This window comes from Agelaius tricolor, unplaced genomic scaffold (assembly GCF_023055355.1).
Source record: "Agelaius tricolor isolate 1412-34295 unplaced genomic scaffold, bAgeTri1.0.p SCAF_8, whole genome shotgun sequence".
NCBI classification, from domain to species: Eukaryota; Metazoa; Chordata; class Aves; order Passeriformes; family Icteridae; genus Agelaius; species Agelaius tricolor.
Genome location: NW_027269268.1, coordinates 41,809,050 through 41,920,854, shown reverse-complemented (window position 1 = coordinate 41,920,854; position 111,805 = coordinate 41,809,050). Strand labels below are relative to the sequence as shown.

General features: G+C 39.3%; 1 protein-coding gene across 8 annotated transcripts; it reads left to right on the top strand.

The window, feature by feature from the left end:
- The first annotated feature begins 4,995 nt into the window (after window positions 1-4,995).
- TBC1D1 (TBC1 domain family member 1) lies at window positions 4,996-106,095 on the top strand. Of its 8 annotated transcripts, none has more exons than XM_071432555.1 (22): window positions 4,996-5,176; window positions 12,721-13,243; window positions 53,473-54,006; window positions 57,036-57,125; window positions 58,121-58,225; window positions 58,828-58,960; window positions 60,377-60,468; window positions 62,067-62,177; window positions 65,604-65,732; window positions 66,789-66,875; window positions 67,957-68,246; window positions 69,283-69,411; window positions 71,792-71,911; window positions 73,135-73,274; window positions 83,951-84,136; window positions 87,931-88,092; window positions 89,926-90,084; window positions 93,092-93,336; window positions 93,772-93,931; window positions 98,315-98,484; window positions 101,184-101,354; window positions 104,293-106,095. In XM_071432555.1, the coding sequence occupies exons 2-22, from the start codon at window positions 12,827-12,829 to the stop codon at window positions 104,488-104,490; spliced, it is 3,828 nt and encodes a 1,275-aa protein (XP_071288656.1). In that variant the 5' UTR covers window positions 4,996-5,176; window positions 12,721-12,826; the 3' UTR covers window positions 104,491-106,095. The 8 variants fall into 8 exon arrangements, with proteins under 8 accessions (XP_071288656.1, XP_071288654.1, XP_071288658.1 ...); XM_071432553.1 differs by lacking the exon at window positions 4,996-5,176 and adding an exon at window positions 5,302-5,444; XM_071432554.1 differs by lacking the exon at window positions 4,996-5,176 and adding an exon at window positions 5,667-5,967.
- The last annotated feature ends 5,710 nt before the right edge of the window (window positions 106,096-111,805 follow it).

Sequence of the window (111,805 nt, the reverse complement as noted above, 5' to 3'; positions counted from 1 at the left end):
GAGGTCTTTCAATATATAAAGGGGGCTTGTATGAAACACTTTCTACCAGGGACTGTAGTGACAGGACATGGGCAAACAGTTTTAAAGTGAAAGAGGATAGATTTACTAGGATACAAGGAAAGATTTTTTTATACTGAGGGGGGGGTGAGACATGGGAACAAGTTGCCCAGCAAAGCTGTTGGATGCCTGAAAGTGTTCAAGGCCAGGTTGGATGCAGCTTTGAGCAATCTGATCTAGTGGAAGGTGTCCCTGCTTCATGTAGGGAAGTTGAACTAGGTGATTTTTAAAGGGGACCATCACACCAAAGCCATTTTGTAATTCCTTCACTTTCATATTTATTGGGAGGGCTCACATTTCTTTTGGTGCAAAATATGATAAGGGATGCTTTACTGAATTCATGAGGAAGGCCTGAAGACGGAGGATTACAAGCCTGACTTTTTTAATATATTTATCTTAACATCTCCACAGGCTAGAGAGGCATATTTTACATGTGCCTTTATATGCCAAGCCTGGATTTGGATTTTGCTAATGTTAGAAGTTTGGAAGTGAGACCTGAAATGTGCTCATGTATACTGAAACATCCTTAGGATGGCTTTAGAGCATCCTCAGAAACAGTACAGACATAGATGACCTAATCTTTATCATTTTGTCTTCCTAAGGTCAAGAAATTTACTTGCTCCATTCCTTTCTCTATTCCAGACAGAAGTTCACAACTTTGGGGGGGGTGGGGCAAAACAAAAAAAATAGCCAAACCCACAGTGGTTTTTATCAAGCTGCTTGAGCAATTACAACAAACTACAAAATTACAAGAGAAAACTTGTTATTGCTAAAGTCTTTACTAACCTTGTCTTGCATCAGAGAAAGAGGATCTAGAACTGAAATAAAGAATCAAAACAAAGGCAGCAAGAGTATAGCAAAGAGAGAAGTTAGTATTGCAAGTCAGAATGGGTGTTAAGCTACAGTTTCTTCAGAGCCAGTCTAATTCTTCACTAGAGTGTTGTGTAAGATAATGACGCCTACTTAGACATTTTTAGTCCCAAGACAAAAATTGTAATACAGACAAATGTAATTTGTAAAAAAGCAGCCTTGAACTGGGAGCAGGTGCACTAGTATTTTATCCAGAAATGGGAATTGCCATGACTGGAATAAAGAGTGCTTGCAGCCCAGACTGAACTTGGGTGTAAGGGAATTCTTGGCTGTTTCTAGAGAAAGACACATCCCTACATTACCAAAAACATTTAAAATTAGCCTGTTTTTTGTAACAGATGGAAACACAATTCTTGTGACAGTTATAAATATTGATTCTATAGGGGATCAGGCCTATGGGACTAGAGGGAAAGACTGAGAAGAATTAGCACAGTACTCAAAACTCTGCCAAAAGAAAACCCTAAAACAGTAATGCTTTAAGAGTAGACCAGTGGACTTCACTTGAAGGCTATTAGTTTTTTACAAGTCCCAGTATCATAAAATTTACTGAATAAATTAAAATTCAGGGATGCATTGGAACAGTTTGGCTGGAAGGAAGTAAATACATATCATCTAAGTACTATGACCTTAGTCCACTGCATATTGTGTAAAAGTATTGTTATGATAGTCAAGTATTGAGTTGCAGAAGGACTTATTTAATAATTTTGCTATATACAACAATTCATACAGGATAACTGGAATTAATTCTAAAAGAAGCTTTATTATATGAGGAATTTTCATTTTGTACAATGTGTCCTTAAATATGTAACTGATTCACCCACAAAGTTTCTGTAAATAAAGTTTTTCTCCTTGCTAATCCTTTTAAAAATTCCAGTGGTCATGGGTTTTATTTTCACACACCACCAATAAGCAAATCTTATGTCCTTGATTAACAATCACTGTGAATAGCAACATTAAAATGATATTAAATTAACAGTTGTTAACCACCAGCATAAGTATTAAGAAGTTTGGGGATTTATAGGATTCTGATGCTGAAGGCATCTGGATGCCATATGTATATCTAATTAATTGTAAATAATCACCAGTAAAACAGTTTCCTGTCTATAAGTACAAAACTAATCAGAAGTAATTAAGCTGAATTGCTTCCCTCCCCAGTACATTTTTGCAGTATGTAAGATACACATTCACCATGGTATTAGTATTTCTGATCAACTTCCAAGTAGAAGCCAACATCACTCTGCTCTATAGCAATTGCCAGATAACTGAAATGAGGTCATGGACCATCAGAACATTGTGAATAATGGGATAAGACCATTAAACTCTCCAATTATATCCTAACACCCACCTAAATAAACTGTAGTATACATGATTGCATAGAAACAGCAGCTTCCAAACAAAAAGGAGAAGCTTAAGATACATAAACATTGGTAAGTAATTTTCAAAAGTATGTATGGGAATGAAAGAGAGAGGGGATTAATCATGACATCTGAAAGCCTCAAAACTACAGAGACAGCAGCAGGCAGGATCTGTAACAGTAGCTCAACTCCTTCTTGAATACTCATCAGTGATAATAGAAAGACTCTTGTCTACAAAGATAATCGCTAATTAATGTCACTGGCATGTATTGCTACAGCATATGCAGTGGATAAATGTGCTATAATAACAATTGTGCAAATTTTGTTTATGAATTGAGGTTATATCTATAAATAGCATCTGGAGATACAATGTCATTGGATAAGAATGTAGGACTCCATCCAGAGCTCTCTAAGTCAAAGCACTGCAAAATAGTTAATAACACCCCTTAATAATGTACTAAACAAATTTACATGACAGAAGTCACTAAAAAAGACTTTTATATAATAACAATAGAAAAATCATCATTATGGGTAACATAGAGGGAAAAGCACAGAAGCTTACAAGGCAACTGAAACACAATATAGGTGCCTACATTCAAATTCACAGTCCAAAAACATTACTGCTCAGCTGCTGCCCAGCTATGGAGCAACTTGAACTCTGAAAGCATCTTGGGTGGAAACTTCCTGTTTGCCTTGTGGTACTTCAAAGGGTACAGCACCAAGTTCTGCCCTCACTTGTGGCCTGGCACATTCAGCCTAAATTTATATTGCTCTACAATCCTAGCCCAGCTGGGACCAAGTGAGTAGATACCTCTGGTCCTTAACCTACAAAAGAAGCTTCATTACCCACATGTTCTCACAGAGTGCTCCATACAAGGCTGTATATTCAGGTTCTGTACAAAAGGCAGTGGTGGGGTTTTCCTTGCATTTTTTTTAGAATGTGACTGGACAAAGAGAAAATGGTTTAACTGGTGTTATTTTTACATCATCTTTGCAGGATGTGGAAAGCACTGCTTGATTTTCCTCCTCAGTCTGAGGAAGTTAATGTGGTGGTATATGCTTTAGTTAATAGGCTACTGTAAAGAAAAATCTAACCTGTGAAGGAAAAAAGAACAGAGATCTACTCTTTCAGAAAATAGAAAATTATTAGAAAGTCTGGTGCTCATAGCTTTCACATGAATACGGGGATGCCGGTCCCTAGAACACATAAAAGTGTTTAAGTTTTAGGGACTGGAACATAAAACACTCATTGTGGTTCTTTTTTATTGCCCATACTTAGTTTCATCAGGAAACAGAGAAGGAATGCTGTCCAAAGTAGCCTGAAAGGTGATGATTAGGTAACACGGACTGCAGGCAGGCTGAACATTCTGGGGCTAATTTCTTTCCCAGCATCAAAGAGGAGAAAGAAGAAAGTATTTCTAATTGTGACACTCTAGTATTGACTTCTGTTGTTGTGCAAGGATTTTCCAAAAGCGAGAAATAGTCTTGTAGAATCCTTCTCTGTTTCATTATAATTTTTGAAAAGCAACAGTGAAGCAGTAAAAAAAGTCTTTCTAAGATCATTAGCTGATAATTGGGGAATGCATGAGCCTTGGCTGAAGTGCTAGAGCTGTCTGGGTGGGAATTGCAGATCACCTTCTGCTAGAGCATGGTTACCAGAGGCATATAATGTTCAGACAGGCTTAAAATGAGCAAAAGGGCATTCTTGACTCAGGTACTGATATTGGGTAATAACTGGAGTAAGCATTGTCCTTAGCTGAGATGTTTTAAAAACTAAGGCACTGATTGCAAGGAAATGGCATTCCTGTTTCCAAGGACCGTGAAGGTGACACCAAAAATCAAGAGGCACTCATAGGAATTCCCATGTCTGAAATGGAAGAAGCCAACCTTGACCTGAGCACAGGCTGGGAACAAGCTCTTTGGGTGAACTGCTACTTACATACCTCAACTCACTTTCCAGTGAAGTGGTATTTTACTGTGCTAGGAAGTACACCCAGATGCCAAAGGTCATGGAGACACAATGGATTTTGTATCTACACTTTGCAAGTAGGAGATGTGCTTGAATAGCAAAATCTGACTTGTTTTTCATAATCTGGGGCAACGTTGTGCTTGCATTTGACTGCTCGACTTTTTCCCTCACAGCAACAGAGCAGATTTCCTGTAGAAAGCCCTGATTCTACAAATGTGCACAGGATTAAAAGAAAATCAGTGGTCTTACTGCCAAGAAGTAGCAGTTGAAATTGAAAATTAATTGAGTGCAGAAGTGGTTTGCACAACGGGGATGTAGGATGCCTTAATCTTCTCCACTTGCAGAGAAGTATAATTGAGTCTCCGGATCCATTCATGCCTTATCATTTCTGGCAACTGGAAGACCAGCTAATACTTACTCTTACAATGATTTTATGCATATGCAAGTGTGGTTTCTTTGAGGAAGCCGTCGAGGTGACTCAGGTAAGCTCTCTAAAGGCTGGCCTGTGCCCAGGGCCGGGCCCACAGCCGAGTGGGGACTTGACCGCTTCAGAGCCCGCGAGCCGGGCCAGCTCCAGCTTTGTGAGCCGGGCTAGCTCCAGCTTTGTGAGCCAGCTTCGCTCGCCACTTCAGCTGACCCCGCCATTCGCCCACTGCCGCAAGGCGACAACGACACGCTTCCCGCGGGAGATCAGAGGCTGTGCCGACACACGAGGCAGCGCCGACGAAATGCACATCGAGAGGAACTTCATGGGCCAGGGGAGGAGGCTTCAGCTGCCCGCTGTCGCGACATCGCGCCCCCCTGTCGCCGTGCCGTCCGCCCCCCGGGGCCGGGACCCGCCGCCTGTTGCTATTTTCGCCCGCGCTGGCGAGCGGCCCGGCCGGGTGTGTGGCGAGGCTCCGTCCTCGTCCCGGCCCGCCGGCAGGTAGGGGCGGGCGGGCAGCGGCGAGTGGCAGGAGGCAGCGGGCAGGGCAGGAAGCGCTGGGCAGTGCAGGAGGCGGCGGGCGGGCAGCAGCGAGGGGCAGGAGGCGGCGGGCAGCGCAGGAGGCGGCGGGCGGGCAGCCCCTGGCCCGGCCCGGCGCCCGTTACCGGCCCCGCCCGCCTCCCCGCGCGGGAGGTGCCCGGGCGCGCCTGGCAGCCCGCGGCCGCTGCCCGGCGAGGGCACTTCCCTGCGGCGAGCACATCCTGCGGCGGTAAGCAGCGCCCGGGCACCCCCGGACCCAGGCCTGTCAGGGGGCGGCGGTGGGGCCCGCCGTGCCCCCACTGTGGGCCGGCCCGGGGCCGAGCACCGTTTTGGGAGGGTGGGGGGAAGGAGGAAGAGCAGCTCTCGGCGCAGAGGAAGTGGAGAGTTGTGGCGAGGAGTGCGGCACCCGCCGCGGGCGGCCCGTGCCTGCACCCGCGCTGTGAGGGGGGAGCCGCCTCCGGCGCCGGGCGGGCCGGGGCCCCGCTCCGTGCCGCTGCGCGTTCCCGGCGGGTCCCGCCGTCGCTCCGAACGGGACTCCCGGCGAAGGCGCAGCTCTGGCTGCGGGAACACCGCTGCTGCCGGACGGGGCGGCCGGGCCGGGGACGGGGCGCCAGTGCCGCTGTTCTGGGAGAGTTGGCTCCTCATCAGAATAACCAAAAGACCGGCTTGAATTTAATCTGTCAGTGACCTGAGGTGCCTTTAGCTCCTTTTCTCTCTTGTCCGCTGTTTCCTCGCCCATCTATGCAAAACAGGTGGGTGTAACTCCTCCCAGAGCCCGCTCGGTCTCAGGGCACAGGCGGCTTTCCCCGGGGAGAGCGGACCTTTGGCACCGCGGCACGGCCGAGTGTAACTTTCAGTCTGCCCACGGCGGCGCAGTGTCCTTATGGCCCTTTAAATTCGCGAACTAAGCCTGCAAAGGAATGATCTCTTGAAACTGCGTTCACGAGAGGTATGAAACGAATGTGGTTATTTATAGCGCACTTTGAAAAGATCGAGGCCTTTGTGTGCTGTGTTTTATTTGGGAGAGAGGCTAACATGGCAGATCTGCTGTAGGAACCTTTAGTAGTGCAGATGGTGGGATTTGTGTCTGCGTTAAGCCCAGAGATTGAATGGAACATCGTGGGTCAAATTTAATAAATTGTATATTTTCTGAATAGCGAATACCTCTGAGCTGATGCATATGACTATACTTTTAACAGTACTTTTAACACACTTGGTAAGCGCTGAAATAGAAATTTCTCACGGGTTGTTATATAGGAATGCTGAAAATCATAGGTAATACACAAAAGTAGAAATATTTGCAGGTGAGAAAAACGACAGGATGGAAGGAAAGTGAAACACATTCAGTGATATGTGGATGACTTGACACTTTTTTCACTTTAATTTGGTTAACTGCAAAGTCGCATGCAGGCATTTTGGCTGTGGATATGCAATTGAATAAAAATGAATGGTGTTCATAATGTAATTTATGTAGCAACCTTTCTTTTACAGATTTTTTTTTTTTTTTTAGTGCATTACATTCATGGAATAGCTCAATATTTTGTTCAGGTTTATATGAGGCTGAGTCAGAAGACTTCAATCATCAGCATATTAATTTCCATGGACTTGATTAAGGAAATAGCAACAGGTGTTAAGGGCAGGAACAGTCAGCTATTTTCTTCATTTGATAGTTGATTTTAAATGTGTATACTTGTAATCAAGAACATACTACCATTTTGTTGCAATTTTTTTATTAATAGTCTATTTATAAAACTTACTTGAGGAGTGATATTAATGCTGGCTATACTGGTAAATATTTTAGGTGTGTTTATTACTGGAACTAGTACCAGAGTATATGGTTATGTTATTTAGCACCCAGTCTTGACTTGCTAACAGCATTTAAGCATTAAGTCTTTTAAAAATCAGCATTTAATGAAAAAATAATGGAAATTAAAACTAATTTCTCAGGTAAATTGGTTTCTAGACTTTTGCATGCTTTTCGCCCCAGCAAACCATAGCTTCAGAGGCAAACAGCAGATAATAAGTAGCTATGAGATAAAAAGAATATCCTTGCAACAAGAGGGATGTGTCATGCTTCCAAGTGCCCATTTGAATTAAATAAAAAAACTTTTTGAAGGCTGTTCTCAGCAGTGACTGTGCCATGACATACTTAATATATTTCCTCATTTATGTTTTTCTATATATCCTGCTAGGTGGATAGAGAAATCTGTCAGCTTGAGCAAAGACAATGTAAATTTCAGTTAGGGATCAGAAAGAGAGGGAGACAAGTGGTATTTAGTTCTGGCTAATGTTCCAGAGTTCTGGCTGCAGGCCAGGGCTCCTCATAATCCTTAAGTAGTATGATATTTCTGCTAAAATAATCAGTGGTGAAGTGCAGTCAGTACCAGTGCCTCTGGTTCCATTTGTCAACAGGGTTCAGTGCTAATGCTGTGCAGAGAAGAGCTGAACAAATTTGTGCTATTTAAGACCAGCTGTTTTTCATAAGTGCTTGCTGTAAGGTTGCATTTTTTGCTTAGCTTCTTGAAGGGGAGGAAAACTGACTTACAGAAACTTACATAAACTAAAGCTGCTGCTAAGTCCTGAGCCTGACGTGGAGTAACTGCGCAGTTGTTACTCAGAAGAACTGCAAAGGTCGAGGATGATGGCATCTTTCTGTTCAGCTCCCAGGTCAAACCCCTCATTTGTTCATTGCTGTGTGAAAGCCCTGACTGCTTCTTTGCATGACACATCTTCCAAGCTCGTGAGTTCTGCTGTGAGTCCCAGCACTCCAACTGCTACCAAAGCAGGGAAGGAACTGGAGCAGGGGAAGGGTTGCTTAAGTCTGCAGTTACCAATGTTCTGAACAATAGTTTAAAACTTTTGGCTGCATGTCTGTATTGAATTTAGTCCGGTTGAAAAGAAAGGACAAAAGAAGGATAACACTTCACCACTGTCAAAGTTTCTGCATTTTTTTTATGGAAGGGTGGTGGTCTTTTGGTTTAGAACATTCTCTCTCCTCTCTGTCTTTTTTCTGTATCAGTTTGAGTCTATCCCAGATTTGCCCAGTGTTCCCTCAGGTACACAAACCTGATTTTCAGTACCTCACTTTCCCAGGTTGCTAACACAATAACCTCACAAGATTCTCCAAAGCTTACCTGACTTCATCTAACCAACTGGCACCTAGAGCCAATACCTTGCCCTTGAGAGTGAGTGAGTTTTGAGGAATGCTGTCTTGCATGATCCAATGCTGCTTACACATGTACCTTCACATGGGGTCCAGAATAGCAGAAATAATGATTTGTGTAGCTCTCCCTTTCATGCTGTCTTGCCATCACCCTCACTTCTCCCTGAAGGGATCCCTTTTAACTTGGTGGCATAACACGGTGAGAATGTAACTTGATTTTTGAGAGCAAGAGACTAATATATTTTTTTTAATTAGGTTAGGGTTTTAAAAAACACACTATCAGATTTTGCTAGAGCAGGACCATCAGTGTAGTGTTGCATGCTTTCTAAGCCCCCCCACTTGTGAGAAGTGGCTGGGTTGATCAGAGCAAAAGAGAAGCTGAGGGCAAAGGGCACACATATGTTCCCATGTGTATCTTCCACATAATGAGTCAGCCTGGTGTTCCCAAGTATAGAAGGTAGGGATAGATAGATTAATGTGGTTTGTGAAAATATCTTATGTGTTACAGTTTGACTGGCTGTTTTTGTGCTGATGGAGCAAATACATCTGAATCAAAGCAGGCTAAAGAGTAGGAGCAATAAGGTTCATATTCTCTATATCTCTATAAACTGTGTCTGTTTATATCTCTATAAACTGTGCAAAGCTGTCAGCTGAGGAGTGCCACTCAAGCTGTTCTCAGTTTTGAGTGCACAGGCAACCAACACCCTTCAAAAGATGCTGGTGGAGAGGAGAAAGAGGAACTGTCCCAGTTATGTCTGTGAGCACTGGGAGAACAACTGGAGACATCCAGTGTGCTAAGCACAGCCCAGAGTAATGAAGCTGAATGGTGCTTAGAGCTGCCAAAGGAACATCAAAGTTGAGGTAGAAGAAAACTAGTGGAGAGCTGTATTTTTATATCTTGTCTATTCCCTTTTTGGATTAGAGGTGAAATAAACATTTAATAAGCATGAGTTAATCAGACACTTGGGAGGAAGAGGAAATTTGTTTGAGCCTACTGTACTAATGCGTATGGTAAACTCCCATGGCACCTGCAGAGCCAAATTTCAGAGGGGATGAACTGAAAGGTGGCAATCAGAGATGGGTAAAGGTGCTAAAATTCCAAGCAGTGGAGTTAGGGCAGACATGGATGGGCTGAGAGCATGGCTACTCTTTGGGCGTAATGTGTGCCTAATTTTATGGCTGGGAATAGGCCTGTTGAGAAGAACAAAACTATTTTTAGGTCTGAATTAAGCATATACATAAATACTTCATGGTCTTGAATTAAAACCTAGTCCTCAGGGGAAACTTGAAGGACATTAACACCAGCAGCTTGAAATTGGCATAATTTCTGGTGGGATTTGTTTACAACAAGTGACAGGAGGGGAAAACAAGGAAAGAATGGCTGGGAAAGGGAAATGGAACATGCAGAACAGTAATATACAGAATGATACGGGTTAGATAAGGAGACTTTCTGGTGCTGCTAAATTTATGCTCTGAGAAACTTGCACTTTCAGCCTCTCCTAAAACCTAGCATTTTGACTTCTACTTAACTGATTTGATTTAGTAGTAAGTGTTTTTCTTTGGAAAAAACAAACTGGAGTATTTATGCTGTTGACTTTGCAAGGTGTTTATTTTTGTTAAAAAGAGATGAATGCCAAGAAGCTTCACATTTACATTAAATACATTCCAGCAGTACAATGTTTGTTTAAGTATGACACAGTATCAACCTTGGGTTTTTTATATACTGTTCAGTCCTCAGAGTTAGCATGCAAAATAATGTAATATATTGTGATATCCATTTCTCTTTGAGGCTGCATTGCCTCATAGATCTAGGGTAAAAGAGCAAAAAGAAACTTGAAAAGTTGCTAGAAACAAGGGTGACTTTGTTGTATTTCTACATGCCTTTAATTACATTTTTTTAAGAAGGGTTCTCAGAAAACACAAATAAGAAATTGGCTACAAAAAGTATGTGGCTAATACATCATTGTCTGTATAGTAGCTCAGTTCTCTTGTTTTCAACTAAGAATGAAGTTTTCTAAGGCTTTCTTATCTGGAGATTATTATCTATACCACTAAGTGACAAGAGCAGTAGAAGCTAAAACCTCGATTTTTATGTAGTTTAGACTACACAGCATGGTAGTTACGAATGAATCCAATCTTCCCTGCAGTTGCTGAACTATTTTTCATTGTTGCAGTTAAGGAGAAAAGGTTTGTAATAGTTCGTGAAAGAGGAGATCATTCTGATTCTTGGCTGAAGGAAAACTGTAATGGTAACTGTGTTTAGCAGTCTGTGTTGATAAGGTGTAAAAATGCTTCCTGCAGCTGCTATCCCATTTAGAACCCCAGAATCATTGATGTTGGAAAAGATCTCCAAGATCATCACGTCCAGCATTTGACTGAACACTGCCAGGTGGATTAGATCATAGCACAAAGGACCACATTCAGTTGTTTCTTGAACACTTCCAGGAACAGTGACTCCACCACATCCCTTAATGCCATTTCATTTAGGATGTAATGCATTTATATCAATCTCAAAGATGCTTATTTTCTTGCTCATTTGTGAAATAAACAAAAAAGCCTCCCAACTGTAGTATACTTAAAGTGAGGCATACAAATTCTTGATTTTCATGGCCCTTTTTCCCACACCTCCAATGCCCAGATACACACAGAGAGGTTTATGAAAAGACTTTAAAAAGTTTGATCTACACATCTAGAATGCTATTTATTATCAATTCGTTCATTAGTATCTTGAAAACTTCCATTCTTGCTAAATTTGCTATTCTTGGAACTGGTAATGCTGGCACAGTGTTCATTTGTCAAAAGATGAAAAAGTTTCAAAAAAGTAAATGTATCCAAAGATGATTTCTGCAGCTCTCTTGTTTTTACAGTTTGCCAATTACTGCAGAAACATTTTTCCCCACTGGGACATTTACAGATTAGTTGCATTTTAAACAGCTCAAAATTAATTTCAATCTTGAAATTTTGGGGGCTTTTTTAATCCTGAAATTTCCCTTCATTTTCAACAAGATGAAAGACTGTTTGAACCTCAGTCTGAAAATGTTATTACAAGAGCAAAAGAAGGACAAAGTTCAGTGGAAACTCTTGAGAAAAACAGTGCTGATTTTGATCATATTTGTAGATGAACAAAGACAATAAATACTGTTACCAGAGTAAACAGATGGCACTTATTCAAAACTTGTTCAAATGTAATTAAAATGTTATTTAAAGATATCTTGGTACCATTTATGTTGTTTTTAATAGGTCTTATCATGGGAAACTCTCATAAGACTCTTGGTAAGTTAGTGTCCTGGTATTTAAACACAGGCAATTACAGGCCTGTCAGCCTTGCATCAGTCTCACACAATATAATGTAACAGCTGAAGCTAGGGCAATTAAAGAGGAGTTAAAAGAGGGTATATAACAAATGCCAATCTTTGTGTTTTCATGGACTGCATTTAGTGAAATGGAATTTATAAAGAAATGCAATTATTGGATTTCATTACTAAAAGTACTAATACATAATAACAGTAGTGGTCATGGGTATAACAGGGTTACAGCAGGGTTGTGTGTAACTTTGATATTTGATCCATTTGATATTTTAAGAAATGAAAACTATACAATGTCAGTCTGGCTAACATTTAAGTATTCCTGTCTGGCTGACCAGTGTTAAAATGCAACCATGAATTGTGATTGTCATCTGGTTCCAGAACGCTGTAAGGATTGTTGCTTGTGACTGCTGTCTGAAAGGTTTTTTAGTGATCACTCTGTTGACTGTTGCTAGCATTTTTACATGACAGTGATTTCTAGGGTGTTATTTATTGAAAAAATCTGATTGAAATAATCACTGGGCAAACTATACCTAAGGAAACAGCTTCATGTTAGTAGCCAAATTCAAAGTCATCCACCTATGGACAAGAAAGTTGTCAAGCTGACCCTTTTATTTCCCCAGATGTAAAGGTGTCTTAGCAGGCAGTGACTTCAAGTGTCATGAAGGTCAGAATAGCTCAGCTGAGTTCTTCCTGTGATAACAGGATTGAAATAGGCCCATGTGATCTACATGTGCCTGTCCATGAAACAGTCACAGGCTAGAAAGAATGTTCATTGTAATTTAGTTACTCATTAGATAGTTGAGCTAAGGTTATAAAGCAAATTTTAAATCACCACTGTCTCTTTTCCAAGCAATGTATGTATTACAATTATGTTTGTTGGATCTGAAATAGTAAGGCCCAGTGTAAAGAGGGAGAACTTGCTAGATGGGCCATGGTGGCTCTCTTCTGATGTTAAGCTATTAATTATTTGTGTTATTGAGAGTTGGTTTTTCATAGAGTTCCAGCACCTACATAACTCTTTCTTTTCCTTTCAGAACTCTTCTGTTCCTTAATCAAAGGAGCCATCCAGCATGCAGATAATGTCATTCCATGGAACTGAAATATCAGTGAATTAGTCCAGGTTCCCTAAAGGACTGCAAAATGGAGCCAATAACTTTCAAAGTTAAAAAGTGTCAAACACCTAGTGATTTCTCAGCAAGTTTCAGTCTCCAGCTCGTGGGTTCTCTCCCGGTGCATTCCCTAACCACTATGTCAATGCTGCCTTGGATTGTGGCCGAGATCCAATTGCTCAGTGCAAAGTCTTCCAAAGAAGAACCCAGCGCCAGCCAAATTCGACTTTGTGTTTCACCAGCCAGTTTGCGGTGTGAGCCAGACACAGGGGAAACCCAGCAGTGGGATCCTTTAATTTGTTCAAGTTTATTTGAATACAAGCCACAGCAGGTGCACAAACTGATTCACAACAGCCACGATCCAAGCTACTTTGCTTGTCTGATAAAGGATGAAGCAGCAAATCAGCAAAGTATCTGCTATGTATTTAAGGCTGATGATCAGACAAAAGTAAGTAAAAAGAAAAGAACTAAAGCAAGCATCCCTGGAGTTGCTTTTGTGCTGTTTGAATCCTTTCACTACACTGTAAAAGCTTAAGGTTGTACTTGCAATTAGAGATGAGATCTCACTACAACTTACTTTATTTGAAGTTAATTGCTCAGTGAAATTGGAGTGAGCTGCTCAATATGTGAAATGAAAGGTGTGTACGTCTCCTACAGGATTAGGGCCTGAATTTCATCAGCTTAAAAAACATTTTAGTTTGGGATATGGACTGAAATCTTGACCCTCAAGTCAGTGAGAGCTTTTCTGTTGATGTCACTAGGGCTAATATTTCACCCTCGAGTCACTGTGAACTTTATCTAATCCTGCACTCAGACCTCTCAAATTTCTGTTTTCCTGATGTGACTGGGAAACAGAGATACCTCCTTTCTCAGAAGGAGGAGAGGGTAGTGTGGAGCCTCCATATGTATCATATCTCTAACAACAGGACCCTATGGAAACCTTTTCCTAGGTCTTTAATTCTCAAAGCCTGGCAGGCAGTTTAAAGAGTGGGAGAAAGGCGCAGTCTTTGCACCTCTGTGACATGCAGGCTTGCTGCTGCATGGTGTGAGACAGGAATTGGGTATGCATGTCTGGCAGTGGGTGAGATTTGGCTTACTCTGCATTTCCTAACCAGTTCCTAGCCACTTGTGTCTTTGCTGAAAAAGTGGAACCTTTAAAACTGTTGATCTCTTCTGCTTCAGAGAAATGCAAGACACTGACTCTCATGAATGAGTAAAATGAGTAAGATTTAACACAAAGTTATTGTGAACTACTGAGGACAAAATGGTGACATATCCTTCACCTCTTGAATGTCAGCTCTGGTCTCCATAATGTTGGAAAACAGCATGCTCACTTGACTCATAGGAGGTGTCCTGCTGAAGAACCCTGGAGGTATTATGTTAATGTACACCACACATGGGATTTATGCCAACCTGCCCAATAGCAAAACGTTGTACAGTTCCAAATCCGTGGTCTCAAGCTTACAGCTCAAAACATATGGAAACAGCTTTAGTTAAATCCTCCCAGATAAAACTGCAGTTCCAGTAAATTAAAAGGCAAATACATTGTAAATCATAAGCATTCAAGTGAAAAATCCTGTCAAGTTAAATGTGGAATACCAAGTCTATGTATGTAAGAGCAGAAATAAGGAATAGTTATTTCAAAACTTGGCATTGGATAGCAGCTGGTGAATGCATTTTTCAGTTTGCTTCTGCATTTACTTGTGCTTGTGATTTTCCAGGATTATTGTGAAAACACAGTACTGAATACCTCCAGTACATTTTCTTAAGCATTTTCTTTTGCAACAAAAGATTCAAGTACTTTTTCTTCATGTTTGATCAAATTCCTGGACATGTTTGAAATGATCAAGAACAAACTAAGTCTCTAGTTAAATTTGCAGCTGTGTCTGCATGTTTTTGGAGACAACACCCACAATTTTTGTATGCCTCTTTTAACTACTTAGTTCTAGGTTCACACAGATATCCATCCTTTTAAAAACTGCCTTCCACCTGGTCTCTTAACTTGCCTCGTGTGCAAGAGTTGTTTCTCTTGACTTCTTTGCGGTCTAAGTAGACATCTAATCAGCATTTGTGGACCTATGTTTTAACAAAAGGGTAATGGAAATGCCAGATGTTCTTACCATCTAAAGTGAAGCCCTGCCTCTTTTACTTAAATTTTGCATGATTTCTATGTTTTAAGTTCTTTGTGCTTTGTAGGGTGTTGTTACTTTGCCCTGAATATGGTCATCCAATGCCTTTTAGGTAATTGATGTTTGTGTATTTATCAGGAGGAGGGAACTGATGTTACCTGTTTTGCAGATGCCCAACTCGAAAGGCTAGGGAGTGCACACATGCCTTTGTTACAAACTGAAGGTGCTGTTGTTAAAAACCAGTGAGTTGGGATGAAGGATTTAGGATTGTTAGTACAATTTATGTTCAATTTCAGAAGAAATAAATTTTAGAAATTGGACTTTTGCAGCCTGTGCAACTCAGCAGATTCCTGTGCTGGCACTCTTGTTTGTAAGAACTCTTTTTTTTCTATTTGCTTCAGGTCTGTAAAAGAATCACAGCAGTCCAGATACATTTAGTCACAGAATTTACATGTTCATTACAATCTTTAGCGAACAATCTTGGACACCCAGACTTTTGTGATAATTACTAATTACAATAATATTTTAAACTGCAAGAGCCACAATTCTTTGTGCCTGCATATATAAATCTGTAGTTGGGTTGTATTTGACAATTATAAGTCACATCGGACTGAGGATTTGAAGTAGAAGGTAATTTGTGGCTTTGCAAATAAGTTCTGTTGTATATCCTCACCTTAAGATAAGTAGAATAAAAGGGGGGCAGAAGTATGTCTGTGGGAGAAGTACAGTAGGAAGATTAGAATGTTAAGAGAAAGGCAGTTGAGTAGAAGACTAAACAATTAAAGCCTTTAAGAGGAGGATAAGAAACTTGAAAGTCATGCAGACAAGCATAGCACTGGAGGTGGTAGAAAGTACAGAAATCCAGGAATGGTCAGGCTTTTAGCATCAGTTAGGCTGCAATCAATTAACTGTAGTTTTACTCCTTTATAAATACAAATTGAGCAAGAACATACATCTGCTTAGTGAGGGATTATTTTACTGTTTAATATGAGAGTTTTGTTAATGTTGCTGGGTCATATTTAGCTCAGCTCTAGAGTTGATGGAGGTGCATGCGATGCCATGCAATGTTTTTCCTGAATACAAGGCTCTTGGGTTCGTTGTTCCTGCATTACCAGCACAGCCACTTTAGAGAAGAAATCGTAGACAGGTAATTAACACTAAGTAATGTCAGGATTGTTTGCAAGGAATTCTTTGTTATCCTGCTCTGTAGCAGTGAAAGAAAAGGTAGTGCCCCATTGTGGTCTTTGTCTTCCCTCTATAGGATCTGCTGTAATTGTTTCCACTGTACCATCATGGCAATGGGTGGCTCACTTTCCCTGCTGGCTAGCAGTAAGTAGGAAAGGATGAGATGGCATTACTTATAAAGAAGCATGTGAATATGGAGATGATTTCACTCTACTTTGTGCTTAAAGGATGGGTTGCTGTGCCTAGAGAGAGCTTCTCTTATGGTTTAGAGTCTTCTTTCCAAGTCAATTTGTCAGACATGGGATCTGGAGTGTTCCTTCCTTCATATATAACTTCAGTAAGTTTCCACTAGTTACAGATAGTGGAGTTTCTTGCCCTTACACCCTCATTCTGCAGAGATTCTGATGTGGCCTCATGATTGAATAATTTCTGCCTGAGGGTGGGGCTGAAGCATTAATGAATATTCTTTGTAGGTGCTCAGGAATGGAGCTGGATTCAATTATATTGCCTGCAGGGAGCTTATGAAGGCTACTTATAGGTCAGGTGACTAATGGTGGGGGAAGCTGTGGAAAAATTAAATTTCCCCTAAATCTGTTTGCAGAATAGTTCCTTTAGGATAAGAACACAGCCTTGCTGAACTTCAGCCTTGGTGAGAGTGCTTGGCTACTGTAGGAGTGCAATGGAAATGAAACCATACGTGCTCCACCCTCTGTGTCTCCGCAGTAGCCTCTGGTCTGACATTTGCTTACATACTACAGAAGTGTGATGCTATTGATATCACTGTTGTTGTTGAAAACTATGTACTTTAAAAAATTACTGGCATTTTAGTCCTCCATTTGAGATGTGCTAGTTCTAAACTGTTTGGAACTGCAGGTGAGGTGTGCCGTTTCCTTCCTGAGCTCATTCTCCCCAGCTTTCCTTCTGTATGAAGCCCTGTTTTATCACATCATTCCCTCCAATAAATGAAAGAGATAAATAATGTGAGGCTAAGGGCATGCTGTAGCAGGGATTCCCCCTCCAGCAGATGCAAAGTAGCCAAAGCATTACAGAGGATGAGTAATTTCTGTTCTTATTTTCAGCTTGGAAAAGTAATTCCAGATGTCATTATGTTGATCCTTCTTTGGTGTATCGAATAATTTGTTTTACTTAGGTATGTTTAATCTTACTTGATGGATGTTTGGGCTGGTAACTGGAACATGGGTCGCTAGTTTATCTGACTCATGCCCTGAGCTAGTTTAGATTTAAGGCAAGTTAAGGTTGTGCTGTCCTTTATTATACTTTTATATTTATTGTAAATGAAGATTAACAGTTCTAAATTTAATGGTTTCACAGAGGTCTGAGTCAAAGAGGACATTCAGTATCTCGGCCTTTTCCCATGTCCTGTGCTCCATTCAGCAGCAGGCGCACATTTTCCCAAGCCTATCTTCTGTCACCTACATAGCTATAAAGACTTTTTTGTTGCCTTTGGTAGAGTCAATTCCAGGTGGACTTCAGCTTTCCTAATCATGTCTCTGTTTTGGGTTGGCAAATTCTTATCGAGGCTCTCTGGAAACTGGCTGGATTGACTATGCCCTGCTGTGTTTTTCCTACAGCAGATATTTGAGTGGTTGAAGTTCCTCATCAGGACCAGGGTATGCTAATGTGAGGCTACTCTGAGCTGTCTGTAGAGTGCATCATCCACCTATTCTTTCTGATCACAGGGTAAAATAAATTCCTGTATGCGGAGCAGAAGTTGGGAGACACTGTCATTTTTTAGTTTATTTTTTTAGTGAAGCAGATGATCAGAATGCTTGAAAGTTTCCCCTTTTTTATTCTGTGATATGAACTGGAGGTTTAGAGAATTTGAGGGAAAGCCTAGAAACTTGAGCCTGATGTCTTGCAAGGAAAATATTTCTGTGACATTACTAATGGAGAACTGGAGTATGAAGAAGGGTAAAAAGTTCAGGTCAGATTTTTAAAGGGTTACATTTTGTACTGGTGTTTTTGTTTGTGTGGGTTAGGTTTTTTTGGTCCCCAAGAGTCTGCGCACAAGTTGTCATAACAGCCTGTAATATATGCTTGTGTTTACCAGAGCAGTTAATGCCGTGATGGCAAAACACTGGGTGGAACTTCTCTGCTTAATAGAAAAATATTGCCTTTGATTTAAACAGGATTACAGCTGCACAAGACATGCACAAGTCTGTGTGCTGCTTCTGAATCTTCTCTCTGTAGTGTCATCAGTGAGGGACAGCTTTTGGCCCAGGCAGCTGCAGGAGTGTTACTGTGAGAGTCGCATTGTCTGTAGGATTGCAGCAGACGGGGACACCTGCTCGAAACCTGAGCCTGCTGATTGACTTCACCTGTGCCAAATCTGCCCCAAGGCAAACACAGGTAGAACCCATCTCCTTACACTGAGGAACTTTTTGAAATGTAGCACCTGGCCTGTTGTGGAGCTTTTTAGTTACAACTGTGATGCCTTCTGTTGTCTGAGGTCTTCATGTTTTTTCACCCATTGCTTCAACAGTTATTTTGCTTTTAAACAACCTTCACCTACTTTCATGAGTTAAAATAGCTTATGCACTTAAGTAGATGATGCTGTCTTACCTGGAATGCAGCACTCTGTTACATGTTGTTTATGATCTGATTATGTGCTGAAGAAGCTGGTTTCAGATAATCAACACTTGGCTCTCTGTGAGGCTGCACAGAGCTGAACTTCACATTATTCATCTATAAAAGGAATGGCAGGGGCCCAGTGAACTCCTAAGCAGTTGTTGTGAGGCTTGGCTTCATGACTGTCGATTCTTACACAACGTGTTTTTACTTTGGACTTTAAGGTATAGCCTCACTAAGTATCTATTTTTAATAGCACCATTTCCCTTTCTTAAAAGAATTCAGGGAAGATCATTTTAAAGGTAGAGGTGATCTTTTTCTTCTGTATTTTACTGCCTGATGAGTCAAGGGAGATTAAAACATGGTCCTTCTTTTACAAAAAAACATAAAACACTGAAATAAAATTAAGTAATTGGACCAATGTCAGTGCAAGTGAGAACTTAATTTGGCTGTTTTCTGCCTCCTTATGCACCTTTGGGGGTTTTGATTGAATCTGTGTAATTGCAAACTGCTAGCACTGCTTTTTGATTTAGGACATATCTCCTGTCTCCCACATACTAACTGAAGAAAATGTAAAATACAGAAGGAGAAAAAAAATGCAGCAGAATAAATGAAAAATCAAATACATATTTGTGATGTGCACATACACAGTCCAGTTTATAAAGTAGGTCAAAGTTTAGCTGTGTAAATCCTAGCAGAATATCCTGTATAATGTGAACAACCAGCTGTGCTTTCAGTACTCTCACAATTAATCAAGCTTTACAGGCTTCTTGAGTGTGAGTGTGATGACACCAGTTCTATCCTGGGATCTGTTTGAACAATCCATGTATGTGAGCTATTCTGTCAGGGACCTTCAGTGACCAGTGACTTGGTCCCTAGCAGCATTATTCCAAGCCTTTATGGGGCTCTTGTCAAATCTTTGAGTGACTTTGTGACATGCTGCATCAGCTAAGTGCTTCTGTGTTCACTCTCATTTTATAGAAAAATACTGTGGGATTTCCCTAAACCTTTTATGATTGCCGTATGGAGGAAGTAATTTGTGCAATACCAGTGCTGCTGAGTTACAGTCAGAGATAATGTCTGATCAAGGAAGCTGAAATTAATCACAAGGTTTGCAAAAAGAGTTGCCTATTCCCTCTCTTACTGCAGCAGCAACATAAAAATTATATATTCTTGTGATTTCTTATCTTAGTGTAATAGTTAACTGTATAGTAAACTGCATCAGATGGCATTTTTCATGTATTTTTCAACTTAAATAATACTGAAAATAGCTGTGTTCTACTTATGATGTTACATGCACTTGATTTTAGGGTAAGAGTTCATGCCAAAGCTATTTATTGTTCAAGGCTATTAAGGAATAAGGAAAAGTTGTTCTTTCACTTTTCCTGGTGGAGATTGTAGCAGAAATACAAAACAGTAGAACTGAGGCAAAAACATAATTAGTGGATTTATGATGGCCTCTCATCTGATTACTAACCACTCTTTTTGTCTTATTTGTGGCCTATGATGTCCAGCACAGGTAACTGGAGCCATGAATTTCTAAGCATCCTCTGTATCTGTAGAAGAGTTTTCTTTAAAAGCTCCTGTTGACACAGAGAAGAGCTTCTGTACATATCTCCAAAGAGAAGCTCACTCTTAACATCTTAACCAAGTTAGAGTCAGCTTTTCATGGCCTTGTAATCCTTTGTTTGCTGATTTGCACATTCCCACCTTTCCCCCTATTCTTTATACTGTGGTATCACTCAGTGATGTGTTTCAGAGTAATTTGAATATTCCAAAGGAAAAGTGATAAAGTTTCAATGAAATCAGCATCCTAACATGATCACAGAGCAGTTTCATGTGCAGTGTGTGAGAGTCAGAGCATGGCCAACTAGAGCCTGACCTCAGATCCCCAATTCATTCAGTCTTAAACTGCTGTGGGGTTTTAGTTCAAGTGTAATCTGTGATGGTACACTGAGAAGATTTTATAGCTGTCCTCTGTCAAAAAATGGCAATTCTGTTATTCTTTTCTCTTCTGATCCATCCCTTGATGTTATTCCTTGGTGTTTTCCCTTGTGCTGGCACTAATGTTTGTCCAGCTCTGTGTTGAGCTGCTTTAGGGGCTAAGGTATAAGAAATTAATTTCATTTTTCTCCAAAACCCATTTGGTGCACCTTGCTAGATCACCATAGATGTTTTTTGTCAAATTTCAAGTAGACATAAATTTGGCAACTAAAGTGAGCATAAAATATTTTGGGACAAGGATTTCATAAGCGGGTCAGGGAAAGAGAGTGTCACACCAGGAGTACTCCAAAGGGATTGGGCTGCTGTGGAGCAGAAACCTCTTGTTCTTTCTTTGTAAGATGAAATAGATCTTAAAAGTAAGACTGTAAGGATGGAGGTGCAGGGACACTTGCAGGCTTCTTTGGCCTCTGCACACAGAGCCACCTTGTTTGGAGCATGGTGCTTGTAACACCAAGGTGGTGGAGTCAATCCCCATATGGGCCATTCACTGAATAGCTGGACCTGGTGATCCTTGTGGGTCCTTCCCAACTCAGAATATTCTCTGAAAATGTCACTGACATTGAAATCTGTCCTGCTAATAATGTGTGAGAAGTAATCACTGCATACTTGCCTAATGAGTCCAAAGTAGCCTTGTTCTAAAAAGACAAACATCACAGGGAGGGTGGGCTTCAATTGGGATACTGTCTATCCACATATTGCCCAAACACTAATCATTTTAAAAGTCCTCAGCTTCACAACTTGTAACAATAACAAAATATTTAGCAACAAAGTTATCCAGCTCACTTTACTATGGTGTAGTAGTCTGATTTCTGCAAAGGTGTTGGATGCAAGGTGCAAACAAAGTTAATGGGTCCCTCATTGCCTTGCAGCCTCATCAGTCCTACCGCTTCAAATGCCCAGCAACCAGGCAGTGCTGGGCAAATCCAAAAACCCAAACCAAACTGAGAGACTTGTGCCCATGGAAAAGTTCTGATTGAGAAACGGAAGGAGTGTGGAAATAAAAGTTGTGTATACAGAATTAAGAGTTCAGAAAATACTGTTTGATTTATAGCAATATTGAATATAAGCTGCATGCACACTACTATATAAAGAAATACTTAATGATGAAGGAGCTCCAGTGTATTTTCTGAGTTATCCACTGCTGAGGCTTACTGAAGTTAAGACTAGAAAAAGTTTGGAAGTTTGACTGCTGTTTTGTTGATCTCTGAACTCAAGCCAGAAAGTCTAATCTAGACTCACTGGATGGTTTTTATTTTTTGTTTAATTACTTAACACTCTTAAGTAATACAAAGTACGCACAGTTGTGAAGTTCTTAAATTAATTTTGTGGATACTTGGTGCAATGGTAGCTGTATGCAATTTAAGCTGGAAAGCAGCTATATTAGAGAGGGGGGAAACTGCTTTGAAAATAACAGGTTTTATTTTAAAAATCAGTCTTACCTTAAACAGCATTAGTTGTTGTGATGCACAGTACAATAACATATTGAGGACAGTGTGATTTAGTTAGCAAAACCGAGATCATTTTTGTCAAATACATGAATAAACAAAGGCTATATCTGTCATGTAGGTTAGTACAGTCTCTACAGACAGACTCAAGAGTGGTTCTGGCTCCTATCTGGTTGATACCAGTTATCTTTCCTCAAGACTAATAAAACCAAAACCTCCTTTATAATTTACTTTGCAAGTTTCATTAGGAAGCTTGGGCTTTAGCTCACTTGGAGCTACTTAAACATGGACATTCCTGTTCAGGCAGTTGTATTTTCTTCTTTTCAGATTTTAAAATGGCCTAAAAGACAAATGCAAGCCATCCACATTCAAATTTGAGGATGCCAAGTCATAAATTTTGATACTGAGTAAATCATCTTCCTGAAATAGCTCCTTATGTTTCCATGCAGTTAGCTTTTCATTTAGAGTTTTGCCTTTCCTGGGCTGACATTTATGCTGTGCCCTCAAGGTCATCAGATGGGGGCTCTTTGGCTGTAGTGGAGCAGAAAACCAAAGCAGAGGAGGCATATATAACTGCTGTATTTACTTTAGCGGCACAATCTCCCATCCTGTTAAATGTCAAAGTGAATAATGGTAGAAAATCATTGTCGTAAAATCAGTGCTTTCCCTTGCCTGGTGTAGACACAGTTGTTCTCTATTTCTGTTTTTTTTACCCTCTCTGTGGACGTCAAGTTATGGGAAGGGCTGTGGGAAATATTTTCCTAAAGAATGATTTGTGTGACTGGACAAATACAGGCTTAAATGGATATGTGTGTTTGCCCTAAAGGTTGATCATGGAGGATCTGATACAAGGATTGAGTGGATAATGCCAGCTTATACTTGGTTTGTCCTTTGTATGAAGCTGCTGGTCAGTGTGGACTTCCCCTTTCTTTCCCACCCTCCCCCCCACTTTTTCCAGAGTGACAGTAATTGAGATCTATTGGTAGTCATAAAAACAGCTTCACTGATGATGATTCTTCTTGTATTGGATTAAGTTTGGTCCTTCTACATAACTAATTGAACACGTTTCATGTGCAAGCTTCTTTAAAAGACCCCCACAAAACTAGCTTCACACAGGCAGAATGTGCTTCAAAATTGTATTTCTAGTAATCATTATGTGGTTTGTTGTGTTACTTTGTTCCTTATATGCTATGCTTCTACTTACAAATGTGCAGAACTTGCAAGGAAGGGAATAAAAGCTAGATTTTATAACTTCTCATTTGAGATTTTTGAAAGCTATGTTCAGCACAAAGGTGTAAAGCAGAGCTTGCACTGAATATCTGGTGGTGTATTTGCATCTAAACCTGTGGCTAACTGAAATGGAGGTGTTTTTTTGAGAGTCAGAAAGCAAATTGTACATAAATCTTATTTCTGAGTCTTTGAGGCTGAGATCTGTATGCACTTTAACTTCAGGCTAGGTCCTTTGAAGGCAATGGATATACTTGCAGCAATGACTTTGAACATGCTTGTAGATACTTGCTTGGTTAGCACCTATAATACATAATATATCATTCAGCTTGGTTTTAGCCCTAGATTTTTTTCAATGACAGTTATGTTGTTCACATAGAAAAAGAAGGTTTCCAATACCTATAATTAATTCATTTAGAAAGATTTTTAATGAAACAGAAATACTTTTAAAACCAGACAAGAAAAATTATAATTCAAATACAGGAATATATTGAGGATGATTAACGTGGTTGATTCAACACCACTAATACAAAACTTAGGTTTCTTTCCTTATTTAAAATTCCAAATAGAAGTATGCCATATGTCTATGAAGCAATAATTTACTAAAGTTTTAAGAAGAGCAAAGCCCCGTTTATCACTTATAAATCTCTGCAGACTATGAAAACCATGTTCTAATGTGCATCTCCTAGTACAAATAGTGTTGGTACCTTCAGAGGTCTCTCACTGCAGCTGAATTCAGAGGCATTTCTAGGAGTTTTGTTATCATGTTAGGATGGCCTTTGTTAGATCAGCTGTCCAGCAGCAATGAGGCACTTCAGTTTTCCTGACTTAATGCAGATTTCAAAGCGACACAGTAATGGGTACTGACACACTGGAACGAGGCACTCTGATTCCCAAATCAGGACTGGGATTTAGGAGAGAAAGCAGTTGCTTCTGAGGAGCTCTCTGCAGTATCTCTGCTGCTGTGGAGCACTGTACAGTGTTCCTGACAGTAGCATTTGTAGCCAGGCCGGTAGGAAGCTTTTCTAATTGCAGGAAGAGAACTTCATTGTTCTTGAAAGGGATTATTCCCCAGAGTGCATAACTCCTTTTGTCCCCCCCAATCCCTTCACAAGTTTGCAGCTTCATCAGGGTTTGAGATGAGGTGTTTAAGTGCCACTTAGTGGCTGTCCAGAGCAAATGTAAGATCCTGCGATTGCTGTGACAGTTTTCACCTCTTCTGCTTTCCACCAGCAGGAGAATTGCTCATCTTACCGCGGAGATAATGAAGGCTTAATCTAAAACTGGTAAAAATCAGTTGAAAGATGCTGGTGGGTTTTCAGTTAGAAAGTTTCAGTAGTGTAATTTCCATTTTACTTTTTTTCCCAAATTGTCCTCCTGAAGTTCTGTTTGGGTTTTCCTAGTGGGTTTTTTGGGTTTTTTGTTTTTCATTGGGGTGTTTTTTCAATATTTTTGCAATGCCTCTAAAAATATTGGAATGAGTTTGTATTTTACTATGTAACAAGAAGCAGCACTATTTCTGTTCCACTAAAGTCTGTGGAACAGAAATAATGCTGTTTCTGGAGTTCATTCTTGTGTGTTAAATTTCACTAACATTGGTTAGTGTTTGACATCAGCCACTGTTCTGGGGTGTTTCAGCTCCCCTCAGCAGAATATCTGATAGATGTGAAACCATTAGCTCTCGGTCATGTTAGGAGCTTGCTATAATAAAGTTTTTATGTGTGCAAGGACAAAAGTTTATATTCTAGGAACTTGCAGGACTTCTGGATATTCTTTACATGTATGTTATTAACCACATACTGAACCAGATACATCCTTAAGACACATAAAGGTATAGTAGCAACTTGATCTGTGATTTAAGTGGGGGCAATTCTCAAATGAATAGCTTTTACATCTCAGAGTGCATGCATTGCCTGTATGCAGGCTTCCTCTTTACTGGGAGGAGGTTTTTCAGTGGTGTTTCTGCAGAGAGTTCATGTACTGCAGAAGACATGGCTTCAAGTTTTTCTTTAGAATGGAGCTGTCTTTTTTTTTCCTTGTCTTTCAGTTTTTGTGTTTAATACAGTATCCATAAGCGTGCTAGATTTAGAAGAGTCAGAAGAGTTCCCAGGAACCTCAAATAAACAAAACACAGATTTCTGATTACATTTCTTGTTAAAGTTACAGAACAGAAACTGTCAAGGTCTCAAGATAAACCTCTTTGCACATGTTGAGACAATGTACTTCCAGCAAGCCATATAAAACCTAGATATGTGACAAATTTTCCTTAGCCAGATAACCCTCAGTGACCTGACTTTAAGTACACACGTTTGCACAGGCATGTCAGCCTGTTCTGGAAGTCTTGATGCCAGCTTGAAACATCAGCTGAATTAGACTTACAGACTAGACTTTTGTCTTTTGTTGTGAGCAAATTCAAAGCACTTGTATGGGGATGACATTGTGGATCTACAGTGAGAGAAAGTAATACTTGATTCTTATTAAGGTCTTGTTGTTTGACTGTATATCACAGCATTTTGCATAAGAGAAAAAGCTGGAAAGATTGATTAAAATGAGCCTTCATTCGACTCATAAATTATAATTGATAGTAATCGGACATTTGAGAATTTAATATACCCTGCATGAAATGTTCTGTTAATTGTCTTTATCAATGATCTGGACGAGGGGATTGAGGGCACCCTCAGTAAATTCACAGATGAGACCAAAGTGAGTGGGAATGTTGATCTGCTGAAGGGCACAAAGGTTCTGCAATGGGATCTGGACAGGCTGGATAAATAAGCCAAGGCCAGTTGCAAGAGGTTCAGTATGGCAAAGTGCTGGATCCTACACTTGGGTCACAGCAATTCCAGGCAATGCTATGGACTGGGGGCAAAGTGGCTGGAATGTGGCCAGAGCTGGCTGAGCATGAGCCAGGGTGTACCCAGGTGGCCAAGAAGGCCAATGGCATCCTGGCCAGTGCCAGAAGTAGTGTGGCCAGCAGGACCAGGACTCAGCACTGGTGAGGCACACCTTGAGTCCTGTGTTCAGTTCTGGGCTCCTCACAACTGGAAAGACATTGAGGGGCTGGGCCAGAGAAGGGCAAGGGAGCTGGTGAAAGGTCTGGAGCACAAAGCTTATGAGGAGCAGCTGAGGGAGCTGGGATTTTTTGGCCTGGAGAAGGCTCAGGGGAGACTGGATCACTCTTTTCAACAATCTGAGAGGAGGTTGTAGTAAGGTGGGGATCAGCCACTTTTCCCAGGTAACAAGTGACAGGATGAGAGGAGGTGACTTCAGTTGCACCAGGGAAGGTTTAAATTGGATATTAGGAAAAAAAATCCTCAGTAATTGGGTTCTCAGGTATTGGATCAGGCTGCTCAGGGAAGTGGTAAAATCACCATCTCTGGACGCATTCAAAAATATGTGCATGTGACAGTTGAGGATATGGTTTAGTGGTGAATATGGTAGTGCTGAGTTAGTGCTTGGACTTGATGATCTTACAGGTCTTTTCCAACCTAAATTGATTCTATGATTCTAAAAGACCTGCTCAGATGACTTCTGAGGTTCACTTATCCATTTGAGTCTTTGCACCCGTGAACACATTCAGATATGTGAGCTCAGACTTGCAAGTTGTAGCGGTATCTGAACTTACCAGATCACTTCAGTGAAGAATTCAACTTTCTAGCCCATCCATCTAGCTTTGTGCAGGTTTCTCCTGGAATGCCAGAGTTCCTTGTTGCTACTAGGAATACCCAGAAAGGAGGAAATGGCAAAACTGACCCATGATTAGTTATGTATTTATTTATGTATTTATGTACTTCAATACTGTACTGCATGTCAACTAATATTCCGACTTTATTCCTGAAAATATGTACACATTTCCAAATTTGATGAGTCTTACATGAAATGCTGCTGCTCTCTCCCCTTCTTGGTGACAAGATGGTTAACAGAGCCTGTGGTGAGGGGCTGTGTTGGGTCTGTGGATCTGTGGTTTTTGGAAGGCTGACTCAGCACGCAGAGGCTTCCATTGTTCTGGCACAGGGCCGGGAGCGCAGTCAGCACATCTGGGTGAAATGTGCAGCAGTGACTTACAGTAGTATATCCTGAGCCCTTTGAAGCAATGTAGCTTTATCAAAACCACAAAAGAGCCATAAGGACAAATCCTGCTGCTGTATTTTAAAAACCTCTCTGTTGTGTGTTATATTTCACAAATGTTTTCCAGTGTGTTTTTTAGGAGTTAAAACAGAATTGTCTTCAAGTAACTAAATGTGGAATGTTGTTTGTAAAGAAACCTGGAATTGTAAATTTCTGAATGGAAAGCCAGCTGTACCATGGGAAAAGTGATTTTTCAGATTGGTAAAGACAGTGTTTGAATCTTGGTTTGAAAGATGGTTTATTGCCATTTTGTGGCTTTTGCTGTAATTGAAAGACAGTATGATTTAGCCAAAAATACAAAAGCAAAAGAGTCCACATCACTGGCAAAAATACACTTGATGGGTTAATAAACCTGCAGAAGAGGGTGGAAAGGGGAGAGATTAGAAACAATAAGTTAAAAATGTCTGCAAGGGATCACTGCCAATAAAATTTTCCACTTTCAAGACGCCTGAGAAAGAATATAATCAACAGCACAACATAGCCAAGTAAAAATCACAGATAATTTAATAAAAAGGCAGATTTATGTGCTCCATACAAAGTTACTGTACATGCAGAATGTTAAGTTATTAGGTTCCAGTGGTATTCCCAATTTCACATTACACTGGAACTACCTAGGGAAGGACTGTGCTGTGGCTTGTAACCAAATGGAAGGCTGGTGATGAGAAGTGATGCAGAGCAAGGGTTGGGCAGGCAGCTGAGTGCACTTCTTAATCAACTGCAAGGGGCTGCAGTAGTTCTCAGCTGGCTGCTACAGTTCTTCCACCAGGGTTTTGTCCAAGAGCACCCGAGCAGGGCAGCTTAGGGTATGAGAGCAACCTTACAGACATTAAAATTTCTTCAGCTTGATTCTGGAAGAGAACAGGACAATATGGTATTTGTTTCCTCTTTTTGTTATCTCTGCTTAAGATGCATAAGGATATAGTAACAACTTGGTCTGTGATTTTAGTGGGGGCAATTCTCAAATAAGTAGCTTTTACACTCATCTGCTTATCATATGTGAACTGCTATATTGCTCCATTGACTTTAGCTAAGTTCTGGACCCTACACTTACTGAGAGATAAACCTGAACTGATAGTTCTTATTGTTAAGCAATTCCCAGGAAAACCAATAAATGTTTTGGTTTGGCAGTAGAATAGTTAACACTTAAAGTTTATTTTAATTGTTGGAGTTTTTTCAGTTTACTGAAATGGGGATTGCTTTAGGGAACTAGAGTATAAGCCCATTTGAATCTGTGTACTGTCTTTGGGGATGGTGCCTGAATTAAATAATGAGTAATCAGTGCTGTTAGAAATGGATTTATTAAGTAAATTGTGGAGAACTGAAAAGACTGGCTACTTTCCATGGCTCTCCATTCTGTGGAGCTCAATATACTTCCCATGTCTCCTACTGTTGCAACTGAGGTATACAAAATAATATGTCTAGGACAGTGGGACTATTTTTGTATCTATAATTAATTATGTGAACAAAGAGCTAGGCTATAACTCTGTAAAATGATGCATACATTATTCCTTATTTTGTATTACTCATTACTAGAATTTTCTAGTGGGCTACAGTAAACTAACATGGACTACATTAAACTAACATGAAGTGCCATGTAATGGAAATAGACATTCATAATATATATGTCTCCCATAGCATATGGGGAATTGATAAAATTATAATTATGTTTTGATTTTAACCAGTCAAATGAGAGGTGTCATGTTCTGTTCATAGGTTTTCCTCAATATTTTTAGACATTTTTTACTCTATAACTTATCTGTTATGGAAGTAGAAGTGTTAGTAATTTGGAGGATTTTTTCCACTGTGAGGTAATGCTTCTTTACAAAGGAAATGTAACCTATCTTCAAATCATTTGTCTTTTTCCCATCTGAGTTAATCATATAAGCTTCAAGATCAACAAGCACTTTAAGTATAACTTTTAACTAATTGCATTTTGAAAATGTTTTTTAGACTTTAAGAGGTTTTTTTATTCTCCCGAGACCCGTGGTGCTTGTAGGAAGGAAGGAAGCAGCAGGAAGTTGATAGAAAAGGGTGCAAAGTCCTTTCAGGGCCAAGTGTCTAGTGCCAGGGGACATTAATGGCAATTTGATTTTCACATGTTTTGCATCCCAGTGCCGGGAGAGTTTTAAAATAAGCAGTCTTGCATAAGTAATATTTTATGGTTTATCCAGTTGTATCAGGGTGTGTGTGCAGGTGTATGTCATCCTTGTGGCATCTGCTGCCCTCTCCCCAGAGCCACCTCAGCATGGACAGCTCAGCTAAGTTATCCCTCAGCTTGGTGACGCTGGCAAGACCAAAAGCTACTACCCTACAAGGAGGAAAAACAGGAGGTTTCCAGCTGTTTCAGCTGCAGTCAAGACTTAGCTGATTATCTCAAAGGCTTGACCTGTGTGTTTGTCATTGCACACTGGGAGCATTCCCATTTATTTTGAGCTCTGTAATTTGGTTCTGCAGTTTTCTAGTTTGCTTTACCTGTTTTCTGCTCTTCCTGCTCATTTCACAGCTTCCAGAAAACCCTCATTACTAAATAGAATAAATGTATGGAACCTCTGATGTCTCTTTGTGGCAATTCCCTCTGTGCTCTGAGTTTCCCCGTTGTGCATTTGCCACATCATCCTTGTGGGTTTTCTGCATCCAACTATTCAGATCAAAATGATCTCCTCACAAGATATCTTTGTAAATCTTGCTCGGACTTATCTGTTGATTCCGGCAGTGTTTTTCCACTCTTTTATAGAGATCTGATAGTTTGATTACAATTAGATCATTCAGCAGTGTACATTTCATCTTGGTCAAATGCAAACATATAATTATACTTGAGTGGAATTAGTCAGAACCCATGGCAAAGTTCCTGACAGCTTTAAGCTTTCTTTTGCTGTCTGTGGGAAGACAAAAAATACTCAATCCAGCATAAAGCTTGCCAATCCAAAGTTTGCTCATCAATGTTTTCAGAAGTGTTTGAAGTGGTACATTGATTTCAGTCCAGATGTGCTCTTTGCATCAGATGACCCTAATATTTATGAATGGGCACCAATGGACCCAAAGCTAGATTGTGTTACCATTAAGCTGATTATGTATAGCCTTGGTTACCTTTACAGAATGATGGGTTCCACATGCTGTGAGTAGTATTTTCTCCAGTCCCTTGTTTGACTAAGGATTTCATGAAAACCCTTCCACTCTGAACTGGAAGAAAATATTTAGTATTTTCTGGAGCAAATACTAAGAAATTATCCATTCCATTCAAGGTAACTGACTGATCATCTCAGCATCTGCTGTCACCCACAACTGCCTTCTAACAGGGCGTAAGAAAAGCAGAAACTGTTTGCTCTAGATACAACTTTTCAAATGAAAAAAAGAATGCCTAAATACTTTCTGGTCCAAAACAGACCCATGGGAAAGAATCTGAAGATGATGGTAGCCAATCAGGAAAGCTGCTTCAACCTTATGAGGTGTTTTATCCTCTAATACTCTCATGACCTCACTCCACTTATGTAACCCTGCCTCTAGGATATGACTTGCCCAAGGAAGTCTTCAATTCCACTGTCTACTGAGTGAGTAACATGGCCTGTGTGCTCTAACACTTCTCTCCTACAGGTGTAAGATCACCTTTCCCTTCCAGATCTTGCTTTCCCTCAGTCCTCTTGCTGAGGTGCAATTGAGCCTCAGCACATGGTAACCCTCATATGCTCTGACACTGTTGGAGAGAGAAGGGATAGTGGTGGTAGAGAAGAGGACATCACCAGCATGACTTTCCATTCCTGAGTGAGAAATCCTAATATCACTTGAATCAAAGCATTTTAGCAATTACAAATCTTGTGGTGGAAAATACAATGATATGTAAGCTAAACCTACAGGAGAGGTTGGAAAGGACTCTGGTGCTGAATCAGTGCCCAGCAGCCTTGTGAGGAACTGTTCTCTTCTGTCTGCTGCAGGGGCAGTGAATTGCAAGTTATCTCTGGGCACTGGCCCAATGTCAGCATTTTTCATATTTGCTACTGGTTAGCAAATAGCCAGAAAATTTCACTCACAGTACTAAGAAGATTATCCAAATCTGTGTAATTTCTGTTTCCACTGAGTATCTAGAAACCACCAAGAATGTCATCCCAGGTGCTTTGGTGGAAGCTGGATTTCATCTTTAGCATGGGCAGTGGGCTCCTATGCACTTTAATTCAAAGGGACAGCCACTACTAGCCTGTGGTTAGGTGTTGGGTCTTGCTGTTGTCTTTCATCAGGGGGCTGGTGGAGATCTGGTTTGGTGAAGTAATTTGTTTTATGATTAATATTTCATTTTGTATTGAGAAAAATATTTGCTTATAATTTAGCCAAAAGAAGTAACAAAGCTTACTCTTTTCTTCTCCACAGTATCTATTCAGAAGCCACTGAGTTAGGCTTGATTGAATCTTTGGCTAGGATGAAATCCAGAGGATTCATTACTCTTTTGTGTTGATGGATTCAGATAAATCATTTTTTGCATCTTGCATTGTATGAAGGTGCCATAGAAGTCTGGTGTTTCCCTAGACACCTTTGTTTTGGCATGATTTATTACAGCTGCATCTAAGAACCAAAACATTATTACATTTTTGAATTCACATCACAAACAGTACTCTCGCATTAGTTATTTTCTTTTTCTCTTTTTTCTCTGATAAAGTAGAAACCATCACACCTGGAACTTTCGGGAAAGGATGCGACAGTACAAGAGGGAAATCCTAAAGAACAGTGAGAAATAAGTGATAAAGGATAAAAATAGTGGGTGTTTTTGAACAAAGACTAAATATTGGAAAGTGATAATTAATGGCAGGTGTACTTTTTTCTTGTATTTTTTCCACCTGAATTTATCAAGACTTTCTTGTGTACAGGAAGGAAGGAGATAAGTGAAAGTTGCAAGTGAATGTGGACAGAGGGGATAATTCATGAGAAGAATAACTGCCAAAGTATGTTTAAGAAGAAAAAACTTTACATGGGAATGGGATCTGCTTTAAAATCTCCACTAGTGGTAACACAAGAGCAACAGGAGAGGCCAGTTCTCAGGTACCACAGTTGTGGCTATACCCTTAATGCAAGTTCTTGTGAGATATCATTCAGTGATGACACATTGTGAAGAGTCACAAAGATATTTATGGTCATTAAACCTAGAGAAACTGAAATCAGAGGAAAATTAGTCAGGAATACTCCCTTTTTGAGTTGAAAGGTCAACTGTACCTTCCTTTCTTCTTAATATTTCCATATGTCTCCCCTCTCTTTTTATATCTATTTCATTCTCCAAATGGCTTCTTTAAATGGAGAAAACTTCGTTGGAGAAAAAATCATGGGGGTATTTGTGTAAATTTATGTAGGACATCTGTAGAACAGAAAGATCACCTTTCTGACGATGGAAGCTCTAAGTTGTGTCTTTGAAGTATTTTAATTGTTGCTATTTTAAAAACAGCCACAAATATCTTGCTAATACTTTCCATGATAACATGAAACAGCTTATAGGACTGAGGGGTTTGTTTTGATTTTTAAGAGATCATAGACTTGGATAAGATGGTGTCAAGTGCTACCTACTATTTATGCAATACAGATGTTATTCCCTGACCCTGAATTTTTCCATTTCCCCAAAATGGGTATGTTGTATTTTTGGAGAGAGTTATCTACACAAGCCAAACTTAAAATACTAAAATACAGAAGTTCTCTTTTTAGAAATTTGAACATTTTGAAAAATGAACCCAGTTATTGTTCCCACTACATTTCTAAATGCATCTTTTTTGGAAGGTAAGCATCAGAGTGACCTTTTCATTTACACTGAAGAATTTCATGCATTACCAAGTGTTTTTATAGCTGAACACTTAAGCCTCACTTCCAGCTGTTTCCCAAATGCCAGTGTCCCCACTTCTCCTTCCTTCAAGGCCAGCATCTAGCATCTTTTTTTAACAAATGAATTAAAGCAGAGAGAGCAGTTATGTAGCATGCCTGAAAGTCATGTTAACAGCAGAAACTGGAATTCATTCATTGTTACTCTATCTCCTAATTCAGTATCTTCACCACAAGACCACTCTTCTACCCAATTCTATAGAAGCATGTAGAAGTTTTCAGAGTGCATTTAAGTTACAAATGTCACTATAACTACATGCAACAGATTTCAAAGTTAAGTAGTGTGAAGTGACACACTGGAGATGGCTGTTTGAGCCAGTTGCAGACAGGGTGAGAAGCCAGATATTCTGACTGACATCAGTGTGTAATGTGGACTCTTGGGCAGGTGTGTGTATTGTTAGTTTAAAATTGTGTAAAGATGTCAGGAAGGGGGAGCTGGAAAGACTCCCAAGCTGGCAGGACCTCCTCACAGAAAGGGGAAGAAATACTTACTTAGAAGTAATATTGTTCACACTCAGCATTAGAGAAATGAGACTCTTGAGACTCTCATGCTGCCATCAAATATAGCGGTTATGCTGTTCAACTATGTGCAGCACATAATGAGGAGGAGCATTCTGCCTTGCCCATGCCCTCAGTTACTTTATGAAATAAAAGTAGAGTTCTCTGAGTTTAGGGCCCTGAGAACAGATGTTATTTTTTCATGTATGTACTCTGTATATCATGAACAGTAGCAGCAGTGAATATTTCTCCCTCTATCATGCCAGTAAGCCTTTAGAGACTGCTGCCAGAAGGGGGATCAGTCATATTTTGTTACTTATTGGGCTTATGGCTAAGAGCATCTGTACAATCAAAATGTCCATGGCCATGGCCAATATCATAATGACAGAGAGAGCCATTGGCCATCTTTGTGAATTATCTCTAATCTGTAGAAGTATTAGAAAATGGAACTCCATTCTCCGTTTATGAATATCTGAAATGCATTTGCTAAGGTTTTCATTTCAGAAACTGTAGTTTGGGTACAGCCTGAGAAGAATTGCCTTTGTGTTACCCCTTCATCCATCTGTGGCCCATTACAGAGATGCAGCAGTGCTCAGGCACTCACCAGCACCAGTTAGGAGGTGAGAGAGCTCTCTGGCTGCTGTTCCCTTGTTTGCTTTGCATGAACCAAACCCAGGGCTGTAGGGTCATGCAGTCTGGGGCAGGCGCCAAAACTGCCCCTTTTCTGCCTCAGTGAGCTGTGAGATTGGCTCTGCTTCTCCCCAGCCCACGTGTGTGGATGTCACTCTTCCCCTCCTGGTTTCATTTAATAATTCAAACAACTGGAGCAGTGTCAGCTCTGACCTGGAGATCATTCCATTGGCCATAAGTGTGCAAGTGCAAGCATGTGCAGGGCACTCTCACAGTGCGGTAGCTGTCTCAGTGAGAGTGTCTTTGGGCAAAAAGAAGAGTTGAATTTGGCACTTCATCATCTAACTTTGACCAGCTGAATTTTATTCAGAAGTGCATAGCAGACCCCTATGCTTTTCTGTTATGATTGTGCAAATCTAGTTCTTCATGTTGTTTCTGAGGTGGTGGAAAATAAAGGGCTTTTTGTTTTTAGCCTAGTGGATTATTTCCTGTGAATTCCAAGCCTTTTTTTTTTTTCCTGGTTCTGTGCCCTTCCTCCAAGCTCAGGAAAATTAGTTGTCTCAGGCAGTCCTACAGTCACTGAGTAGGAGAGGAGGATATTCACAGCCAGCTCAGCCGGAGCAACGACAGGAATGAGCATTCCTGGCTGAGTGGCAAGTAATATCCCTTTACCTGCCGGAAGCATGTACACCACTGCCTGGCCTTCCACGACAGTCTGATTTCTGGAAGTTGAGCTGCTAGCGAGTGATGTCAAATGCCATTAGCTAACACGAATGGCAAGACAGACTGGAAGTATAACATTTCACAGTGGTTTCAAACAGATGCTTTTTCGCTCGATCCTTTAATGTTAGGAATAGCTTCGATGCCGGGATGTTCCCGGGAAGTTTTAGGTAGGAATCCCGCGGTCAGCGCTGCACTACGTGGCCGGGCAGCGCGCGGCGGCGGCCGGCGGTTGCCTGCGTTGCCGGGCGCGCTGCCGCAGGGCGAGCCCGCTCCCTTCCCGCCGCCGGGATCGGGCGGCCGCCGCCCGGGCGCGGGGAGCCCCTCCGGAGGCGGAGCGCGGCGGGGGCGGGACGCGGCCGCGGCCCTTCCTTTCCCTTCCCTTCCCGCCCCGCAGCCCCGCGGCTCAGCCGGCGCCGCCACGGGCAGTGTCCCCGGCGCGCAGGGCTCGCGGTGCCGCCGGCCGGCGCTCGGCGGCGGGGAGCCTCGGGAGTCCGCGCGGGCCCGGCGCATGAGGCGGTGGGCGCGGCGGGCGGGAGAGGCGCAGAGGAGCGGCCGGAGCCGGGGATCGCCGCGCAGGAGCCCCTAGGATGTCACCATTGTTCAGCTGGGTGGCCAAGGTAGGCGGTGCGGCGCCCGCCGCCCTCCGCGCTCGGGAAGTAAAGTCCAGCCTTAGGGCTTGCAGATGTTCGCGTGTAATTTCCAGGCAAGTCAGTCACCCCGGGAAGGGAGCGGAGCCCTGCTGTATTGTTCAGCCAGGGAAAAGGAGGAGCACTCAAAGTAAAGTCAACCTGCAGTCTGACATGGCTTGGGTTTAGGGGGCTAAAAGCGAAGCTGCAGACTTGTTCTGCGTTGCTACGGATCTGCAAAAGGGGAGAGCTGAAATTAACTGCTCGGAAGGCCCGATCTTAGTGCCTTTTGAAGTCTAACGCTACTTTTGCACTCTGGGGAATGTGTAACAGCGCTCCCACTGTTTGTTTTGGAGTCTTTTTTTTTTTCCATGGTTTTTGTCATGCTCTGAATTTATGAAGAACAATAAGTTGGATTTTAGTGGGACACTTACATGTTTTACTATGACAATGCATGTGTCGTGCTGTCTTCTACATCTGTGTGTCTAGGGCTTCAGTAGGATTTTCCACTGTAACTGGAATTACATATGGATGCAAAGCGGTAAAGATGGTTAAAGATCTCTAGAATATAGTTTTGAGCTGATGTTTAAAAAATTCTATAGTAACCGTCATTATGAATTTAGGATGAGCTGCAAATGATGTTCTGTCTCAAGGCACAGTTCAACATGTAGGAAAGGACAAGTGTGTGAAACAGCTGTACGGCAGTCAAGAATTGTAGGTTCCTTGAATAAATTAGCTGGGGGAAAAACGTATATCTTGAAATTCAACAGACAGTGTAGGCTGCTAGGCAGACAACATAAAACCTGATTCTCCCTTCTCTGTTGTCAGGTGTAAATGGTCAGTTGCTTAATTACTTCTGCATATCTGTTCCTGAATATTTAACAGGTGAAATACCAACCCTCAGAAGATACTAAGAGGGAAGTGCTTGATCTGTGACTGTAGTCTTTGTTCAGATTCTCAGATAGAAGGATTTTCTCTATTCTGTTTTAAAAAGAGACTGACTTTTAGACACACCCTGAAAAATGGAAATGTATCCTTCTGTCTTTCCACTTGCCTTTTTTCCTCGGGGTGAAGACCTGTTGGGTGGAGCACGTGTAGTGACCTCTCCTGTCACTCCTCAGGCTCTGTCTCCTGCATAACCTCAGACCCGGTTCCCGTGCAGTCTGCAGAGTGATACCGGCTGATGCCCGTCCCGGCTCTTTTAATGTGCTGGTCTCCTGTGCAGGTGGCTGCTCTCAAGGACGGGTGATGCCATTGAGTTGCCATTGAGTACGTACTTCAAGGATGCCCCAAAGGCATGGCTCATTTCCTTCCCTCGTTGTTCACTTGCCGGCTGGGCAAGGCAGCTGGTCAGAGAGCAGTTGGTGTCGGAGGAGGTCAGAACTTGCAGCACACGGAGCTCACTGTGCTTTTAGAGAAACAATCTCTTGCACAAACGCACTTCAGAGTGCTTTTAGGAGTACTTTCTGTGCTTTCAAAACTAATTATTTCAATACTGGTTCTTCTCAACTACTTTGTTTTATTCTTTTGATGGCCATTAATTGTCAGTACTAATTTGGGAGGGGGAAAGCAAGGCAGTGTACTGCCTTGATAGAAATATAAAATGAGGCTCTTTAATAGACAAAACTTTCCTGCCTGCCAAAATCTGATCAGTTAAAATGTGGGAGCTATTGCTGTGGGCTTTCAACACAAATGCAAGCTATTCCAGTATTTATAAGATGGTGGCCCATTCCAGAACAGGGAAGGACTGTAGGAGGAAGAAACTGCCCCCCTCAAAGGAAAGCTGTCCCCTTGCATCTCTTACTTAAAAATGAGTGACCTCCCACTTAAGTAAGTCACCAGGCCTGCAGATATTTACATGTGAAGCAATTTACTCCCATGTGCTATGAAATTGACTTCCTGGTGTTTGTATAAACATTACCTTTTAATATATCTTGTTTACACATTTTTACCTGCAGTTTCACCCAGCTTGTCTGTTACCAACATACAGGCTCCTCAGGGCTGAATTTTGCAGTGCTGCCAGGCTCAGCCATGGGGTCCATTCTGGGCTGGAGGATAAAGCCCCACTTGAGTCATATGTGGATTGACATTGCCCCCATTGGCCATATGGAGGCTGGCTGAACCCCTGTATATGGTTCTGTGGGTAATGAATTCTAAAGAACTTACTTGTTTTACTCTCATACAATTATTTAAATAAAAAAGAATAGTTATACCTGTTTTTCCTGCATGGTTTGATACAAAGTTAGACAACTGACTTAAAGGAAACCTTTGACTAAGCACCTGAAAGCAGAGTCTCTTGGAAGTGTAAACTATGTTTGCACTGCTCTGAGTAGAAAATACAGTTTTGTGCTTTGGCAGATACACCAAGACTATTCATATTCAGTATAGATCACTGAAGTAACTGTTACTAAAAGTAATCATTGTGGGCTTGAAAAATGTCACAAAAAACACATGCAGAGTTTTAGTGGCAAACTGACACATTATTAATTCATTAGTAGGAGGTAATAATACAGTGACAAGTGTTAGAAATAATTTTATTTCTGTTCCTATAATATTTAATACAGCTTTAGTAAAAAAAGAGATTTGTCTTAGTTCTTTACAAATTGCTTAATTTTATAATGCAAGTTTCTATTCAGAAGCAGCTTTACAGAATTAGAGACTTGATTAGAGATTGATGAAGAAATTGAAACAGTTCTAAGTGCAAGAAACTGTATAGAGAGTTTTGAGTAAATGTGTCCTCAGATTCTCAGCTAGCTATGAAATTTATATAGTTTGTCTGTCTAGTTACAAAAAAAGGCACTGTGTATAATTTAATAGCTGTGTTCAATTAGTTTTGTCTGAAGGATTATAAACTGACAAGGAACCAGTAAAGAAAATGACTAAGATAAAATGCAAAGCAAAGTTACACAATTTAATTCAAGGTTTCTTCTATAATTATTAAGAAATGCTCCCTCCTGAGGGGAGCTGCAAGTGATAGAGTGTGGTGCTGAAGCTTGAGTAACCTCCACTTATTGCCACCAGCACTGGAAGAAAAGGATGGGTTTACAGTGTAGCTGTCCCCAGCTGGGTTGGCTAATCTTGGACCTTGAGTTGAGAAAGCCAAATGGATTCCTTCTCCTATGAAAGTCAGATTTTCGGGTATATTCACAGTAGATGCTCTGAAATTCCCAACAGCAAAACAAGAAGTAAGTTTTAGTTTGGTTTGGTTTTTTTCAAGGATTTCTGAGTCGGAAGGGCCTATGAGCCTTCCGCAGTTTGGGAAGCTCTCAAGCCATCAACAAAGAAAGTTTCTGTCCTATTCAGTGCAGCAAGATGTGGTTACTTGGCTTGTGCCATGAAACATTACTGAAGAAGTAATCATAATAATATTGGACATGCCACTTATATTTCTTGTAATCCTAATACAGCTTTTTATTCTGTGTTAGAATTGATATTGTTGCTGTTTTGCCATCATTCCTACTATTCCTATTCTTTGTATAAGAGTGCCTAGTAGACCTCTGGAAGAGGGAGTCATGATATACTTCTTAGTTTAGGTCAGAAGGTACAAAAGAAATTAATTTGCCTTCTGCAAAGGAATGAAGGGGAATGAGAGATTAAAAATCATGATGGCCACGAAATGCCCTCCTGCTTTTTTTTTTGTCCTTTTTAAGGGTGTTTTGAAAGGATGGTTTTGGCTTTTTTTGCTGGTCTGTTCTAAGGTATGTCACATTCATTTATGAGGATGTTTTGCTCAATTTTAACTGACGTGCCTCTGTCTTTTATTCCCCACAGCTTCCAGCAAAGTTGAGCACCTTTGGTCATCTTTAATCCCTCAGTGAATGATTTACATTTTAGCCAAACAAATCAAGTTTTGGTGTCTTCAGGAGCCCTCATAACCAGCCATTTTAAAACAGTCTAGAGCCAAAAAACTTTCACGTTTGTTAAACCTGTCTTACTTTTAAGCTCATCTTACTTACGATAAATTATTTGGGTAGGTGAGTAAGTGGTGATGGTATTCGATGGGGTGCAACTCTTGTTTGTGCTAGTGCATTTATCCCTGATAACCCTAATTGTAAAGGAATTTGAACACTTGCATACTGTATCAAGAATCAAGTAGTTAATAGAGAGCTAGTGCCAGGGAAGAATTGGGAATTGCTGAGGAGGGAAGGCTCAAAAGCCACAGTTTTGCTTGTGGAAGAATCTCCTTGAAGCCATTGACACTGTGGGTAGGGCTGAAAGGACAGACCCTCGCTTGTCTCCCAGGCTGGATGCGAGCAGTGTAGCAAAGAGAAAGTGCAGATTTCTGCCAGAGCTGTGTTTTGGTGCCCAAGCTTGCACAATGCCCTTGTCAGAGAACACTACGTTTCTGCTCAGTGTGATTCTCCAGGTCAGTTTCTGTTGGGGTAAAATGTTGTTGCCAATTGACAGCTTTCAGATAAATGCTGATTATCACCACATACCAAGAGTTGAAATGCTCTGCTCTCTGTATGCCAGTCACTCCCGCCTGCCCCTGCGGGGGCCCGGCTGATGACTGAGGAATATGCGCTCAGCATTGGAAATGAAGTCAGCCCTGTGGTGAAACCCCTCACTTACTCAGCACTTAAGTTCTCTTTGGAACTATTTGCTTTTTTCTTCATCCTTCCATTTCTTTTTGTGGATGCCAGGCTCGAATTGCACCTGCTCTGCTTAGGTGTTCCCCATTTGATGGGAGAGGGCTGGAATAAGGTCCCTCACATGGCTTTTGTGTGGCTGCACAGGTGTAGCAGGGCAGTGTCCTCTGCATTTGTCAGCTACATTAGGGGTGCTTAGTAAGGAGCAGAGCTTTCCACAGAGAAATTCCTGGCCATGTAGATTGCAGTTTAGCAAGGTTTTTCTCTTGAATCATTTATGCCTTTCTGAATTAATTTCTCATGAGTATCTTCTTTCAGGTTCATGTTGACCTTCAGATTTAACAAGCCAAGCCTGACAAGGTAGCTGAGCTTGCTCTTTTGTACAGGTTCTGTCCTCTGCAATTCAAAACAGAACTTTTAGCCTCTAGTCTAACACAGTTTGTTTTTCTTTGCTGACAGGCACTCTGGAAGTTGGTGCTAGCTGTCTTCATGTGGTTAACATGTTCTGAGCCAACCAGTAGCAAAACTACTAGTAAATCCTGCAGGATTAGGGAAAACCCCAGATTGTATCAAAGATAGATAATACAGCTAAGGGTTTGTTTGGGTTTTTTTTCCATATATACATTTGTCTGCAGCACTGCAGTTTAACTTTATTTCCCTTACATTTGATGATTTAAAATACTGTTTCACATCATAGTCTTTTTTTGAAAGGCTACTGTAATGAAGCAGTCTTTTATGTGTACTAGAGGTGTTCATGAGAACACCAAAGCAGCAGTTCCATTCTGGGTCCCATAAATAGAAATATCCTTAGGGAAAAGCCAGGTAAAGAACCTCTTTACTGTTTGCAACTTCCCACCATCCTGCATGTAGAAGCTGCAGCATTTCTGAGAACCCTGTGCTTTAAGGGGTTGTCAGAATTTTTTTACTGGGCCATCAGAGGTTGACTAATGACTTAACAAGTAAATCTTCAATAGAATTATTCAATTAATAGCATTACAGCTTGGCTTTTTTTTTTTTTTTAATAGAAGCCTTTACAGCTCTACTGTTCAAGCTGAAATACTTATGGATGGCAATGACTCAGAGGAAAAACATTCTAGTCTCTGTTTTGGTAGTATTTTACATATCAGTTAAGATACACAAAATATGTTAAGAGATGCTTACTAATTTGTATAGGGAGGTGAGGCAGCAGAGCTGGGAAAAGCAGCCAGAACTGAAAGAGCAGAAACTGAGGCCGGGGAATGGCTTTAGCTACTGTGTATTGGTTTTATCACTGAGTTAACTCTACTGAGTTGTATTTGAATTGTTTTCAGTTATTCTTGCTTTTAAATTGAGTTAGAATAACAAATCATGAGATGCATTAATGCATAAATATAGAATTTTAATAGGAGTGTTTTCCCAGAATCACAGAATCAACTGAGTTGGAAGGTACCCACTAGGATGAAGCCCAGCTTCCTGGCCCTGCACAAGACACCCCCAAGAATCACACCATGTACATTGTCCAAACACTTCTTGAGCTCTGTCAGGCTTGGTGCTGTGACCACTTCCCTGAAGAGCCTGTTCCAGTGCCCAGCCACCCTCTGGGCTTTTTTGAATATCCAACCTAAACTTCCCTGACACAACTGCAGGCCATTCCTTCACATCCTGTCACTGGTCATCATAGAGATCAGTATTTGCCCCTCCTCTTCCCCTCATGAGGAAGTTGTAGACTGCAATGAGGTCTCCCCTCAGTCTCCTTTTCTTGAGGCTGAATCAACCGAGTGTCCTCAGCCAGTCCTCATACGGCTTCCCCTCAAGGCCCTTCATCATCCTCATCGCTCTCCTTTGGGCACGTTCTAACAGCTTTATACCCTTATTATACTGTGGCACTCGAAACTGCCCCCAGCCGTCGAGGTGAGGCTGCACCAGCACAGCAGAGCAGGACAATCCCCTCCCTTGCCTGGCTGGCCATGCTGTGCCTGATGCCCCCCAGGACAGGGCTGGCCCTCCTGGCTGCCAGGGCACTGCTGGCTCATGTTCAACTTGTCATGGACCAGGACCCTCAAGTCCCTTTCCATGGCACTGCTGTCCAGCATCTCATTCCCCAGTCTGTCTGTACATCCAGGTTTGCCCCATTCCAGGTGCAGAATCTGGCACTTTCCCTTGTTAAACTTCTAGATTTGGTGATTGCCCAGTCTGCTAGTTTATTGAAGTTGCTCTGCTGGGCCTCCCCACCTTTGAGAGAGACACAGCTCCTCCCAATTTTCTATCATCTGCAAACTTGCTTAGTATCCATTTTTTAAAGTAAAATCTTTCTGAAATCATGGTCTTCTTGCTGAGAAGCAACAGGGAGGTTCAGGCACCTTTGCAGTAGACCTGTTTCAGGGGACTAGCGCATAACAACAGTTTTCTGCTGCCTCTTTTCCCTTGTGCTTTCAAGTTCCCAAAAGGCCAGGCCAGTATTCCTGGATCAGCTGGCCAGGTGCACAGAAGCTGCAGTTCTTAGCCTGGATGAAATCCCCTGTAGGTTGCATTTATGTCAGTAAGTGCCATACAGCAACATGTTGTTCAAGGGGGGCTGCTGGTGCTGAGGATAGGTTCTATGCCTCACTCTGGGAAGTGACTTTCACTTTGAATTGGCCCTAATTTGGTGCTCTGAACCAAATGCCTGTTTGCAGTGAAATGTATCACAAAATGAAGGTTTAGTTCTGTGTAAATGGGTGACAGTTCTGGTGTTTTGAGACATCCCCATAATGTCATCTGTAACACAAGAAGTGGAATGGGAGAATCCACTCTCAAACACATTCCTGGTTCAAAATAAAATAGTTAAGTAGTCACACCAGATTATATGTGAGAGTCCAATTAGAGAGGCTGGACAAACAGCATACACGTGGCTTTGGCTGTGTGGACACACTGTGGCACAGTGGATGGCCCTGATGGAGGGAGTGGGGGCCCATCAGGGAATTTTTGTTTTATTGAGATATTGACCTTTTGGCTAGTGCTTAGTGAAAATATCAGGACTGAAGAGGTTATCTGGGATTTCTGTGCCCTAGACTTCTGTCTGTTACTAACTGAAGAACTGTGAAGAGAGTATAAAAATGCTTGTTGCCTTCCATTCTCAGGGCACTGTGTATGTAAGCACATATGTTGATGGTCACATTTTAAAACCAAACCAAACATTATTCTGGAGTATCTGGAAGCTTCTTTCCGACTCAAAAAGTTGCTAGCTTTGAACATGTGAATGTTTCTCTTTATACCTTTGCAGCACCATCACTGTAATCAAAAGCATGGTTTTTTTTCCAGGGAAAACCTTTGATATGCAGCTACCAAACTGGATTTTCAGGTACAGATATTCTGTGAAATTGCAGGTTTGGGGAAAACAGGCTGCTTATGCATAGTTGCACAGGCACACTCCCTCCTACTGAAAATGGCAAAGCTGAGCTAAACTAAACAGCTCCTTTCTTTTTCAATGAACCATTTTGGGGAATTTATGTGTTTATTTCAAGGAGCTATATAGCCAAATATCTTACTTTTACCAGCTCTTAACAGTTGCCTCACTATATTTACTGAACTACTGGTCTGCTGCTGTAGTACCAATGAGGTGAGCTCACTGAAGCCGTTGTCATGGAAATTTGGATGGTTGGCACTAAATGTTTCATGCTGGTTTTGTTTCTGTGGAGCTTTTTATAGCTTCTAATCTCCTCAAATGCAAGTCATGGAAAAGAAAATTTGTAGAAGTGCTTTGGAGTTTTAGACAATTGTGTACAAGGGGCCTGTCTTTAATACTGTTGTTACTTACCCAGAACCTGAACCAGTAATATGTTTTGGAATTTCAGATTTGGGTATGTCCCATTGGAATATAACCTACAGTTTATCATTCTGTGAAAGCAACATTTCTGCTTGACATACAGTCATTGAGGGCTGACCATTTTAGACTAAAGCATATTTTTTTTGTATGCAAACAGTTCATGCAGCTGATGTGGTTTTGTTTATGAAATGTGGAATCATAAAAAAATTGTTTATTGTAGGTTGTTATAATTCCATCAGCATTTTTTTCTTCTGTTTTTTTTTTCCTGTGTCAGCAGAGAAGGATGAAAACTGGTGAACTAACTGCTCTTTTAAGTGAAAGTCAGAATAGTTTTCATGGGATGTTTAGTCATTACTTTCCCATCCTGCTCTCCTGGGAGTTGACCTGAGGCAGCTGAAATCTGTTACTATATGACAAAGCAGCAAATGTGCTCATCCACAAGCAAATCAGAATTTTGTACCAATCAGGCAGAATGCTGGAAAAAGCTGATCAGCTTCTTCGCTCCAGTTCCCCTGGGGCCTTTGTAAGTTTAATTTTCAAGTAAGATTCTTCCAATTAAAAACATCATCTGTCCCTGTGCCGCCCACCAGCAGCCCCAGGAGGAAGGGCTGTGTGGCTGGCTGCTTGCTTTGGAAGTTTGTCAACTCTGTTGTCAGAGTAAGAGATGGTGTTTTACTCTGCTGCAGATAAAACTTACACATCGTGTCAACCAAAAGCATTCATAGGTTGACTTCCCCCCACTACCTTCCTTTGTGAAAACATCAAAATAAATTTTGAGGGGAGGGAGATTTTGACACACATTTGGGTCAGCTGTCAAAAACGTTATGTCAGAAATAACCTTAGTTGTAGTGAGGATACACATGGAGTTTTCTTCCTTTCTTGATTTGAGTTGGATATTGATTAGAAGGGCAGGAGAATTTCAGGCTTTTTTTAATTTGTAAAGAAATTATATTCACTTTTGTCTGTTTTGCTAACCCCTATTTTGCCAGCTGTACCAATTTTTATAACTGCCAGAAGCCCAGGAACAAAGGAGACCAGGAGAGAGCCTGTATGCTATTGTACAAATGAAATTTAATCTGATTAATAATTCATAGAAAAAGTTACTACCTAATTTCCTTTTTTAAGTCCTGATATTGCCTTTCAGTTATAAAAGACAAATTCTCCACCCTGCCTCAAAAAAAATCAAAACAGAAAAGAACTCTTGTAACTGAAAGCTTTGACATGCCATTGCTGTCTTGTTCCATTTATAGCTATTTAAGAATAGGCTTCCTTCTGTTTCCCACCCCATAGCCTCCAGCAAAGTCCCCAACCTGTCTCAACCCTGTGAAGGGAGCTGCTTGCAGTTCCATCTTGCACCTCTCCCAGAAAAAAGGATTTCATCTCTGTTGATAATGAATGAGCACAGATATTTCTAGGTATTGCTTTACAACAGGTATTGCCTTATTGTGCAGTACTCACTTTGGAAAATGTGAGCCAGGAACTCTGTAGGTATTACCAGCAACTAGACCAGACTAGAAATGCTGTTTTCATTTGTGAAATTGTGTGAAAAGAAATCTTTGAAACAAAATATGGAGAAAATACTTCTGAAGATGTTAATGCCTTATTTGAAATATCTTTTCATTTATTTCACAGTTGTTCCATATAATTTTGTGGTACTGAATGGAGGAGCTGATAAAACTGTGCGGGATGAAAATAAATGTTTTTTATTGTAAGGACAGAAAGGACTGGGCAAATATGAATTAGTGAACACCATGTAATAAGCACACCAGGTGTATGGCAGAGTACACCTGTATTCTTCCCAAAAGCACACCTTGTAGGAACAACCCCTTCCAAACCAATCAGGTGGTGTTGCATTTGGAGGTATTCTGAACACACACTGGGACTTTGCCAACTGCAGTTTGCTTTTGGGTCATGCATTTTCATGGGGAAGAGTCTGAAAGTAAGAAGCAATCCAGGACATAGAAGTTTATTTATGGAGAGTAGCCAGGTTTTTTTTGTATTACAGGCTTCAAATAAGGTATGTCTTAAAAGCATATGTAAGAAACCCTTTAAGTGTATCAGCAACAGCATGCATCTCTCCTGAGGAAAAAGCACCATCACAAAACAGAGCAGTCCAACTTCAATAGAGTACTGAGTACACTTAAGTTCTACTTCTGAGCTTGTTTACAATACTCCCATCAACAGGTTCTGCAAATACTAGTTTGGTTTGGTTTTTTTCTTTTTCCAAATGGAAAGAAAACCTTTTTGTGCCTCTTTAAATTATATGGAGTGCTCTCAAACTCACATGATTTTGCAAAAAGTGTACGCTTTTCTGTCTGGCTGAGGAATCATGAGGAATGTTCTCAAGCTGAGATTTGCCTGTAATATTAAAAGGAATGTGATACTGTGAAAGTGGCATACAGTACTCATGACATCAATCTGCAGTACTTTAACAATATTCTGGAGCTAGCACTTGATGTGTGTGGAAAGTCGAGTCTCCTTTAGTGCTCTTCGTGATAATGTGTAAACTGTAAAGAGTATGCGTTGGCTACATGGAGCTCCATTCTTCAGCCTACTGTGCTTACTGTGTCAGTCATCTCAGACAATGCTATTGGCACTCATCCAGGTCAAAAAGAACTAGATTTAAGCAGAGAACTCTCTTCTGCCCCACACAGAATATCCTCTGAATTTTAGTGCAGTTTCATCAGCTTTTTAAAGCATCCCTGCAAAATTTGAGTCTTAGCCTTATCACCCTCACTTATCCCTTTCTCTGTATAATGTCCATTCAAACCTTACTAAGGAAACCATGCCCACAAATAAATATGTGTATGACTCTTCTTCCTTTCATGGGCCCATGGTGATACTCAGCTGTTGAACTCTCCCTTATTAAGGCTGAAACAACACCTTTGTCTTGCTTTTTGAGGGTTTCACAACCCTTCCTAAGCAACACACCTGCACTGTGGTCAGTCCTGCTGGCTGTTACCCTGGCTACCCCTCTCAGCCCTCCCGTTGTGCTCCAACTTGTTCTCCTTTTCAAAGGACATTCCTGAGTTCCCTGGTTAAGTGAGACACCCAGTGCATCTTATGTACTATAGAGAGAAATGTGTTAGACCAATGTGTGTGGCTGGGGAAGCTGCTAAGAGTGCCACAGTTTATAGCTGGTTTATGAACAGTGAGGATACAGCTGCAAAATTTTGGTTTATATGTGTTGAGAAGTGAAGTCATGGAGTAAGAGTGACTTGTCTCTCTGTGCAGCTGCCAATCTGAAGTACTTAGGGAGCTGTTGGTAAGAATGTCACTTTAGTTCTACCCCTGGTGCACTTGCTATGCACAGAAGAATTGATAGGAGCTTGCAAGGACAGTTATCAGCCAGGGACTGGAAGAGCTGTGAACTCTGTTGTTCCCTGAATTAAATCTGGGTTTGAAAGTGGTTTTGTGGGAGGAATAAAAATCAAATAAAATCTGTTTATTAAGGGTCAATGGGTAAAAATGTTTTGAAACGAGAATTGAAGTTAATGACTGGAAAAAGACAGGGAGGTGTAGGAGACTGTAGACCATTCTGTAAGCAAGATAACAGAAGAAGAATAAGCCTCTGAAGACATTTGAGATAAGGCCTGACTATAAAAAGCCTTTCACTGAAATAGAAATGAACTGAAAAATTTATAACTCTTTTCTACCTTGAATTTCTGCTACTATCAGAGACTAAGAAAATTCTGTCTTGGTATTCCTTTGTGGACTTAGCTGGATGTAACCCCCAGCATCTCATCAAAGTTTGAAGTTGTATCTAACTTGGAAGTTTGCCTTGCTTTATGTGGGAGACTGCACCATCAGAGGTCACTTCCAAATTAACTCATTCTGTGATTTTGGAAGGAGAATTAATTAAAATGCTTTTGGTTTAAAAATGCCAAACTTTATATCCTATGAGTGGAGAAAAGTGTTTGAGAAGTCAGGTTACTACTACTGTGGGTTAAGGAGTGGTAAGGACAGGAAATGCTGATCTGCATTGATTTCTGGACAGCTATTTTGCCACCAGTGTGCTGAAAACAGACCAGCTGCTTTTTATTACATATCAAGCTACTGAAATAAAAACTTCTATGCAGTTTTTTTAAAAATGCAAGTAAATAATGTGCTATATTACCTTTTATCTGTGTTGTTTACAAAACAACATGTTTAAAAAGAATATGTTAAAAAAATTATTTTAATTTCTTCATTCTACTGCTTTTACAAATATTCCATGATTGTAAATAACTTACAGGTGACAAAAATATTGCTATCTGTCCTGATACAAATAGACAGCTTCTCCCATGATATAGCTTCTCCCATAAATAGCTGTGTACCCTATCTTTTCTGTAGCAATACTCTCTACTAAAATCAAGAAGGAAAGATACTAACAGCAAAGAGTATTAGATTTCTTGACATATTTTATTGAGCCTGCTCTATTGATCAGGAAAGGAAAGCAAGTAAAAGTACTTAAAAATAATTCTGATGTCCTCTCTAGCTTGAGTAAGCTAGCAAAATTCAAGCAAAACATCTACCTGTTTCAAGAGTTTTGTGAAAGATTTTCAAGGCTTTGTTCTAGCTGCGGTGGTATGAGACCTTCTGATGTTCAAGCTAAGAATCTGACCCTAATGTTTTTCACTCTCCAGCAATTTCTGGAGTCTGTTGCATAAGACCAGTTCCTGTCAGCACAGGTCTGGCTTAGGTTAAACAAAACCCCCTATTGTCCTTGAAATCGTTAAGCTGGTGCTTGAGCCTTATGCAGAGACTGGTAGGTATAAACAGGTGGATTTGTACTGCAGATATAAACATTGCATAGCATCTAGAATAATAAATTATCCCACTTTTTTCTCCTAGTCCTCCTAGCTGATGTGTTAGCAGTTCTTTGTCTGTGGCACATTTGCTTTTTTAGCTACTATGTATAAAAGAAACTAATCTTTTTTTTTAGTCTGGTCTTACTTACCAAAAGTCAGCTGTTGCATTTAGTTGTTACTGGGCTCTTTTCATTAAAATAGTTTCTAACTCTTTCTTACATCTACTGACAGGATAAAGACCTTGACCTCTTACATGCTTGTATGTAAACTTTCAGGATGACTGCTAGTTTCAAGGGGTAAAAATGCAACTGCAATTTATGTGAGGGGGAAGAGCTATTCTTTGTTCTTCAGAGCAGCAAACCTTAAAAATTACTGCCTTTTGTATTTATTTGGTGCATGGCATAGAAGCTGTAGCTATTTGCCTTGTAACTGAGTAACATGCACTAGGAAGTCCTAGGTGTTGGTTTGTATTTTGCTTGGATAGCCACAAGCCAAGTCATAAGAATACTCAGCATTTCAGTTCCCTGCTTTGTCTCTGCAAAGTAAACATTTTCATTATAGCAGAAATAATGTGGTCTGCTTTAAAAAAACCCACAAGTCCAGTGTTATTTTTAATGGTTATAGATACATGATCTTTTTCTGACTCGAAACACAAAACCTTTTCCCTAGTACATTTAATTTGTGTCTTCTGTTCAGCAGGCGTATTTGGCCTGAAGTGATAAGAAGGTAATGCTGTGTTTGGTAAAGGTTCATTGTTGCTTACACTGATGTTCTGTACATAGTTTTGTGGGTTTGGGGAAATAATTTTAGGTCAGCAGCAGTGGTTTTTCTGACTACAGAAATAATCTTTATCCACTAATTATATATTTGTATTAATAAACAACTCAGAAAACACTTAAGAATAGAAGTATGCTAGAAGAGAGGATTTCCATGGCAGGAAGAAATCCTAACTGTGTGCAACAGTCTTTTCCCACTGTCTTAGCAAGTTCAGGTTAGAAGGCACAATTACCAATAGGTATGTATAAAAGCAGTTGGTATCTAAATCCCCAGGGTGACATAGGGTGGCCCCTCAGGAGGTCATCTAGTTCAGCCCCCTGCTCAAAGCAGGGTCACCTAGAGCAGGCTGCTCAGCCCATGTCCAGTCAGAGTTTGCATATCCACAAGGATGGAGACTCTGCAATTGCTCTGGGCAACCTATGCCAGCTTGTAATTAAGTTACCTTTGTAATTAAACAAAAAAGATAAATGTCTTGTGTATATAATGTATCTTATGTAAACATATTGTGTATCTCTAATTCTTGTGTTCAGAAGGAGCCCACAGCCTTTAAAAGACTCCAGGCAACATTAACTTAATTCAGGAGCAATTTCATCCTTGCTGCTTTTTGATATAAATTGAAGAGCCATAAAACCTGATTCTGTTTACATCCTAATTAATTTTTGGTGGTTTGCAAGAGATGTGGTTACTGATCACCCAGTGGCATGCTGCTTAATCTGGAAATGTTCCAGCTGTGCTTAATAAACATTTGCCAAGATAAAGCCTACATCTTTATTCTAATAACCTGAAATAATTATATTTATTTTTAACTACTGTTTACTTCATGTTTATTTACTAAGCATCCAGGCCTGTTCACTTGGAGAGCCAGTGTCAGAGGATACAGAGGGCAAGCGGATTGTTCATTTTCCATATTGCATAAAAAGTCTGGAGTGGTACAGGTAGATAAAAAGAGCACAAATCTTGATCAGGCAAAGAGCAGTTCCAGGGCAATAAGTATTTTGGATTTGTTTTTTTATTCATCATGGATCTTGTCTTTACTAATAAAAATAGATAAATGTTTAACATACGTAAGTATCACAGGAAAGTGAGGTGATGATCTGCTGCTTCTGCTGCTTCTACATCAATTGCCTAATCATAAGTAATAAAATTTTATTAGCAGGCTGAAAATTTTTTTAGGTCTGTAAGTGAGAACAGAAGAGTCTGTGTTTTTTAGTAAGTGTAGCACAGAAGCCAGCTGTTACTTATCAATGACATGATTCAAGCCCTAGCATGTGTGAAAATAAATAAATAAATACTCCCCTTGATTTTTCATCAAGAGGCCTGCTTGGTCTCCTCAGACACAAAGTTTATTAACTACTGCAAAGTCCTTCTGTGTGATGTAGTGTCTTTCCCTAAGCACTGTCTGTATATAAAATATAGCCATTGTTGAATAGCTATTTTGTCAGTGTTCAAGGTGTTTGTTAACAAAAAACACTGAAGAATTTAAATTCAATAAGTGCATAGATGTGCTGGATCCCTAATGCCTTGTCAGAGCTTTAAGCTCAGCTGTAACCCTTGCAGCACCTGCACTGCTGGAAACTGTCCTTACAGTCATTGACATGTGTATAGCTGGGGGAGCTTAACTGTGGTTGAGATAGTGGTCCTCTTTTGGGAGCTGATGTTCCTGGCTTTACCAAAGTAAGCAGAATTCAGAATATGCCTCAGTCCTTTGCTGCTGCCTCTGCAGCCTCAGCAAAAGTGGAGGTGGTATTGCTGGTCTCTGCATGTATCCTGGGCAGCTCAGTAGCAAAATTGCCTATGGCTGGTGAGTCCTGGCACTCCCACAAGAGTAAAACATGTTTATTAAAAATTGCTAAAAAAGTTGCAGCTTCAAATGTGAGTTGAATGAAGTTTTACGTTTTACTGTAATTCTGATATGTTATGCCACTCAGAATTGTTTCTTTGAAGGAGTGTTGAGTATATAAAACTGAGGTAGACCTTAAACTCACTGTAGAGCAAATGCATATTGTTTAAGGTACTAAAGATTTGTTATACCCTCAATGTTGTTCTTGCATATGATGAAGTTCAGCACAAAGCTGCCTGAGCCCAAGGCTTTCTGACTGGTTTGTGACATATCAGAGAATGGACTTAAAAATTCCTGACCCTGCTTTTCTTGCCCATTCTTCCCTATTGTCTTTGCTGAAAGATTAGCTAATGATTCATGCCTTGCACTGAAGGGTGAAGTAATGCTTCCTGAGTTCCTATTTTGTAATGTGTTACTGTTTTAATCCACTAGCTATATGTCTGTGAATATCTCTCTCTCTATTTATCTTATCTATCTACCTACCTACCTACCTGCCTATCTATCCATATCTTTATCTTTGTTTCTTTGTCTATAAAAGGAATCATATTGAGGTCTTTATGAGCACCCAGAATATTCATTCAATTTTCACAGTTCAGATTTTTTCCCCTCAAAGTCCTTTGCTGTTTCCTCAGTTGGTTTATGCACATTACTGCATTATGATTAAGCAATAGGTAACTGTAAAAATGTCTGGAAAAAAAAACAGAGGCCCGGTCTCCAAAATATTCTCTAGGTCTAGGGATGCCTTTTCTCATAAGGGAGGTGGTTCTTCTGGGCTGCTATTTTAGTCTGCCATTCCCGGGCTTCCTTCTGTACTATCTGGAACCAAAAATTTGTAAGTAAAGCGAGTTCCAGTTGATGCTTGACAGGGGAAATCTGTTTTGTCAGGAAATTAGCACACTTTGCATGGATTTTTCTCAAAGTAAATTTGGTAAATAAAACTGACAGAATTAGCAGTTGTAATCATAGATGGTGGCTTCACATTTTTCGTTACCGCAGGAGCAGCACAGACTGCAGAAGAACCTTAATCTCCTGGGTCAGTCAAAGCAGTGTGATGTAACCAAGCACTGGCCTGGCAGCAGCTTAGCAGAGAGCATATGCCTATCACTACCATATCAGCAGCTGAGACCGTTTACTGTCCCTCATGTGTCACATGGCAGTTTGGGTTCTAATTACAACATCTGTGATCTGTGGCAGACTGCTGTCTCATGCAGTTGCCCTGCAAGTCATACTGTATGTGAGGTAATATTATTTAAGAGTGTCATCTAGGACAGTAGAATAAAAATGAACATGTAAAATATGAATATAGTTATTAAAAATTACAGCTATTTACATTTTAAAAAACCCCAGCAAACTGCCATAACAATTTAATATGCTATTATGAAGGGGAAAGCAAATTTGCAAGAGACTCATTAACCTACATGACATGAGTGTTTGAGTAAGAGAAGGGAGTAAAAAATAACAGATTAAATAACTTTACCAATTAATCAGTCCATGGCTTCTTGTATGCTTTTTAAAGTACTTTTATCTTTCATTTTGGGTTGGAATGTGTCACATTATGAAGGTTGCTTCAGTGGCAAAAGTTTTACTGAAGATGAGAAGAGCATTGCAAGGGATAAAGTTCTTTTGACAAAGTGTTGATGATGATGAACTCCTGGCAAGGAGACAAATTAGAAATTCCTCTTCTCAGTGTTTAACCACTATAATGTGTCTCTTGAATAAATGCAAGATCACTTCAACTGGTCTTTTATTTTTGAAATTAAATCAAAGTGTCCTTCCAAGAAAATTACAACAGGCAGCCTCTTGATTTTGCAATTTGTTTGTCATAAAGTGCCAGATGCTAATGTGTATTTTTTCCCCCTCTTGTAGGTGCCTGAGATTATAAGCTCTATTCGACAAGCTGGAAAAATTGCCCGTCAAGAAGAGTTTCAGAATAATCTCTCAGATGTTGAAGACCCTTTTGCCAAAAAGTTTGAGGTGCTCTTCTGTGGACGGGTAACAGTAGCACATAAAAATGCACCTCCAGCACTCATAGATGAATGCATTGAGAAATTCAATCGTGCAAGTTGTACAAAAAATTCAGATTTCAACTCATCATCCCAACAGCATGAAACTGCCAATAACTTTGGAGGTTTCTCTTTCAGCAGCAAATTGCGGTCTGTGTTCCAGCCCTTGGTCAATGAAGAGGAGGAAAAAAGGCCAATTAGGAAATCTTATTCTCAACCTGGACTTCGTTCCTTTGCTTTTAAGAAGGATTTCCAAGAGGGAAGCCTTAGGAGTAACAGCTTTGTCAGGTCTTTTGAAGAAGATGCAATTTCACTGAACCTAAAAAGTCAACTCATCTATGGACACAGTGTTGTGCAGCCAACTGACATTGCAGAAAACCGGACTATGTTGTTTACGGTAAAGCAAGATTTGCTGCTTCGGGTGGCGTTTTCACGTCTTGGAGTTTGGAGTGGCAGACACCAAAGCAGATGTTCTGACAGATGGCAGTTACTTCTTTGATAACTTAATTGCAATTACCAAAGCCTAACTTAAACTTGCCTGTTTCTCTGGAGAGCATTACTTGTTAGTGAGAATTGGCTTACATATTTTAAATAAGCTTATATTAAATAGTTTAAAACAGTACTACCTGAAACCTTGGGCTTCTAAAGAAAGCTTTTAGAAGGTTACTGCAAGTTAGTAGGTAGTTGTGCAATTGCAGAATGCAATTACACTAGCTAGTAACAGCAGAAATAAATTTCCAGGGGAATGAATTATCTGTAAGTAGAGCAGAAGGACCAAACCATGACTGAGAGCTAGTAGACTTTGTCCCATGATAAGCAGTGTAATTGATGAAGGTGCTCCTGCTGCCAGCATGTTTGTGTAATGGTGGAGTAGCAGAATAGCTTCCTATGCTACGCCACATGTGCTTCCACTCCTGCCCTGCTTTGGTGTGGTTAGCAATGCCCTTGCCTTGATAGGTGAGCAGCAAAACTATTTTCTAAGAACTGAGAAGCAAGTAAGGAATGTGGTATTTGCTCCTCTTACAATCCTCATGATAGATAAGCTGTATGTTACTTAGCTTGTGTCTTCTGAGCATAATACAAACCTGGAGCTGATTCTGCAAAGACTGACTCTCCTAAGGTCATCTTGGATCCATCAGCTGCTGTTGCAGCTGGGCATTCTTAAGGCCAGTAATGGAGTTTGTGCAATTACAGGGTTTTTAAAGCAGGGAAAGAGAATCCTTAAGGAGGATTGCCACTGTGTTATAGCTGTAAAAACTAGCATGCAGAAAATGTCATAGTCAGCTATACCTGAATTAAAGCGTCTGTTTGGTTGTGGCAGGCTGACATCAAACAATGAATGCAAGAAGGTAGAGAGATGTTTCTTCCCTAGTAAAAAGAAAGCCGTCCATGTTCACCTTCTTCCCCTGAGCATGTATTTCACATAGAAAATACGGTACCCTTTGTAATAATAATGCCGAATTTTAAATAAATCGTTACTCCATTATTGATTCATGGCACATATTTTAGAAATAGAGAGATTATAGTTGGGCTGGGTAGATCCAGATCCTCTTACTCCAGTGAGTGAATTTTTAATTTATATTAAATAGATGCAGCAGTTTTCAAAGACACCTGCAGCTTCAGTCTGAATATAATGTCAGTCACCTGCTGGCAGCCACATTTCCGAATTGTGAGGCTTTGCTGATCTGGCTTTATGTCTTGGGTTGTTTTGTGTCCTTTCTGTCTGGGAAAATATTGTTTAGTATGCACAGCTGTATTCTTTTCCTATTCAGCCAGTCTAAATTCAGCTGAATATAAGGAAGTGAAGTAACTCTAGTTTGTGCCTTCAGTATCCACAGGCAGTAGATGATGGCAGAGCTGGTTTTGTTGCTTGTCTTTCCCCGGTGTTCAGCAGGCTCCAAGTCAGGGAATGCAGGCAGCATGGCTGGGTCTCATCAGTTTGTGTGTGGCTACGTATGGAGTGCTTACAAATAGCTTAGTATCCAGAGGAAAAAAAATGGTTGGTATATTCTCACTTAGTTACTTAGATTTTGCCCAGGACTGAAACAAAGGTTGGTTGATGCATGACGTGTGAAAAATATTCAGATTAATTATTTGGCACCTCTCCTCACTTGATTCAAACAGTCCTGATTTTCATATCTTCTTCCTGAAGAACTGCTTTCCTAGCCAGTTTCTTAGGATTTGAGGAGGGGGTATTTTTAGGTTTTTCTCCTGGCTGTGCATATTGAGGGGGAGGGGGAGGAGATTAATTGTTTTGGGTTTTTTCCTCTTGTTCAGTTGACTTCAAATGATCACTACTGCCCAAGGGCCAAATGTGAAAGAATTATGTGAAACTGAACAATGAGAAGGAGGCTCTTGCTGCGGGGAGGGGAAGACAGCAGCAATCAGGAGCTGCTAAGTAGGTGTTGGGAGGAATAGCCCCATGAACAGAGGCAAGATCAGCCCCAGGGACAATACAAGGAAACCAGCAGGCATCTGGGGAGAACCATTGTGACTGGTTGAAGTGAAAGGAGAGGTAGAAGGTGAATGCACAGGGCCATTTTTAGACACACAGAGGTGGCACATCTGACACAATCTATTCACACATGAGATTTGTCCCTTCCCATTTCTTAAGGAAGTACAGTTACATTGGTGCTGCTGATGGTTTTGTGAGCTTCTTTTGGGATTTGGTACTTTGATTTGACTGAGGCATGTTTCTCCAAGTCATACTCATGAGTGGATCCAAATTCCACCTGCCTTCCTAAAATCTGAGACTTGTTTTTAGCATTCTCTGACATGCTATAAAATATGAGGAATTTAGTTTTTTCTGTTACTATCTTACAAAGATGTTGCCAGAAGCTGAAAAAATGAAAACAGTAGTTTCACCATAAAAATGCCCTTTGCCCATTAATACTTTGCATCATCTTTTGATTGTACTAATGGCCTACAGATTAAATTACATTAGAAAATATACTCCAGTAATGTCATTTGTATAGTTTTTGAGTTAAGTGCCATAAATAAATAAATAAAACTCACAAAAATGATTAGGTAGACTACAGGAAGAAGTACACGCTTGGCTTTAAATTTTAAAGCAGTCTCATTAGGTAGCTTCTGTGACTGTGGTACATTCCAAGACTGCAGAAAATAGGAAAAGGGAGTGTGAGTGTGTTTCTCTCAGTGCAAAGTAGGTTACTTTTGATACAATATTGCTCTCATCTGTTTAAACATTGTTTTCTTGGCTCATTAAACCTCAGTGCCATAATGTGCAAAGCTCTCAATGCCAAATCAGTGTTGTTTCAGTATTCTTTCTGGTAGTAATATGCTAATTGCTATAAATATACAGGTAGAAAAAGATTGGGGTCTGTATTCAGGAAACATTTTATTGTGGGACAAAAGGAAGTGTAATGTTACTTTTTAGCATCTTGCAATTTATTTTGCTCTTTTTAGATTGGCCAGTCTGAAGTTTACCTTATCAGTCCTGACACAAAAAAAGTCGCAATTGAGAAAAGCTTTAAAGAAATATCCTTTTGTTCTCAGGTAAGATTGTAGTGTATTCTTTTTATCTTTTTTTTGTTGTTGTTTAAATATTCTCTACTTGTGAATGCTCATGTAATCCTCTTTCCTTGCACTCCGCATGGATTCTCTCAACAGCAGTTTCATTGATTGCTATTGAAAAGCTGCTAATTAATCAGTAATTTTATAAGACCATTATTCTTCTTTCATGCTTTGCATTGTGATTTCTGAGATGAAGACTCACTCCTGTGTGCAGTGGATGAATAATATTAGCTAGAAGGAGCACACTGGTCAGGAACACACTCTTGTTTGAGATTGCAGTGAGCGTGATTCACAGTTGTGCAAGTCTTGGGATCTCTGAGCCATATTTTTCAAGAAGTGAGAATGAAAGGAGAAAAATTATATGGAAGAGTTATCTGAAAAAGACTTTAAAAATATGTTCTTTTCAAGAATGTAAGTTACATGTGTTTAAATGAGGACAGTCCTCTGCAATGCAGAGGTAGTACATGTGATGCGCTGTGGGCAGGTATGTGTCAGAGACTCCTCATTCACTCCTAATTCCTGTTCCTTGTGCCACAGAGTTTGCTTCTCTGTCCTTCTGCCTGAGTTTTTTTCTGTTTGTTTTGTAGGTTTTGTTTTCCATAAACTACTTTTTTTTTAATTTGATGATAATAACTTTCATCACTAAATATACAGGCACATATTCTAAAAATTTCAGAGTAAAATACATTTTTAATAGAATTTATTAATCTCTGGGTCTGCTGTATGGGTCTTTTATAATTCATCCATTAAAAAAAAAATGAAAAATAAAACAATGTCTGACTTAATTGAAATTAAAGTTCCATGAAGTATTAGGTTCTGTAACAGGACAGAATTTTAATGGCCAGATGTCTTTAATGTAGCTCTAACAGAAATAAGTGTATGTAATGCTATTTTGTTATTTTCTTCCTGAAAGAAATACAGGTACAAAACATTGAAAGTAGGTATTCATTGTTTCATTGCTGTTGTTTCTTTCCTAGGGAATTAGACATGTGGATCACTTTGGGTTCATCTGCAGAGAGTCTTCAGAAAATGGAGGCTTCCACTTTGTTTGCTATGTGTTTCAGTGTACAGATGAAGCACTGGTAAGTGAAAGAAAAGAATAGCCAAATAGAATATTTGTCTTCTATTGCTCTATGCTCTGTATTCTGCTGAATGTCATCAAATCCTATTCCACTCAGAAATACAAAAATGTAACTAATATAGCAGTCTGCAAGAGACCTTTTCATTTGTTTCGAGGGCAGAAGTTAAAATCCTCTTTAAAATCCACTAAATCTTCATTTCACAAACTAAGTTAGACCTTATGCTTCTTTTTTGGGGAGAGTTTTCTCTTAGGGCACCTGTTCTGAAAGTCAGGATTACACTCCTGTGCTCTAAGTAAGACCAGTGCATCACAACTGCAGTAAGCTTTTTGATCATAGACAAGAAAGGGGTTTGAGATAGAGGGTAGGATCTTTCATTAGACCACAGTAATAAAATTGGGTGGTCTGGAAGAGACATGAGTTCATGATGAGTTTTATTGTACTTGTGTGTTTGTGCACCGAACCAACATATGAACAGCTTAGGTTTTTAGTCATAAGCACATTCCCAAGCAAAGGGCAATATTATTCTAAAAGACTGTTGTGTTTGTGTTAAGGAAAACAGTGGAAGAGTGAAATTCTGTTCTTCTACATGCTGTTCTTTTCAGGTTGATGAAATCATGATGACATTGAAACAGGCTTTCACTGTGGCTGCTGTGCAACAGACTTCCAAGGCACAGCCCCAGCTCTGTGAAGGGTGTCCTATGCAAAGTTTGCATAAACTCTGTGAAAAGATAGAAGGTGAGGTTTAAAGAATTTTCTGGTTGAATATTTTTTGTGGCAGTTTCACTGGGAGACAGTATGTAAAATCCTAAGGAAATTAATGCTTAAAATGACCTTGGGACTTGGGGTGTAAAGTTGAGAGCCAGGTACTTTTATTTAGAGGACTGTAGTGTCAGGTTTTCTGTAAAGTAAGAAGAATTTTCTAACAAGAGGTAAGCTCCTTTATTGTGTTTTAGTTGAACTTTTAAAAACTGTTTCCAAGTGTAAACATTAGCAAATTGCAGCTTGTTTTGCAGCTTGTTTGGCAGAAGCCTGTAGATAAGGAACCTCTGAAGGGTAGATGCTGCAAGAGCTGTGACCTGCTGTCCTATTGAGTACACTTAGATACTGGCATTATGCTATCACTAAGCAGGAACTGAACAGTATGCTTTTCATATCTGTGTTTGTCTGCTCCTTCATGGAAATGCAGAAATTAGAATTGTCGTTGTTGCCCAGGAACAGATGTTAAAGTCATAAAAAATCTCTTTATGTTTCAGCAAATTTCACTGTTAAATTTTTTTCATTTAAGTGATGTTTGAGGTGAATAAAGGGCAACAGCAGCTTGTCAGATCACGTGGCAGTGGCTTGTTGGACCAAAACCTGCCTAATTTGATGAATTTGATGAAACTGGACAACTTCCAAAACTACTTCCACTCTATTTTGGTTTTCAGCTAGCTGTGATTTTTGGGAAGTTTTTTAAAGGCCAATGTCCCTTAATGCCTTCAATTGTGCCATCCTGTTAATTGTATCATCTGCTTCTGAAGGAGATATTCCATGATCAGAAACTGAAGTGCACAATACTGTTGATGGTTTGCTGTTTTTCCACAGAAAATAGAGGAAACAAATTTAATCCAGGAAGAGAACAGAAAAAATAATCTGAATGAAAGGGTAGTCTGCTTTAGACTGTCAATAAATGTTTTCATCAAAAGGAAAAGTAAGACCTTCACTAACAAGCAATAAATTTCCTTGTTTTCAGAAGGGCCCACAACATAGAAATTGGAGAAAATGAAAGGGAATTCTGTTTATACCATAAACGATATCCAAGCAGCACTGCACGAAACACCAACAAAACAGTCTGCTAAAATGCAGTAGATTGTGGGTTTATTTTATCTTGTGTGATAATAGAGTCTTTAGCTGAGAGTATAATCCTGGTCTGTGCTCAGTAAATCTCCTCATTGCAGAGTTCATGTCCCTCATTTTAAAGACATGAGTTTAGTAGTAGCTTTAAATTAACCTAGAGTTCTTTCTAATGCCCTCTTATGAAATCATGGAATGGGTCAGCTCAAATAATTGACAAGCTTTGGCTTAAATTGTCAGCATATTTATGTGATTGATTAATTCTGAAAAAATTTGACCCTCTAATTCATTCATGTTCATTTTTGTTCCTCTTGGTAGGGTTGCCCCCTTCTAAGACTAAACTGGAACTACAAAAGCATCTAACCACACTAAATAACCAGGAACAGGCCTCTGTTTTTGAAGAGGTTCAGGTAAGCTTTGTTTCCTACAAGATTTTAAAGCAGCTGGTGTTTTTTGCTAACATCTGTGTAAAACACAGAAGTCATTTTCAGTTTTTGTGAATCATTCATTTTTTTACATAATGGACTGTTAGCCAGCTTGTGCTTTAATTTCAGTTGGTTTTTTAGAGCTGTTAAAAACTTAGTTTTTGATGTAAATTACTGTTTTACTAATTTTATTCCCTAATACTCCTTGCTTTCCATGGAGATGTTGCCTTCTCATTGAGTAAGCCTGAACACATTTTTTATGGGTGAAGGCAATAACTTGTACTGTGAGGACATTCAAACTGTTACTTGGACCAAAACAAATTTCTGTAATATTCCCAGATGAGAAAATTTCTTGCCTAAAGTTTATCCTAGATCTTAATTCTTGTCAAACTAACTAAAGAAGTTAAACTTTCTATCTTCTTAATTAAATCTATTTTAGGATAGAGCAAAGCATAGCTGGATTTAAAATAGATGATGTGGATTGTAGGAAATGTCACTGGGATTGAAACGCTGTTGAAGATTAAGAAATGTCAGACTTTTTAAAAAGTAATGTTTCCTTCCTCTCCTGAGTCATTTCAGTCTCTTTGTGTGTTTCCACGTGGCAGTTTATCACTCAGTACCAAATTTGGAAGTTACTCTGTGGAACCAATTCCATGAGCTGAGTAATTTCTTAGTATAGGGTAGCTAGCAGCACTGTTGCCTTTTAGTGTTTTGCACACAGTCTAAAGCTTCTTTCTAGTAGTCACAGGAAACTGTTAATTGCTTCTGGTGAGGGTCTGCAAACCATTAACTTGGTAAAACTGAGGGTAAAGTACAAATCTCCTGCCCATCTTTCTCAGCTAACTTTTTCAGTTGGACAGCCTGGAATGTTGCATTCTTGCAGACCCATGTATTGTTACCATGATTCACATTTTTAGGTAACTGTCTTCCTGTGGTACTTTTATTACTCTAATGTGCTACCTTGGCATTGATTCATACTGTATCCTCTGCATTATATCAACAGGCTTAAGGCAGCATATGTTTTTCAAAAGTTAAGTTTCTGGGATTAAATTCTTTAATAGATTTTTTTAAAATTTTCTCTTACAATAATTGAGATAGAAATAAAATGCAGCACAGATAAATAGGTTCACCTTGTGCACTGATTTATAAAAAACCTATGTCATTTCCCAAAAACTAAATGTCCAGTGTGAAGGATTTCTAGAAGTGTTGTGAATCCTATCTCTAGGACAGTGCTCCATGTGTGCTACAAACTCAGAACTATAGTGGTTCAGTTTTCTTTATATCAAAAGAAAATTAACAAAAATATTTTTAAAGCCTTTATTTGCTTGTGGCAGTTCAATATCTGTACAGCTGACTTCTGTCTTAGGTGTAAATTCTGTTGTGTAGGAAGTGAGGTCAAGTGTTTTTGTGGCTGTATTGGTGCTTTGCCTGGAACACTGGTGTCCTCTGGTGGACTGGAGCAGTAGCATTAACAGACTAAATTTGTTCCTACATTCATGATTTATTACAGTGACAAGAGTGTAAACATTTGCAAACTGTTACACAATGCATAATTACTGTGCTTGTGGTGTTCTCAATTACAGAAATTAAGACCACGAAATGAACAAAAAGAGAATGAGCTGGTTATCTCTCTTTTGAGAAACATGTATGAAGAAAAACAGAAGGACCATGTTCATGTTGGAGAAGCAAAACAGGTAAGTAATCAGTCAATTTTAGTTCATGTAAGGAGAAGCTGTGGGGGCACTAGTCGTTGGTTTCTCTGGGTCTGGATTGAAGGCACTTGAGGCAGTATTTAGTTCATGTTCAGACTCAGGTGTTTATTATTTCTTATCAGTAAAACAGTCCCACAAATGTGAGTTTGGCAGCTTTCCATTAGAAGGCACAAAATGGCTAACAATCTCTTGTTACAAGGTCTTTTAAGACTAAACTATCCAATTAAGAACTGAATTATTTTCCCTTTTTACCCAATAACTGATCCCAAAGAGCCTGCAATGTGGACTTTTCTGCCCAATTACAAAATGCCACCCAAACCCATGGAGAAGAAGGAAGAAGCAGCATGAAGAAGAAACCCAGGATGACACCCTGTGCCCTCCATCTTGCTTCCATCCACAACATACTAAAAATCCCAAAACCTAAATTTCTCACCAAGTGACACACTTACACTACTCTCTATATTCTATTTCACACTTTTGTGGATTCTAGTCTATCTTGAAGTCTAGGAAACTTTCTCCATGAACGAGGGTCAAAGTCAGTGCTCCCCTGGGGGTCAGGGCACCCCAGAGCAGACAGAGAAATATTCCCAGTACCCTGGTTTTCCACAAGAAGCCAGGAAAAAAAATTCCGTTCAATTTTTATATCTTTCCAAAGGCAAATTTGCATCACTTGCAATTTGAAACTTCAGTGTGTAAGCAGTGGTGAATACTGGGTTTGCTTATGCTTCATAAACTATTGTCATGTACCAAAACAGATATCTCAAATTTTGAGGTCCCTAGTACAGTCTGATTTCAGGCCTAGGAGATAGGTGTGCAAACAAGGCAGACTACTAAATTGTTTATTTATTCTCTCTGCAAAGAAAATTCAATATACGTGAGAGAATGTATAATGAATTTGTGATTGCTGTCACCTGATCTGTGGCATTTACCATCTTGCTGTCAGTGTTGAGTCAGTGTAATGACAACACATTGGATTTGGTCATAAAGCCTATTACATTTACTCAGGACTGAAAGTCATTTCTTGTGTGCAAACAAGCATTTGAAGGGGCCTTGAGATGATGAGGATTGCTGCAGAAACAGCAGGAGAGACTCTTAGCCATGTCCAAAGAGATGAGCTACCTTTTATTCTCTATCAGAGAATGAAATAGCCAGTGCTGTTTAACTGGCTATTTATACAGCACAGTTAAGGTTTTTCCAAAGGGATTAGTGGTTTTGAATGCCTTGGTTTGTGAGTAGCTACCTTGAGACAACTCAAGGAGGTTAGTATTTAAAAAAGGATTCCATCCATTCGCTGGAAACTTTCAGTTCCAATTATTTAGACCCTTTTAAAAGTCATGACTGTCCCTCTACTGTTGGTTGATAATTCCACTGTGATGATTGCTGTCAGCCATTTGTGATATAAACTAGGAACTAAATACATGGACAGTTATTAGACCTGTGAAGAAATTAGGAAAGTAGAAGCAAATCTTCCTTTACTATATTTTCACTTTGTTAATCTCTTCTCCTTTTATGGCTTACTAGCTAATTATTGACCTTCCTGAGTAAACAGAAGGAAAATTGCATATTTCACTCTCTGATTTATTGTATTGGGCGTCTCACCAGAAACATGCTTTTAAGAAAAAAGCATTTCAGTTGTGGGATAAGAGCAAGAAACATTGCCTGAGGTCCTCTGTCATAATACCTAAAATATTTTTGTTTGGTGTAATGCTAGCAGATAGTCACAAACAGCTTGGAAATAGGGATATACAAAGCAAGATAAGATCTTTAGGTATGAAGTATGAAGTATTGAAGTATGTCTTCAATTATTTGAAAATTTATAAGGCCTCCTTCAATCTGTTTGCTCAGTTCCTGAAACCAAATTAGTTAATATGACACTTGTAAAGATGACAGTGTTCTAAGAAGAGAACTGCCTTCCCCATAATCTATCATTTGTCTCAGCATAACATCTTATATTTACTCTGATCATTTATCTCCAGGCCTCTGTAATAGCAGATAACTTTGAACACATACTGTTATTTGTCTCAGTAATCATTAACCCATGACACCCTGATGTCCGGTTCACTTCTGTTCTGCATATTCACTTTCATGCTTTTCATTGCCTTTTTTAAAAAATATATATAAATGAGTGGAGAAAATAGATGAAATGTGATACTAGTACAAGTGTTTAGCAAAAACACTTGAAAATAAATGTCTTTTCATAAGAATGTAATAGCAAGCAGCATCTGATTTACTCTTGGAGAATAAAATGAGGGAAGCTGTAGTGGTTTAGGAATGGTACTCTCCATTCAGTGCCCCCACCAAGACTCTCCAAGCCAGGCACCTACTGTGGTGGGATGGAGAGGACAGTTGGAGGCACAAAAGGCAAAGATCACAGGAACAATTTACTGGAAACAGCAATGAGGTAAGAAAATGACCAGTAATAGCAACAATACTAGTCACAGAGGGTACAAGAAAAGAAATTATTCACACAGAATCCATCCCCTAGTAATTGACAGTACTGGAAGGCTCCCTCCTGACACATTTTTTTGACTGGAAGGAGCCCCTTCTCTCTCAAGAGAGACTCCTACCTCCAGCAATGACAGATGGTATAAAATATCCTTCAGGTCCTGGCCATGCCCCTTCCCAATTACTACAAAAATTAACTTTGGCGTGGCATAACCAGGATAGAAGGTAAAAAGAAAATACAGGAGCCTGTAAAGTTGTCATACTGGAAATAGGATGTTTTAAAATTACATCTAGGCAGGACAATTTGGTGATGGTTATAATATGTCATTCACATGCCCAGTACTAATTGCACAGATTAAGCATTCAGATCTCTGAATTTAGGGACAAGTAGAGAGGGCTGTGGTGCCTGTCAGCTTCAAGATGAACCTCCCAAAACAGCACTGAAAACTGACCTCTGGTTTCTACTGCAGATATTGGGTTTGGATGGTAATATTTGTATCATAGTATTGTTTTTATGTTTGCTGCATTAGTATTCACCAGCACTAAAAATGGACTATAATGGAGAAAGTTGAGAGTTAATGATGAGATCTTGATTCATTTCTTGGTTAAAGAAAAGGCAATCCACGAGAAACCTCGAATCTGTTGCACTTAAACATTTATAATTTGTACAATTCTACATTGGCGTAAATGAAAATGTGTCAGTAGAGCCGTAAATCTGTATTAAAATGGCAATTCTTCTGAAGCATGCTAGTTCACTCAACATGTTTCCTTTAAGAGATTTCCTGTCCTTATTTTAGGATAGTTTGTTAAACTTCAGTACAAGTATCACTATAGAAAAATGCATGACAAGCTGAGGACACCAGGAAAAACTATTGATACGGGTTATAAAAGTCTTCAAACCATTCACTGAGATTTTCTCCATGCTGTTGAGTATTTTGCATTTCTGTTTTTAAACACTTGCAGGCTTCACAACCTCCTGCTGAGAATGCTGTAAATGAAGTGTCCAGCAGTGCTTCGAGATTCAGATTAGACATGTTAAAGAACAAAGCAAAAAGGTCTCTTACAGAATCTTTTGAAAGTATTTTATCACGTGTAAGTATCTTCATATTTATTGTCTTTGAACATAATGTCATTGCTTTGTTTATTTGGTAGAAAAGTCTTATTTGTTAGCATTCCAGGCCTCAGCCCAAAGGTTATTAAAGTCACAGTGACAAGAATATTTGAGTATCTCCTCTTGTTACTTCCCAGACAGCATTTCTAGAATTCACTCCTATAAAATCCTACTGCAGCTGTGCTCAGGATATGAAATGTAATGTTAGTGTTGCTATATTAGCTGTAGTACTGTTCTAGTTTTTTTCAGTTTGTCCTGACTGGTATAAGCTGCCTATGTAAGCATAGCTGTACACTGGTTGCATTTTCACTGCCATTGCTGTTTTGATGCAAACTCTTGATTTTGATCAGATCTGGAGCCAGAAGTTTGGCTGAACTAGAGAGATAGTTGTGAATAACAACAACATTTTATATTTTAGCTGGAATAAAACTTCAAAGAGAACACAAGCTTTAACTCTAGAACATTAAAAAATTATATGATTTAAGGTTAGGAAGTTCCATAATTGTGTTAGCACATCAGAATTCATGAGATATTTTTCTTAGTTACACAACAACATTACTCAAACAAATTATATAAAAATATTGTTCACACATTCTACAGAAATATTTATGCTTTCTGATTTGTAGGCACTGAATGGTAATACCAGAAATTATGTTTTCCTGTGTGTTAAATTTACATGGGTTTAGTCCTTTGTAAAAGACATCCTTTTAAGTTTTCTGTATCTTGGTAAGTACCTAATATAGAAGGTACTTTACCAGTAGTTCCAGTACATGTGAAATATATGATTATGTACATATCATGGAAAGCACATTATTGCCCATGAGAATTCCTTAATTCTACAGGATCCTTCACATTGACAGAGACTATCCTGAATGAAGCTTCTGTTTCCCATAGGGAAAAAGGGTATTTTTAGGCATTTCAGGAAATCAAATTAGATACTGTCTGTGAAAATTACAGATCTCAACTGTGATACCCAAATCTCTTTGGTGTGCTCTATATATCATAATCTTAACTGCTGATGTGCTTTATTGCTACAGGGCAGTAAAGCCAGAGGTCCACTGGACAGGTCTGGTTCTGTGGATTTGGACACCTCTATGTCCAGTACCTTAAGCAGCACAAGTAAAGTAAGTAAAGCCTGGGATAATCGTACATATTTAGACACTTCAAAAAATATTCCCTGAAACAACTAAGCAAGTATGAAATATGGTCAGATGTGAAATGCTTCAAGTTGCTTTCAAGCTTTTCATTCTATTCCCTGTGTTATAAACCAGAGAAGTGCTATTGAATTAGAAATGCCTTGTACTGTATATAACATATATTTTGTATGAATATGTGAGTATATGTGAAATAAAACATTATATAACATCTGAATTTTACAACAGTGTGCAGCAAAACAAGTGCTATAATGACCATGCTGCTGTTCCTAATATGACTGGTTGTAATCCTGAAAGTTCAGACTATGAATGCAGGACTGAATTAAAAGAAGCTTAAAACTAAGTCAGAAGGTAATTTCCCTGTTTGTGTGGTTAGAAAACTTTTAGTCTATATAAAACAATGCAAACAAACAGCATGGAAGGAGCCAGTCTTCTTCCCTGGAGGCAGCATAGCACTCTGCAGGCTTAGATATACAGCTATTGATTCTGCTGTAAATGCCTGCTCACCTGCAGACTCCTGACGCCGTGTAAACAAGAGTCTGCTCTTTCTGCTTATGTTTTTGAAAGAATGGCTGATTCTGCAGGAAACATACAAGGTGAGGAATAAAGAAAATGCATGGCTTGGGATTGAAAGAGGCACTTAGTCATAGGCTTAAGTTCTTTGTGTGAATCTGCAGGTAGACAAGAGGACTATTATATGGTTAGATTGGGTTGCTAAAGATACAGCATTCTGCAATGCCACCCTTTTCACTGTTAGCCAAATGTCACCATTTTGTTCTGACCCTGTATCTTCTGAGTTGTATTCAACATAGTTAAAATACAATTACTCTCAAAATTACTCAAAATTTTCTCTGCAAAATAAAAACTCTGCTTTGTTGGTCGAAGTGATGAATAACAAGGACATAAAACATCAAACATCTTTCTTTGACCTAGCTTGATAAAAATGTGTTTATGAAGCAGATCTCTGTGGAATGTGAATAATGACACGGTACTGCAATCTTAGATGGATTCTAAACCCACATATTGATAACCTTATTTCTTCTACTGCTAGGAGCCACCATTGTGTGAAAAGGAGAAAGAGAGACTTCCTACACTTCCTGCAGAAAATGCTGTCAAGACCAGTGGATCACTGGATGATCTCTGCAGCAACACAGAGGATTTCTCTCTGGAGCAGTCTGCTCCATTGCCCCAGCAGAGCTTTCGGAGGCGAGCAAACACACTCAGTCATTTACCAACAGAGAGCCAGGAGTCTCTGGGGCCTGTCGAATCATCACCATCTGTTCCTCAGAGGAAACTTATGAGGTATCACTCAGTGAGCACAGAGACTCCTCACAAAAGAAAGTAAGCCTTATTAAAAGCAGGCTATGATTTTGTTTGTTGAGGGCATATTTGGGGATGATAATTGCATACCAGGTATGTCCTCTTAATGGATAAGAGATGCAGTGTGTCACTCCTTGGAGGTTTGTAGGTATTCTTTTTAAAAGCACCTTTAGCCCTCTGTGCTTCACAGGGGAAAGAAGACATGAGATGTGTAGTTCCACAGTATATGTCACAAACTACTTGATTCAGTTATATTTGTCCAAGCAATCATTTTTGTTGTTTTGATCTGTGAACAGTATAAATAAATGCTACTTCTTGTTTTCTATTTACAGAGAAAAATCCAGTAGCCTCTGTGATCCTGAAAACCTTACTAGTTGGTGATTTCATATGTAGCTTTGAAATAGCACACAAAAGTGACTTAAAGTGCCTAGTTATTGGTAGAGGTGGGGCTCCTGTCTAGCTTTTCAATGAGCCTATCTAGATTTTACTGACAAAAACAAACTACTACTTGCTTTAATATAATATTCTTCAAGCTGTCCTCCTTCAAAGGCCTGCCTCTGCATCTCTAGTCCCCTCTTAACTTTATGGCAGTTTTCTCCCTCCCTTCTATCTGGCTTTTTCCAAATACTGTTGAAATACTTCTGTATTTCACTTTTCATTCATTGGAACTCTTGATCATATGCCTGACTTTCTCATTGAAATCAAGGGGAAGCACATACAAGGAAAAAGAAATGGGGATGTTAGTGCCATTTTTTGGTGAGTTATAATTGGTCATATTCTGAAATGCCTTGCTGAAGCCTGTAAACAGGAATTTGGGACTTTGCTGATTGGGTTAAGAAAAAGTTCATGTTCTTACAGTTGCTGCATTAACTGTGAAAAACATAGGAAATGTCTCATTTACATATGCCAGCTCTGTTTCAAAGATTAGAGAAGGGATTTCATTTTTTTTTTCCCTCCTTTCCTTTCTTTCTGTGTTGTTCTCTGCTACCTCAACTCCATCGCTCTGGTTGGAATCCGCACTATATGGTGTGAACGAATCTGTCGGCAAATCTAAAAGTTCCTCTGGTCAACTTGCACGTTCTCCTACTCTAGCTCGTCTTAATCCCTCGGCCTCTTCACCCAACTTTCTAAAATATCTAAGGCATAATTCAAGTGGAGAACCAAGTGGCCATTTTGCACAAAAAAGGTGAGCTAGTACCTGCAAATAGTTTGGGGTAGGGTTTGTTTTCCTATGTCGTAAATATGAAACTCGGTAGCACAAATAATTAAAACAATTCGGTATAGACCAAAGGTGGTAGATTTTTATGGGAGAGGGACCTCATTAACTGCTCCACCACTGAATGTAGAGCTGGTGCTTACATAATTTGTTGTTTTAATAAATCAAATTCTTTCAGGCACTGGCTCTTTCTTTAGAACCAATTGTTCCAAAGCAGTTTGTTGTTATGCAGCAGACAGCAGCACTCCTTAAATTGTGTGAGGGATAAGTTGCCAAGAACCTGAGAGCTCACTCTGTCTGTCCTTCCTGAAGCATTTGGTTCTGTCCCTTATTCATGGTAACATAAAAACATACTAGTGTTCTTTTGTGCCTGACATTAAAGGCAAATTGACCAAGTAGTTATATAGGGCAAGAAGCATCAGGAATATGGAGAGCTGATGGGAAAAAAACCCACCACATACAACCCCACCACCATCCCCACTCCTCACAAAACAAAACCCCAAGAGCAAACGAACAAAAACCCAACCCATCATTATTCATGGTTACTTGCAGCAGTATCAAGTTATGCTTTTCCATGCCTTCTTTCTCAGAATTAAACTATAGAGAGAGTATTGAAAAAAAGGACATTAACACTTGTTTCCCTGAGAACCTGAAACTGAGTGGCTCCCTAAAATTCATAAACTGTGAAACTCTTTCTTAACCCCTCGTGCTAAAACTGCGTATTTCAGCTTAAAAGACTAATGAGACCAAATGTCCTCAGAAGCACTGTCAACAGTCACTGGCCATTGGCAAGCAATTTTTATCGCTGTTGCTGTTTATTTTTTGGTTTTGTTCTCTTGTGTGAAAGTTTCCTGTTTCCCCAAGGTGCTGATTTTTCTAAACCTAAGAAAATACTCAACTGAGGATACTGCTTCACCAGTTTCTTCAGTTGCACTTGCTGAGTACCAACTAGAACCTCTTAATTCAGCTTTACCTCAGAAGTATGATGTAGCCCAAGGCAGGAAATGTGAGCCTACAGAATTCGGTTCACTCTTCAATTTAATAAGACTTACTTGAATCTTGAAAGTTAAATTCTCAAAGCAATTTTTTCCAAGTGATTTGGTAATGATTCTGTACACACAGTTGCAACTTCTCATTTCCTTACCCTGTCTCTTAAGGGTATGCCATACTGAACATCTAAGCAGCAATACTGAAAATGGAAATTGATAGGAATGTCAAATGGGTTAATAAGTTTAAATCAATACAGTCAAGCTTCCCAATTCTGTAAGTGAAATTACCATGTAATTGTAATGGATTTACAATGTAATTGTAAGTGAGCCCTGTTTGCAGGGCACACCATCCTACAGCCTTATCTTCTTTATCTCAATACCAGCTACTAAAAACCTGCTTCACGTTATGCTAGTGATCATCCCAGAATATTCTGCCCTCCCCCACCCCCTTCCATTCACATCTTCAGGAAACAATGCTAAATGCCAGCCAGATAGAACATTATGGTTTATCAGAAACAATTATTTCTTAAACTTACTTTTTCAGCAGTAATTTCTCCTACTCATGTGATTTTTTTGTACTTGTCTCAAAAAAGGTCTTCTAGTATCATCAGCCAAGTAATTTTCTATATTTTCACTCCATGCCAAAACTTTTCATTATCTGAGTTGTTCTAACTTCATTCTATTGACCTTCTTCTGAGTATGTTTCAGACTTGTTATTTTAAAAGACAATTAAATAATTATTTTAAATGAAAAGAATTTCTGTTAAAACAATTATGTTGGCCAGAAGACTGTTGATGAAATTTGATTAGCACTCCTGTCTGTTGCATAAATAGAGCCACAATCCCAAATGACCAGTCAGAAGGCTTAGCTTTTAACTTTAAAGTTCCAGGTTTGTCTGAATGAAGCCCTGTTAATTCTTTACAAAATAGGTTTTGTCAAAGTCTTATTTTTCATTTGCCAGCACAGTGATTATCAGTGTCAACTTTTCCTAACCTTTTCCCCCAAACGTAGTCAGTCGTTGAAACTCATATTTAAGAAAATGTAATAAAGTTGTCATTCCTTCTTATTAGATTAAAGGAATTTATTTGAAACATGCACTAAAAATTTTGTGATATAGCAAAGAATGATAACTTTACTGGAAGTACATTTATATACATTGGAACATTTTAGTTTGTCCAAACAGATATGTATCTCAAAGTAGAGCTTTGTTAGCAGTTTTAGTTCTGACTTTGCTTTCCTTGATATTCAGACCTTCAGGATTTAGCTGCCTTTTGTTTGAAACTTAGGAATGTGTATTATTTTTATTCTGTGGATTTATACTTCTTTGTTCTAAACTATACTTCTCCCAACTGCACTCTCAGCATCTCCTACCGTACTGCCTTAAGGAAAAAGCTTCATTCTTCCTCTTCTGTGCCAAATTTCTTAAAATTTCTGGCTCCTGTAGATGAAAATAACACCTCTGACTTTAGGAGCACAACAAGGTAGGGTTCTCTCTTAAGCCTAGAGGTAAAACTGTATTTTCAAAGATTTCTTTGTCTGAAATATTTCAAATGCTTCTTGCACTTGCAAAACCTGATTTGTGCAATGGTTCACCTGCGTGTATTCTGCATGTAATTGCTGTCAAAAGAATTAAGCTATCCCAGACTACTCTCCCATTAGGATTGCAGATTTTAGTAATTTTTGATGTTGCAATGGTCATACAACTTCCATCTATGTATTTCTGTGATTTTTCCTGACATAGGAGAGTTTTCACTTAAGATAATATATGATTCATCCTAAGCAATGTCAGTATCCTCAAGCTGGAAGGAGAGGATGACCTGTAAAATGCTCCTGCCTGTTGCTGCCAGAGCTATCTGGATTTCATTTATCCCTTTCAGCTTCTACAAAGACTCATGTAATCATTTAGCTAATAGCTGGAATAAAGCAATGAATAGTTTAGAGTTCTAACAGATGAAAGTTATTTGTGGGATTTTTAATAGGAAGACAGCATTGTTCCTCACTAGTTCATTTTCTATTCTGAGTAAAAACCTCTGTATGGCATGTGTGGATGACATCAAAGGAGTAATATCCAAGGTTCTTGGATTTTGTTCCCAAGTTTGTTGCATATTTCAGAGGCTAACAGAAAGGTTTAAAGTTTTTCTCCCAGTCTGTGTTGGGAGGACATATATTGCATACCCAGTGCACAAAAGGTTGGAAGTTCAGTTGGTGTTTATATAGCTCCTTGATGAGTACTGATAAAAGGCATCAGCAAGTCTTTGTGTCTCCTATGAATAATTGCTACATTTTGTGGATGGCATGTAAATAGTGTGATGGTAAAGCTGCATTATTGTGTGTGTATCTTTAATACATTCTGATTAATATACTGCTGCAAAGAAAACTGAAAATTAATTAAAACTGGAAAGAGTAGACTGTACAGAGCTGCCAGCCCCTGTCTGTGAACCCCAGTGCTGTTTGCAGCCATGTGTAAGCCTCTGCCACAAAGCAAGTTTCACCTTCCTAACACTGCGAGCTTGGCCCTGCATGTGCACAGCACACTGCACCCCCAAGGCAGTGCCCAGGTGTTCCCTAAGGCTGTGTGGCTGTTCCTGGCAGGCCAGGTGGCCTCCTCACACACTGTTCTGTGCTCTGCCCTTTCAGTTCCCTAAGGCTGTGTGGCTGCTCCAGGTGATCTCCTCACACACTGTTCTGTGCTCTGCCCTTTCAGTGACTACGAGTCCAAGCACGGCCAGCAGGCCCTGGATGCCGACAGCCCTGTGAGGACTCGAAGGCATTCCTGGAGGCAGCAGATATTCCTGAGAGTGGCCACCCCTCAGAAAGCCTGTGACTCTCCCAGCAGATATGATGGTAAAGCCTGGGTTTGCTGCTGTGAGCTTATTGGTGTATGTAGTGTGTGAAGTGTGAATCTTGTGTCCACCAAGGGGGACCTGTTTCCCTGGTGTTCTGTTTGTACTGGCGTTGCAGTTTGCCACCTGCTTTTTGGTAATGCTCAGCTCATTAGCTGTTGAGTTTTTACATTTCAGCTTCATATGTAAATTGTTCCTATTGTCTCATGTTAACTAGCCAGAGAAGAAATTATGTTTATGTGTACTATTTTAATGAGTTCTGGGGAAAAAAATGCATCACCAAGTATTGTGCTGAGGAAAAGAGGATGCTTCTATTTCATCTCTCTGTGTTGGAGTATAGAACTACAGACTAGAAAAATCTAGGTGTACCAGCAGGAATTACATATATTTTATGATCTCATTACAGTTCTGTAGTGCATGCTTTGTCCTCATGTATGCAGCTCTAGTCTCTGACATTTCCACTTGAGTCGTAATTATCCACTGTTCCCATAATTATTCTGTGAAATTTTGTAGAGCTGAAGAACCACAGACTAGAGGAAAAGCACTGTGCATAAGCATGCATGTGCATCATTTTGTGCATTCACTTTATGTAAGCCAGATAGTACAGGACATGCTGGGGCCAAGAATCCCTGAGAAAATCCTTTGGCTCACTAAACTTTTAATTTCATAGCATGAGCTTTGAAAGCTATAACTTCTGACTTACCTCTAAGGCCATTGTAAAATGAGAAAGCATAAGGAAACAGAAATGAATAGTATCTTATAGTAAATGTAGTAAAAAGTAACCATCTTAATGTCACTGAGATGTTTTTCTTTCATCTTAAAGTGAGATCTTGATTAACTGCAGTAGGCACGTAACAGAAGTGTTTCTATCATTAATGCACTGCTTGCAATGTAATTTGACTGACAGTGAGATAAGCTGCATATATGGGCACAGATGCCTCTCAAATTTAGTGTACTTCAATGTGAAGTGATTTCAGGAGCATGTTGTGTGAACATAGATGTGATATGCTCTGTTGTACTTAAAGGCATGTTATATGAAACTTCTATTTTTACAAGTGTGATGTCTCTCTTTGTGACTGGAAATAGTCTTACTTGTTTTTGAAAGCCACAAAACCTTCCCCTATTAAATAGGAAAATAAAATCTACCTAAATTGCCTACCCAAGCATTTCCTCTGAGACATAATAGCTGCAAGATACAATCTTAACAACCTACAGCTGGGTAAGCAGAATAGTTTGGGAAACAAGTGCAGCCAAAATGGAAAACAGGATGTGCTATTAATAGGAGCAGCAATTTAAAATATTTGGCCTTTTTTCTTCATTCATTTTCTTTTTTGTTTCACTGTATATACTCAGTTTATGAACAGAAGAAAACTCAGTGTCAGTGTTTGGTTTTTTTAAATTATTTAAAGCAAATACTGGGTTTTTCTATTTGGACTTTTATGCATCTCCTGGAACATTTCTGGCAGTGAAGAATACTCACTTGTTATCCAGTCTCTGTAGCTTAAAGAGAGCTGCTGTACAGCTGGTCCTACATTGGACTCACCACCACAGTTAACTAAGAAACCCCTCTAGTTCCAAAGTAAAAATAATTACCTGTCATTCATTATCTTGTTTTTCTTTCATATTTTGTCTTTTTTAAGTCTTTCTAGTCTTTTCAGTCTTTTAAGACTTTTAGTCTTAAAAGACTTTTTTTTAAGTCTTTATAGTCTTTTAGTCTTTTAATAAGTCTTTTTAGACTTATTTCCTTTAATTTCTACAAACAGCTGATATATCACCAAAAGATCCATTTCAGCCAAACTGGACAGAGGGCAAAGAAGGTTTTAAAGATAACATACTTTGTCATGTTCTGCAAAAGTAAGCATGAAGGGAGGGAAATAGGGGAACATCTGTGATTTATGGGTTTCCCTTTATAGACACAGACTCCACTGATGAGTTTCTTCCTTGAGGTGCCATGGTCAACACCCTGCTACAGAGTAATCTGCAGGAGAGGAGTAAGGAAAGAAGCTGGCAAAGGGGATGTGTTTAAAAGCTAGTAAGTCTCTCAGCCAAGAGACCCAGATCTCTGTATCTCAGAGATGATACAGTTTTTCAACTTTAACCTAGGCTGCCTTACTAAACTTGTGTTAAATGTGAAATCCACCAGGGTGCCTGAACTGTGCATTGCTTTGACCACATGTGGGCAGGCGTTGTCAACAAAATGAAACTGCTCTGTGGCTGGGTTGTAATGAGTAAATTGCACATAAGAATGTGTAAGTTGTCACAAGAACTAGAGACAGCTTTAAGCTTTATATTCGCAGAAAAACCTAGTCTCTGACATTTGTGGTTTTGTTTGTATAGACAGGTGGTGAGCTGAATCTCTAAGTGCATCATGTCCGTTGCAGCTCTCTGTGTGGTTAACACAGCAGGATATGAAGGTGTACTTACTAAAAGTTAAAAAAAAAGAAACCCCAGAGAACTGGTACATGGCTTTTGCTGAAATTTTGATCTTACACTTTCGAGGTACTGAACTTGATAAAAGTCTCATATCCTGAGTTTCCACTTGAAGCTTGAACAGCTTAAACAGCACTAAGTCCCACTACCTTGCACTTCTGAATCCCTTAATTCTTTAGGAAGTGCTCATAAATAGTTTGAGCTAAAACTTCATCTTCTGTAGCTCAGGTGGAGCAAAATGGTTGCTGGCTGTGCTTTGGGGGTTGCATCACAAATTACCAGGCAGAGAGCACAGTTTGTTTTGCAGTCACCATTATTTAAAAGGAAGGATTTACTATACATGAAGGAGAGTATTCTGTCCTAAATCAGTAGAAGAAAAATGCTGCAGATAGATATGCTAGAAAGATGGGGTTTTTTGCCAGTTGAGATTCCTGCCTTGCCTGATGATTGGACTAAAGTAGCCATGCTAAACGAGGCAAGCACTCTGAGACAATACAAAGCCTTGTAGAGAAACCATTCCTTTTGGTTGTTGTGGGAACAAAGCCCCACATACACACCCTTTTCCAGCCACTTCCTGCTTGTTGGTGCTGCCACTTTCCCCTTCCCATAGTATTTTTCCCTGCTTCTGTACATAACTTTACAATTAAGCACATCAGAGAACTATTGTCACTATAGGACACGAAAGAACACAAGCTCACACCGCTGTTCTCAAGATGAAGAAAAAAGGGCAGTTTATTTTCTGACTCTAACATTTACAGTTTTCTAAAAGTGACAGCAGATTGAAGGGTGACAGTGACACCTCTCCAATGACACTGGTCAAACCAACAGTCTATCGACTCTCTCTTCTTCTATAAAAGAATGCAAAACAATGAGTTATTTACAGAAAGTGTGTGAGAAAGTTCACTATAAGAATGTCAACATCAGAAAGCTTAGAAAATCTTAAAAAATCAAGGTGACAAACTATTATGCAATCAGGCTGCCTGACTGGTGAGCCTGAAGATGAAGCTGATGTCCGGTTTGAAGACCTAAAAAAGATTTTCTACATGGGTGAAAAGATTTTTAGGACTTCTAATACTTCACAGCTGGTAGCTGGAGGATGAAGTGCTGACTGATGCCAGTTCCACTGTAGCAAGCTGCAGTTCAAATGTTCCAACCTCAGCTCCTGCTGTTAGCAGCTTCCCCTGAACAGTTGTGATCCTGCGAGTGCTATGGAGCACCAGGGGGCAGCGTTTTCTCACTGGCACCTTCTGACACAGTGTCTCATCCTTGGAATTCTGCTTCTGTTGTTTATTTGTGGGAGTGTAATGAGTGTTGAATCCTGCAAAGTGGAGAGATGGAAAAAGGGAAGCAGAGTCTCCTTACCAAATGATCACACTTTGATCTGTTTCAATACTACATTTATTTTGAAAGAATTTTTTTTATTATTTTTCTAAAGCTCTGTCTCTCCTACTCATGGTCTTAAACATTCTATGTAATAAATGTGTTCCTAAATTATTTGATTTTTACCTTTATACCTCCCCACCCTACTTGCAAGCAGTTGTTCCTACTTCTGTAGCATCACTCAAGAGCCACATTTTTTTGGCTATGCAAGTGGTCCAGGACTCTTTAGTTCTCTGTTCACCCTTAAAAAGGTGAAGAGAGCAACAACTCAGTAATCATTTGAAACCAGATGAGGTATGAACACACCCTAATTTTCAGCTGGGTCAGTTTTCTAGTCCCACTCACAGTATTACACAAGCAATAGAGCAGGCAGGGACAGGTGTCTGGAAGGTGAGGGTAGGTGCCCTTACTCTGCTCAGGAGCAGGACATCCTTAAATCTGTGTAGACTTCACTTTGCACTGCAGTGCAGCAAGGTATTAACTTACATGTATTCAGCATCTACAAATCTCTGTGCAGTGGACAGTTTTAACTACAGTTTTCATATATGGACTGTTCAGAATTGGTCATAGTAGGAGAACTGTTTTGCAGATTGTCAGAAACTCCCAGCACAGTCAAGTCAATTGCTGGATTTAAGGGAGATGTGAATAGTTTTTGAAGGAAATAGTGGGAAAGTAGTGGTGCTTGTTGGAGCTTTCTTGGTGAGGGAGGTGTGTTGGAAGTAGACAAGAAGATTTTTGTAACAGCTATGTCAGTTTTAGGTTGGAGAATGGGTGATTTGTTTTAATGTGAGCAATGTGTAATGAAGTTACCTGTTGAATAGTGAAAGAAGTTGAAATTCAGAGCAATGAGATGCTTGTACCACTTAGCAGTAGTCAGCAAATAAATTCAGATAAAAAATTAACTACATTTCATTTTAGACCTTGAGTTGCAGAAAAAAATGGTATAGAAAGCACAAGTATTTCTGTACAGGAAAATTAACTTGATTCATTAATTAAAATTAATTTGGTTTCAGCCTCTGTCAGATAGAGGTGTCAATCTGTTAAATCCTATATGCTGAAGAAAAGTTTGAATTTGAAGAACTGTTATTCTTTAAACCAGTTGTAGTTAACACCTACCTATCTGTTTATGTGTTTTGTAGTGTGGGCTATATCTCTTCATTATTTAAGCAAATTTTTTAAAAATCATTCTGTAGTAGCATTGCAAATACTATAAGCTGTTGCTTTAGCATTCTGCCTTTAAGAGTGTTATGGGGTGTGAACTATTTGTAATGTGTTTGCCAATACTGTTTTAGCAGCACAGTTATTATTAATTAAAACCAGTTGGTTATAATTGATTACTCAGTTCTGCTCCTCTCAGAGCAAATATGTGCTCGATCTTGATTTGCAGCACAGAAGTTTGGCTACAGCCAGTAAGTACATGATTCATGTTTGGTGGCTTCTGTGCCCATTGAAATATCAGGGCATTCCTTTCTCAGGGATCGATAATATTAGCAAATGAGATTAATTTGGAGGTAGTGAGTACTTTTTAAAAAGTCTTGGCTTTAAAAGAGGAGCAAAGTCCAAAGGATCTTTCAGAGCTGATTTTAATCATCACTGTTGAAATACACAGTTTTTCACGAATTCCTCATTCAGCCATTGCTTTAAGTTGTATGTCAGATTAGAAGAACTTGTTGCTTCTTGTGATTCTGTATCTGAAACTTTCTGATTACAGAAGGCTCCTGGTCATTTTACTACATCTGGTTATGAAGTTAAATATTGCCAGCAACTGTGTAAAATAATAGGAATATTATGTTTGTGTAATATAATAGGAATGGAAAATCTGAAAAGAACTAAGGATGTTGTTGATGTCTTTTCTTTTGGCAATTGAATCTTAAATGACTTTGAAATTCTCTTGTTTGTTTGCCAAGCTAAATTTTGTAAAGTTTAAAATGCAACAAAGAAAAATAATATAACGTAGTAAATAAAAGGCTTAATTGATTCTTCTTTCCAGATTCTCACCATATGTTGTCTGACTTTTTAACCCCAGAGAGTGGATGTGACTGGTAAACACTGCATGTAGAGAGCCATATGTAAACAGTTCTGTAGTGAGGTTGGTGGTATTGCATTATTATTGAGCCTCCTCCCTATCAGCCCTTCCTTTCTACTTGAAGCGTTGGAGTTTCTAATCAAAGATGAATCTTGTCTTGGTTTTGACAGTTGAGCTTGGTTAGACTAAGTGATTCTGAAAGAATGTTTTTTTAAATTTAGGCTTTTAGGTTGGTTTGTCACTTAAGCCTTGTTTAATACTAAGGTGGATTGATTAGGAAAATATTTGATAAACTAATTTTTTCTTAGTGATTTACAAATGAAATATCCCTGTTCATATAATTTCTGATCAAATATTGTCTGTTTTAATTACTTCTGAGGTCATTCACCATCTTTCCATGTACAGACTTTCTTTAGTGTAGGCTCTGGTAGTAATATGTCATGATACTTCCTTCTTGATATTTTGTTCTTTGTTTTTGTGTCATCTTTCCATTTAAGAGTTTTGTGTAATGTGTTTGTTGAACCTTTTGGAGTGTAGGGATACTCTTCACTTTAGGGTCGAAGCACTGCCATGTGAAGTGAGCAGCTGAATATTAATAAATAGTTGAGCTGTACAAATTCCATCTCAGTCCACTGTTCCTACTGGCCTTGTCCTTTGTTGGGTATTGTAAGTAGTGGAAGCATAAGAGGAATGCTTTTGAGGTATGTATGGATGTGTTAGAATATTTGAGCAACATTTCCATCTGGTTCATGAGAACTGTCGTCTGAAATTCAGTATCTTGAAGAAGTTCTCACAAGACCAGGAAAGATGGTGGTTTTCCCAGTGAAGTGCAGTTTCTCAGGGAATCCTTGGGTTTAACCCACAGACTTGTGAAATTCCATTGTGCAGAAGAACAGTTCTGAAGTGTAGTCCAAATAAGAACCTCAAATGGAGAATTACCATAAAATTACCGTTGATCAAATAGACTAATAGTTATCAAGTCACCTTGCCAAATCCTGAACTTTAGAGAGCGGAAGTGCTATGGGCTTGTAGGAGTAGTTTGTATGGAGGTAGAATTTTATGTGGAAGCAAAGGAAGCAATGTATTTGAAAGGGGTTAGGGTCGGGTCAAACGTGGAATAAGAGTCAACAAAAGCTGACTAAGTTGGCAAATGAACAGGGAAGCAGTCTTTCAGTGTGTGCTGAAGCATTCAGTTCCTGCTTAAGTGCACCTCCTAATCTCATAAAAGTTCTGAAGGGTGCACACTGCTTGGATGTTAACACATGGCAGTTTGGCTCAGTGGAATGTGAGCTCCCAGTTAGATGCAGTTGACTTGCTGTTCTGTTTATCTTTGCTTTCTCTGCTACCCTCCAGATCCCCAACACAATACTCAGTTCCTTGTCACAGTATTTCTGCTCTTGTCTGTTCTGCATCTGGAAGCTGGGTGGTATGTCTCTCTTTCACCTTGTATGTTCAGGGATGTGGGTTAGTGCTGACTTACCAAATGTCTGGTTTTTATTTTGCTTTGAGGGATTACCTTCACATTGCACCTTCTTCCCTCTCTTATCAGCCAAACAGCTGATTCAACTCTGCAGACTTCTGACAGGCCCCCTGAGCAGTTAAACAGGTTCATTTTGCTTTCTGTAAATCTTGCCAGCGTGCAGACAGGAAGAAAGGCAGCTTTTGAATGTCTTGCATTTTATCGGAGTAGACTTTAGACTTTCTGTTAAATGTCCACAAGTGATAAGAAGCAAAAGAAAAAATAGAAAAGGAGCTGCTGCTTGGAAGGCAAAATCAATCCTAGGATTCTTCACAGAAGCATTAGAGGTAGGGTTGATAATCATAATTGTTCAGCTTATAGAATTTTGTAACCTTTTGGCTTTCTTTTATAGCCTTAAGCATTATTTCTTTTAATGAATTCTGATTTTATCAGATTAGTCAGCAATAAATGGGAAATTTTCAGCCTAAATGGAAGCCAGACTGTGGTCTTCAGTAATTCATGCTTTGCAGCAGTTCAGGTGTTGCCACAGTTTGACCACTGGCAAACAACAGATGAGTTATGTCTCTGATAAACTTGTGAATTTGGTACTTGAAGACCAATCCCTGAAATTTGTCCTGAGGAAGTGGGATGTGTACATTAAAGACAGGAAGATTCTAGATGTTGAATGTGTTTTTTCTTGCTTTAGGAATGCAATGTGTTTAATCAGTTTCCTTGCATGTGTTTTGCCAGCCTGGGGTTTTTTTGGTTTAGGGTTTTTTAGCAAGTAGGTAGCCATAAACTTTATCTGGACATAGTCTGTTTTCTAACATATTAGTGCATATATGCAAACATAAAATCAGAATACACATCTGATGCTAAAAGAGATACATAAACCACTGGGAGGATGTGTAGAAGAGACTTGCTTCACCAAGATGTGCCTGCATTCCATATTGGCTGCTTTGAGAATGGAACATGAATGTAAGATGTGAATAGACCACAGACACTGTACAGTAAGATAAGGGGTTTCCTATCTAGATCAGTTTTACTTTTTTGCCTTGGTGTATGGTGAGCACTTCTGTTGATTCCTCTCTCTTATGGTGTCATTATTGTATGCAGCCTTAGAGGAAACTAACAACTTCCCTTGAAGATTGTCTTTTTATTTCTTTATTATTTTATTCCAAAAAAGGTAAGTGAATTCTACCAGCATTATCCTTAAGAGCATTTCCCTTTAAATATTTCTTAATATGCGCTAAGAAAAATTGGGATCAAAGCTACTATATTCAGAAATTTTGCATAAAAATGTACAGAACATTGTTGAGAGTATAGCATGTGCATCAAAACCTACAATTGCATCAAAACCAGCATTCAAATAAGAATAATTTTGCTTTCATGCTCAATACAAGTTGAAAGTTACTGAGTGTGTGTATCTTCTCTGTGTGCTGGCATTTGCCTGTAGCTCTTTCATAATTGCAGATCTTAGCCCATTAAAGTCTTTCCATTTACCTGTAAAGAAAAAAGGTTAATGTTTCCCAGTTTCTTTTAATGAATATAATAGTCTCTTCATTCTATTGATAGTTTTCATAACCAGCTGTATTTCTGAGTGCATCTGTCGGTTTTCCTATTTTCTTTGCAAAAATGGTGATTGCCATTAAAGTGTCAAATATTTGACCTTTGCCTAATTCTCATTCCCATGATGTTCATTGTTCTTTGAAATGCTGTAGATTTCGTATGTGTGGGTATCCACATCTAGACCCAGAGCGCAAGATTGTAAAGGTTTAAATTGTTCTGCTAGCTGAAAATGTTGCACTCTTTTTTATATGTGTATTTTAGCCCCAGACTTTGTGGTGGCAAGGAAATAAATGTTGTATAAGGAAATGAGTGGTATTTGGAGCCACTCTACTTCTGTCTGACTCTTTGAGAGGACAAGACTGACAGTGGCAAGACTTAGAAAAGCAGAAGTGAGCAGCTGTGAGCATTTCCATTCTTAGTCATTTGAGCTCATTTGTGCGAGTGCCTTTGAACAAACAAGGAAAGAATAGCTGCATATGAGCTGCATGAGTCAAAACAGAGTGACAGTCTGGGCAAGACTTAAAGGGGGGAAAACCTTCCCATTTTGTTAGTTTTGAAGAGATGAGATGATGTGTGTGTTTAATTCAAAATCTTTACCACCATGCTAGGCAGTGATAAAGACGTGGAGCACAGAGCTGCCATCAGAATAATTGCTTCAGGAATGCTCCTTCTGCAGGAGCTGTTTGAAGTAGCACACAGAGATGTACTTGTCCATGGCTGGCAAGGCTGTGAATGGATTTTGTGGCACTAACTTTAAAGCACTGTCTTGCATGTATAGCTCAGGGAGCCATTTCATAGCCATTCTGGTTGGGTGAAGAAGTGCTGTTGCTATGGCCTTCTGTTTGAGATTTGGTATGAAGAGATAGGTTGTTTTGACCATTCATTTTAAAGTTGGTGAGTAGAGTAATTTTTCTCCTAGATACAAGTTGTGTCAAAGACTACTGAGCCTCCAGAGAAGCTGTATAGAACTATAAAATTAAGTGATACTGCAGCAGGTATTAAAGTATAACAGCTTGTGCTTCTTACATTGATTACTTATGTAAAACAATGTTATATACCCTTTTCCTAAAAACAAATGATTTTTCAATTTGCCTGAGATTTATTTAATGTTCACTTTCTTTTGTAATGTTTTCAGTCTTAGAATTGCTTTGCATGCTTGACAAAATAATATATTTTGTGGTAGGCCATCTGAAGCCAAAAGAAAAGTGCAGAAGGTTATGATATGGTTAATGAAATGAGAAGTGAAAACAAGCATGTCTTAAGTGCCTGTCTCTCTTTCCACCTATTTACTTTAAGAACTGGTAATCATCCCATTGTATGGCCTTAGGCGGTGGTGTGTTTGTGCAGCTAAGGGTGTGTGTTTTCTTTGTTAAACATGCTTTAGAGATTATTCTTCAAATTATGTGGGTGTTATATTTGATTTTATCTGCTATTTGAGTCATGCCACGTTTCAGCTGTAGGTTATGTTTTTGTAATTTCTCAAACTTGCCTTTTCCTTTTAGTTCTCTGCAGGTAAAGTTCTAATTAGCAAGATGTGATCTTGGCGTGTGGTACAATGTTTTTACCAGGTTATAGAAAAAAATATTCTAGGCTTTAGCCTGTATGATTCTTATTCTGAAGCAGCTTTTAAGTCTGTTTGAAGCTGTCATTTGGGAAACCTTGCTTGGTATTGCTACCTCTTATCTATCTATCTAGATATAGATGGATACATGAGTTAGTGTGTGTATCTATAGATGTATCTGTATATGTGCAAACTGTCCATTCACCTGTTCAAGACATCCAGGTAGTTAACAACAGCTTCTCTTTTTCAAAGATTACTGTGAATTGGGAGATCTCCCACCCAGATCCCCATTGGAACCAGTGTGTGAGGATGGCCCCTTTGGACCGGTGAAAGAAGAAAGGAAGAGGACACCCCATGAGCTTCGGGAGCTGTGGAAGAAAGCCATTATTCAGCAGATACTGCTCCTCAGAATGGAGAAAGAAAACCAGAAGTTACAAGGTTGGTGAAGTTCTTGAGTAATACACCCTACTGCAATACAAATTCACCTTTCAGTTTTGTCTGTGGCCTTGGTAGTGGACTGCACCAAGCCTTAATGAAACATTCTAGGAACCCACAGGTAAATCAGATTAGCAATATCTCCCTCAGCACTCATTAGTGTAGGTCACAATGTATGATAATTTTTTTATTACTTCACCTTTTATTTGTTTACTTGATCTGAAGGGACACTCTCTTTACCATGGCTGGGGTTTTTTAGGCTGGTGTCTAGAATCCCTCACAAAGAATTCAGCATGATCAGTATCATGAACTGAATGCTTTTCTACATTCCCATCCACAGGTCCTTGTCTAAGTATTGGTCATTGCAACATTGTGTTTAGCTAGTCTTGAGGTTCAAAGGAAGAAGTTCTTAAAGAGGCTGTTGTGGACATGAAACTATGGATTCCTGCAGTAGTACCCATACTGTGCAGGCAAGGTTTCTGCAGTGGTAATGACTTAGATCAGTTCAAAGGGACTTAAGAAACTGTAATTTTCAGTTGTTCTTAACCACAATTTTTCTGTGAATGACTTAGCTGCAACAAATCCATTTTGATGGCAGTTTTTACACTTAAAGAACAGGTGTATGCAGTATCACAAGTGATTGCCTTTGAGAGCTGCTCCTTTGAAAATATGAATGATGAGGACAGAAATTTTTATCTGGGTGATTTTAGATGTTCAGGAAGGGAGTAGGCACCTGATCCTTCAAAAGGGGAGGCACCTGGCATAAAAATGGCAATATTTCTTTTTCTTTCTCAACTTGAGAAGGACAGACTTCCAAGAAGTGTCTAGAAAGAGGGCCCAGCTGTATGAAAAGTTCAGTACACCAAACATGAAATCCTTCTTTAAACTCAGGCTAAGACACATGGCTGGAAGGACAGAACACCTCTTGGATATTGGATATGGGCTGCCAAAGCACTCAACCCACCTTTAGGCTGTTTGCTCCTAGCAGTGTAGCTCTCCTGTTTCAACCCTATTTGAAGAACACCTGACACCTAAGTTTCCTAAGAACCCCACAGGTGGCAAACATGTTCCCAGCAATGTACTAGCTAATCCAGTAAAATAAAATATGGCAATGGATACCGGATATACAGTGTCCTTGGCCAGAGGCTGAGGCCACTGGAAAGAGGTGCTAAGAGAAATTATTTATGCAATCTCTTCAAGCTTAGAACTGTGCTGTTGTAAATGAGCTTCTGTACCTTTTTTATGGTATTTGGAAATAAATTTTCTCTGTTTTGTGTATTTGTACTCCTGGTTTTTTTAAATATCTCTTGTATTCAAATTATCTGAATTTACAGCCTGCAGTCAAATTTTTGGCAAGTGCAGGTCATTAATATCCATACATATTTTAGCAAGTTTAACTGGATGCTCCAATTTTGTCTGCCCAAAACAAAAAATTGGAAAAGCATCACACATGCGTTAAGATGAACGTGTCTGAAAAGCCAGTTAATGAATGAGTGAGGTTGGCAGAACTGAAGGCCCAGCTGTGCTGTGTGCCCTGTGGGGTGAGGAAGGTGTCCTAGGTAGCTGCTGCATGAAGAGCTCAGATGGTGAGACAATAGTTGGAAACAGCAGAGGACTGTGCTGCAGTGAGCACAGCATCTTTACTAGTAGTGCTTATGTGTGATATTGGGAATTGGGTAGTGTCAGTATCTAAATAAGCTTGTTGATAAAGGCATATTCTCACCTCAGCCCTCACAAGTCACATTTTTGCACATAGCATAAGAAGACAGAATAAAGCAGGAGAGTCTGAAAAGTTGCCAAGAGCCAGAAAACATTTATTTGCAGAAGATGAAACATTAAAAGATTTCTCAAGATTTTTTTCCCTATAACCTGAAATTTAAATGCGTTTTTTTTTTTTTTATATTCATACAGTACCATCTGTGTTTTAAGGTTTTTAATATTCTGATTTATAAATGTGTTGGTTTTTACCTGACAAAAATATGAAGAAGTTGACAAATAGTTTCGAAAGACTGAATTACTTTCAGTGTGAACACACGGCTATAATAAAACTATGAGTGGATGCATTTCATGTATTTGTAGTTAATTACTGAATTAAAAATTAAATATCCTGAGTCCAAATCTTGCAAACACTTAGGTAACCTCACAACTCACATGAATAACCTCATTGAATGAAGTCATTCACATGTGAAAGCAACTACAGGATAAGCAGGTACCCTTCCCAGATATAAACAGTTCTTTTCTTTTCAGTTTTTAAAATCTAGATGCTTGTGTAATCAGTGGGAGTACAGGACCAGATAACCCTTTGTGACTTTAGAATTCAATTATCTAAAAAACCTGAATTGCAGATACAGATCTCAGAACAAGTTAAGTTTAGTGTGTTGATAGTGAGTTTAGTGTCGTTTGCAATGTAAATGTCAGGCAATCTTTAAGTGTTTACTAAATTTATATAAAGGAGTTGAAAATACAAATAATGGAGAGTTAAATTATCAAAAGATAATATAATAACATTTTAACATAGATTGTCTCAAGACTGAAATGAATAGGAGTGATTCTATGAATTCATACTGTGAAGTCCTCAAAAGTAGCAGCAGGCTTATGATATATGGCAGAATGTCCTCAAAATAAGAGTATCTTGTTACCATTACAGTAATGCATCATCACAACAAAGAAGTACTGTAAATACATCAAGACAAATTAATTTTAAAAGTGACCATTAAAATGGTCACTTCATGATACACTATTTCATAAACATAGTTTAAAATCATGTTATTTGTAAGAGAACTACCTTTTAATTTTTGTTTAATCCTATAGAATGAACCTTTCCAGACTTTTATGTATTTTGAACTTTTGCTCTGCTTCATTTTTTGTAAGTAGAGAGCTGCTTATGTCCTGGAACTAGGTGCATTGAGTACTCAGCCACATTACAGCCTAGTTAAAAATTTGAAACCTGTTTTGTTAATTTCTCCATAAATTTCCCACTGTTTGTCTCTCCTCAGTGCTGTCTTTGTAACTTCATCTTGGTCTCCTTATAGCATTTTCTTTCATCATTTCATCCTTTTAGAAATAGATGACTGACATATCTGTATCTCATATGAACTACACCTTTTTTTCTCCTCTTCTATTTTTTTGGTTTTATTACCTGCACAGATCCATCCACTGTCACAAAACATGCTTAATTATTTAGTTTACATGATTAATATTATAAAATCCTGTTTTCCAGGCACATGATAGTACTAAAATGTCCCCACAGGAAAAAAACTTGAAAACTTTACCAAGACTCCCTTTGAAATTCTCGCTCCCCTTCTAAACTTTGGAATTACACTCTGCTACAGAATCATTTTCATTTCTGCCATGCTTTTTGATGCTCTCCCAGCTATTGTTTTTACTTAGTTACTACTATTACTGTATGCAGTAATAGTAGTAACTGTATGCATAACAAATAGATGACTGAATTGGATTTATGTTTTCATTTGCTGAAAGTCTTCTGCACTGAAGAGCTGGGAAAATGAAAATTCCTGTTATGAAAATCATATGTTTATTTCATTAGTCATCATGTCTCATGATTCTTCATATTTAGGAGTTGATTAGAAGTAGGGAATTCAATTTAACTGGCCAAACACAATTTATATTGCACATAATATCTTTCAAAAACCAAACAAACCGATCCAACCCCAGAATCATGGAATTATAGATATTAAATGTTTCAAGTAGTAGCACAAGACAGTTGTAAGTTAAATGAATCCATTTTACAAATAGTAAACAATATTAACTGCTACATTCATTATATCACTTTTTAGCATCTGAAAACAATTTGCAGAACAGACGCCTGAAACTTGACTATGAAGAAATCACACCATGCTTAAAAGATGTAACTTTGATTTGGGAAAAAATGTTGAGTACACCTGGAAGGTCAAAGATTAAATTTGATGTGGAAAAAATACACTCTGCTGTTGGACAAGGTAAACTGTTTTTTGAGTTGTTGAAATGCATGTAAATTGTATCTGAATAGAGTGGCCACTTAACCACTCCTTATAACCATATTCTCTCTAGTGCTGTTCCTCAGGCTGCTGACTAAACAAGTAAAAAGTTTTGGTACCATCATGGTTATGCAAATGCAAGTACCAGTCCCTTTCAGTGGTTGCTGCAGTTGTATCACTGGAGCTACAACATACATTTTTGAATAACATCTGCCCTTGTACTACCTCAATACATTACAGTTTTTGCAATCTAATTTTATAAATTAAAAGTTACAATTAAAGAAAAAAAAGCCTGGATAATGCCAATAAATGACTGTGTGAATGACTGAAGAAGCCCTCTGCACTGTTCTCTGGAAATTCTCTATTCCAGGCTGTGTACTATGTCTGTGCACAAACAGTAGGCATAGTATCTCTGCAGAACTGTCTTTTATCTGAGGTCAAGAACTTTCTCTGAGTTCAGGAACTTTGTCTTTGCAAACACCACTTACAGTCATCCTCACAACTGCAGGGCTCACCAACCACCCTTATCTCCACTGCAGCAAAAGTAATACAACCTAAAGATGTTTTTTAAATGTTCTAAGAAATTGGGCTATTACTCAATGTTGCATTTGCCATGGTTGGACCCAAAGGCCTTAAGCTGAGTGCTATATGTACTAATGGTGAAGACAGGTACTCCAAGGAGCTTTTTATAGTTCTTTACAAAGCTTTCCAACATATAAAGGAAGTATTGAGATTTAACCACTATCAGAAGTTTAATATTTTAAATATTGCACCTGGCTATGTGCAATTATACAAGCAAGGTAAACCAAATTGCCCATTTAAAATAACTGGGTAATTCTAGATTTTTAACAATATCAAATCCTAATGTGGTTTTTTATCTTTCCATGTAACTTGTATGCTTGAAGTAAATCTTGATTTCTCCTATTGTTATTGTCCTCCATATGTTACAAATATACCAAAAGAAAAAACAGTCCTAAAAACTTCTGTAAGTTACTTCAAACTGTATTGTCTGTTTCCAGTACATTATGGATTAGACAGAACATTCCCCAAGTGAAAGTGCATTGATTTCTTGTGTACCTGATTTAATAGTGAGCGATAATCTTGTGCTGAATTAATTTTACTCTCAGAGCTTTACATACCATTTAAAAATGAAAGCTGTCATTATTTATGTGAAATAGTTAAGTAACATCTGCTGTTTTTACAGAGAATAAATTCAAACTTTAAAACATTTTTATGTGTACCAGTCATTAAGCAAGCCAATAGCAAAACTAGAAATGCAGTATTTGCTATCTGATTATCTGCCTTGTGTTGTAGTCTCTAGATCATGTCTCATTTGTACCTATTTATATTTTTGATATGTGTGCACTCTACCTTTCTAAAACCTACTCATAACATCAGAGTCCATGCTATATTTGTGAAAAGTGTGTATTAGTTCTATTGCAGTTTTAGTTCTAAAGTACTTTATTGTGTACTTTACACAGAAAAATTTGAGATAAGCATATTCAGAGAGAAGTATTGCAGTTCTTGATGCCTCTTCTAGTGCTTCTCAGACTGGATGTAAGCATTAACCCTAGGCAGTTCATAGTATTTCTCTCTGCTTTAAATCACTCCTGTTAAGGTGCTGATGTCTTTTATTAGTTGAGGAACTAAAAGCGCTGTAGTTCCATCTACTTCTATGGTCCACTGGAGGTAGCCAATAGGGATCTGCCTGACTGTATGTAGCAAATAGGCATCTTCATTTCCTCAATCCTCTTAACTATAGCAGAAGCCTCAGTAGGAGTACAAATTACTGATTTAATTGCTTTCTCTGCTCAGGAGTACCACGTCACCACCGTGGGGAGATCTGGAAGTTTCTAGCTGAGCAATACCATCTTAAACATCAGTTTCCAAGTAAACAACAACCAAAGGACACACCTTATAAAGAACTCCTAAAACAACTAACTTCCCAACAGCATGCAATTCTTATTGACCTAGGTAAGTACAGTGGTGGTCTAAAATTAAAAGAAGAGTTTGTGATCTCTGTGAGATACTTAAAGAAGGTAACACACAAAATGCCTTTGACTATTTAATAATAGGCTGTTGGTAAGAACTGCTTTTAATCTGGTGTGAGAAACCAGGAGCTGATGTTTTTTTCCAAGACGACCACAGCTCTTGTGTGTGAGATACTCCCACACTGGACTCAGAATTCAATATGCTCTTCCCTAATAAAGGTAAAAAGTCAATGTCTTGCAGAGCATAGCACTGACACTTTGGTTCCGAGGAGCTGTATGGGTCAGTTTAAGAAATCCATTATCACTGCATTTGATTAAATGAATTTGCAATGAAAAACTCCATCAAAGGAGTTGCAAGTTGCAAGGAGATGCACTGCAAGTAACCAAATGTCATGATAAAAATTTTTGGGGAAAGTTGTACTTGGACTGATCTGAATGATTAATACCCATTGCATTATTTTCTCTTACATCTTTTCTCCAAAGCAGTAGTACAAAACTGTCCCATCATAATTCTGCTCTTTATAACTACTCAAACAGTATTTAAGCATTGTTCACTGCAAGTGGATCTACCCCCTTTCTTGCCTGATAAGGAAGGATTACCTTTACCCAGAGCTGTCTGGGAGCCCTCATTTATTATTTTATTAAAAACTTAATGTGCTGACTGTCTTCAGTGGGTTCTAAACTGTGAGAAGATTTGTCAAGTTTAAATGGTGACCTAAGCTTTAGATTATAAAGAGGCTGTTTTCTCATTTTTTGCAACACTTGGTAAAGTAAGTCAAAAAACCAAAGTAGTGCATAGAAAGTACATAGGAATGTGAAGGAACAGGTGTGTTTCTGCAGAAAGTGGCGTGAGCAGAGGTGGGAGAGGGTGGTGGTGGCGGCTGTCACCTTCACTTTCCCCTGCTTGGCAGGCCTGCCTGGTTTTGACTTGGCACTGGGAAGGTAACAGTGCAAGGAGCTTTAATGCCAGCTGGGAAGGGGCAGTGGCAGTGTATGTAAATTGCCTCCCTTCAGATTTTGCAAACCAATCTAGGCATTCCCCTGGACCGAGCAGTGCCAGACAACAATCTTTGGTGTTTGAGAGAGACGTTAACATACAGCCAGAGATCATTTACTAGCAAATACCCTATTGGTCCAGCATACCTGGTGTTGATAGCCCTGGCAGTGAAGGGTGGGACACTGAAGTGGTTCAGTAAGAGGTGAAAAGTTAAAAGTTTTGTGCTGGATAAATTAATTGAACACCTTAGCAGAGGAAAAGTGCTGGGATGACTCCTGGACAGTAGGGAGCACAGTCAGTCTGAGCTTGGTTGTCTCAGATAGCAGACTGGGGCTTACTGGCTCAGCAAGCTGTTCATATTTTCTACCTGGTTCTGCACACAAATACTTCTCATCTTAGCCATGTGCTCTTCTTGTAGAAACAAATGACTGCTTATATTGGCAAATTGGTAGCTTCATGATGGTTTTCATGCAATCTGCCGTTTCTCCAGGGTGCTATTTACCAGCCCACTAGCTGAAAGTGGGATTGGGCCCTGTCATAACCACAAGGTGAATCAGGAAGCTGAAGACTTCCTAGTGCTTTACATTGAAGTACTGCTGTGCTGCATGGTAACAGACAGCGTAAATGGATAGGCAGCTAGAAGGGATTTGCGTGTTCTGACTTGTGTGCCTTCAGGCCATCAGAAGCATTTTCTCTTAATCTTTAAGAATCCTTCTGAGAGCATGCACTTAATACCTTGAAAGAAAAAAGCTATGTTCTCACTATATAGTGGTTGTAATACTTGACAACCTTTCCCAAATTAGGATAAGTAGGTCTTGTTAACACAGTATGAGCCAAAGCTGTAATAGTATTGCTCACACTTAGTTGAGTTGATGCATCCTAAGATGTAAATAGTGCTTCCTGAGGTTGTGAGTGTGCATATGGATGCAGAGCTAAGATATAGCAGCTGTTTTGCTGGCCCAATTTACATGTCACAGTGCTAGCATTGTAGGAAACCATCCATCACTGGGTGTTTGCTGAACATGGTAGGAAAATTAGGTTTTGTTTTATTACATTTTAAAAAGTAAAGTAATAGGTACTTACCAGAGCATTCTGGGGCTCTAGCGGTATCACAGTTCATTTAGTCTCTTCTGGGTAGGGCCAGAGATCTTTGCTCCAAAATAAAGGCTAAAATTCTTAGTTAAGCCAGCATCAGAGCGCTCAGAAGCCAGTCAGTTTGTGAGTTTAGCAGTTCTTCTCCTCCTACATTTACTGGTTTTTAGAACTTCTTAGCATTCTTATTCTTGCTGAGCTTGTAACTCTTTTTCATGACTTAGCAAGAAACGAGCTTTGCTGCCTGAGTGAGGCAGTGCAGGTCTGCCTTTAGACTGTGCTGTAGTAACTTGTCCTTCAAGCAAGGGAATGCAAGCTCCTTCTCATTTGAAAGCCAGAAATACTTATTCTGTAACATTCAATTCTGACACCCTGGCCAGGGAGACTTACTCAGAACTGAATGCCTTGTCCCATGTGACAGGCTAGAGCAGCTTCCAGATGGCAGAAGGACTCTGCCCCAGGCTTTGTCTTGAAACAGGAGTTCTGATATTATCTGGTAGCAGAGCAGCATTCCAGGAGCTAAAGGGTGGGGTAGTATTTAACAAGTGGGCAACCAGAAAACAAAATCCACTTAATACTAGAACAAAAGAGGTATTCAGATTTCTCCTCTGTTGAGGTATTTCACAGAGGAAGTTTGATAAGGGGAGGGTTTTTCCTAAAAGTGAAAAATTTGCCTTTGGAAGTTTTTAAAAAAATCTATAACAAAACAGTGGTAGAGTATAAGAGTCAATTGTTCTGTATTGTTAACTTTCTTATGGTCTTCCTGTGGGTTGACTCAAAATCTACTTCTCAAAAGAATCTACAGTTTTGAAAGACTGTTTCATTTGACAATATGATATGGTTTTGGGGGTTATGTTGTTTATTTTTTAGTTTCAGTCACTAACTTCAGCTCTTTTCGCAGGGCGCACATTTCCAACACATCCGTACTTCTCAGCACAGCTGGGGGCTGGGCAGCTGTCACTCTACAACATTTTGAAGGCCTACTCACTTCTGGACCAGGAAGTAGGATATTGCCAGGGCCTTAGTTTTGTAGCAGGAGTTTTGCTACTTCATATGAGTGAAGAAGATGCTTTTAAAATGCTGAAGTTTCTTATGTTTGACATTGGCCTGAGAAAACAATACCGTCCTGACATGACAATTTTGCAGGTATGATTTCATTTTTTTTAGGTAAGAGATGCTAATGTTAAATAATAATAACGCAATACAGCTAGCATTGTCAGAAACAGAACTTAAATTGAATTCTTAAAAATAGGGAAAGATAATCTAGGAAAAGAATACATCATCTTAAATGCATGCTTTTCAAATCAAAATACTTCTAGGGAAACTATGGAAAATAAGAAGACTTCTGTTGCATTCAAATGAGGTTCAAATGACCCTGCAAATGAGCCTGTTGTAGGCTCAGAGGTGACCCATCCTGTGTCTTTTAGGTGGCTTCCAGGTATTTCTTGTTTCCACACAATTTCATCCAAACATCAATTGACAAATACCTTTCTCTGTTTCTGACAAGGATGAAGCATGGACTTTGCTATTATGAATGTTAAAACATGTTGATCTTTAGTGTCTTGTTCTTATTTCATGCAGATCCAGATGTACCAATTGTCTCGACTTCTTCATGACTACCATCGAGATCTCTATAACCACCTGGAGGCTCATGAGATTGGCCCCAGCCTCTATGCTGCTCCCTGGTTTCTCACCATGTTTGCCTCCCAGTTTCCCCTTGGATTTGTATCCAGAGTGTTTGGTAATTCTTCATAAAACTTCTCTCTGTTCTTTCTGAAGTCTTACATGTGGAATCTTGGTATTCTTATAGCATTACTATCCAAGTAGATTCAGACACCCAGGAGAAATATTTTGCTTACTGTGAACAGAAGAAAAACAACAGAGGTCATCCTATGGAATGTGCAGTATATCAGTAAAAGTGGAAGAGAGAGGAGGAAAGTAAACAACAGTCCCTAATGTCTTTTCATCCCCATTATTACATTTTCCCACCTTGTAACCACTTCTGGAGAGGATGTAAAATGAAGGCAGCCATTGTATTATGACAATGACACTTCAACACTAACAATTAGTTATTTTTAATCTGAAAAGAGATGTAACAAAGACATCATCTGAGAAGTATATTCATTTACTCCATTATCATAATTTCCAGCAGTGTCAGCAGAAAATTAGCTTGAGCATTATGTTTTAAGACACACACAGAGATGGCCCTTGCAGTGTAATCATGGATTTACTCTGCAGAAATACAAGACGTTTAAACTAGTGTTTCTTGTCCTGACAGTTTTAGTTCCAAAAATGTTTGGAATCATCTGGGGTTTAGTTTCTAAAGTCACTTCTGTTGCCTATTTTTAATATCTACAGAAGCTTTCTTTTTTAATTAAATTCCAGTTAAGAATTTACCTTGATGCTTGATCTTCTGGGTGTATATTTCATAGATTGTTTGATGTCTGAGAAGATGCTTTGTTTCCTTTTCAGTTGTTTGTTTTTCCACTTCATTATGTGGTACTGGATTGTCCATAATGAGTGGGGTGGATTGGAACTTTCTCCCGAGTTCTTCTCTTCTAGTGAGAAGCCAGTTTCATTTTCCTTAGTCATTTAAGAAATGCAATGAGGAAATTGTTCATTAGCAGATTAATATTGACACTTTCTTGACTTAAAAACAATATGGTCCTGCCTACCACAAATAGGAATATAGAGCTCAGGAAGAACCAAAGAGAATCCTGTCTAGTTTCTGTTTAAGGGCATGCTAAAAATAATGCCAGAAAAGCTCACAGTGAAAAGGATGGTGTATAGAGTAAAACTATATGTCCCATGATTAGCATCCAAACTCCAGGGAAAACAGCATGGTTTTTTTCCTGGAAGAGTGCAAAGCAGGTTAATGTGCATCAACAAGTATGTAGCTGACAGTAATAATCTGTAGGAATCAAATTAGGTGCTGTATGCAACTGTCATATACTGAGTTTATAATCAGCTCATCTTTTTGTTATTCTTAATCTTTCATAGTATTGTACATGGTAAGAAGTGTTTGAATGGGGCAATTGACTGCAGTGAGGTTGTAAAAGTGCCTTCTGTATCCAGTATATTTGGAGTTCTGCCTTAATACACAGATTAGTATTTTCTCTGTCATTGAAGGATTGTAGAGCTTTAGAAAACAAAGACTTTGCATTAGAATAGAAGGCACATATACATGATCTCCACACATCTGATTTTAGATCAAGAAGAGAAAAGCATGTGTGACGGAAACTTCTTGCTTCTTAGAAACCTCTGATGTTTTTAGAAAGTTCAGTGTGACCAACACTTGCAGCTTTGTATTTCATATTTTCCTTAAATTCAGTATTTCCTTTGTATTTAATAATTTCCTTAAAACAGTATTTACTGGACCTATGTTGGTTAGGAACACTGGACATTCTCTTACATTAGAAAGTAAAGTCTTATCCTCACCCATACTAAGGACTCTGAAACAGAACTTTAAACAGAAAAGTTTAGAGCTGTCACTCTGCCAGTGGCTGTCAGTAGCAACATGGCAAGTTAAAATCCAATCATTTTTGATCTATATATTCACACATTCTTGCAGAACATATATACACAGATTTTCATTGCTCAGTTATGAGAACCCTTGGGAGGAAAGTACGTTGATGCTGAAGTGACTGAATTATAGGTTACTAACAGTCTGAGAATGCACTGCCATTTTCTAGCATGTTATCTTCTGAACCCCTAGTTGAAACTAGCCCACTCATATTTAATTATATAATTGTTACAGACCATTCTTTTGGATTTCCATAGAGCATGCTTTTTGCAGACATCTAACAGGCAATATGTAAAAGAAATGGGCTAGACCGTTTTATGCATCAAATAGCAAAACTCCATTTAAGTTTTCATTTATCTGTCCAAACTTGGAACACTTCTGAGCAGGAGCTGATGAAAGTAGAGTGTTACGAAAGATGCGTTCTTTAGTACCCCTGCTTACTTATTCATAGAGGAGATTTGATAGAATAGTGTTTATTTTGTTTCAAGATTGTAGATAAAACTTAATTTTTTTTAATCTTGTAGGCTGCCAGTCATGCTGACATTAATTTGGGTACCTTCACTGTGTTGTTGTTGGCTGGGAGCCCGCTTAATATGAAGCATGGGGAGTGGATAACAAACAGGTCTTTGTTAAGTACTTGCTGTTTTAAATGAGAGAGGGATTTCAGCCGTGTATTACCAGCTCAGTCATACAGACTTTCATTAACAACTTTCAGGTCACCTTGAGTTAATCTTCATGTCATTATGAGGCAGGTGCTGAATCATAAAAACACATTCTTTTTAGCTTTGCTTTTTTCACTTTGTGTTTCTAGCTGTTCTTCAGTATTTCCTGTGCTAATACAGAGCTTTCCCTATGAATCATTTTCCCATACTTTTGAGTTTCAATAGAGAATTGAGGCAGATGCCTTCTGTGTTACCACTTTTTAATCATTTCTACCACTGGAGTTCACATTCAGCTCAACACAGCTGATAAATGTTGCACCCCTTCTAGGACAAATGGCAAGAAAGTGTGAGATTTGTGGTTAGTTTTTACTTGTGCTTTTCTTTCTTGGAGAGAGAGAGTGAAATGAGTTATGGCTTCAACATTGCAAGCTAAAGAGTGCAAGAGGGGAATTTCATTATCATACAAATTTGAAAATAGAGTTTGGTTTTACTAAGAAAGGCTGTTAGCCAGTGCTTTCATAGGTTCTTCACTACATCAGAGATAACTGTAGTTTTGCTAGTAGTCCTTACAACGTGGTGGGTTTTTTCTATCTCTTTGCTTTACTCTTCTTTTTTCTTTCTTTCTTTCTTTTTTTTTTAGTATCAAGGTTTTTTGGGGTTTTTTTGTGTCACCGTGCTACTTCTTGTGTTAAGTGTTTGTGTATTGAAGTATTGCTTGTGGCTGCATTCACAGCTTCAAATACAAAGTAGGGAAAGAACAAGAGAGAAGCCCTTTCAAAATAATTTTATATTTAGGAGCTATAATAAAAACCCCACAGTATCTTCTATTCCTTTATCACCTCCATCAGTATTGTTTAATTCATTAGATGCTTCTGTCTGTAGCAAGGTGAGCCCTTCCATGAAACCAGGAGCAGATTCTGACAGTAGCAGGAAAGTCAAGTGCTGGGCAATGCTGTTTGTACAGACTAGGTTTCTTGTCTGATGCCTTTATTGCAGACTTCTATTTCTTTACTCTATAAATACATAGGCACTTTGGAAAGGAAAGGAAAGGAAAGGAAAGGAAAGGAAAGGAAAGGAAAGGAAAGGAAAGGAAAGGAAAGGAAAGGAAAGGAAAGGAAAGGAAAGGAAAGGAAAGGAAAGGAAAGGAAAGGAAAGGAAAGGAAAGGAAAGGAAAGGAAAGGAAAGGAAAGGAAAGGAAAGGAAAGGAAAGGAAAAAGACACTGTATATTGTGGTTTCAGTGTGCTTGGTATGCCAGGTGCTGTCATTGCAGGGCCACCTGCAATATTTACACCTAAGCTTTATGACTAAGATTTCAAGGTATTTATTAATATCCTTATTAGCATATTAACAGAAGTGGTTGAGACACATACTAAAAATAAACACATGCACCTGAAACTTGAGGCTACTGGAAAGTGTGCATTTAGCCTCATGTGCTAAATGTTGTATTGTGGTTTTGTGGCTTTTTCCACCACAGAGAAAAAACGAATTTCAGATCTTCAGTTGTGTCTTCAGGTATAGGCTTTTTCCCTGTTGTATTAGGATTTTTAAAGGGCATTGGGATTAGATTTCTATTCAAATTTATATTCCTACAAACATGAAAACAGCCCACTAAACTATTACATGCACAAAAAGTGGCAACATTGATAAGCTTGACTACCTAGTTTATTGTAGACTTAGCTTAAACTTGAATTTCTTTTTTTTTTGGTGAAAACTCACTAAACAAATTAGTAAGTGATTGTGCTAGTCAGATGTACTATTCACAGTAATAACTTTGATCTTATAAAACTTCTAAAGCCAAGAGCACATGTCCAGCACAGTGTATCTAACCTCCAGGTCACTCCTATCAGAAGTTGTTGTCCTTTGACTATTTTTTGCTTTGATATTCTTGTCAAAAGATGTGCTTGCTTGATATAACCTGTTTTTTCCTTGTTTTCACAGATATGCTCTTTCTTCAAGGATCAGAGGCTATATTTAAAGTGGCTTTAAGCCTTTTGGGAAGCCACAAGCCCTTGATTCTGCAGCATGAGAATCTAGAAACTATTGTTGATTTTATTAAAAGCACTCTCCCCAACTTGGGTTTGGTACAGATGGAAAAGACCATTAGTCAGGTATGAAATAAACTGAACACATGGTATGCAAAGGAATACTCTTGTTAAGTTCTCGACAGAAAAAGCAGAACAGCTACTACTTCTAGCTGGGAACTCCCTTGTAGTTTGGAAGATGTTGAAAACTTCTGGAAGCAGATGACTTGTAAACCAAGATGACTTAGTAGCTGTGTATGATATTGTAACCATTGGTTATTGTCACTTTATGAAACCTTTAGTGAAAATTAATTCTTATTTCACCAAAGCTTGCCTTCCAAGTCTCATATCAGAAGCAAAATTTGACCTGCAAGAGCCTCACAAATGTTAACCTTACTTAATGAAATTAGAAGCCTTCCCACATGCACTCTGTCTCTACTGGCTTTTATGATGCTGGCCCAGTGTGTAACAACAGCACCTTTCTAATTCTGTCAGGAGTACATGGGACAGTGCAGATTTGCAGTGAGTAGTGACTCTAGACAACAAAACTTGGAATTCTTGATACAATTATTTTGAACAGCAGACAAGGAAAATGATGCAACATTGCTAACACTCCAGATGATACTGATGTATTATGAAAAAAACAGAAATTATTTCAATTAAGGCTTGCCTGTTTAAAAACCCTACATGTTTTTTATACTTCTCATCTAAACTGCTTCAGACAAATGGAAGATGGGCTTTAGCCAGTTTTTCTGAGAAGGCCTTTTGTAGTCCAGAACATAGGGGCTGCACTGTGCAGAACTGCAGATGCTGACTCCCCCCTCAAGGGCTGCCAGAGATCAAAGCCTGTGGGTTGATAAGGAAAGCAGCAGCAGCAGTGCTCTGCAGAGGGCTGGTGAGGGGCTCCCCCTGAGCCCTGGCAGCAAAGCTTCAGGGGGACACAGCTCACATTAGGGCCAGAAAAAAGGCTCCTAGTGCTTACTGTCAAAGGAAAGGAATGAGAGCTAGAACATCTGTGCAGGAGGAAGGAAAGCAAGGAATTTCCAAGGGACAAAGGGGGTTGTGTGTTACCTGCCAGGCTGAAAAACTTGCAGTGTTTAGGTGACCTGCATAAAACCATGTGCTTTGAGCTGAAGAAGGGAGGGAATGCTCTGTTTAGGCAGCCCTGACTGCTCTAAATTGAAAGTGGGAAAGTAGAAGTGAGTAGAAAGAGGAGCAGTGGGAAGGTAGGAGTGAGTAGAAGGAAGAGCAGTTCCCCACTTTGATCAGGGCTGACTCTGAAGAGAGCAGCAGCTTGACCAGCCCACAGTCCATACACAGCTCCTGGGTTAATCCCCATGCTCCTCATCCTTCTGCAGCATGGCCTTTGGTTCCATGCCTTAACGTGCCTTCACTTAGCTAGGTTTCAAATCAAACATTCTCTTGCCTCATGGTTCCCTTCTTTCAGATTTCATACTCTGGTTATGACAGCAGGGATCTCCCTCCCTCCTCAGGAGCACAGAGGCTAAAAGTGGCAGAGGTCATAAGAGGAACTAACTGAATTGCACTGCTTGTTTTATTGAAATTTCAACAGGGTGTCTTCTCCAGAGATGCTCAGATTCACAGAAAATGAAAACTCCCTATGTGTAATCAAACTCAAATTAAAATTGTATTTCAGCCTTCTGTGCTTAAATGCTCAGTATATACATTTCTGCTGCTATTTAACTACGAGATAATTTTTTATTGGACACGTGACAAAACTTTTCATAATCTGGTGTTTTCTTTAGCCAACAGTTAAAGTTTTGTAGACAGAGCAGATAAATAAAATAGGCAAATGTCCCTGTTACTTTTAACAGGTATTTCAGACGGGATTTGACATTTGACTCATTTTCAAAATGAATAAAGTACAAGAGGTTTAAAAATAAAGAATGACCCTGGAATTTCCCTTCTTGGGCTATTTTTCAAATACATTTTTAAATCAACTTTTATTTCTTCTATGTTCTATGATTGGCACACTTGTCCTTTTCATTTAGTACCTTCTTCACTGCTTGTAGTGGAAATTGGAGTCATATTAATGAATAATTTGTAGGCAGATGTTTGCCAAAACCTAGAAAAAGGAAAAGAAAATAGTGAGTTTTTTTCCCTTGGGTTATTCTGCTTCTCAATTTATTTATCTGCTTTTAAAATAAAAGTTTTTCTTAATATTCATGGATAAGACTGAGCATTTGTTTCAGTGATTTGTATTTAACAATAATAGAAATCTATTTTGATGTTACATTATGTTTTTGTTAAGTGTGTTAGTGTAAGAAAATTTATTCTTTCAGTCTATAAAAATACTATAGAGTCATAAATAAAGATAGCAAAGTCTACTGTTTTTCATTTAAGGCTTTTATTTTACTTAACCTTACACATGTGGCAGGACTGTGGACCACACTTTTTCTGAACTGACAGCTAATTCTGGGTTCTGACTAGAAGGGTTTATGCCAAACTGAGATGTATTAAATTTGAAAAGGGGAATACCCTACAAAGTCCACACCCTCGAAACCTTTAGTGTAAGTAGTTTTGCTGAAGTCAGGCAGCAAATCAGTAGCAGAATTTTTAAGTAGATCCAGTGCCAATGTATTGCGCTCTACTGCCTCAGGCTTGCAATTTCCACAACAGAAAATGTGAATGCCAAAAAAATAAGGGGTTTTTTGTATGCATTGATTAAATATCTGAGTCTAGATCTAGATCAATAGATTTTAAAGCCTTGAAAGAGCAACGATTTTGATCTGCACAGCACCTAATAATATTTTTCTATACAACAGGTGTTTGAAATGGATATTGCCAAGCAGTTGCAAGCTTATGAAGTTGAATATCATGTGCTTCAGGACGAGCTTATAGATTCATCTTTAAATGACAATCAGAGACTGGATAAATTAGAAAAGGCAAACAGCAGCTTACGCAAGCAAAACTTTGATCTCCTGGAAGAACTGCAGGTAAAATTAATATCTCATATAAATTAACATTCTAATTTTCTAATTTATGCACCACTTCAGAAGAGCCTGTCCTACTCCACATCACAGGAAGGATTGGTGTTTGGTCTAGTGAATTTAAAATGTAGCCATTTAAAAAGTTTTATTTAGTTTAGCCCTCAAAGTTTACATGCAGAAGAAATTCTGAGAGAGGGGTGGTTAGAGCATATACTTGCAGTTAGTGAAAAGTTGATTCAACACACTGCCTCTTCTCTTGTAATTAAAATCATATCTTTAGAAGATAACTGAAACTAAAGTGCTTTTTCAACTTCATTTTTATATTTTCAGTCACTGCTTTATTACAGCAGAAATACTACTCTGACAAAAATGGGTATACTAATTGTAATGTCACAATTTAGGATACATTAGAGAAAGGATACATTGTCTAAAGGCATGCATTCTATTGCAATTTTTTAGCTGTTTTTCAGATTGTTTAAACATTATGTGAAATAATAATTTCTAAAATATATATTCTGCAGCTTTTTCAGAGGCAGCATACCTATTCTTTGTAAGGGGTTATTCTTTGCTTATCTGAGTAAGAAGTCAGTTTTCTGGCTGCTTTATAACAGGATGTTTGCTATAGAACTTTTGACTGTGCATTTAGTTTGATGGAGAAAGGGACTTCAAGGGTAAGAAGCAGACATTTCAAACCTCTTAGTTATTGTTAGACATAAACTTTGTAAGATAATTGGTGAGGGAAGTTTAGGTTTCTCAGAATTGGTTCTTTTTTCCTGACTAAAGCCAGTCAATCATGCAGATTTAGATTGCCCCTCCTAACAAAAATTTGCTTCAGCTGTACATTCTGATCCTGTGAGATCTGATCCTGTTTTAGGTTCTAGGTTGAGCCTTAGAAAAGTCAGAAGGAAAGGCACTCTTCTGCAAGATATTTTCATAAAGCTTTGGGTAAATATGGACAAGGAAATTGTTGGATACAGTAAGGGGAAGATAGATTTCTGGGATGATATTCAAGATGTGATGTCCTGTAAATACCTGTATCAAGGATCTTCAGCTTGGGAAGTGTGGGCTGGACAGTGGACAGTGTGGTGGATTGAAAACTGGCTGAAAGGCTTGTGATCAGTGGCACAGAGTCCAGTTGGAGGCCTGTGACTAGCAGTGTTGCACAAGGTTCAATAATGGGCCCAGTATTATTTGTCTCATTCATCAAAGATTTGAATGAAGGGGCAGAGGCCTCCTCAGTGGGTTCACTGAGGGCACAAAGCTGGGAGGAGCAGCCAATACCCCAGAGTGCTGTGCAGCCCTTCAGAAGGGCCTCAGCAGGCTGGAGAGATGGGCAGAGAAGAACTGAGTGAAATTTAACAAGGGGGAGTGCAGGTCCTGCAGCTGGGGAGGAATAACCCCAGGCACCAGCACAGGCTGGGGGCCAACCTGCTGGGGAGCAGCTCTGTGGAGAAGGACCTGGGGGACCTGGTGGACAACAGGCTGTCCATGAGCCAGCAAAGTGTCCTTGTGGCCAAGAAGGCCAGTGGAATTCTGTGGGGCATTAGGAACTGCATTGCCAGTGGGTCAAGGGAGGTCATCCTGTCCCTCTACTCAGCCCTGGTGAGGCACATCAGGAGTGCTGTGCCCAGTTCTGGGCTTCTCAGTACAAGAGAGACATGGAGCTCCTGGAGCAGGTCATCAGGATATGAAGAGAAGGTGTGAAGTGGATGGAGCCAGGCTGCACTCAGAGGTGCAGAGCAGTAGGAAAAGAGGGAATGGGCAGAAACTGATGCATAGGAAGTTCCACCTGAACATGAGAACTTTACAATGTCCTTGACTGAGAACTGTCGCAGGTGGCCCAGAGAGGTTGTGGAGTCTCCCTCACTGGAGATATTCAAAAGCACTCAGGACACAGTCCTGAATGACATGCTCTAGGGGACCCTGGTTGAGCAGGGAGGTTGCAAATGGATGACCTCTAGGGATCGCTTCCAACCCTATCCACTCTGTGATTTTGTGATGTTCCACCCACTCCTGTCCCTATAGACTTGATAGCCTTAAGCAGTTTATTATGAAGCTCATCTCCACCTGAGTACTGGCAAGTCAGCAGCTAGAACAGCAGGGAACTTCAGTCTCTAACACTGTAGTGTTGGAGCAATCCCTTTGTCTTGGAGGTGGGCTGCATCAGACCTTGTTTCATAGGGTGGAAGGTGACCCATTGCTGATAGGAGGGAAATGCATCACCAGATAATGTCAATGGGTCAGTATCATTTGTCAATACTTTGTCCCCAAGGGCTGAACTTTTTAACCCATCATAATTACATGATGGGTAGTGGGCTCATCAGAAAGGGAAATACTTTCCTGAAAGCAAAGACCACCCTGTACTCATCCTGTCTCCAAATGTTATTGTCCAGTGCTGAAACTTCCAAACAGATATCTGACGTTGTCAGAGTACCTACAGGTCTCACATGATGACTGAACCATCTAATGCTTTGTTTCACCATGAAGTAGAACACCAGTATGTGCAGCCTTTTGAGGGGGAACTTCTGAAATTTTTCACAATGTGTTTTCCATTTGCATATTGCTCTAAATCCTCTTCTCCTTTGCCTTCCAACCTAGTATTCATTGGACTCAATGTTGAGGTGAAATGAGGATGCAGCTAACATGTTGACTTGTCTTTGTTTTGCAAAGCAACAACTGTGGCTAGCCAAAAATATCTCCCAACTGACCAATACAGAAGCTTATCTTAACCTGCAGTTCTTCGGTATAAAATTTGCAGATTTGTCAACTTTTTAATTTCATTACTTTGCATTATATTTTGAGTTTAATTTTTCATAATTTCTTTAATATTTTATATATATTCATGTATCTCAAAAAATAGTTTAAAGATGGTTTCAGTCATCAATAAATTTACCATCTTTTCCCTTCCCATACTTTCTCCCCTCCTATCTTTTTACTTTGATAGGTGGCTAATGGAAAAATCCAAAACCTTGAAGCTACAGTAGAGCTTTTATTGACCAATGAAGGCAAACTGAAGCAGACCATTCTCACTCTTGAGCAGGAGCGAGCAGCTCTGCTGAAAGCTGTGGAAGAGATGCAAAAAAAGATGGGTGATACAGATGGGAAGCCTCTTCTTACTAGACAAGAACTGGATGCTGACTGAGCTGCACAGTTGTAAGGGAGCAGAGAAGCTGAGCAAGAAACAAAGGGAAGAACTGAGTCATTTTGTCATGATCCATGGGGATTTGACATTGTCGTGTTTGTTGTACACACCTTACTGTGGCAAAGCAAGATAAGGGCATGGTGGATTTCCATATTAGAGAAGCTGGTTGCCTGGGGAAAGACTGTTCTCTTCCTAGTATGTAGAAATACTGTGAAGAGTAAGATGCCACACAAGAAATAGTAAACAGGAGAAACTTGCTAGTGTGTGCAGTTATATGCAAGACACTGTAAATATGGTATGGATTCTTCAATAAGTGCTTCTAAACCTAAGTGCTTTGGGTTTGTCACACTTTTGTTTGTGTCTGGATCACCACCGAGTTAATTAGCACATCCTTTAGAAGGTCTTTTGAAGAAATATGTCAGTGTGAAACCTTTGAATGGATGACTGTCCCATTGCAGCTGTGCAGTGGTAACATTTACAGGTGATTTGTATTGGACTTGAAATTTTTGTTGATGTAATTCCCCTACAGCTTGGCTGGGTTCTGTTAATTATGTTGTTTACACCTCAGAAAACTGCTTCCTGATGCTTGAAGGTGTGAATCCATTGAACTCCAGGGAGCTGGACATTATCATATGTAACTATGCATAACTGGGAGTTGCCTTCCTTTTTTTAAGTATGTTGGTTTAGTATATTTCTTCTTTAACTACCATTAATTTAGTGTATTGTTAGTTAGCATTATCTGATAAACATACTGTATATAGTAATTGCATTATTCTTAACAAAATATACTGACATTAATTTGGTGAAGCCTGTGACTCTTGCAGCATCATTCAAGGATTTCTATTCAGACTCTTCAAATTTCATCTTATTTATTTCTGATCTGCTGTGTGATGTAAGACATTGTTTTTTCTGGGAAAATAATATCCACTGTCATTTTTTCTCCCTTTATTTGCTACTCTCTGCCCACCCATCCTTTAAGAAATCTAAAGACTTTTTCTGAAGAAGTGGAGTCATTTCAAGAGCTTCATGGTGTGCCAGATATGCTTAAACTGTTTCATAAAGGGTATAGAAGTTCTAATTAGGACACCCTTATTTTGCAATGCATCTTTCAAATAAGATTACATATCTAAAAGAGTAAGTCTCACTTTTCTTAATGCAAAAGTAGTTTGCAAGCCAGTTAAAGCAACATTGTGCAATAATACCCATGGATATGCTGTTGTTGGGTTAACTTCAGAATTAGGAATATTGCCATAGTTTTTTTCAGTCACTAAGCACTGAGTTTATAGGCACTGGTGTTTTGTTATAGTGGAGATTCACCCAGGACGTGATTTTTATATGTTTGGTTTTTGCAAGTCCACTTTGTATTCACTTAGTATTGAAATTCCACATACATCAGTTATTATTAATCCATTTACCTCTTAAGCTTGTTTTTTTTTTAATTTGGAAATCCACAGTGAAGCTTATGCTTCATGTTTAAAATCTTGTCATAATGGACCTCATACTGTCAGATCACTCAGTAATGTTGCATTTTTACAGCATAGTGCCATAGTTCATTCACTGACTTTTTAACAAAAGCAATAAAAATAATAATAATCTATGCCTACATCTATGTTGTTACATTTTTTGGTATTCAAACACAAAATCACAGTTGGTGGGGTGCCAGTTCAGAACCATGTGAGATGAGACTTCCCCTGGAAGTACGGTGCTGTCTACAGTGGTTGTTCATTTCCATTCAGCTCCCTGGTCCAATGAAACAGTTCCTTCTATATAGTTGGGAAAGCCTAAAGTTGCTTGTTACCTATTTACTAGTTCATGCTTTCTGAGAACAGTGACTCTAGTTCTCATCTAAGTGCACTTAGTAATGCACTTACACAAATTCTCAGTAAAAGGGTTTGGACTAGAAGTTGAAAGGAAGTAATACCACTTACCAAGCTGCCAACTTTGTAAAAGCTCAGGGCTTTTCCATCCAGAAGCATGAGAAGGAAATAATAGAGCCCAGAGCTAGTCCCAGATACTTGATACTCCAACTATGCTGTAGCTAAGCATCCTTAAAAATGTGTAAAATTAGGTCTCCTATTTTCTGAGCACCAGAAATTGTCATCACATACCATCTTCTACCATTCACAGAAAATCAAAGTTGAAATAATCCACATTTTCTCCATATCACTTCTACAGATAAAAATCCCCAGCAGTGATGCCTAATCTTTGAAGAAAAGAAAAAACAGTGAAGAAAGAAGGAGGGAAGGAAGGAAGGGGTTCATTGGTATGTGCAACTTGGGCTTCCAAAGGTGCATGACAAATGCAGCAAGGGATGCAGTGTGTGCTAGTGAGTTACATGGATGCAGTAGTCCAGAGAGAGACTAGCCTGAAATGTGGCAAGAACTGATGTTGACATGTGCAACAAGAAAAAGGCTGGATCTCTGAAACCTTTGCAGTGAGCACTGCTGCATGGACGGAGCACTGGCTGGGGTGTGTCGTGGTCACCAGTTCTGGTTTGGTTTTCTTCCAGTGAGTAACTGTGGTAGGTACCTGGGACATGCTGTGCTTCCAACTGTCTGATGTACTTCTTCTTGCCCTGGTGTCTACTTCCAGAGATCATTAATTCTTACAGAATTGGAGAAATGATACAGTGCCTATCGTGGGAAAATCAAAGCACTTTCATAAAGGCACAAGTTCTCTTGTTTAGAGTGAGAACTGAGTCACAAAAAAGTGCAATGATTTGCACCAAATATTTCAATTTCTCACTGGTTGCTCACATCCAGTGCAATCTAGATCTTCTAAGTCATGTCAAACTGTCTTACTGGTTTTCTGAAAGATTGTTCCAGGAGGTCTGTAACATGTACTTGGTATGTCAGGCAATGCTCTGCTGCTCTGCCAAAACAATATAAAGTGGGAAATGCAGGCACTGGAACCTTGACCTTTACTGGCAGCTATTCCTCCCTCCCAAAAGTCACTCTCTCAGTCCCACTAAAACATGTTGTGGCCTTGCCAGGTACCTCTGCAGGTACCCAGCACACACCGGCTCTTGTTTGACACCTGCTGGAGTGGAGGCACTGCCAGCAATTCTGAGCAGCAAGGACTGTAGTATAGCAGTCAATAAATATTACTGGAATTTTTTTCAAACACAATAATCTGATAGGAATTGCATTATTTAGGACTAAATCACAAAACTGCAGCTAGTAGGACTCTGAATGAAGGACAGTAGTCTCTGCATGGCAAAGAAGGCAACAAAGCTGATGCTTTTTCTCCTTTGGGATCTTATTCCATCATTCAGTGGAACAAGGAACTGAATCAAATTTTTTTACTTCAAGCCCACTACAATAGGTGCTGCAATTCCACTGTAATAAAACAGCCTGGTATGTCAGAATGGCAGAGCATACCACTTTGTAGCCAACCAAGTCAGGTGGGATACTATCAGTGCCCTCACTGCATTCCCCTCTCTCCTGGAAATTTGGCTGCTTAATTAGATAATGTACACATCTGTCTTAGAGGCTTTTCAGCACTGGGCCTCCATGCCTGCTGGCCTGCCACCATTCAACAGAAAGCTGAAAGAAGCCAGCTGCTTCCCACACTGCCACCATCTTTTAGGAGATGCATTTAAACTGCATTTCCTGTGCTTGGTCCTTGCCTGAGCTATGTTGCAGGCACACCTGCATCTGGCTATGTACCCTTTTTGATCCTGGCCTATGGGCTTGGCTTTCTTGCTTGAGCTCAGCCTTGACTGGTCATCTGAACTGTTGACCTGCCTTGCTATTGTTTTTTGAGTACTGTGGGACATGCCCCTTGTCAGTAAGTTGTTCCCTTTGCCTGCCTGTCACGCTCAGCCCCTGGCTCAGTGTCCCCTTCAGAGCAGCCCTGCCCTTGCTGCTCCCCAGCACACAGCTCAGGTTTCATATCTGCACTGCTGCTGTTTCCGGGGCTGGGCTGGCCAGGGCTTGTTTAGGTGTCTGTGCATGCCACTGCTCTTCCCTGAACAAGCCAGCCTGTTCTCTTAGAGCCTGCTTTGGCACCTCCAGCACAATGGTTGCTCTGTGTAACACAGCCCTTTACTAGTCTCCTATCCATTTCAAAACTCTATGTTCACATTCTTTTCCACATCAAACACTGCACCGTATTTGCAAACACAATTTTGGTGTTGATGACACCAGAAAAAATGCCTGAAATGAATACATTTTGACTACAGCTGGATGAATGCCATGGTTGCTTGAGGCACCTTAGATCATTGCACAGCATTTATATGGTGTCACACCCTGTGACATGAAGCAATTTTTCTTCAACAGAGCTTTTCTAGAGCAGCTGCGTGGGAGGGAGGAGAGCTCTGGCAGCCAGGCCAGCCATGGGGACTGCAATCCAGGCACTGCCTTCAGAAGGCACATGTGGAGCTTACTCCCACTAAGTTTTACATAACCTAAGTTAGGGTGGGTCACTAGGCACTCATTTGCTCATGTAGCTGCCAGAAAACGTTTCTTTCATCTAGACAAACCTGAGGCTGCAAGAACTTTCTGTGCCTCAAAATAGGCCTTTTCAGCAAAACCCAAAGCAAATTAAGAAGGACTTCATTATGTACAAGATTCTAGTTATTCTTTTGTATAAATCCACTTTTCCTTCTATCTAATTGTATCATATATTTTCATGGTGCTAGAAAAGTATTGGGGCTATAGATGCTAAAAGATGATGAAACTCCTCTTGCAGACAGAACAGAGATAATTAAAACAGGGCTTCTGGAGAAGCTTGTACTAGCTCCCCATCCCTGACTTTTCTCATGCATCGTTTCAGAACCAAAGACATTTTAGAAAAATTTCATTACATTTCTTTTTTTGATTAGGAACAACTGACAAAAATGTTCTGACAACAGCCATTGATCCTAGGTTCAACCAAATGCCTGTTTCTGTCATTCTCTAGAACTCTTCTGTAATACCTTTCCTTTTGTTAAAATTTCACATTTGACTGCTTGTCTGCAAAGGAGATAGAAATACATTTTTCATTTTCTAGGTAAAAGCAGAATATGATAATTATCTTTTGTATCTGTCTGGTCCTCTGCTACTAGTGAGGCAGTGAGTTTCCACTTCTCAGTAGTTATGTGCAAGTCATTCTAATCAAGATGGTCCTCAGGAAAAAAAGTCTTGCTACAATTTGGTTCATCCTATTATCCTATTTCAAGTTCAGTTTTCTCAGATTTATTTTTTTTCCTAAGTTTTTACAGGATGAGTGAATACTAATAACACTCCTATATACAGTCTCTTTTTTCTGTGTTTCCAGGATTTGATGCATAGGATGTTGTTGGCTCTGTAGATAGTGACACTTCTTGTAATGTTGCAGATTTGAAATTGCCAAGGCAATGGTTGTCTTAAAGAGCATTTCTTCCATGTACTAGTTAAGATAAGCTGAGTAGCTTCAAGAGTCTGCTGCTGGCTGGGACTTTGAGCTCATGAAGTCATGGATTTCTTGCTGGGATTAGTGGTACATGTATGTCTTCCCAGTTCATTATTCACAGTTTTCTCTTAGGGCATATCACAAAAAGTCTGACTGCAAAACAAACAAAACCTGAAATGCGGTTGTTTTTTAGTGTTTAATGGCCTGATACACCAATTGTCTCTGGTATTTTTTGATAAGGAATCTTAAATGGTGGTTTCAGTGGTTAGAGACTGAGGTAACAAGCAGATACAGAGGAGCAGTGAACCTTGCAAATGGTAAAATAGCAGTGTAATTAGTATGTAAGTACAGAATCATTCTAGAGCCTTTGAAGCTCATTCTATACAGGAAACATGTCCAGCAAGTTGTTAACAGCCATTATGCTCATTTTTGAGAGAAGGAAAAAAAGATGCTTATTAAAAATTGAAAGAGATGGACTGATAGGGCATGTAGGGCCAGACAGGATAAAGCTGTGACATTTTCAAGACCTGCAGTAGGATGTCTGATATACCATAAAGAGATGTGAGTGCAAATACCCATTGAACTGAGAGGCAATACAAATCTGAGCATAGTGAAATCATTGGGATAAGCCTCAGAAAACCTTCAGGTGTTTTTCAGTCCCTGATGGACAGGCTTCAGTATCAGCAGGATTTTTCTGATAAAGAGTGTTCTGTTCTTTTCAAGCAGTGGAGAAAGTCAAGTAAGACCTCATTACATAACATAGTCATCTTGTCAGAATGACCTGCTAGAATGGAAAAGAAAAGAACACTTGTTAATACAAAAATATCTTCCATATCTTCCAAGAGCTTCTGGCATATCTCTGGGATGCACTGACATCTTCATCATGCTGAGAACAAGCTTCCATAGTACCTAGAAATCAAATAATTTAAGTAGCAAGTTCAGCCACAGACACTTAGAACATGTGACTTTGCTGGAGCTTACACAAAGGCAGTCCATGATGCTGATCTATTATTATGCAGCCCCTAATGGAACCATTTTTTGGTGATACCTGCCATCTTACCTGACGTTTAATGAGAAAGTTATTTGCTCACAGATATGGGGTTTATTATTTGACTGTCACGTCTCTGACCTTAACCTTCATTGTTTGGCATTAAACTCCTAAACTATGTCAAAGGAGTAGAAAGGTTGCTTTAATGCACTGACTTTGCAGGAAAACAAGAAAAAGAATGATGAGGCAGAACATATGTAGGTGTTTTACCATGTCTGAACAGAAATTGTAGCTGCAGAAACTCCAGGTGGCCCAACTGTCTCCTGCAGGATTTAACAGGATGGAGTGATGGAGTCATATATAACTGCTGACTTCAGTGTTACTGCATGCTGCCCTAGATACACTGGCTGGCATGAAAGGTGCCATGCAAGCCATTACCCACACTCTGGCAGCTGCCAAGCTCCATATAGGGTAGGAGAAATAAGTCTGTTTTAGCCTAATTCCAGCAGGCATAAATAGCATCTTCTATGCTCAGAACATCTTTAGGCATCCAAAATTATTAGCATTTGTTTAAAAGGAAAAAGAAAAAAAAAAAAGCCAGCATTTCAGATTTTTCCAGAAAGCAATACTATTTTAACTGGGGCTAATGTTTAAAAGACATGACTAAATAGGTACAAATTAAGGCAACGTGTGCTTAAAATTGTGGACAAATTAAGGAATATATATTTGGACATTTGAGTGGATCTGTGTTAATTATTATTTGCTAAGTTTATGTTGCAAGTACAGTAAATTCTTGTTTCCCCTTTTAAAAAACCTCATGCCTCAACAAAAGATAAAAACTTCCATTGTCAGCTTTTGCTTAAAAAAGAAGTAGGAAGTTCTGTGATTAAAGGAACATAAGTGTATGTGAGAGAAGGAGGAAATGAGAGTTTCAGAAGCAAAGAGCTGACAGCA

Coding starts and splice junctions, on each gene's coding strand:
- TBC1D1 (XM_071432555.1), top strand. CDS start 12,827: ATGGAGCCAATAACTTTCAAAGTTAAAAAGTGTCAAACACCTAGTGAT. Junction 54,007..57,035: donor ACCGGACTATGTTGTTTACG/GTAAAGCAAGAT, acceptor TGCTCTTTTTAG/ATTGGCCAGTCTGAAGTTTA. Junction 69,412..71,791: donor GGCCATTTTGCACAAAAAAG/GTGAGCTAGTAC, acceptor CTGCACTCTCAG/CATCTCCTACCGTACTGCCT.